The sequence below is a fragment of the Brachyhypopomus gauderio genome, chromosome 15 (assembly GCF_052324685.1).
Source record: "Brachyhypopomus gauderio isolate BG-103 chromosome 15, BGAUD_0.2, whole genome shotgun sequence".
Lineage (NCBI taxonomy): Eukaryota > Metazoa > Chordata > Actinopteri > Gymnotiformes > Hypopomidae > Brachyhypopomus > Brachyhypopomus gauderio.
This window is the reverse complement of record NC_135225.1, coordinates 19,702,826-19,834,330: the sequence shown is the minus strand read 5'-3', so window position 1 is coordinate 19,834,330 and position 131,505 is coordinate 19,702,826. Positions and strand designations below refer to the sequence as shown.

Below are 131,505 nucleotides of genomic sequence, written 5' to 3'. Positions count from 1 at the left end.
CAGTTACACACACACACACACACACACACACACACACACACACACAGGCAGCTCCAGTGTCAGGCTAATCCGTCAGGCCGGTCGCATCTGGTGCAGCTCCGATGAACGAGTGAACAGCCAAACTCCTCCATTCATAACAAACCCACAACCCAGCAGAGAGAGAGAGAGAGAGAGAGCGAAGGAGACGGAGACCGATGGAGAAAGAGATGAGAGAAGTAGACAGAAAGGCAACCAAAAGAGGAGAAGGGAGGGGGGGGTGACACAGAAAGAGAAGGAGAGAGAGAAAAAGAGAAGGAGAGAGAACTGTGAGGAAAGGTGAAAACAGAAAGAGCAGACGGAGATAAAGAAAAGACGGAAATAGAAGGCGAGGTGTTGGAGGAGGACGAGAGTGGGAGGAGCCGCCAATCTCTGGACTCCACCCTCACAGCGGTTAAGACACACACTCTGGGTCTCTCTGTGGACGGGAGGAGGCGTGGGAGGAGGCGGGGCTGCTCCGGCCAGCGCCGGGACACCCCGACAGACTTTATGGGGCTTGAAACGAGGCCCCGGGTCACCGTGGTGCGCTCCACCCAGCAGCGAGGAGGTGGGGGAGGTGGAGGAGGGGAGACGGGGCCGCTCGTAGGAAGCGATGTTTCATGTGGCGGCCACGCCTCCATGGGCAGAGGGTGAAGCACGCCTACCACGCCCCCGCCGTACAACTTCTGTTCCAGCACGATTAGCACATCTAGCACAAATTAGCACATCTAGCACAAATGAGCACATCTAGCACAAATTAGCACTTCTAGCACAAATTAGCACTTCTAGCACAAATTAGCACTTCTAGCACAAATGAGCACATCTAGCACAAATGAGCACATCTAGCACAAATGAGCACATCTAGCACAAATGAGCACATCTAGCACAAATGAGCACATCTAGCACAAATGAGCACATCTAGCACAAATGAGCACATCTAGCACAAATGAGCACATCTAGCACAAATTAGCACTTCTAGCACAAATTAGCACTTCTAGCTCATTTTGAACACTGCTGCAGTCCAAATGAGGAATTGGCCAGTTCCCTCAAATGTTCTCTCTCTCTCTTTGCTGTGATGGCCTGTAGAGACCTGTTCTCTCTCTCTCTCACACACACACACACACACACACACACACACACACACACACACACACACACACACACTTTCAGAAGGGGGTTATTCCCACAGTGCCACAAACCCAGGTTGAAGTCTAAGCGCGTGTGAGTGAATGTGTGTGCATGTTTGCGTGTGCACTCACACTGCAGCTAATCTCCACGAAAAGCCCACGATCGAATGAAAATTCAAACCGTCCAATGAAGAGCGCACACAGAGAGCAAGCTCTTAGCCGATTGGCGGGGGCCGTTCCTAACACACGCCCCTCCGCTCCACTCCAGCGTGTAGCCGGTCCTGCGGCCTCTGGGCTCTGGTTACGTTCTGTGGTCAGTAGATAGCGTTTCAGCGCTCTGGGTGTGGGAGACACGTCACGCCTTCTGAGCGGCTGAGCAAGCAACTGCTTGTGGGACGTTCGAAAAGTGGAGCATTTAGAATAACGGCAGGCGCACGACACTCAAAGGGGCGGACGCTCAAGCTGAGGAACGGAGAGGAGAACAGACACGAGGAGAAAACAGGAACGTGAATATGACAGACTGGGTCATGAAATAAACATAATAAGACCATCAATGAACCATAAAAGAACCAAATAAATACTGCAGAGTAAAGAGGTCGCAACAGAACAACCAGCTCAAGGTGAAATATCTTTCCTTCTTAGCTTTGGGCTGGCGTCATCAGTTCTTTGGGTCTCTCTCTCTCTCATCCCCCTCAGAACCAATCAACAAACCTCACATTTCTTATTTTTACATTTTTAAAAACGGTTTTAAATATGTAAAAGCCGTCTAAGGCTGACTAGACAATTAGGAACGAAATATCAGGAAAGACTGGAGGGAATAAGAATCATCACTGGACTCGACACACTAGACCCAGAGAAACCAAGTTTATCACCTGCATTTATTATGCATCTTAGCCTCATTTCAAAGTGACGGGATTACTTGATGTTTTTATAAAGGCACGTTTTAACTTCGACACAGACAACTGTCCCGAGATAATATTTCAAACGACACAGATCCGCTGTAGCGGTGGTGGACTATGGAAGTAAGTGCAGACCGTCTGGTAGACAAGTGTGCTCGTCTAATGGCGGAGTCAGCGATGAAAGTGGTTACTGGTGTGCGGTTTACTGGTGTGCGACACCAGATTGACGTTGCAGGAGATTGGCCTCTAGTTATCAGTCGCTGCTTAAAAGCCAACAGCGGCAGGCGTCCAGCGGGAAACACCTTCCTTAGAGCCCAGCAACAGATGTTTGTCGCTCCGTGTCCCCTGGTGTGAATTAATTATGTATCTCCTCTGCTGGGCGAAGAAGGTGGAAAGCTCGGATACAAAACACCCAAATGCATGAATAGTCCAGAGTGGTAAACAATAGGTGTGAAAAAGCACACCGTAGGGTAATTAGCCAAGCCAGCCAGTGTAGCTGGGCAGGTTATGATCGTTAGCGTCGTTGTTTCCAAGTTACAGTTAGCGGCACGGAAGTCGCTAGGACGCTCTTAACCGACAACACCGCGGCTGTAGCCGTAGCAGCACCGTGGGGGGGGAGGGAGGGGAGGTGTGCGGCTGCATTTCTACGCACCGCAGGTTGGGCCGGGAGGCGCCGGCAGGCGAGGGCGGAGCTGAGGAAACGCACGACTAGCTGGGCCTGCTTCAGCCGAGGAGGTCGAGGTGCGAGAGCGCCCGGCTCTGGGAAACACAGCCATGCGTTACGACCCAGAGCTCGGCGCAGAACAACCAGCCAATTAAAGCTGGAAAAGCCATGCGAGAGGGTCCGGTCTCCACCCAGGAAGTGGGGGGGGGGGGGGGGGGGGGGATTCTCGGCTGCGGAGGGACTTCCTCTGAGCGTTTCCACAGCAACTCCATGGCGACTGCGAGAAGGTGTGAGGTTGGACGCCTCCTCACACACTCACACACGCTCTGAAGGGTGAAGACACCACCAAACTTCCCCTTCACACGGCACTATAACAGCCCGGCTGGACACGTCTGTGCGAGGCGCAGGACGCTTACAGGAGTGTTCATGTTCTTTAAGGGGGGGTGTTACGCTCTGTAACACCACCTCTCCTCCTCCGCCCCTACTACACCCGTTTCTTTTGCATTGGGCCTTCCAGCTTGTGCTTGCCCTCTCTGCTGTCCCGCGGGGTCTTGGCGCGGGGCCCGGGCGGGACCAACACTGGGTCTTTCCAAAGTGGAGGCTGCCCTGGAAACCGTGGTAACGGACACGCCTGGATACGCAAACTGAACTTTGCTCGTTTTTCTGTTTTGCAGCTGCACTCCCAAAGCAGCAGTGGACGGGAGAGAGAGAGAGAGAGAGAGAGAGAGATGCGGTGGCCAGTTCATTACAAATACAATCATAACTAGTGGCTCCAACATCAAACGCTGCTGCCATATGGCTGCTTAGTATATTGTTTCCTAATCGTTGCCATGGCAGCAACCTTTATAATGCAGTTTGCGATATGTAGAAAATACAAATCTACACGGGCATTTACGCAGACGCCCACACCGTGTTCTCAACGTAGTCCGTAACCCTCATTACGCTCCTGGTTCCTCGTATTGTGCAGTCCTATCCCGACTTGCCAGGTCTTCTCAAGTTCTTCCCCTTCAGACGCTGGAGGAATGAGAGGTGGTGTTTGGGTGGGGTGGTGGGGTGTTGGTCCGTCAGGCCACAGCGCACCTCCGTCCTTACGGACCTGGTTTGGGGCTCCGCGGCCCTGCTAGACGTCTTCCGTCGCAGGTGTGTTCAGGGCGGATTCTCTACAATACGCGGAAGCGTATAACAGCGGGGCAGAGTCCTGCGTGCTGCGAGACCCGGTCCAGTCGTCATCCTATTTAGTTGGGGTAAACACCCCCAGGAAGTACTGGAATTACAGGAAGTAACAGAAATTACCTAAACGGAAATACAACACTCGCACTCTCAGCATCAGAAACTACACTGAATTTAAAATCTACTCCCAGTTATCTCCCCTTGGGCCTGTAAGGTCCCCTGAGCGGTGACGACACAGCGGGACGCAGAAACTTCCCCGACAGCCACGCCGAAGTTCTGGTGTCTGCTTTAAATGGCTTCCAGTATACGATGGCTTATAATACACTGACAGTAGTAGGGAGTTCTTGGTGAAGTGAAATGGAGATGATGTACGTGTTGGTGCACTTTCTACACAGGAGAGCAACATCGGATCTCTTCTGGTCACAGGGGATACGTCTTGGTGTGAGCTGTAGATGGAATCTGGCCAAAAAATATCCAGATATGGTGGTGGAACGGGTCAACGCGAGGTTGTTCGCAGGCCCTTTCGGACGCGAGGGAATCCATCTTGAACCGAAAACACGAGCGTCAGGGAGCGGTGGGCTCTGTAATGGAGCAGCCAGCAGATCCTGAAATATGATCCTCTCTTCTTTCTCTGTGATTCGGGGTTTACCGGTCCAAGCTGTACGGCGAGGTGCACTGCATAGCAAAGGCTGGACGATAGCGCGTTGAATTCTTTTGACAAATTCACTAAAGATCTCTGTCAGACATGCTGAGTCATGTTGAGAGTACGAGAATGTGTGTGTGTGTGTGTGTGTGTGTGTGTGTGAGTGAGAGAGAAAGTACGCATGCTCATATCTCTCCGACAGCTACCAGCCTGTCTGCATATCTCCTGGTTGCCTGCCTCGTCTGACGAGTTTGTGCAAACAGGACCTTCTGTGCGAGACCCGCCCCGCGGAGCTCAGGAACCGACAGCCGTTTATTAACCCACTCACCAGAGGCCGAACGCCGCGGACCCCTCGGGCTACACGAGGCTGTTTCACGCTCAGCCCCCGGCTGAAGGATCCGAGACGCTACGTCTCGTCCCCACAGCCGCGAGGGTCCCGCGGGCGGGCGTGACGCCAGCGTGGTGACTGCAAGAGGAACGAGGAAGAAGGAAGGAAGCGTGCGTTACGGAGGGAAAGCGGTACACGCACTTGGGGGCGGAGCTTAAGGGGTCGTCGCCACGGCTCCACGGCTCACGGGGAAGAGAAAACAAAGGCTCGCGTTGGAATCCATAACTTCCACTTTCCGTGCTCTCTGTGAACCAATATTTTTAAAGAACAGATTTGCCTCGCTGACCCCTGTGGTCTACAGTTGAACGGCCGCTTTCCTTCATTCTTTGGGGGATAAAAATGATTCAGTATTTTCCCAACAGCAGAAACGCAATGCTAGTCCACAGTATAAGAGCAGCACTGATCTCCTGAGTCTCTTAGCCGCGTTCTTCAAATACCTCAAACAGTTTTGTTCGGAAAACTTATTCGCTCTTTTAACATGCTGATAAAGAAACGCGCACAATCCCTGAAAGTCTCATGTTCAGCACGCGTGTTGTTGCCATGTACAAGAGTTTTACAACACAGAGCCTTTAGTGTGTAGAGAAGCATTTATTCTCTCTCTCTCTCTCATTCCATTTATTCGGTCAGATGTGTTTGAAAGCAAACCCTTGCCTCCCTGTGTGCGAGTTGCGTCTGCGCAGACGTGTCCGGCAGCAGTGATGTGCAGACACAGCAGGCAGCTCGTCGTTTAGCAGCACGTCCCCACGGCAACGGCTAAAGCTCAGCGGGGTCGGCTTAATTTGTGCTGCAGTTAGGAAGAGCCCAGGGACTGCATGACCGGACTTCACACGCCACCATCTCTCCTTTGCTCGCTTTCTCTCTCTCCCTCTCCCCCTCTCTTTCTCTCTCTCCCTCTCCCCCTCTCTTTCTCTCCCTCCCTCTCTCTTTTACCTTTCACTTTTTGTCATCTCTGTGTTACATATTCATTTATATGCAATGTTGCAATATATACAAGGTGAGTGTGTGGAGGTGAGGCGCGCACACACACACACACACACACACACACACACACACATATACAGAGGTCCCCCGATGGTCCCGCCCAACATCACGGTGACGTTGCATCACCCTCCGTGTCCCCAGTGCCCACAGACGACTCGCCACACACACACACACACACACACACACACACACACACACACACACACACACACACACACACACGCCAACGTCTCCCCGAAGGCCGCAGGGCACAACAACCTCAATACTGCAACAAAACATCACGAGAACAACGCGGTTCACACGAGCGTCGGTCAGCAGACGAGGTCGTCTGAGGCGACCTTGGGGTCACATTCAGAATCCCAGAAATCTCATTTATGTGAATGTTCCCACGTGGACGGGAATCTGACCCATGAAGCTGGTCCACGACAATCAGAACAAAGAGAGAATAAGAATACAGCAGGCAAACAAACAGGGGGGAAAAATGTGTCCGGATTGACAAGCTCACAGGTGTGCAATGAAAAAAAATGTAATTAAAAAAGCGCTAAAAGATGTGCAGTGTAATCCGGCCGGTCGCCATGGCGTCTGCTGCCCACAACGTCCTGCGTGATGGAGGGTCTGAAGATCAAGCAGACGCCTCGTCTCCGCCACAGGGCTGCAGTGCTAGGAGGAACTTGCTCAGGGCGGTTAGTGGGGGGCTGTGGGGGGGCAGGACAGGGGAGGGGGGGGACACTTCTGTTCTCTCTTCATCTCTTTCATACCTTTCTGCTCCCATTCACCATCATTTTCTAATATTCTCCCCATTCCTGCTATTTTGCTGCCAATGCAATGCACTGTGCATAATGTTGTGACATGGAGCATTTAGGCAGCCTTCACACACACACACACACACACACACACACACACACACACACACACACACACACACACACACACACACACACGTCTCCACAAATCCGTCCTCGAGCTGAGCGAGACGGTGGTTCACAGCGTTGGGACGGATGGCGTGTCGTAGCGGTCCATCCCGGCCTGGCGAAACTGTCCTGCAGCCTGATTGGCCAGGCGTCACGTTCAAGACGATAACGCTTCGGTTCGGTTAGTTACAGCGGTGCTCTTGTGCCCTTGAACACACAGAGGGCTGCGATGACCTGCATCGAACTCCAGAACGGCCCCGGGTACGAAGTCTCCACCCATCGGGGGGCGATACAGCGTTGGGCTTTGACCTGAAGGCCCGCACGTGCGCACATCTGTGCGTGTGTGTGGAAAAGCACGAGTGAATCAGGTTAAAAAAATAAATAAATAAAACAAAATCTCCACAAAGGCAAATGTTAGCACATGGGGGGGCATGAGGACCAGGTGTTTGTTTAAGAACAGAGTCTCTTATACGGTTGTTCTGGCAAATAATTACAGCACAAACACTGGATTGAAGACGATGACTGGGTTCTCGCACGCAGTCACGCTGGTTAGCTCACGTTGAAGACGTGCACTGTGGAGGAACCAAAAGCCTCCTCCGAAACGCAAGTCACGACTCGGCTTAGGAACCCGCGCGGGTGTCCGGCCGGTGGTGGAGGTGGGCTTCGTCGTAGAGGGCCGAGGAAAAGTACGCAGACCCAGGAAAGTCCGCCAAGCCGAGGGCAACAAAAGTCGATCGTCTCGGCTCAGGTTCAAAACCACCTGCCCGCCCTCCCCATTCGGACGGAGTAATTCGGTTCTACAGCCGAGACTTCAGGCTAAACCACCGGTAGTGGCACAGTAGGTTTATTCTGGGTAACCGTTACGAGGCCACAAGATAATGCAAATAGTATAAAGACATCAATGCCTGACAATCAATCGTCCATGTTAACCATGGAAGTTCTCCGTGGTGTTTTATATATAGCTGTAGAAGGAATCTGCAGTTCATGACCAAGTCTGTTCTGAGCAGATCTCATTTGGGAGACTCAAATAAGCGAAAAATGGTTAAAAAGGTCCTGTTCCAACATGGCAGCGCTCAAACCCTTTTATAAGAAGCTATTAAGTATCGGTCAGTATTACATATCAAACAATGATAAACACAGAAATGGTTCTGACTTTGTTATTCGTCTATGCAAAGAGAAGCGACTCAGTCCTACAAAGAGCTCGCGCAATCCCATCATGCACCAGTACATTCCACAGCGCGTTCCTCAGCCTCGACTGGAGATGTTTGTTTTTTTTTTTTGGATTTCCATGGAGATGTTTACAGAAGAATGATCCTGAACTGAATCCGTCCCGTTTTATCCGGTGCTCTGAATCTAAATAAAACAGAGCAGGGAAAATCTGTGATGGTGGTGGTGGTGGTGGAGGAGAGGGACCCTTGTGGGCGGTGGGTGTCCTGTGGTGATTCGGCGATGAGAAACTCCCTGGCTGATGTAGCGTGAGGCTACGGAGCAACAACAGTTCATTCCAGAACGTGTACAGCAGGTTCTGGGCATTTGGTGAAGACCGGAGTCCGTGCCGGGTCAGGGGCCCACGCATCCGAGCACACGGGTAACGGAGCGGCTCCACGTCAGTCATCACGTTACTCTCATCGGGCCTCCATTAACAGAGCACGCCAAGGTCGCCCCGCACCGCTGAGCAGACGGGGGTGGGGGGGGGCTCTCGCCTGCCTCCATTACGCCTGAGGTGATCACGGTGAGCCCGAGCCCAAGTCCCTCAACAGAGTCAGTTCAGACCGCCCCACACCCAACGGGTCATGGAACGCTGCTAAAACATGGAACAACACTAATTATGTATTCTTTCATTATTGCAGTGATGTGTTATTAATGTATTATATTATAGCTAAAGATGAAAATGTTCGAAGAAAAAATGTTGCAGAAGTTCATGAAAAGAACACCTCTCCTACTGTTATGAACAAAGGTGTATCGATCATGCTACTTGTGTAGCAGCGAGGAACACGGAGGAACATACCACCGGTATAGGGAAGAACAGATCTAAAACACCAGCAAATTCTGGAAGCAATCATCACACCTTGTGTCAAAACACTGAAGGTAAGAAGAGGATGACTTCAACAGCAGGGCAATCATCAAAAACGGACCTCAAATTCCACGACGGACTTCCTGAGCCGAAGGTGTGGCAATGGTCCTTGCATTCTCCGACCTATACTAACTGGAAACCTGGGGGTAGACCTCACAAGAGCAGAGCACGCAAGACAGCCGGGGAAGTCTTGCGTAAGAGCAGTGCCTGGGCAAACACACCCCAAACAAGAACCGAGAGACTCCAAGATGGCTACAAAGAGCCTTTAGGCTACAAGCTTTGCTACTTGCCAAAGGAGCGTTACTGACAGGCCCCCCACGCATGCTGCACCAGGGCCTTCTCATTTTGGCCATTTTGAAACTGTAAAAGATGGAAACATAAAAGCAGACTTGCTTAAAATATTAAACAAATGTGTCATCTTTAACTGTATGCCTTTTGGAAATCAGGACATCTTGTATTCACTTAGCCAGCTGTTCACAGTAACAAAAGGTTTTAACGTGACGTGCCCGAACATCGCTTCGTGTGCGCATGTCAAAAGGTCATTTTGAAGCAAACAATGACATTTCTATACGCATATTAATGAGCAAAAGAAAAGTGTTCTTTGAGAGTGACCTCAGACAGACAGACATCTCAGAAAACACAATTAAGAGTTTTGAATAACAAAAGAGTTGAGATTTTTGAATATTCAAAGCATCACGTTCTGAACATGCTCACCAAATTCACAAGGGACGCTAAATCTAAAGCATTTTGTGACCAAGTATTCTCTAGCTATACGGCTTCAAAGGAAAGTACTTAAAAGTTTTAACAGCAGAAGCTTATGGATCGCTGCTAATGACACCCTGTCAAGATAAACTCTTCCAAACAGACAGAGACACACACACACACACACACACACACACCACAGGATGTATATAAACATGGCCCGTTCATTAGCTACTGGCAAAAAGATGCATACCGGCAAAGGACACCAGTGCCAGATACCAGACAGGCAGAGTAGGCACTGACCTATGGGCCCCGCACATTATAGGGGCCCCACAAAAACTGTTTTTATTGGTACAATTAAAAATGTATTATGAGAAAAAGATTTTTTTTTAAATTAATTAAGGAATTTGCACATTACTCTCCAAAAATAAGTATTAGGTGGATGCTGCAAGATAATTAATATATCAGTAATCAGTCAATACACCTTAAATTTAAGTGCATCTCAAGCAGTTTTCTGAATAACCGTAGAATAAACCGTAGCGATGATGGGGAGAAATGTACTTCTTATGGCTTATGAACGGCGCCGAACAACGTTAGATCAGTCTCAGAGTCGAATGAAACAGACTTTTGACAAGAAAGCTGTCCCCAGGTCCCCCTTCAAGGTTGGTCATAGCACAGCGCTGATGAACAGGTAAAGATGCCTTAACTACTAACTGAAGGTCGTGGTCTTGTACTAATGAGTACCGCCACAATCATACATAGGAACAAGTAGCAGGTGTTTCAACAAAGCCAAACTGACCTTAGCGACATCAAAGCGCAATACATGCATTACATGTTACATATGATCACGTACAGCCGTGAGCAGCTCTGGTGTATCCTACCGTTCCCGCTGAGCAGAAGGGAAACTGCCCGGCTGACTGCGAACGGTTTCATCCATAGAAATTAATTCATGCATCGAAACCGTTTACAGATTCCCGTTTGCATAGTTATTGCAATTCTGAAAGGTTCACGTAGCCTCAACCTCCACATAAATCTTAATATTAATCAAATGAACAGCCGTGGATTAATAATCTGGTTATTAGCATGATTCATCATCACAAATGTGTTAAAATCAAAACTTTGAATAATGAATTGAGATTGCGGTTTTGCTCTGAATATTTCATTTCGACACCGATTTGGTTTAGCACCTCCTGAACGCTTCAGTTCCTCATGTATTCACCGTTTACGACCCAGCTGAAGGATCACGAAGCGCATCTTCCCCATCATGATGATGATGATGAGAACGTCACACAAGCAGACTAATCGCCACCACTGTAGCCCACCAGCTACTTTCACTCCTGAAATGACATCAAACCCCACAACACAAACATGACGAGTTTCTCCTGGAGGCCCAAAACAGAAATCCAGCACCGACACAACACAGATCAGTACAGCAGCACCTACACAACACAGATCAGTACAGACAGGATCAGGTACTCGATTAGTAATGGAGTAAGATTGCCAGTTCATGCCATGCTAACACCAGGGCCCCCCGAGAGAGACCCGTAGCCCTCCATTACTCAAATTATATTCAGTAAGAAATCATTTGGGATAAAAGCATCAGCTAAATGCGATAAATGTGTATGTAAACACGAACAATTTTGGTTAATTACTTCATACAATTAACAATTAAACATCGTTAACTTCAGTATGTTTAATACTGCATGCATTATATCTGCAATGAAAATGACCAGGTGAGAAGTTATGGGACACTTGGGGATTTATATTGCCAAGCAGACTGCATAATGAATACTTGCAAATCACATTTTGGTTGGTCACTTATTTCTGAGGCATGCTAATGTTTCGTTTAGATAGAGATCGTCAGCTATACAGCCAAATAAAATCAGGCCCGTCATCACAGGTTCAGTTCCGCTTAGTTTTCAGCTAGAAGAGCTAAACCTGATAAAAGCTGTAACTTCCAGATAACTCGCCTCATCGACGTGCCATCACAGGCCCGTCAGAGCAGCCTGCAAACACTACTGATTAAACCAAATGGAGTCTGCATTCTTAACTAAATGGAGCATTTGATTCTTTGGCGTTCTCCACCACCGACAGAGGCCTCCGGTCTTTCATTCTACGCCCCGTGTTAAGAGACGGATCAGATGGAGTAGAACGGCTGGTTGGTTTATCAATCACCTCGTCACTTATCGGGATGGGGGAAGAGGGGTTCTGCCGGTTCCTTTGCACTCCGCAGAGCTGCCGGTTCCTACATCCGCTAATCCGGATCACCGCAGCAACCCCGTCAATCAGAGCCGCAGGAGTTAATTATCCAACTCCAACCCTGATTGGCTCGAGGTGGTCCGGAGTCCCTGGCCTTGCTTGGTGCTTATACGCACACGGGCACACGCTCTTATGAACTGAACTCTAAGTACAAAGGAAACTGGAGTTTTTTTTTTTTTTTTTATGGTGATGAGATGCAACGAGTGCACCCCAGAAATGTTCACATCCACAATGGTGATTTACGGCTTCTCCCCTGCAGAGCCCTGATTGGCTCTGCGGAGTCCCTCTGTGGCCCCTCCTCTCTCAAATGGACCTGCCTTTATTGGACGGCTGCATCAATACATAGCCAATGCAGGTTAAGTGCCTCTCTCCAGAGTCCGCCGTCAAAGTACAAACCTCAGGACTGAAGCACCTTATGAATACGGAGGGAATCGTTATTATAAGGCACGTTTCCTATGGCCCTTCATCAGCCGAGTCTCAAGAGCGTCCGGGTGGGGGCGGCCCCAGCTACAGATGGAGGGTGACATCTTCCGGGTCAAGGGTTCACCCGATTCGGCTCATCAAGTTAAGCATCACGCCCTCCGTGACATGGATCGGACATGTAAGGTCACGGAAAGCTTGACGTGAGCAGCGACTGTGGACAGGAGTTCAGAAGCCTGGAAATGAAGGAGTACGACTCTATAACAGCGAGGAACAAAACAAGCCTCGGCCTCCTGAGCTTCACCAGACCACCAAAGAAACTAACGATCCCTAACGTTTGTGTGTCATGACAGGTCTGCCCACACTTATCCATGGATGTCCATTGAAGGACTTCTCCAGAAGAAGGATTCGCTGTCATACGCTGACAGACTGCTGGCACCATAAGCTACACTCGACCGAGCAAGACACCCCTATAAATGCAGACATGGACAAAAATGCTGCCTGTCTGAAGTAGAATAAAAACTTCATATACTGAAGATACAGATGGATTTATAATCAAACCAGGGTTGATCCCAAACCTGGGGAGAGACTAGCCATAGTATGAGCAGTCACTGAGGAAGATCTTCACTAAACAACTAAGCTGCTTATTGTGGGGGGGGGGTCACCCAGTGGAGGAAATTCTGGGAAAATCAACTAAGTTGGACCAGTTACATTTATAGAAATGAATACTTGAGCTCACGAGTGTGTGTGTGTGTGTGTGTGTGTGTGTGTGTAAGAGGCTGCTGGTGAAGATATACATAGGGAGAGTGAAAGAAAATCCTGCCTGTAGTTCACCGGACGCCGGTGTGGAGGCGCGCGGCTCCGGTTCTGTAGAGTTCTGCGGCACCGTCACATTCTCGCTCATACAGACACTGCGGAGGCTCACGGGCTCCCAGACGTGTCGAGCTCTACGGGAAATATAATAATATATGATATAATATATCTGGGGGACAGACACACGGGCCGGTGCGTGTGTATCTGACGAGGTTAAACGCACTCCGTGCCACGTATTCAGCCGTAAAGCGGACCGGGTGTTGGGTAGTGCTCCCATTAGACCCAACACTAAAGTTCACACCCCACACTCCACTGTTGCACTCAAGGTGATCCCGTAAGAGAAGACGGGCCCACACACTCCGGACACGAACCCGCCACAGTTCGGCGTAGCGGGAGTTCACTACTTCCACACGGAAACATAGTGCTGGTGATCCGGGGAGTGTTCCGTGAACGCTAGCCGCTCCGGTTAGCGGTACAAGTGGACCGGCACGAGCCCACCGAACATCGCAATGTCGCAACCGGCGACTGTTTAACGGCCACGAACCGGTCCCGAACGTGCGGCGGAACCGCAGTTGGAGCGCGTGCTCGTGTGGGTCGCTAGCTACTTCCTTAGCGGGCTTTCTGCGCGCTCCCCGCCTGTAACGTTACCCGGAAAACCAGCCCGTCCCTCCCCTCGTCCCGGACTCGCCCGCCCCGGTACCGTGTTCCGCTGCAGTCCTACCGTTCTCGTGTGTTGGCGGTGCCGATGTGAAGGGACACCGAGCGCGGGGAAGGGAGAGACCGCGGCGGCGCCGCTCCGGGACAGCAGGAGTCTGCACACTTTAGCAGCCATCTCTGGAGTGAGGGAGGAGAGACGAGTGTGGGCGAACTGAGAGAACGAGGGGAGGAGGGAGGGGAGGAGAGAGAGGGGGGGGGAGAGGGAGGGAGGGGGGGGGAGGAGAGCGAGAGGGGAGGGGGGGGAGGAGAGAGAGGGGGGGGAGAGAGAGGGAGGGGGAGAGAGGGGGGAGGGAGGGAGAGAGAGAGAGAGGGGAGGGAGGGAGAAAGAGAGAGGGGAGGGAGGGAGAAAGAGAGAGGGGAGGAAGAGAGAGAGAACGAGGGAAGGGAGGGGAGGGAGGGAGGGATAGGCGGGATGGGCTGGGCTGTGGCATCAGTACACATATTTTAGTTTTGAACAAACTGCTCCAGTCTGGGAAGAAAATACTTCAGTACGTAGGTAGACTCTGTTGTAAGTAACCGCAACGATATCTTCAAACTATTACATAATCTTTTTTTTTTTATTCAAGAGTAACGTTTAAAAAAAGATAAAAGTTGATTCTATTGGTTAGAAGGTTACCTGCTAGTAGCGCATGGACACTTTTTTAACCAATCAAAAGCAGCGCTCACCTCCCATTAGTCAGTTTTGGCGAGTTAAGGAGGGCGGTAGTTATTGAAAATCCGACCAATCAGAGCGGACGGGACCCTCATCTTGGGGCGCCTGCAGCTGTAGTGGGAGGTGCCAACCGATCAAGCCGCATAGCCGTATAGCCTTTTCATTTTGATAATACTCTAAAGTTGCTTCGTTCATCTGTGCTTGTTCACATATTTCCAGCCCTTATACTTATTGATTTACATTCAAATTATATAAATTATCATTTTCAATAAAAAAATCACAGAATGGAATAATTAACAATATTAGTTAACAAATAATTATTTATAACCATAACCATATAAGCATTTACACATATTTTTGGCACGTGCAACTGATCATGTCACAGTACATCTGTTTGCCATTTACTCTCTGATTCCTTTCCATTAGATTATTACCTTTATTTTATTAGCACATCCACCAGTCTACTCTGTGGTTATGGCAAAGAAACGCCTGAACAGACTTTATATTCATACAACAGCATATTGTAACAGTAATAATGAGTCAGTGCCCATGGTTTATCAACAGCAAGATTCATTTCTATATCTGTCCATAGTAGGAATCACTGAAGGAGTGCAGAATGACATAGAAAATGGTTGAAGAGTTTATTCAGCTTTGTGATGCCTGTAACCTCAGTTCCATGAACATTGTACTGTTTTTGATTTTCAGTTAAAGCATTTAACTATTTGTGAACACGTTGGATGCATGTTATAAACTTACTCCCAAATCTGCTCACTCCCATTTTGCATTATCTGACCCTTTATGAAAGTCACTTAATTAAGAGAATTAAGAGAATAGATTAGATATGTTAGCAATGTTTTTGTCTTTTACTAATCTAGTTCTGGGATTACGTTTCTGGTTTTGACCTATTTCGTGGCGTCGCCTTCTGATCATGGTTATTGCTCTGTATCCAGTCTTCCCCACATAAGAGCTGCGGTCCTGGGTCCAGGACCGCTGAAGTGTGCAGGTCGAGAAGTGACGACACCCTCCAGTGGCGTCCACGTGAAATCCAGTGGCGTCCACGTGAACTCCAGTGGCGTCCACGTGAAATCCAGTGGCGTCCACGTGAAATCCAGTGGCGTCCACGTGAAATCCAGTGGCGTCCACGTGAACTCCAGTGGCGTCCACGTGAACTCCACTGCTGCAGCATCTCATAGGAGCGACGCACGGCAGCAGTGTACACAGGGCTGATTTAAATGCAAATCAATGGACTGAGAAGGAGAGCACACTCCAGGCCACAGTAGAGCTGGAGATGAGAACTGGGGGAGGGGGGGGGGTTATCTTTAATGCCATGATGTGAAGAGGGGGGGGGGGGGTGTTATTGCTACCATGGGCATGTTCATCCAGGTGACGGCTTTAGGGAACACAGTATTACTAATTCAGTTATTAGCAAGGTTGAGTACACAATATTATGTAAAAAATGCAACAGCCTCAACATTTTCTCGTCAGGTACACACGGAAAGAGGCCGAGGAAGAAAATGAAATGACTTTCGACACAGCCATAAACCTTCGTGATTTTTTTTGCCAATGTAATAAAATTGTAATTATTAATACAATTTGTAATGTACGTTTTACTTGTAAGTTACTTTAATCATTTCATATATTCTTTAACTTATTAGATACCTCTAATCACACAAGCACTCTAGTCACATAATTCACTACAGTCATAAATAATGCATTTCTAAGGAACCGGGCAGGAAACAGAGCTACTAAACAGTTGTGTGGAGTATGCTAATACAAACTACTTAATCATGCTGTCCTGCCACGAGACACACATTCCACAGGGAGCTTAATCTGCCATGCTGAATCTAATCGAAGTTTCTTCAGTCTGGTTATGAAACAACTATGATGGGTTCTCTTCCCTGCAGGTGTGTTCCCTGCACAAACAGTCCACGTCACATAGATTGCATTATCATGTTCTTGAATACGAAATGATACATGCTGCATAATGGGTATTAATACACATTATGATGTATTAATAGTTGTTATGCTAAAGCTATGGTGATGTTCTGTGCCTAAAACAAGCCCTTGTTTCTGCCTCACACCTGTTGCCCTGTCACAAAGCCCTAAAGGCCCCTGCTTACCAACCACAGAAGGTTACCAACATGGCTGACATCCTGACTACTACCAAGCCGTTGCCATGGGCGATTTTCACACTCACTCTGTTTTCTTCATGGCCAGAACAGCCCTCCAATTCTAAGTGCTACAGATCTAAAGCTAGCTACAGAGGGTGGTTTTCACAAACTTGGTTGAGTGAGGCAGACAGAGGGAAGTTAAATAACATGGCTAACCAGTTGATTCTTGTTCAGAATGCCTCAGCCCTGTTGGGAGGGTTCAGTTCGCTAGCACTGAGTCACAAGGCTGTTGGTCCTGATATTAGAGTTTATGAGATGCTAAAGATCTGGGGGACACTCTGGGGGATCTCTCTCTCTCTCTTACACACACACACACACACACACACACAAATACACACAAAAACCCAACATGTTCATGGCAGAAACCTAGGTTTGGGTTTTTATACGTGTCATGGTGCAGTGCTTTCAACCATGCAAGTCTCAAAGTCCAGTGTGAATCTGATGAAGTATAGCAGCACCTGGTGGGCGCGCCTGCCAATTTCCAATAACTGATCAACTTTTACCTGCCTGTAATCAAAATCACAGCCTTCAAAACACGTCCCTGACCTGTTTACAATGGCAAAATCAACACACCTTGATGACAGATCTCGGGTGTGTGCAGGATGTCAGAGTCCAAATCAGATAAACAGAACCATTAACCCGCACTCTTTGCTCACTTCTACAAACACCAGCCACCCGCATATTGTGGGGTACTTAACTATCAATGAGATACACACACTCACGGTCAGACATGCATACTCACACACACGCATACACACGGGTTACAACGTTGTGTGGAGATTAGATGTTTCGGGGGCATATAAACCTCTCACTTGGCTTTCCTGCCTCTATTGTTTTTCCTGCCATTAATCTTCCATTTCAGCCGTCAAAACGACCATGTGGCGGTTTACAGTCAGCTTAAGCTCATTCATTACTGGGCAGGCTGACTGAACTGCAAACAAACCAGTCGCAGGACTTAGGGACAGACCATTGGGTGGATCGCTCACACCACCTTTACACATAATAGCAGGAAGGGTGAATCATGTTTCTGTCTGCTGAGGATAAACGAAGTGGACGGACCGGTAGCTGCGTTAAGCAACCCTGCTTTACCAGTTCCCACTGTAAATAGAAGCTCATGCATCAACACTGGGGTTACCTATTACTGACTGGTCATTGTTACATAGACGTAACGTTTTGATCTGTTACGTTTTTGAATATCGAATCATAACTCGATATATTTTAGCGCAGGTCCAACAGAGACTGACAGAGCTCTGATCTCTTGGGTGTGTATCAGATATGTGTTGCTCACCTTAGCATCATTACAGCCGAGTGTTCTTTTGTTATCTCGTCCAGCTTTTCCTGCCCCTGCTGGGGCAGGGAGCGGCAGGCACACCTGCAGCCGATGGGGTCCCGTGGGGTCGAGTGGTGGGTGTGAGGAGCCAAGCAAGGCCGTTGTGACGAAGACGAGCTCGTGAGCGCAGAGAGCAGGTGAAGGCATTTGAGCAGAAACACAGTGTGGCCTTCCATTACCCACAGAAAGCGAAGAGCGCTCCTGGATTTGATAGATTCATAGATTATAGTCAACATCGCCGAGCCGTAATAGAGGATGGGTTTTATGAATACAGTCCGACGGAACAAAAACTATTCATGAAATTTTTTGAGATTGAAATGTTGAGAATGGCACAGCGCTGGTATACATATTGCAATTACGGTGCAGAGGGAGGCAATTACTCACTGGCCTGCTCAGGCTCTGACCTGGTGGAGCTGTAAATGGGGGCCTTTTAGTGGAACCTCGCAAACGTTTTGGCTTCAGAAAAGCCAGCACCTTCCAATGTGGAGAAGAGTCTACAAAAAAACCCCAAAGCTAGTTTTTGGCTTAATTTAACTTTTGCGGTGCAAATCACTGTGATTATAAAAATCTTTCCCATGACTCTTTTTGTTTTTAACGTCACTTCTGTAGAAGAGACCTTGATTAACACATGGGACATAGGACATATTGAGCTGGGTAGTAATACGAGTGAGGTCTCATCTATTTGTGCACACAGTACTAATGTGAGAACAAGGAATGGCTTGCGGTTATACATTAACAGCGGCGTCACTGCCTCATTAATGAACACGCAGTGGTCATGCCAAAGACAGCATGCTTGATAAAGAATAGCGTTATTAAGGGACTATTATCAAAACATGTTCATGTGCTAATTATACATACACATCTTTACGTCTACACACCGCAGAAGCTTGCCAACAGCTTACATTTGAAATGTCACGCACTTAAAATGGCTCATATCCAGCACAGACTAAGACGGTGGGTTTACAGCCAACAACATAGCCAGGAGGGAAAGAGATGGACACAGCTCTACCACAGTGGCAAGGGAAGTGTGATTCAGACTAAAGTCGTTTGTTTTTTACCAGCGAATAAAAGCACGGAATGCCTTTCCTCCTTTGTGAAGCCCAGTCCCTCAGAGATGATGCAGTCAATCCAGATGCTACAGTAGTGCACTCAACAGCTGGGGCTCGTCGTGTTTAAGGGAGCACTAATTGGGGAAACTGGAGATCATTTGAGTCTTGGCTGGTCTGGAAGATCTCCAAATCAGAGGAAAGGGTTTTGTTCTGCTGTGCTGTCACATCAAGACTCCTCCACTAAATAATACAAGGGTAAGCAACTGTGTGTGCTACTGTAACAAGCAAAGCAACAAGGAAGGTAGGCCCACCGTCGTGTCATTTTTAAGCCCTTAATCACTTCCAGGAGGCCCTGGAAAATATTTGAGTATGACATGGCAGAAGAGAAAAATGTTTCAATGAACGTGGACAGTCCAGATTATGTTTCATACTTATTTAAATAACAAGGAAACTTGCCAAATCCGATCTACTTTATTTAGACACATACAAACACGCATACTGTATGCTAGTTTCATTTTGGCAAGTGCTGGGGAGGTGGTGGGGTGATTCTGCTCCTGAATTTTGCTTTTGGCAAGACAGCAGTGAATGGATGTATATTGGTCACGCGCTCTGAATGAGAAATTGTGTGGTAATGTCATGATATTAGACACTGGGGTATGACCACCAGACAGATCTTTAGTGACTGCATGTCCAAACACCTCCAAGCATGTATGAGACAGAAACATGCTCCCCGATGTTCCTGATGAATGAACTTGACTGAGGGGATTGTGATAGGAGTCACTTGGCCTTTTAGATCCAGTCAATAAATCATGATGATGTGTTAGATAGGTAGGCAGTGCTTGTGCATGTCTGAGAGAAAAAGAGATGCAGACACTGTAAAAGGCTAAATTTCCTGTCCATCATACTTTATTGACCAAAAACCTTTATGGATCAAGAGAAAAGAGAAATCATTGCACTATGATAATCTACATCACTCCATCAGGGGCAGGATTATGTGCCACCTTATTCCTGTAGTGTCATTATGTGATCAGGGCTTTTAAAAATCTTGAGTTTTAGCTCATCTAGCTGCTACTTCTGAAGAAATCTTAGTATTTGTTATAAAATTTGTCTTTAGTCAAATGTATAATAACATTTCATGAAAGCATTCGTCCAAGAAACTCGGACTCGGTGCGGGTGGAGCGATAGAGGAGTGTGTGTGATAGAGAAGTGTGTGGGATAGAGGAGTGTGTGTGTGATAGAGGAGTGTCTGTGATAGAGAAGTGTGTGTGATAGAGGAGTGTGTGTGTGATAGAGGAGTGTGGGATAGAGGAGTGTGTGGGATAGAGGAGTGTGTGTGGGATAGAGGAGTGTTTGTGATAGAGGGGTGTGTGTGCTTCCTGACGGCGCTGTGTGTGGACGAGTTTGATGGATGCGGAACTTTGTTTTCTCGGAGGAGAAAGCGAGCACGGATTAACCCCAAAGGAATACCAAGAAAAGGCGAAGACTGTTTATCGCAGCCCGAGCGACTGTCTTTCGTGAGCTGTCAGTGCTTTCTGAGGGGGCGAAGTGAGTAACAACCGCAGAGAAACTGTCGCCGAGTTGGCTGGCTAGCTTGCTAGTTAGCAGCCAAGCTAGGCTAGCTGTGGCTACCGTGGTCACTAAATTCAGTCTGTGCTGCAGCAGGTCTACCAAGACTGGTCCGTGTATCTGCATGAGCACAACGGGGATGATGCATTAAACGTCGTGGCATTACGGCGCACTGTATTACAGCCATAGACATTCTGCTAGCCTAGTTAGCCTAGTTAGCATACACCATAGACGGTGAGCCTGCTAGTCAGGCTAGCTAGCCCGGCTAACTAACGACGCCTTTAGTGTTGGCTAGCAGGCTAGCAGGCAGCTAATATAAGAGTTTAGCAGCTGACTTCAGTTAGCCAGACAGACAGCACACAGATGGAGCTGCAGCCACACAGCTCTGGTATTGTCAGTAGTTCCCTATAAAACTCGCTCAATGCTCTTTTTCAATGTTCATTTATTTGTGAACGTCGGTGAATAGTCGTTCTGCGCTAGTTGTAGCTGGGTGGCTAGATGGCTGTCGAGTTAGCTGGTTGCGTGACTGTAGATGTGGGATGCCTGGAGTCGTGGATGAGTTGTTGTTTTGTTTTAGTTTGTCTCAGTAGGGCAAGATTAAACTCTACAACACAGGGACTCGGAGGATTGGGCCGATTAGCTAGCTAGTTAGATAACTTGGATTGTTTGGAATGGTTTTCAGATTCACCTTCATCTGTTCAAAGGCAATGTATCACTGTTTCACCCATTACAACTGGCGGTCTATTGGGCTTGGACTGATTTTAACTCTAACTATAGACAACAGATGTCGTTAGGAATACCCTATGATAGCCTATATTATGAAACAAAATGTTTTAGAGCGTTTTGTTCTATGAGATCTTGTTCTGTCTTTACTGATGTTTGCTTTTCCTTTTTAAATTATGGCCCTGAAGGATATGATTTGGTTAGTATATATGACGAAGCCAAAAGTTCAGTTATTGCCATATTCTCCACACACAAGGACTGTGCTCTACCTTGCAATAAATGTCGGCCTGATGGACTCTCGATCCAGAAAAATCTAGATCTCCCATTCAAAAGTAATTGTTTCATGCAGGTTTAGTCAAATTACTCAAATTACCAGCTGGGAGACTTTATGCTGAGTGGCTTGAGGTGATTGATTACATCTCAGGCAGAGATGTATGGACTTCAATAGTTTCGTATTCTCTCTCTGCCCCAGTCACGTGGATCTGCGTGAAGGCTGGGGGGGTTCTCTTACCTTTGCAGTACTTTCACGTGTTTGGTCACTACTGCAGGTGCCAGTCGGAGCAACCTGGTTCTGCTCCGGCTCTCCTGTGTGTGGACACACTGCTGGCTAAAGAAGAACGTCTAGGCTTGAGTTGCGCTCAGTATTTCATAACAAAGGCCGGAGACCTTGAGGAGCCATTCAGTGTTCATCTCAGAAATGGTTTCTCCCCAAACCGTTTTATTTTTCTATTTTTGAGAGCAATATCATGCTTAAATAGAATGTTTCCAATTACCCCATCGAATGGCAATGGAATTGTGGTCAGGAGAGGGGCATTCTAAAATGATGGTCTGATGGTTGTTTTCATTACTCTTGAATTGAATTTTTTTACTGTTGCATGTTTGCACCTTAATTGGATGCCTGTTTTGACGATACGCATCGAGGAGACTGCATACGCCAGAGCCCTGCTGACAGCCGCTTCATCATATAAACAAGACATGGCGTTGTGATGTCTGTTTGGGTACCATTCTCATGGTGTTGGATTAAGTTACCCGCATTAGATTGTTCTAAACTTTGACATAATCGTAATTGTTTTCTGTGCTTTGAAGATGCAGTTGGACTTGTTTGCCAAGACAAGAAGTCCATAATCTCAAGTGGGCATGTTCACCGTTACAAAGCATTTGCTGTGAAGGAAGTCATGCCCAGATATTGACACTCCTTTAGGATCAAAACATTAAAACGGCCAGTAATAATTGCAGATCACAGATTCTTGCTATGTTGGTCACCTTGGGAACTTTGTAGTAAACATCAGCAACACATCGTTAAATGAAGAAAAGTACTTTATTTACAGATACAGTTGGCCAATAGAGAGGACAGGAACAACATTTGAGGAGTCTCTGATTGGCCGAACTCTTTATGCAGTTGTAAAGTTATGGATAAGTGAGAAATGATGAAATTGCGATGAGAGCATTGTGGTGAAATGAGAAAACAGGAGTTGACACAAAATATAACGGTACGGTTTGTTTAAAGTCTTTTGAGGCCATGTATAATAACAATTTGATGCGGCCATGCCTTGACAACTGCAGACACTTTTCACTGCAAAAGAAAAATGTTCTGCAAATACACAAAGCAACTCCTCAAAGTCATAACGCATACACTACATTTCGGAAACTCTGCAAGTCCAGTCCCAACACAACCAAAGCCACAACACAACGGAAGTGTTTTTAGATTAATTATTATGAACAGCGGTTATGAGTTTTATTATTCTAAGTTTTATATATTATAAGTAAAAAGTAAGTGTTTACCACAATTTTATCATGTGTAAGATAAATGATGCAATATGTCTCAAAACGATTCCACGAAATAGACGAAACATAACCTGGTAAAAGACAAAGGGAACAACAAGAGTTGTGTTATATAGTATCTCATTAGGTTGAATGGCACTTTAAATTAGTAATGCAGACAGAAACTAAGTTGTGTTAAATGTATTTTTATCAGATCTTTTAAGGCTGTGCTATCTATAGAATAGCAAAAATAAACATGCAAGAATGCAGAGCTCAAATGAGCTTGTTTTTCTTTCTGTATTATATCTCACTTGGTAGACTGTGCTTTTAAGTTAGTCTAAGTTAATCTAAGTTAGTCTAGAAACACTACCATTGTATTTTGACTGGATTTGCAGTGCGTTTCTGAAATGTAGCGTAAGCATCGCCATCTCGATGAATTTACTTTGTGTATTGCATTGCACCGTATGCAACACTTCACAACATGGTCCTGTATGTACACACCAGGGGATGCAGGACATTTAACAGCCCTTTGAATGCTGTGTGTTGAGCTTTCGGAAAGGTGAACTTCTGAAGAAAGGTTTTTCCACTTTTCATTGACTTCCTCACCAGTGCTAGAGCGTGAGGTATTAAAGAGGGCTCTTGATCTTTTGCTGAAGGAGTGGATTTAGATGTTCCTGTGGAGGTGTAGTAAGTCTAAACACATTGAAAAAGCAGTTTACTTTTTGTCAAAGACTCCCTGTTGTAATAGCAGCAAAGACTACAAATGCTCTTTAAGGCTCGTCTGTTCCTTGAGTCTTGAACAGACAGGGCTTTCACAGCATAAATATTATTTTAAAAAGAAAAAACTAATTTTACTCTTCTGGTCTTGGTCCTGTGTGCATTCACCCATGCTATTATCGGTGACACTAAATAAAAAGCCAATCATATAGGACAGTGTAGTCCACCTGCAAATACAACTGCTCAGTCTATAAAATCTACGTATTTGCTCCTTTCTGCCACCCTTTTGCACTGCGGTAGCTTATTGTATCTTGCCTTTGGCGTTTATCATAACTTTAAGTTCTTGGCGCGCTAACAGTAGTGCTTGTGCTGCCAGTCAGAACCGAGCCCTTTCTCTCACTGTTCTTGTTGGCCACTCATCGTGTTTCCGATCGTGGATTCGAGTCTCGATGTGTAGGCTTAGGCTATGGACTTTCTTGTTAGTGTGCTGTCATGCCGATGAATGTTGCCGAAGAACCGAATTAAGCCATTCAGATTGATCGCTGTTAGCAGGTCTGACAAGCATCGTCTTGTATTTGTTAAGGGGTGTACAAACGGGGCCCAGAATGTTGGACCTGCACAGCTGACACTGCTGTGTGTGACACGCTTCCTGTCATCATCAGTACTGAGTATAGTTTAGGTGCATCTAACACAAACCCAACACCATTTTCTCTTCCTGTCTGCATTGTTTGTAGTTCCACATGTGTACGTCCCCATCCATATATTTTTTGCATCAACTAATAACTAATGTAATGAATGTGATGTTCTAATATTTTGTCAATTGTGATTTTTGACCACAATCGAAATTTGTCCTCCGCTTTTTACCCATCTGTGCAGTTAGAACACACACTAGTGATTACTAGGGGGCTGTGGATCACACGTGCCCAGAGCGGTGGGCAGCCCTAGCCTGGCGCCCGGGGAGCAGTTGGGGTTAGGTGCCTTTCTCAAGGGCACCTCAGTCATGGCCTCAGGTCTGGGAATCGAACCCACGACCCTCCGGTCACAAGACCAGTTCCCTAACCACAGGACCATGACTGCCCTGACAGGCGTGTAGCTATTACCCTATTGTTCTGTCACTGGGTTGAGGACTCTGTAGTGTACTCGGGAGAATCAGCAGTGTTCAATGTCTTCACTTGTGTGTGTGTGTGTGTTCTCACTGCACACATGGGTAAATGCGGAGGACAAATTCGGATTGGGGTGAAAATCTCAAGTATTTCATATTGGGTTTATTGGATTTTCACGTTCAGCCGTCTCTAAGGCCTACACAACAGGTCCAGAGAAGAGAATCTCCAGTGAGCAGCAGTTCTCTTCTTGGCAAATGTCGGGCCTCTTAATATCAATTGAGCATCATTTAAATGCCACAGCCTGATTATTGCTGATTATCATCTCCCCCCTTTATGACCACAGAGTGCCCACCTTCTGACAGCTCTACTTCCAGTAGGAGAACATGCCCTGTCTCCAAGCTCAAATCATCTCCAGTGGGTTTCTTGAACATGACAGCGAGCCCGTGCTCGAGCCCAAATGATCTACACAGTCCCAGTCCAGTAAAGCTCTTTCAGGACGTCTCGCACCGTGAACGTTTTGCTCAGCAATCCGAGTGATGCCGTCATATCAATATGGACCGAAATCTCTCCGTAATGTTGCCAGGACGTTGTTGAATCTGTGCCATGAAGAATTAAGAGGGTTCTGAGGGCAAAAGGGGGTCCAGCCCAGTACTATACAGGTGGACCTAGCAAGTGTGATGGATCGTTACAGTCACACTGCAGTCTGTATCTTGAGTATTCAGCTTGTTGGTAAGAACAGTTACAACATGTGCGAAAATGTGTGAGAGTCATTAGATCGGTCATAGAGACTAATCAGGATGGCTGTGTGTAGCTGGAAGACCTGGTAAAACACTAATTGCAGTCTTTTGTGTTTAACTACAGAGGCTGAAATAGGGAGTTTAATTAGGCTAATATATGTACAATTAACTGCAGGCCTGACACAAACAGACAAAACTTGGCACCGTTAGTTAAAATATAGGGCTTTCCTTTTCCGTCAACAGGAACAGAGTTTTAAACGCTGACATGTACAGTCATGGCCAAACGTTTTGAGAATGATACAAATATTAATTTTTACAAAGTCTACTGCTTCAGTTTTTATAATGGCAATTTGCATATACTCCAGAATGTTATAAAGAGTGATCAGCTTAACAGTAATTAATTGCAAAGTCAATATTTGCCTAGAAAATGAACTTTATCCCTCAAAACACATTTCAAATTCATTGCAGCATTAACACAGGTGTGGGTGTTGATGAGGACAGGGCTGGAGATCAATCTGTCATGATTAAGTAAGAATGACGCCACTGGACACTTTAAAAGGAGGCTGGTGCGTGGCATCATTGTTTCTCTTCTGTTAACCATGTTTATCTCTAAAGAAACATGTGCAGTCATCATTGCACTGCACAAAAATGGCCTAACAGGGGAGAGTATCACAGCTAGAAAGATTGCACCTATGTCAACAATCTAGAACAACATCATCAAGAACTTCAAAGAGAGAGGATCCATTGTTGCCAAAAAAGCTCCAGGGCGCCCAAGAAAGACCAGCAAGCGCCAGGAACGTCTCTTAAAAGTGTTTCAGCTGCGGGATCGGGCTACCAGCAGTGCAGAGCTTGCTCAGGAATGGCAGCAGGCAGGTGTGAGTGCATCTGCACACACTGAGGTGGAGACTCTTGGAGCAAGTCCTGGTCTCAAGGAGGGCAGCAAGAAGCCACTTCTCTCCAGAAAAAACATCAGGGACAGACTGATATTCTGCAAAAGGTACAGGGAGTGGACTGCTGAGGACTGGGGTAAAGTCATTTTCTCTGATGAATCCCCTTTATGATTGTTTGGGACATCTAGAAAATAGCTTGTTCGGAGAAGACGAGGTGAGCGCTACCACCAGTCTTCTCTCATGCCAACTGTAAAGCATCCTGAAACCATTCATGTGTGGGGTTGCTTCTCAGCCAAGGGAATCGGCTCTCTCACAGTCTTGCCTAAAAACACAGCCATGAATAAAGAATGGTACCAGAATGTCCTCCGAGAGCAACTTCTCCCAACCATCCAAGAGCAGTTTGGTGATCAACAATGCCTTTTCCAGCATGATGGAGCACCTTGCCATAAAGCAAAGGTGATCACTAAATGGCTCAGGAAACAAAACATAGAGATTTTGGGTCCATGGCCTGGAAACTCCCCAGATCTTAATCCCATTGAGAACTTGTGGTCAATCATCAAGAGACGGGTGGACAAACAAAAACCTCCACATTCTCACAAAATGCAAGCATTGATTGTGCAAGAATGGACTGCTATCCGTCAGGATTTGGTCCAGAAGTTGATTGAGAGCATGCCACAGAGAATTGCAGAGGTCCTGAATAAGAAGGGTCAACACTGCAAATATTGACTTGCTGCATTAACTCATTCTAACTGTCAATAAAAGCTTTTGTTACTCATAATATGATTTGCAATTATATTTCTGTATGTGATAAAAACATCTGACAAACACACATAAAAACCAGAGAGCAGCAGATCCTGTGAAAATATATTATTTGTGTCATTCTCAAAACTTTTGGCCATGACAGACAGCACTGTGGAGGAAGCCCAGAATCCTGGGTAATTAAACACAGTTTGTGCTCCACAGTACAGTGGTAACCCTCCATTACTGGTGTGCGCAGGTCAAATGAGCAACTCTTCTTAAGAAGTTGAATTTCTACTAAGCAGACGTGTTTTCTCACACTGTTCTGATGGAGGTTGTGGGTGGGGGGGTGTCTGCCCTGTGTGTGTGTGGAGCTGATGGGTTGAACAGTGGTCTCCAGTTTTGAAGTAGGCGATTCATCTACGTCTACCGTTTGGCTGGAACCTTAATGGAGTAACTTGACTGCATTTTTTTTTTGTTTTATTTTGTGCAGCTAGCCAAAAAATCACTTTGTGAAATTGGGCTAATTATTCTTAGCAGCGACGTGTGGGGAGAGTTGGCAGGGAGACGTCCTTTGTGCTGGGCTTGTATGTAGCGTGTGGCTATCGTGACCCATCCTGCAGCTCCCCAGGGCAACCAAAGGCACGTTGAAGTTGTCTTCATTCACCGTACTAGCCTAATGACACTGTCATGACTCCCTGGGGTTCAGAGTGTCCCTCAGACACTAGATTAGTCTACTGGCTGGGGAGGGTTTGAATAGGCCATGCTGCGTTTCATCCAGACCTGCCCAAAAATGACATTGGTGTCCTTCGTCTCTCTGATACAGGGAGTTAGTGCTGACTCACTGCAGAGCGAAACCACAAAGGTTAATGGTGTTCTGTACAAATGGCATTTGGGACATTTTGTGGAACCTCGCAAGCTGCGCTGTCTTCTACATAAAGCACACGAGCACCTGAGAGTCTGGCTTCTGCCCCCACACCAGCCTCCACTTTCACTGCCTCGCCAGCCCCCACCCGTCCTCCACCCTCACCGCCTCCACCCTCACTGCCTCGCCAGCCTCCACCCGTCCTCCACCCTCACCGCCTCCACCCTCACTGCCCTGCCAGTCTCCTGCCCTAGCCCCGCCTCCACCCTCACTGTCCTGCCAGTCTCCTGCCCTAGCCCCGCCTCCACCCTCACTGCCCTGCCAGTCTCCTGCCCTAGCCCTGCCTCCACCCTCACTGTCCTGCCAGTCTCCTGCCCTAGCCCCGCCTCCACCCTCACTGCCCTGCCAGTCTCCTGCCCTAGCCCCGCCTCCACCCTCACTGTCTCTCCTGCCTCCACCCTCACTGTCTCTCCTGCCTCCGCCCTCACCGTCTCTCCTGCCTCCACCCTCACCGTCTCTCCTGCCTCCTCCGCCCTCACTGTCTCTCCTGCCTCCACCCTCACTGTCTCTCCTGCCTCCTCCGCCCTCACCGTCTCTCCTGCCTCCTCCGCCCTCACTGTCTCTCCTGCCTCCTCCGCCCTCACCGTCTCTCCTGCCTCCTCCGCCCTCACCGTCTCTCCTGCCTCCTCCGCCCTCACCGTCTCTCCTGCCTCCACCCTCACTGTCTCTCCTGCCTCCTCCGCCCTCACTGTCTCTCCTGCCTCCACCCTCACCGTCTCTCCTGCCTCCACCCTCACTGTCTCTCCTGCCTCCTCCACCCTCACCGTCTCTCCTGCCTCCTCCGCCCTCACCGTCTCTCCTGCCTCCTCCACCCTCACCGTCTCTCCTGCCTCCTCCACCCTCACTGTCTCTCCTGCCTCCACCCTCACTGTCTCTCCTGCCTCCTCCGCCCTCACTGCCTCTCCTGCCTCCTCCACCCTCACCGTCTCTCCTGCCTCCTCCGCCCTCACCGTCTCTCCTGCCTCCTCCGCCCTCACCGTCTCTCCTGCCTCCTCCACCCTCACCGTCTCTCCTGCCTCCTCCACCCTCACTGTCTCTCCTGCCTCCACCCTCACTGTCTCTCCTGCCTCCTCCGCCCTCACTGTCTCTCCTGCCTCCTCCGCCCTCACTGTCTCTCCTGCCTCCTCCGCCCTCACCGTGTCTCCTGCCTCCTCCGCCCTCACTGTCTCTCCTGCCTCCTCCACCCTCACTGTCTCTCCTGCCTCCACCCTCACTGTCTCTCCTGCCTCCTCCACCCTCACCGTCTCTCCTGCCTCCTCCGCCCTCACCGTCTCTCCTGCCTCCTCCGCCCTCACTGTCTCTCCTGCCTCCTCCACCCTCACTGTCTCTCCTGCCTCCTCCACCCTCACCATCTCTCCTGCCTCCACCCTCACTGTCTCTCCTGCCTCCACCCTCACTGTCTCTCCTGCCTCCTCCGCCCTCACCGTCTCTCCTGCCTCCTCCACCCTCACCGTCTCTCCTGCCTCCTCCACCCTCACCGTCTCTCCTGCCTCCTCCACCCTCACTGTCTCTCCTGCCTCCACCCTCACTGTCTCTCCTGCCTCCTCCGCCCTCACTGTCTCTCCTGCCTCCTCCGCCCTCACTGTCTCTCCTGCCTCCACCCTCACTGTCTCTCCTACCTCCTCCACCCTCACCATCTCTCCTGCCTCCTCCACCCTCACTGTCTCTCCTGCCTCCACCCTCACTGTCTCTCCTGCCTCCTCCGCCCTCACTGTCTCTCCTGCCTCCTCCGCCCTCACTGTCTCTCCTGCCTCCTCCACCCTCACTGTCTCTCCTGCCTCCACCCTCACTGTCTCTCCTACCTCCTCCACCCTCACCATCTCTCCTGCCTCCTCCACCCTCACTGTCTCTCCTGCCTCCACCCTCACTGTCTCTCCTGCCTCCTCCGCCCTCACTGTCTCTCCTGCCTCCTCCGCCCTCACTGTCTCTCCTGCCTCCTCCACCCTCACTGTCTCTCCTACCTCCTCCACCCTCACTGTCTCTCCTGCCTCCTCCACCCTCACTGTCTCTCCTGCCTCCACCCTCACTGTCTCTCCTGCCTCCTCCACCCTCACTGTCTCTCCTGCCTCCTCCACCCTCACTGTCTCTCCTGCCTCCACCCTCACTGTCTCTCCTGCCTCCTCCACCCTCACTGTCTCTCCTGCCTCCACCCTCACCATCTCTCCTGCCTCCACCCTCACCATCACTCCTACCTCCGCCCCACTGCAGCTCTTTCTGCTGCTGAGGGAGGACGGTATGCTAACAGCTCGTCTCCCTCAGAGAATAACTCCATCATCGTCCCAAGTCACGGACCACTGCTCGCTCCAATTAGCTGGCCGTCCTCTCCGTCGTTCCCTTCTGCTGAATCAGGAAGTCCAGGAGGTGGGTGGGTGTGTGGTGGGTGGGTGTGTGGTGTGTGGTGGGTGGGTGTGTGGTGGGTGGGTGTGTGGTGGGTGGGTGTGGTGGGTGGGTGTGTGGTGGGTGGGTGTGTGGTGGGTGGGTGTGGTGGGTGGGTGGGTGTGGTGGGTGTGTGGTGGGTGGGTGTGTGGTGGGTGTGTGGTGGGTGGGTGTGTGGTGGGTGGGTGGGTGGTGGGTGTGTGTGTGGTGGGTGGGTGGGTGGTGGGTGGGTGTGGTGGGTGGGTGGGTGGTGGGTGTGTGTGTGGTGGGTGGGTGTGGTGGGTGGGTGTGTGGTGGGTGGGTGGGTGGTGGGTGTGTGTGTGGTGGGTGGGTGTGTGGTGGGTGGGTGGGTGTGGTGGGTGGGTGTGTGGTGGGTGTGTGGGTGGTGGGTGGGTGGGTGGTGGGTGGGTGTGGTGGGTGGGTGTGTGGTGGGTGGGTGTGGTGGGTGGGTGTGTGGTGGGTGGGTGGGTGGTGGGTGTGTGTGTGGTGGGTGTGTGGTGGGTGGGTGTGTGGTGGGTGGGTGGGTGGTGGGTGGGTGTGTGGTGGGTGGGTGGGTGTGGTGGGTGGGTGTGTGGTGGGTGTGTGGTGGGTGGGTGTGTGGTGGGTGGGTGGGTGTGTGGTGGGTGGGTGGTGGGTGGGTGGGTGTGGTGGGTGGGTGTGTGGTGGGTGGGTGTGTGGTGGGTGTGTGGTGGGTGGGTGTGGTGGGTGTGTGGTGGGTGGGTGTGTGGTGGGTGTGTGGTGGGTGGGTGTGGTGGGTGGGTGTGTGGTGGGTGTGTGGTGGGTGGGTGTGGTGGGTGGGTGTGTGGTGGGTGGGTGTGGTGGGTGGGTGTGTGGTGGGTGGGTGTGGTGGGTGTGTGGTGGGTGGGTGGGTGTGGTGGGTGGGTGTGTGGTGGGTGGGTGTGTGGTGGGTGTGTGGTGGGTGGGTGTGTGGTGGGTGGGTGTGTGGTGGGTGGGTGTGGTGGGTGGGTGTGTGGTGGGTGTGTGGTGGGTGGGTGTGTGGTGGGTGGGTGTTGGTAATGGAGTATCGACAGGTGGCTGTTCCAGTCTCAATGGAAACAAGACCCCTTCTCTATCAGCTGAGAGATGGATAATGCGCGCACACACCACACACACACACACACACACACACACACACACACACACACTGTTAATTACTGTTCCACATCCCATGACATACTGCTGACTTGAGTGACTCTTCAAACGAAGCTCGAAGATTAACTGCAGTGTTCAAATAAGATGGCGCGTCCATGTTTTCACTGAACCCTTCAAGTGCTCTTTTGACTTGGAGGGAGTGTTTTAGTTTCGCCTGACCGGGTGCTGGAGAGGTCTCCGTTTAAGCACGTGGATACTTCCTTTAAGAGCAAGATACTTTTTTTATGGGGGTCTTTGGAAGCTGGTTGTTAATTAGTTTTTTGCTAAGTACTGGAGGCAAATCTCGGCCCTCGTAGCTCATGGGAACCGCGGCCGTCGTGTGGACGCGCTGGTTTAATCCCCACTACGCCCTGGAGCGGTTGGGCTCTTCTGCTCCTGTCTTGGTTTCGACCCGAGTCTGACTGTAGTTTGTCACCTGTGAGCTGTCCCAGGCCCCCCGATGGCCGTGTGGGGGTAGGGGCGGAAGACCGGACCGGACCGGACAGGGCAGGACAAAACAGGAGGCATATGATGCTGAAATAATTATATACATTCATTTTAAGATTGGCACAGAGCAGCACTAATAGAGACACACTGTCTCTCTGTCTCTCCCTCTCTCTCTTTCTATCTCTCTCTGTCTCCGTGTCTCCCTCTCTCTCTCTCTCCTCCCCCTCCACTCTCTCTCTCCAGGATGTACCGTGTGCGGGCCTTGGCGGCGGTGATGGTGGGCGTGGCCCAGCAGACCCGGCGTGTTCACAGCAGCACACGCTCCCCTCACCAGCGCCGTCTGCTGCTGGCTGCGGTGGCCGGACTGACGGGGGCCTCGGCCACGCTGGCCCCTGTCCTGGACCAGGTACACCCCCCCCCCCCCCCCCCCCCCCCCCTGCACTCTCACACAGCACTAGGTGCCTAGATGTAGTAAATAGTGCAATCCCTCAAATAAGCAGATTGCTTTTGTGAGTTAATGACACTCTGGGGGGGTCCAGACAGTCCCCATGTCTCTTGGTCAGCGTCTGCAGTCTGTGCACAATGTCCACCAAACCGGCACTGTTGAGTCCTTCAGACTGGCAAACCCCTGAAAGTTTACGTATTAATACATATTAAGTTATTAATTTTTATATATACATATATGTTTAGACATTACGTACATTTATAGACATGCTCGACAAGAATGATTTAATTATCTATTCAGATATTCAGATTCCAACTGTGGTACTGTAGCCTGCAACCTGCAAATGTGTACTACACATACATTTATTAACACAACCATTAAAATAACTGGCACAGAAAGATGAATTGTTATAATTCGTTCATACTCGTGTACCACAGCAGGAGTCGTCTGTTGCATTACTGTAATCAGCATTACATGGAGAAACGAAGAGAAGAGAAACGTTTTGTTGAACACCTTCGGTCCACCAGGATTAGAGATGCGTCATTTCCAGTGTCAAGGCATTTTAATACTAATGGACGTTGTATTAACGACATAGCCACTTGTTGCTATGGTAACAAAGAAATGAGGAAATTCTAAGAAAAATTATCTCCACTCTTGGATCTGTAAAACCTCACGGAACGAACGTTATGATTTAAACATCTACGTGTTCATATATAAACCGGTTCCTCTTCCTATGAAATCAGAAGCACTTTGCTCGCACGACTGATGAAGGACCCCGGTCCAAAATGTCCCGTTTCCTCTGGAAACGTTGTGTACTTGTGTACTAAAATCTTTAATTGATTTCTGTTTCTGTTCCGTTCTGATCAGTCTGCTTGGACTTCTCTGCTCGTGTTGTCTTATGAGCATCGTGTACTGTCTGCACCTCCAGACAGATGCGGGTGCATGTCGCCTGCCTAGCAGTTGTTCGTTAATGCCGCGAGGTGGTTGAGGGGCCTGGAGGGGAGGGGCACTGGAGCCCATCCTGGACCTCACAGCTGCCCTGCCCACCTGCACGCCCCGCTTTTCTGGAAAGTTCTTTGAAAGTTCTCGTGTAACTGTGTTGCATGCACCTTGCCCAGAAGGGTTGCGCCCATATCCAAGAATCTAGTATTGATAACAACGAAGAATTTGCGTTTATTGCAATAGACCTTTTTTACGGGCGAGGTTAAGAATTCATATAATTTCTTTAAACCATTCTTATCCGGGAAAGTTAAAAGTGCCGACATGATTAAATTTCATGTTGAAGCCTCGTTATGAAATGTCCTGCAGGATTGAACCTCCCAGAACCGTGAAGCCTCTGGCAGCAGGAACCACGTTTTCAGAATTCAAAAAGTATTTTTGTAATTGCTTGTAAACAGTGCACTAGTATTGTATGTCATGTCATTTAATTTGGCAAATGAGATATACAAAACTATTTAAAAGAGTCAGTAGGACAAGTACTGTAAATTTACCATTAACAAAAATGGCTTTGAAGTTCGGGGATTGTGTTGTTAATGACAAACCTGAGTGGGACTGAAACATGAAACGGCTTTATTGTTGCAGATAGTAAACTCTACACCACGAGTTACAGTTTGGCAGCAAGGTTGTCTTGATAACAAACAGCAGATACCATCTGCAAATCAAGCAGGTTCTCTCCAAACAGCAGCGGCCCGGGATACAAACCCGCTTTCTCAACGTCAACAAGTCATGCACCAAAACACCATCAATCTCAGCACTGTCAGTCACTGCTGGTTTGCTTGACGAGAGTTGCTCTTTCGAACGTGATCGGTAGGCCTGATTGTTGACATTTCGAAGGCGTGGCCCTTCACGGAATCCTCCGTCCTTTCTTCTGATTGGCAGGGCACACGCAGAGGCGGGCTCGTCTGCGAAACTGGAGGAGAAACTGCGAGAGGAGGGCCCGCCCCACGACGCGGAGGCGGAGTCTGACGGCGCGGTGGAGTCCAGCGGCGGCGAGGAAGAGGATGAGAACTCGGATGGGAAGAAGAAGAAGCAGAGAGTCGGATTCCGTGACCGCAAGGTAATCGACGGGGAGTCACCCCGTCCCATAGAGACGAGTCAGCTCTGCCTCGCTGTCCCAATAGCACGCTCCAGAACGACACCCCCAACCGGATCGTCCTGTAAATCCACTGGGCTAGCCGGAGGGGCTTCAGTGCTGTAACACCGTACCAGACGAGGCCATTACAGCTGACAGGAAATAGCAGCCTGTGAAATACTCAGATTTGGTCCTTGGTGGGCAGGACGGAGGGGCGGGGTGGGCAGGTCCTGGCGGGGTATCAGCCACAGCTCAAGATGGCCCTTGTGCTACCAGAACCTAATCAAAGGGCTCGCTGTCTGTGAGGGCGCATGTTAGCCAGAACCCTGCTGCAAGCTCTGTTTTAGTGCTTTGAAATATATGTATTTGTGGTATGTGTGTGTGTGTGTGTGTGTGTGTGTGTGTGTGTGTGTGTGTGTGTGTGTGTGTGTGTGTGTGTGTGTGTGCTAGAATATTTGATTCATAAACAGTCCTGAGTGACAGCCAATTTTATTGTAATTATATTAGGCTTTGGCCTGTTGGTACTACTTGTGTGCATTCGTGTGTGGGAGGTGTGTGTTCTGTGTGGCTGAATTTGTCAGACTGATGTGTTTTCACCAGCTCTCCGCTCTATAGGGACATTAGGGAGAAATGGTAGTGCAGAGGTTGAGACTCGGAGTAATTATTACTTCCCGTGCCCCTTATAACAGGGACAGCTACCCTTACATGCTTCATTACATTATTTCTCTTGCCTTGCAGTGATAGAATTCACTTATTCAGCAGAAATGAGTAAATGAGACCAAATGGGTTATGATATGACATTAATATGACATTCAGATTACACAGGTGTGTGACTGGTGTGTGCTCACCAGGTGTGTGCGCGTGGTCACGTGTGCATGTTGTATGGTGCTCTGTCTGAAACGCAGCGTGTGTGGGGTTCAGGAGAGCCTAACACACACCCTCCCCACACCCCAACGCACTCCCGTCGAAGAGGCCCTCATGCCTTTAGAATTTGCCTCCGGTACTCGTGATTTTAAGAGATAAAGCGCCTGATCTAGTGGAGCTCCCCATTCAGCTTCCTGCTGGGCCTGCATGCAGTGTGTAAATATGTGTGTTTTGCTTCCATGTCTGCTCAGATGTTGCTGTTGATGTCTGCTGCGTTTTCTGTGTGTGGTTCAGGCTGACCTGCCAAAATGCACTAGCCTAGCTTCAGAACTGTGGGAGTTCTAATCTGGCGGGAGTTGTAAAATGATACGCAAATTATCTCCAAGCGGTAAGTAGGTGTAGATGCCTAGAATATCGTACTGTGATTAGAAATGGGGGTGCTAACCATCACAAGTTTTTTTGGTTAATTAAAAACATGGTTGCTTCTGCAGGGCATGTTTTCAGAGCTCTTCTTTGCCTCATAGATCCACCTTCCAAGCCTCGTAGATTAAAGGCAAAATAAAAGGGCCGCTAGATCTCTAAGGCTGTTTTTATACCAGGATTGTTTGCACAAGAGATTGATTTCATTTTTTTTGCGCTATTGTTTCTTTTTTCATTTGGCCCAGTTAGTTTCACTTTGCACTCATTCATGCACATGAAATTATTTGCACACGACTGCATATTGCAGCATTAGTCCGCATCGTGATTCTCAACAATTTTGAGGACGTAAGCAATGGTAAAGCCGAGGGGTTAAAGGACAAGTTTAGTGAAAAATGTCTCACCACTTTCTTCATGGGTGCTTCTGCCTCTGGGCACCCACGGGAGAGATGTACTGAAGGCCTGTGAATATGACTCGGTGATATCGACTTTGGAGCTTGTCGGTTTTGCTCCGAGTATTTTATTAAGCTCCTCGCCCCATGAAAGCTCGTTGCTTTTTTGTGAAAAGAGCTGGCGCTGCTTTCATTGGGCATTGCACAGTAAATGTAATTTGTTTGTCAGTTAGCCGGAAGAGGTGGTAGACTTCACTCCCCTGGTGGTCCTGGTATCATGAGGGCTCGTCAAAATCAATGCTTTAGAAATGACGGACATGAGAGAACATTTTGAACTTGTGATGTCACCCAAATGTACCGGCAAACTCTAAGATCCGTAAAAAGTGGGGGGGTATTTTCATGGAAGTAACTATCGATTCATTGGTCTCTGTTGATGTCTTTTATGGAGGCTTGGATAAAGGGCTAATATAAACCCATATAAATGCCTTGCTTTTATGAAACCCTTTGAAGTTGGATCATCACTTAGGCTGCAGAATGATTATAGCAGCACTTGCACATCGTGGTGCTGTAAATCATGGCCACTACCAATATTAACGGGTCAAAGTAAATATAAACAGGATGGATCATCTTCCTGCGGACGACGGAGTCCTACCGCTGCTCAGACGCCAATGCATTTTCATTTATTTATGTATCGCTGCATTGAAGACTCTGGACCCTTATCAGTTTTCCTACGGTCTCAGCAGGTCTGGGGTGCTCTCAGGACGCCTCTCCACTCTGTCCCGACCGTCCCGGACCGTAGTAGTTCCTGTGTTAGGATGCTTTTCATTGATTTCAGCTCTGCCTTTAACTGGGTCAACCCCAAGCCAATTTCCAGCATCTCTTTCTGTAATTGGACCCTGAACTTGCTTACCAACAGACTACAACCTGTTAGGCCTGACAGCCGTACGTCCTCCAACATGTCCTATGTGCCGGTGAGCCACAAGCTTGCTGCTTACCCACTTTGTTCACTGATAACCGCTTACGGGTCCGTGGTGTCCGTTATCAAGTGTGCAAATGACACCATAGTGGTAGGCTCGGTCAGCAACGGTGAAGAGGCCAACAGTGACCTGGACCTCAACGACCTAGCCGAAGGAGCCCTACTTGCTGACCAAAAAGAGTCAGGTGTCCATGAGATCTCCCGTGAGCCGTAAACATCTCCACCCTGGTCTTTATTCCTTTGTGGAGACAGAGGGAATCTCACCCCCCCTACCAAGATACGAGGGAGCTTCTACAGCCGTGCCTTCTGAGGTCCCACTGACCTGCTGCATCTCGGTGTGGTACGGCAAGTGCTCCTCCACCAGACGGTCCTTCAGCGGGTGATGAAGCCCAACCACCATGACCCTCAACCCAGCCACCCTCCATCCAGAACTTTATCATCATGCTACCTATAGAAGGTGAAAAACATTATTAAGGACACGTTTCACCTCATCCATACAATACTCGCTTCTTCTACCTCCTGGGAAGAACTACAGGAACTTTTGCTGCAGCACCAGCGGGCTGGTGAAGACCATCATGCCTTCATCGATCAAGAGCTCCTCAAAATGGCACCAGTTGTCTTCCTTCATTCATACTTTTGAACATGAACTACTTCAATTTCTGATTTGCACTTTAATTTATATTTAAGACAGTGATTCTTTTTTACACTTTGCATTTTACACTTTGAGTATTCGTAGCGTACTGTCTGAACTACACTAATCCATCTCTGGACTGTGTTCTAGTTATGGTCACTAATCTCATGTGTGTGTCTGGCCTATGATCATGTTTAATCTGGGACTCTATTAATCCATGTCTCTGGCCTCATTGTGCTTGACTGTTAGTCAGCCTCGGAGTCTTTTGCACTACATAATCTGCTTTCTGTTTTGCAGTTCTGGTTAGTTGCCAACTGTGTTTTGTTTGGCTTTGTACTTGTATAATACTTAGTGGAAAAAAGTTGAACCCAATCTAATGTTTCCTGTAGACGGCAGGGCGGCATTGGTCCAGTATGCGCTGTGGTCTGGTAGCTCCAAAGTTGGGAATTTCATTCTCAATAATGGCTATAATCAATAACCCCCCAGACCGGCCTGTTCTTGGGTTATGAACTACCAAGACACCAAGCTATTTTCCCTTTGCTCAAGTGCACCTGTGAATTTGTTCATGTTAATGTAATGTCATCTAGGCCATAGTTTATTTATTTTTATCACAGTTATAATCTAGCCATCCATTTGCTTATTTTATGCCATTGTTAAAGGAAAATAATCGAGTTCAAAGTTCACAGGAGTCATTAGACCACTGCAGTAGTTGCAAATGTCCTTAGCTCGGAGAACTTGTATCCCCCTCATATTGAAAGTGTGCTTCTGTTTCCCTAAACCAGCATGCACACACTTCTGTTCTTGCCCGTGACGGTCAGAAGACTCTGAAGCTTCCTTCGTTGCGCTACAGCCGCTAGCGTTAACGGTCCACTCGGGCTGTTGAGACATGGCCAGCCTCCGTAATCAGTTTCTTGAGTTTGTTGGCATCACCACTAATACCGGCATCATTCCAGTTCGCTACCCCGTAGGCGAGAACGCTAACGACCGGAGGAATCTCTTCGGCAGTGACCTGCTCACGCAGAGATCTTCGTCACCTCGGGAGGCAGAGGCAACTCTGATCTTTCTGCACACATCATCCATGCCGGTAGTGTACTTGGGTTGGAGGTTTAGCTACACCCCAAGGTGGTCGTAGGTCTGCACCTCCTCTGCACGTTCTCCTCCGTCAGTAGGGAAGGGAGGAGGTGGGCTTGCTCCTCCTGACATCATCAACGTCTTCATCTCACCTGCCTTAGTGCTCACCTCTCACCACACCGCATCGACTTTGTTTAACACACCGTTTAGAGAAATTCAGGATTAGATCTCCTGCTGAAGATCTAAACCGACGTCTTGTGTGTGTGTGTGTGTGTGTGTGTGTGTGTGTGTGTGTGCGCGTGTGTGTGTGTGCGTGTGCGCGGGGTGGGTGTGCACAGTCCTGTGCGAGTGTGTCCGTGTGCGCATGTGCGTGAATCCATCAGAGAAATTCCTACCGCGTGTTCATTTCAAACCGTGTTTCAGTAGCAGCTGGCGTAGCTGCCAGTCAGATGCCAGCCCGTCCGAGCTGCCTCCCAGCTAGCATCTCCCTGTAGCCCAGAACAATGACGGCGACACACACACCCGCCCACGCTACGTGAATTCTGATCAGCCTCCTGACTGGCGTGTCGGGCTCCCAGCGGTCTGCTAATGGAGTCCAGGAGCCCCTGCAGCTTAATAACTGTCCACACAAGTCACCCACACAAGTCGTATTCCCTCAGACATGCGCATGAAACGGTGTCCTGTGAACACACACACACACACACACACACGCACGCATGCAGAGTTTCCACTGGCAGGGGCTTTAAGCAGGTGAATGTTCATTGTGTTGATCTCCTGAGAGCCCCATGTGAATGTCTCGTCCTGATCCTCTGCAGTGCTCATGGTGACTCTTTAATCCCCAGCCAGGAGTCTCGCACTTGTTTGTTTTGGCTGCTCTTTGTGGCAGCCGCTTGATCTGACGCATCTCCTTAAGGAATTAAGATCACAGCTAGCAGGTCAATGCCTCTGCATTTTAACTTCCACTCTTAAGACAGATATTCCCATCTCGTCTTTTAGCCGTTTCTACTTCGTACCTCGTGCAAACGGCCGTGCTTGACGGCCACGGGTGTCCAAGCGTCGGTCCCCACGTCAGCCGGTCCCGACCGCACGACGCCGGATCTGCTGAAGTCTTCCTAATGTGTTGAATTCACGTTACAGCGAGCGGATGTTTGTGTTTCTGCGTCCTGTGCCAGGTGATGGAGTACGAGAACCGCATCCGGGCCTACTCCACCCCCGACAAGATCTTCCGCTACTTCGCCACGCTGAAGGTCATCAACGAACACGGCGAGGCGGAGGTGTACATGACGCCGCAGGACTTCGTGCGCTCCATCACGCCCAACGAGAAGCAGCCGGAGAGTGAGTGTTCCCTCCATCTTCCTCCCTCCCTCCCCACACGCCCCCATCCCCTCCCTCCTCCACCAGCTCCGCCTCCGTCAGCTCGCTCATCCATCAGCCTTCGGGACGTCGGTGGTGAACCTCGTTCAGGGAGCGTTTTACACATCCCTCCAAAAGCGGCCTTACCCAGCGGTATTTGTGATTTGCAGGGGACCGGTTTCATTACCGGGCCCTCCCCTCCGGGAATCCAGCACTTTTTTTTGTTGTCTTACAACGGGAGTGAATCAGAGCAGGATTTAGGACTCAATCAGGGAGAGGACTCTTTACGCTCACAGAGCACCGCGCTCTGCAATCACCCATCGATTAGTCCCAGACCAAGTAAATGTTGGTTTCTCAAACCCCCCCTTGAAGGACGCTGGATTTTTGGGGTGTGGTGTCCTCCTCATAGCGGGGGTTAGCGCAATTTGACCAGAGTGGGCCCCATGTGATCCCTCCCCGGCTGGGACAGGTGCGCTTCTTTAAATACCGCTGCCTCGGCCAGCAGAGGCCTTTAACGGCCAACCATGGCCGGCGACGGTGATTGGCTGAGAGGAGCCAGTGGGCGGGGTTTGAGGATGTGACTTTGCTGCCGTGATGGTGGGTAAGTGTATTAGCAGGTCCGAATGCGTGGTGCCCACACAGCGCGACAGCTGCTGAGGTGAAATTTGATCTTCGGCTCGCGGTTACTGCTGTGCGACGGTTTGAGGGAGAGAATCCGCAACCTCGCACGCAGAACTTCATAACTTCACGCCTCCCAATAAAAACTCATTTATTTTGCGATTCATGAAAGACCCACTGTACATGGAGTGGTACTCATCTTTGACATTCTGAGAGTCCTCTCAACACAGTCACACAGGTCTTGTGTTCACAGCTCTCTATTATCACTCTATCAGTTTCTCTCTCTCTCTCTCTCTGAATGGTAATAAGAGTGGAAGCAGCAGGCTGTGGGCGTGAGAGAGCGGATTTAACGAGTGCTCCATGTGTGGGGGGGGGGGGGGGGGTGTTGGGGGGGGGTCACACGGGGCATGGTGCCTTCTCTCTACCATCGTGGCTCTCCTGCTCCCCAACTCAGTCACCAGCAGGTCCCAGCGGCCCCCGTAGTGGGAGCAGCCCGGCTCTCCCTCGCCTCCTGCTACGGGCCCGGCCCAATACGCCGAGGATGTGCCCTCTGTTCCCCTTCAAGACTTTTTCTTTGAGGATTTCTAAGCATGGCTCGCGGGCTGGGCCGAGGCCTTCAGAGGGCTTCGCCGATAGATAACAAGGTTTTCAAATATCGATCGCCACATGGCGCGGATCTATTGAAGTGTCCCTTCTCCATCGAGATTCTGCCCGAACTCTCAGCTCCGCAATTAAAAACGAAGCGTCAGGGAGAAAGTGGCCTGCCGCAGGCCCTACTGTTGCCGGGGCGATCGTTACCGGGGCGCGAACCACGGCAGCGGTGCCGGTGCATATTCCGGTCACGCTCAAATTTTTTTGGACTTCCTCCTGGAGATGAACGGACCCGGGGTCGGGACCCGGGTGCTGAAGAAGGGATGGGGCTTCCATTCAGGGCTGCCCTCGGGGGGGCCGGGTGTCTATCCGGGTGTCTATCCGGGCGTCTAGCCGGGCGTCTATCTGGGCGTCCAGCCGGGCGTCTCTCTGGGCGTCCGGCCGGGCGTCTCTCTGGGCGTCCGGCCGGGCGTCTCTCTGGGCGTCCAGCCGGGCGCCTATCTGGGCGTCTATATGGGCGTCTATATGGGCGTCTATCTGGGCGTCTATCTGGGCGTCTATCTGGGGGTCCAGCCGGGCGTCTCTCTGGGCGTCCAGCCGGGCGTCTCTCTGGGCGTCCAGCCGGGCGTCTCTCTGGGCGTCTCTCTGGGCGTCTATCTGGGCGTCCAGCCGGGCGTCTATATGGGCGTCTATCTGGGCGTCCAGCCGGGCGTCTATCTGGGCGTCCAGCCGGGCGTCTATCTGGGTGTCTATCTGGGCGTCCAGCCGGGCGTCTATCTGGGCGTCTCCTTCCTCGTTCACGCCTGCGTAGCCCCAACCCTCCGGGTCTCCTGGTGATTAATGAAGGGTTGGATCAGAACATAATGCTACTGGCGTTTATTCGAAAACACTGGAGAGGAGAAATGGGTTGTTAATGGGTAATATTAATCACTGGTAGACGTCAGTAGTCAGTAAAGTATTTGTGTAAATAGGTCTTACTATGGAAATCCATGGACAAACTGTATGGGGGGGATTATGGTAATACGTTTAATGTGGTGCTAATTAACTTTTTTTTTCTCTTTTTCTCTCCTCCTGCTTCCCTCCCTCTCTCCCTCTCTCCCTCTCTCCCTCTCTCCCTCTTCTCTCAGACTTGGGCTTGGACCAGTTTGTGGTGAAGCGATATGATGGGAAGGTAAGCCGTAGGTTGGGCGTGTGTGTGTGTGTGTGTGTGTGTGTGCGTGTGCGTGTGCGTGTGCGTACGCATACTTGTATGTCAGATGTGTGGGCGGCTGGGTGGAACCCCAGCAGTTACTGGGCTATTGTGGGGCCCAGTGACGCCAGGATGATGCCACAGGATGAGGACACACCCCCCGGGTTTGGGGGCGTGGCTGGTCTGACACCTGGTGATTTGTGACTGACAGCACTGCAGCTGTGAGCAGGAGCATAGAAGAGGTTTAGAATTGATCCAGCACCTTCATATCGGCTCACTGCACCACAGGCTGCTGTCCCAGAATGCTGTAGGCAGTACTGTGGAGTGTTCTGTAGACATGGGTGTAGTGACAACGATTTCACATACTGATAACACTTATTAGTTGCATAGCTCACGAGCATACATGTACATCTATTAATATATACTGATACAGGTAGGAACATACATGTATACCGATACAGGTAGGAATATACATGTACACTGATACAGGTAGGAACATACATGTATACTGATACAGGTAGGAACATACATGTTTACTGATACAGGTAGGAATATACATGTACACTGATACAGGTAGGAACATACATGTATACTGATACAGGTAGGAACATACATGTATACTGATGCAGGTAGGAATATACATGTACACTGATACAGGTAGGAACATACATGTATACTGATACAGGTAGGAACATACATGTATACTGATACAGGTAGGAACATACATGTTTACTGATACAGGTAGGAATATACATGTACACTGATACAGGTAGGAACATACATGTATATTGATACAGGTAGGAACATACATGTATACTGATGCAGGTAGGAATATACATGTATACTGATACAGGTAGGAACATACATGTATACTGATACAGGTAGGAATATACATGTATACTGATACAGGTAGGAACATACATGTATACTGATACAGGTAGGAACATACATGTATACTGATACAGGTAGGAACATACAGGTACACTGATACAGGTAGGAACATACATGTATACTGATACAGGTAGGAACATACATGTATACTGATACAGGTAGGAACATACAGGTACACTGATACAGGTAGGAACATACAGGTACACTGATACAGGTAGGAACATACATGTATACTGATACAGGTAGGAACATACATGTATACTGATACAGGTAGGAACATACATGTATACTGATACAGGTAGGAACATACATGTATACTGATACAGGTAGGAACATACATGTATACTGATACAGGTAGGAACATACAGGTACACTGATACAGGTAGGAACATACATGTACACTGATACAGGTAGGAACATACAGGTACACTGATACAGGTAGGAACATACATGTATACTGATACAGGTAGGAACATACATGTATACTGATACAGGTAGGAACATGCAGGTACACTGATACAGGTAGGAACATACATGTATACTGATACAGGTAGGAACATACATGTATACTGATACAGGTAGGAACATACAGGTACACTGATACAGGTAGGAACATACAGGTACACTGATACAGGTAGGAACATACATGTATACTGATACAGGTAGGAACATACATGTACACTGATACAGGTAGGAACATACATGTATACTGATACAGGTAGGAACATACATGTACACTGATACAGGTAGGAACATACATGTATACTGATACAGGTAGGAACATGCATGTATACTGATACAGGTAGGAACATACAGGTACACTGATGCAGGTAGGAACATACATGTATACTGATACAGGTAGGAACATACATGTACACTGATACAGGTAGGAACATACATGTGCACTGATGCAGGTAGGAACATACATGTATACTGATGCAGGTAGGAACATACATGTACACTGATGCAGGTAGGAACATACATGTACACTGATACAGGTAGGAACATACATGTACACTGATACAGGTAGGAACATACATGTACACTGATATAGGTAGGAACATACATGTATACTGATACAGGTAGGAACATACATGTATACTGATACAGGTAGGAACATACATGTATACTGATACAGGTAGGAACATACAGGTACACTGATACAGGTAGGAACATACATGTGTACTGATACAGGTAGGAACATACATGTATACTGATACAGGTAGGAACATACATGTATACTGATACAGGTAGGAACATACATGTATACTGATACAGGTAGGAACATACATGTATACTGATACAGGTAGGAACATACAGGTACACTGATACAGGTAGGAACATACATGTATACTGATACAGGTAGGAACATACAGGTACACTGATACAGGTAGGAACATACATGTATACTGATACAGGTAGGAATATACAGGTACACTGATACAGGTAAGTTGCGTTTCCTACACACCTGGCAGCAGAGCTGTAGGCTTGAAATCAGCAGACGTGGGTGTGCGAGCTGACCAGAAGAGCAGCCAGTCCCTCCCTCTCTCTCTTTCTCTCTCTCTCTCCCTCTTTCCCTCCCTCTGTCCCTCAGCCCCCTGCTCTCAGGCCGGGGCGACACCCCGAGAGTCGTAAGGCTCGGCCTTCTCTGCCACGGTCGACCTTCTGACGCTCTCTCCCCGTGTCTTTTTAAAATATCGATTTTTTTTTCCTGGTGGTATTCCTGCCTTTTATGATTTGCATCCGCGTTTACTCTTTGCATGGCCCACAGTCCACACACACACACACACACACACACACGTGTGCAATACACCCACACACGCACGTGGTTGCATGCTGAAGACAGACAATGTCAGTCCATTAAAGAGTGAGGTTTCTTTCTTTTTTTTAAAGGTCTGTTGTGTGCTGTTAGTGGCAGCTACAGTATGTCCAGACAGCCAGAGGAAGAGCTCGCTGTATTGCCGTCTGCTCACACACACACTCCCCCTGTTTCATTTGTTCTCTCTCTCCTCTCTCTCTCTCTCTCTCTCTCTCTCTCTCTCTCTCTCTCTCTCTCTCTCTCTCTCTCTCTCTCTCTTTCTCTCTCTCTCTTTCTCTCTCTCTCTCTTTTACAGGGTTTATTTTGGCTTGTACAGAGACGGTCTCTGTGAGTGGGTCTCTGATGCGCGTACACAAGCAGGGCGTAGGGAATGAGGGTGTATGACACTCAAAAGCAGGGCGTAGGGAACAAGTGTGTGTCTGGCTCACTATACGCACGCTCTGTAATGTGAGCGCTCGGCCACGATCGATGTGTGTTGCTTTATTCTCTTCTTGATCAGGTTAAAGGCAAGACACACGGCTTCAAGTGGAGGTGATGAGAACCTCTCTCTCTCTCTCTGTGCCTCTGTCTCTCTCTCTGTCTGTCTCCCCCCCTCTCTTTCTCTGTGCCTCTGTCTCTCTCTCTGTCTCTGTCTCCCCCCCCTCTCTCTTTCTCTCTCTCTCTCTCTCTCTCTCTCTGTCCCTCTTGTTCTCACTCTCATCCCTTATTCTTTCTTTCCTCCCTTCTTTCCTCCGTTCCCTCCTGCTCCAGTTTGCCAGGCTTTGGAAGGCGTCTGCGTACAAAACTGCGTTGACCTTGCACTTGTTTTCCATCGACCGACGAGTTTATTCACAAATACATACAGGGCCTCTGGCATTGAGAATACACTATAAGACAATCGATGCAGGCATGGCTTACACAGGCCAGTCTGATGGTATTGGTTCTCACACACACACACACACACACACACACACACACACACACACACACACACACACACACACACACACATACACACACACACGATTCACTGGGCCTGGCGCAGGCACATGACTTCCCCCTGTTAGCGTGCGCTGTGCTGGGATCACTTCCTCGTTCTCCGTCCCTCCCCGAGCGTCTTCACTCTTCCTCTGTGGCCCCTCCCCCACCGATCGCACACGGGCCTTGAGATCTCATCCCTGTTCTTATGACCACCTCTCCTTCCTTACACGCACCTCCTTCTGGAGCCCCTCCCTCCCTCCCTCCCTCTCTCTCTCTCTCCCTCTCCTCCCCTCATCATTCACCCTCTCTCTCCACACCCTCCTCCCCCTCCATGCACGTTGCTTTGATCCTGCACCTTCACCTCCGCGTGTGTGTAATGGTGACGGGTCTGCGTGCAGGTCTGCGTGCAGGTCTGCGTGCACGCCCTGCGACTCAATCTAACCTGTTCATAATCTCACGTCAGGTGAGGCTGGGATTAGCACCGAATTACGGCATCTGCTTGCATGGATGTCTGCGTGTGCGTGTGGGGTGCTCACCTGGTTAGTGTGCATTCAGCGCTGAGATAATCTGAGATAAAATGAGATAATCTCTGCAGCTATATGCAAAAGCAGTGTATGTTTACCACCAGTATGTACTTGTATTGACATGTAATTGTATATGCTCTCTGTCTGTCTCTCTCTCTCTCTCTCTCTCTCTCTTAACAAACACCATTGCGTCATAGTTTCTATAGGTGTTTTGTTATCTTGTTTCCTCCGCGAGCATTCTCACAGTTTTGTAATTACATGTTGCAACGTTTGCTGGTGTCCTTGTACTGGTGTTATTTTGTTCTCGCAATAATTTCCTTATTTCCCTCCACGTAACCAATAAAACCCTCCATTCTTTCTTCTCTTTATTCTTTCATTCCTCCATTTTGCTGTCCTCCATGTTGGCTCCTCCCCTCCCCTCTTCTGTTCCTCCTCTTTCTCTCCACCTCCCCTGTATGCCCCTCCCTCTCTCCAGGACTTCTGGCAGGTATGGGGTGTGCCCTGAGCTGCATGGGTGTGTTCACGGGTGTCGGGGGGGTGGGTGTGTGTTTATTACATGTTTATATGCACCCGGGCTCCTAAGCCCTGAAAACCTGTTCCTTCCATCTGTCTCTCTCATGCTCTCTAATGCTCTCTCTCTCTCTCTCTCTCTCTCTCTCTCTCTGCCTCTTTGTTCAGAGTTGTCAGGGTGAAGCCGGTGTCTCTCGGCCCAGTGCCAGATCCTCAGCCCCACCCAGCGCACTAGAAATTTCTAAATTTCATTCAGAATCGTCGGGCTGCTGCTAAATCCGCAGGTGCGGCATCTCGCGGCATCTCGAAGGCTCTGCAGAAACGAGGCGCGCGTAGGGCAGTTACTGTCCACACACACCGTCCAGTGCAGAGAAGGGAGAGAGGCTAGTGATCAGACCTCCAGTGATCCTGCACTATTAATAATTATATTAATGATTAATTAATATAATATAATAATGACCCAGCACAAGTGTATTAGTGATACTGATATAATACGTTCCTGATTTAGGCTCGAGCAAACATGGGTATAAATGGTTAGGTGGGTCTGACTTTGGGAGGAGGAGACACACCTGGACACACACGGTCAGAATGGATACAGGGTGTGTCAACCTCATCTCGTGAGCCTGAGTCTGCAACACACACACACCCCCACACGTGTACGTTGTCCCTGACTAGAGCCCCCCCGCCACACAAACATACACACACACACACACACACACACACACACACACACACACACACACGCTCTGTTCCTGGCTAGTTGCCGACAGATTGCTATTCAAATTGACATCACTGATGCCAGTGGGGTCATATAAACTCATTAGATCTCTCTCTTCTTACACAGTGATGGCAGAGCCCCACTACTGCACACACACACACACACACACACACACATATACACACACACACATATACACACACACACACACACACACACACACACACCTGAAGCGAGTGTAGCACAGGTGCAGCTGAGCTGGCTGTAGGGAACAATAGCACAGAAGTATGGCAGCTGCCTGGCCCTAATGAATTATTAAACACACACACACACACACACACACACACAACACACACTCTTTTTGTACAGAAGATTGTGTGTGATGGAGTGTGCTTACTTGAATAATTCAGTATGGTCAGGGGCTGAGCCTAGCGGTTTGTTGGTGGGCTTGGACCCAGACGGTGATGGTTCAGGTTCACTTACACCGTGCTCACATCCACTGTAGATTTGAACGGGCTCCAGAACGCTTGTAGCTGACCTCGGACAACTCTAAACTCTCCCTCCATCTGTATCGTTTTCAATTTCTTTCCCTCTCTCTTTATCTCTTTTCCTCTCATGCCGAGGTGTCTGCTCATGCTTTAGTGTTGTATAGTATTTCTCGGATCCTCTCTCTCTCTCTCTCTCTCTCTCTCTCTCTCTCTCTCTCTCTCTCTCTCTCTTGATCTGTCTGTCTGTCTGTCTGTCTGTCTCTGCGTGTGCATGCCAAGCCGAACGCCTGTGACGGACCGACTCTACTAGCTGTGAGCGGGTAGAGCCGCCCACCGTGTGCTGCCCCCTATCTGTAGCCTGTGGCACCACAGTGGGCCCTGGACCCAGGACACTGTCTCTGTCCCCCGTCCTCTCCCAACCAGGACACTGTCTCTGTCCCCGTCCTCTCCCAACCAGGACACTGTCTCTGTCCCCGTCCTCTCCCAACCAGGACACTGTCTCTGTCCCCGTCCTCTCCCAACCAGGACACTGTCTCTGTCCCCGTCCTCTCCCAACCAGGACACTGTCTCTGTCCCCCGTCCTCTCCCAACCAGGACACTGTCTCTGTCCCCCGTCCTCTCCCAACCAGGACACACATGCTGTCAAATCTGTGTCCCCAGGTTGCTCTGGAAGCAAACTACACTTCCCATTAGTCCTGTGGTCGTACGGCGCTGTGATGTCACAGCCTCTGCCTAGTGTCAGGTGACCCTAGGTAGACCTGGGGGGGGCGTGCGGAATGCTGATGAGACTGCTGCCATGGAAACCGGCCTGATGTGTTGTGGTTGATTTTGTTTACCTCACTTTGGATTTTCAGGATCAGCAGGAGCATTACAGCAAGAGTTGGTGGATCTCTCTCTCTCTCTCTCTCTCTCTCTCGTTCTCTCTCTCTCTCTCTCTCTCTCTCTCTCGTTCTCTCTCTCTCTCTCTCTCGTTCTCTCTCTCTCTCTCGTTCTCTCTCTCTCTCTCTCTCTCTCTCTCTCTCTGTTTCAAGTTCAACAATGCTTTATTGGCAAGAATGTAATCAAATACACTGTTGCCCGTGCAGTTAACAGGAAATACCTAAGAATAAACACAACACAGATAAGAGCAATATTATACACACAGTTATAGGTTGGTGTAGAGCACTAGAAACGACATTATTTACACGGTTATTACTAATCAATATAGGAATAGGAAAATAAGAGCCAAGACAATTTATATAATCAATCAATAATCAATAATCACCTGTTTGATTATCCTCACTGATTGTCCTTCAGGCTGTGACAGACGCGTGTCGTGGTGTGTGTGTGTGATCGGTCCGTTCTTCTCTCCTAACACGGGCCGTAGTGTCTCAGCAGTGCTGACACTCGGGACGTGCTCAGTTCCTCCCTGTAGAGTTCCTTCCTAATGGTGTCACATTTAGGGCACCATAAACGTACAGCACTGTCTCCAGGGTCTGCTCACCCAGTCCGTACACTGTCAAGATCTTTCTCGCTTTAGGGTCAAAATAGCATTGGAGTTTGTGGTGTTGTGTAGTTTCAGTCTAAGTAAGTGATGTCGTTTTGTGTTTGGTTGGTGATAACTTGATTGGGTCTGATGTTTTGAGCGAATGTGTCTGTCTGCGTGTCTGGCTGTCTGCGTGTCTGGCTGTCTGCGTGTCTGGCTGTCTGCGTGTCTGGCTGTCTGCGTGTGTATCTGTCTGCGTGTCTGTCTTGAGTTCTGACCTCCTCTCCATGTTGAGTTCCTAACTAGCCAATGCTTCATAATGGAGGGATTGTGGGTTGCTAGATTTGATAGGTTTCCAAGAATGTATGGCTGTTTTCCGAATATTGAATAAAAGTGGATATTGTCCTAATTCATCCACGGAGGCATTATTGGGTGTTTCATCTCTGTTTGTGCAGGATGTTTTTACAGAAGTCTATGCAGGGTTTCAATTGGATGTTTATCCCAATTCGTGAAATTTTTTTTGTCAGGGGCCCCACGCCTCACTGCTATATAGTGCAGTTGGGTCAATCACTTTTATGAATAATTTAAGCCAAATTTTAATTGGTATTTCTCTCTTGTATCTCTGATATTCTCTCTCTCTCTCTCTCTATCTCTATCTCTATCTTTGTCAGTCGCTTACACACACACACACCTTCACACTCATGGTTCTTTGTAAGCTCTCTGTAGCTGTCTGTCCCCTATTAGTTTGCGTTTATAGGAGAGTTTGTCAGTGTTGAACAAGAAAACACTTGAGTTGTCACCTGTGTGACACATTCAAGCACAGGAAAACACCGAAATGCCATTTGTTGTAAATCTAGTTGAAGATCTGATCAAATCTGTAATTAGTTTGTGAAGGTGAGTGTTGCTGGTGTGTGTGTGTGTGTGTGTGTGTGTGTGTGTGTGTGTGTGTGTGTGTGTGTGTGTGTGTGTGTGTGTGTGTTTAGTATCCGTAACCAGACAAAAGCAATGCACACTGTGTGTGCGCGCAGGTTTGTGATCCTGGTTTTGTTGTTCTTTCTCTGTGGTGCTTTATTACCTGGTACACTGATGTTGGAGTGTGTTGAGCTAGAGCATTAAAGCTCACTGCTGGTAAGGCCATGGGGGGGGAGAGAGAGAGGGAGAGAGACAGACAGAAGAGGGACACAGAGAGATGGGGGACCGAGAGAGAGGGCGGAGAGGTTCAGAGACAGACAGAGAGAGACAGAGAGGGGACAGGGGGAGAGAGGGGGGACAGAGAGAGAGAGGACAGAGACAGACGGAGAGAGAAACAGGTTCAAGCTCCTAGTTCAGTGGCGAATTACGTCTGCATGCAGTAGTTTGACTGGTTTACCGACACTAGAGACAGAAGTGCCACGTAATTCTATATGCAAGAGGTGTGTGTGTGTGTGTGTGTGTGTGTGTGTGTGTGTGTGTGTGTGTGTGAGTGAGAGAAGTACTCTAGTTGAACTTCTCTGTTTCTCACACATTGTCTCTCTCTGTGATGCTGATGATCAGTAATGGGCTAAATCACAGCCCTGCAGCACCTGGTTAACTAAGAGTTGGCTCGTCATCCTGCTGGTGCGCACACACACACATGTACACACACACACACACACACACACACACTCTTGCTCCCGGGGATCTCAGATGCCTCATAAGCAAAGGGCCTGTGGCCTGGCTGAGCATTGCTCTTCTCTTTGAGTTTGGCGACAGCAACTTCCCGGGATTTATGCAGAGTAGAGAGCCCTGAAGTGACCCTAGCAGTCTGAGAGGAATGGAGAGATGCAGAGAGAGGGGGAGAGAGAGAGAGATAGAGAGAGAGAGAGACAGACCCATGAGTCCCCTCCATCTGTCACCCAGCCTGCGTTGGACTCCACACTATCTCACCGCTGCCGTCAGCACTGCAGATCTCTTGGCAGTTGCCAGCATGTACACGGTGATGGTGCCCTGTTGTAAGCTCCGCCCTGTTGTAAGCTCCGCCCTGTTGTAAGCTCCGCCCTGCTGTGTCACTCAGCCTGAGGCGGCGTGGTGAGCCGGTCGATGACGGGCTGGACCCCTAGCCCACCTCAGATGGAGCGAAACAGCATGTTCCTGCAGGAAGAATGGTGTACACACACACACACACACACACACACACAGAGTCAGTAAACTCTTCAGTCTAGCTCACCTCTCATTTAGGGCTCACTTGGCTCAGTGATGTCTCGGAGCGGTCTCAGTTGGGCTCTCATAGCTCCTCAACACTGTCTCCGCTGTATCCACGTGGACTCTTTGATTTCGGCCGTGTCTCAGTCAGGACTCAGCCGCGCCTTAGCTCTGTCTCAGCAAGGGCTCAGCTGGTCCTTGGCAGTTCTCAGGAAAGTCCCAGCCGAGCGTCGTCTCCGTACGGTCTCACAACAGTGGGAAGAGTCTGGCGGCTGACGTGGGAGGAGGGCAGGTGCTCCTCACCCCCCAGACCCACGTCTGAAGAGCGCAACGTCAGTTAAAGGAGGATGCTGTTGGCTCACGGGCGGCTCCCGTCGGCTCCCGTCGGCTCCCCCAGACTCTGCCATGAGCAGAGATGCTGTGGCAGGAGACAGAGGCTTGGATCATCTCATGGGGGTTCCCTAAATATGTGTGTGTGCGTGTGTGTGTGTGTGTGTGTGTGTGTTAGAGAGAGAGAGAGAGAGAGAGAGAGAGAATTTTGTAGCCTGCTAAGTTGGTTGCGTTGAGGTATGTGTGTGTGTGTGTGTGTGTGTGTGTGTGTGTGTGTGTGTGTGTGTGTTAGAGAGAGAGAGAATTTTGTAGCCTGCTAAGTTGGTTGCGTTGAGGTATGTGTGTGTGTGTGTGTGTGTGTGTGTGTGTGTGTGTGTGTGTGTGTGTGTGTGTGTGTGTGTGTGTTTTCCTGGCTGAGAGAAGTGCTGTATGTTCAAAGTGTTCTGAAGGTGACAGTAGGGACACAGGAAGCCTGGAGCTCAATGCCCTAGACACACACACACACACACACACACACACACACACACACACACACACACACACACACACTCACTCACACTCTCTCTCTCTCTTTCTGTCTCTCTCTCCTCTCTATCTCTTTCCCTCTTTCTGTCTCTCTCTCTCTCTCCCTCCGTCAGCTAGTATTACTGCACCAGCTGGCTGTCTCCCCAATGCCAAAACCTTTGGAGACCCACAATAAAAATAACCTGCGCTCTCCTCGTCTCTTACATGTGACACACACACATACACACACACACACACACACACACACACACACACACACACACACACACGCATGCAGTAGTTAGCCTTGCACACAGGCGTACGCTGCACCTAAGTCCTTGCTTCAAGCCTACCTTGAACACCCACATGTAGAATACAGGTTTCTGGGGAAATCTCATGTTCCTGCATCTTCTGCATAGTGACAATAACATCTGCACGGGTGCCTATTTGCTATCGCCTTGTAGTGTGCTTAATAACCCCCCTTGAAGTGTGTGTGTGTGTGTGTGTGTATGTGTGCGCGCGCATGTGTACGACCTGTGTGAGTAGGTGTGCTCTAGGACTCTTGTGTGCCTGTGTGTTAAACGCTGAGCGTGTGTTGTGGTAAGCACGGTTCTCCCAGTATTCCCAGTAATGGTGAGCTTGTGTTTTGTGTAACCCCTTCTCTCTCCCCCACTCCACACACTGGTCGGACCGGAAGCAGACAGAGGTAACAGACACACAGTCTCAGCCCAGACTGTACTCTAGCATGCAGTGTGTGTGTGTGTGTGTGTGTGTGTGTGTGTGTGTGCGCGTGTGTGTGTGTGTGTGTTGTGCGGGATTCTTGTCAGTGTGCGATAGCTGTGCGTCACTTTGTGTGTGAAAAGTGAACAAGGCCAAACCTGTTCACTCGAGTGTGATGTAAAAACCCACCTTGGTCACATAGCGTCTATGTGACTCAGGTTTAAGGTCTTAGTATCTCAGTATGTACTGCACTAGGTATCTGTTTATAACATCCACACCGTATACTGTTGTGGTGTCTCACATTCATCCAGCGTACAGCGACGTGTGTGTTAATAATGTGTGTGTTCTCTTTGCATTCCCTCTTCCGTCTGCCGTGTCTCACTCTGAGTATGTAGCACTTGCATGGTTGGTGTACGTGGTGTTAGCATGCTAGCGCCTGCTCGTCTGAGCCCCGTTCGGCTGCTACTGTACCGCTAACTCCTGAAGTGCTCCACCTGGTGGGCAGAAATGGAAGCGCTGACACGGTCTCTCCTATCCCCCCTCTCCTGGGATCAACAGAAGATCTCTCAGGAGCGGGAGAAGTTTGCAGACGAGGACAGCATCTTCTACACCCTGGGCGAATGCGGCCTCATCTCCTTCTCCGACTACATATTCCTGACGACCGTCCTTTCCAGTGAGTGTGTGTGTGTGTGTGTGTGTGTGTGTTTGTGCCTGTGTGTGTGTGTTATGTTGTTCTGTGTCTTGTCACCATCAACAAATTCCAAACGGGCAAAGTGATAAAGGAGCGTCTTGGCCGCACAGCCCGGCGTGTCCCGAACGGCGCCGTTCGGGACGCTCGCTGTACTGAAAGTCATTTTTCATTTTTAGGACATGTTTAGAAATACAGCTGGAACAGGAAGTGCCTGGACACTGAGGGCCTGCCCGTGGCCACTCGAGGAGAAGGAGCAGGTTTATGTCCAATCTCTGTCCACCCCAGTCCTGTGAACTCTCAAACATTCAGCACCTCTCCACGTAGAGGTGGTTCCTGGAAAAACGGGGATGGGCGTACCTGAACTATGCACTTCGGGGAGGCGGGGCTTCATAAACAGACCACGCCCCACATAATTTGAGGCTGTGGATCAGAGTGTGACGGACAGCTCAGGAGGGAATGCAGGGTCTGCAGATCCTTGGTTCTCCGTGGTCTTAATGCCAGAGTCATTAGTGTGACCGGAGTGAAGGGCCCCCTCCCTCAGTGGCACACCCCCCCCCAGGTCCCGCCATGACAGCTCGCCTTCCTGCTTAGGCCGGAGGGAGTTGGTCAGAGGCCTGATTAGCATCGTTCAATTTGTGCAACGCCAGCCAAGTCTTTCTGGGTTCTCTGTAAATGGCCAAATTCCCCAGCGGTTCCTGCAGGAGCACTGACACCAGCTACGCTGTTTCTCTGCAGCACCTCAGAGGAACTTCGAGATCGCCTTCAAGATGTTCGACCTGAACGGGGACGGGGAGGTGGACCTGGAGGAGTTTGAGCAGGTAGGAGAGCGCGCGCGCACACAGACACACACACACACACACACACACACACACACACACACACACACACACACACACACACACACACACACACACACACACACATCATCAGTAACCTTGAAGATGTTGATGGGGAAGCAGGGGTGTGTATTTGGGACACTCCCGTCAGCCTGTGTCTACCAGAGCTTCACCAGATCGGCGCTCCGGTGTGAGTACAGTAGTGTACTGGGGCATCCCCCCCCCCCCCCCCTACACTTTGGAACCGGGCCAGCCATGTAATGATTTATTCAATGAGAACATAGCAGCACCCTCCAGAGTTTAATTTGATAAATCAGCCTCTCTGTCTCCCTGTGTGTGTGTGTGTGTGTGTGTGTGTGTGTGTGTGTGTGTGTGTATATATGTGTGTGTGTGTGTGTGTGTGTGTGTGTGTGTGTGTGTGTGTGTGTATGTGTGTGTGTGTGTGTGTGTGTGTGTGTGTGTGTATATATGTGTGTGTGTGTGTGTGTGTGTGTGTGTGTGTGTGTGTGTGTGTGTGTGTGTGTGTATATATGTGTGTCCGTCCCCCAGGTCCAGAGCATCATCCGTTCTCAGACGAGTATGGGTATGCGTCACAGAGACCGCTCCACTACAGGCAACACCCTGCGTAACAACGCCTGCAGCTCCGCCCTCACCACCTACTTCTTCGGCGCCGACCTGAAGGGCAAGCTCACCATCGGCAGCTTCCTGGAGTTCCAGCGCAAACTGCAGCACGACGTGCTCAAGCTGGAGGTACCAGCCCGGCCCTGCCGCTCACCACCCGCCGCCCACCACCCGCTGCTCACGACCCCGCCGCTTTCCTCCGCTAATTTGGGATGGTGGAAAAACTCCAAAAATAAAAAAATCATCAGCGTATTACGTGTTACGCTGGAGAGCGTCCGTTATTCAGGCGAGCCTGCTGCACCCAAACTTCCCGCTGCACTCGCGTCCTCTAAGAGCATGACCCTGTCCACGCCGCACTGCCGTGAGACATGAGACTTGGCCCATACTGAGACATATACAGCTGAGACTTGGCCCGAGGTGAGACATATACAGCTGAGACTTGGCCCGTAGTGAGACATATACAGCTGAGACTTGGCCCGTAGTGAGACATATACAGCTGACACTTGTCCCGTAGTGAGACATATACAGCTGAGACTTGGCCCGTAGTGAGACGTATACAGCTGAGACTTGGCCCGTAGCGAGACATGTACAGCTGAGACTGTAGTGAGACTTGGGCTGTAGTGAGACATATACAGCTGAGACTGTAGTGAGACTTGGCCCGTAGTGAGACATAAACAGCTGAGACTTGGCCCGTAGTGAGACATATACAGCTGAGACTTGGCCTGTAGTGAGACATATACAGCTGAGACTTGGCCCGTAGTGAGACATATACAGCTGAGACTTGGCCCGTAGTGAGACATATACAGCTGAGACTTGGCCCGTAGTGAGACATATACAGCTGAGACTTGGCCCGTAGTGAGACATATACAACTGAGACTTGGCCCGTAGTGAGACATATACAGCTGAGACTTGGCCCGTAGTGAGACGTATACAGCTGAGACTTGGCCCGTAGTGAGACATGTACAGCTGAGACTGTAGTGAGACTTGGGCTGTAGTGAGACATATACAGCTGAGACTGTAGTGAGACTTGGCCCGTAGTGAGACATATACAGCTGAGACTTGGCCCGTAGTGAGACATATACAGCTGAGACTTGGCCTGTAGTGAGACATATACAGCTGAGACTTGGCCCATAGTGAGACGTTTACAGCTGAGACTTGGTCCGTAGTGAGACATGTACAGCTGAGACTTGGCCCGTAGTGAGACGTTTACAGCTGAGACTTGGCCCGTAGTGAGACATGTACAGCTGAGACTAGTGAGACTTGGGCTGTAGTGAGACGTATACAGTTGAGACTGTAGTGAGACTTGGCCCGTAGTGAGACATATACAGCTGAGACTTGGCCCGTAGTGAGACATATACAGCTGAGACTTGGCCCGTACTGAGACATATACAGCTGAGACTTGGCCCGTAGTGAGACATATACAGCTCAGACTGTAGTGAGACTTGGGCTGTAGTGAGATGTATACAGCTGAGACTGTAGTGAGACTTGGCCCGTAGTGAGACATATACAGCTGAGACTGTAGTGAGACTTGGGCTGTAGTGAGACGTATACAGCTGATACTGTAGTGAGGCTTGGACAGACTTGGACTCCAGAAGAAGTAACACCACCATGTTATGGACAACTAATTTCACTCACTTTCCCTCTTAACTCTTTGGGGAACCAGTGGGTTGGGGTTGTGTGGTTGGTTGGGCAGAGCGAGGGGAGGGGAGGGGAGGGGTTAACTAGACTGAGAGGGCAGGTCCACTGGTGTCGGGCAGCTGCCGGGCAACGAGCCAGGGTGATGGGTTGCCCCGGACGACTCCACCCACACACTCAGCATGTACTACAGTTTCAGGCAGCCTCTGTCACTCCTCGTCTCCTTGTCTCTCACTCCCTCCCTCTCTCTCTCCCTCACTCCCTCCCTCTCTCCCCCCCTCCCTCCCTAACATAATGCTGTGACAGCAGGTCTTGCTACAATCTCCATTTTTTTCTCCTCTTTATCCTCTCTCTCTCCCTCTCTCTCTCTCTCCCCCCCTCTCACTCTGATGTCTGTGGTAAGTGCACATATGGGCTGGCGCAGGTCCCTGCTTCATCACAGTCCCAGGGGAGGAGCGTGGCTGTGTGTGGCAGCACAGAGAGGGAGAGTGTGTGTGTGGCAGCACAGGGAGGGAGAGTGTGTGTGTGGCAGCACAGAGAGGGAGAGTGTGTGTGTGGCAGCACAGAGAGGGAGAGTGTGTGTGTGGCAGCACAGGGAGGGAGAGTGTGTGTGTGGCAGCACAGAGAGGGAGAGTGTGTGTGTGGCAGCACAGGGAGGGAGAGTGTGTGTGTGGCAGCACAGAGAGGGAGAGTGTGTGTGTGGCAGCACAGGGAGGGAGAGTGTGTGTGTGGCAGCACAGGGAGGGAGTGTGTGTGTGTGGCAGCACAGAGAGGGAGAGTGTGTGTGTGGCAGCACAGAGAGGGAGTGTGTGTGTGTGGCAGCACAGGGAGGGAGAGTGTGTGTGTGGCAGCACAGAGAGGGAGTGTGTGTGTGTGGCAGCACAGGGAGGGAGAGTGTGTGTGTGGCAGCACAGGGAGGGAGAGTGTGTGTGTGGCAGCACAGAGAGGGAGAATGTGTGTGTGGCAGCACAGAGAGGGAGAATGTGTGTGTGGCAGCACAGGGAGGGAGAGTGTGTGTGTGGCAGCACAGAGAGGGAGTGTGTGTGTGTGGCAGCACAGAGAGGGAGAGTGTGTGTGTGGCAGCACAGGGAGGGAGAGTGTGTGTGTGTGGCAGCACAGGGAGGGAGAGTGTGTGTGTGTGGCAGCACAGAGAGGGAGAGTGTGTGTGGCAGCACAGGGAGGGAGAGAGTGTGTGTGTGGCAGCACAGGGAGGGAGAGTGTGTGTGGCAGCACAGGGAGGGAGAGTGTGTGTGGCAGCACAGGGAGGGAGAGTGTGTGTGTGTGGCAGCACAGAGAGGGAGAGTGTGTGTGGCAGCACAGAGAGGGAGAGTGTGTGTGGCAGCACAGGGAGGGAGAGTGTGTGTGTGTGGCAGCACAGAGAGGGAGTGTGTGTGTGTGGCAGCACAGGGAGGGAGAGTGTGTGTGTGTGGCAGCACAGAGAGGGAGTGTGTGTGTGTGGCAGCACAGGGAGGGAGAGTGTGTGTGTGTGGCAGCACAGGGAGGGAGAGTGTGTGTGTGTGGCAGCACAGGGAGGGAGAGTGTGTGTGTGTGGCAGCACAGAGAGGGAGTGTGTGTGTGTGGCAGCACAGGGAGGGAGAGTGTGTGTGTGTGGCAGCACAGGGAGGGAGAGTGTGTGTGTGTGGCAGCACAGGGAGGGAGAGTGTGTGTGTGGCAGCACAGAGAGGGAGTGTGTGTGTGTGGCAGCACAGGGAGGAAGAGTGTGTGTGTGTGTGTGTGATTAGCAGCAGATGTGAACCAGTCCAGGCCTTATTTTGGTCTGACGTCCCCGTGCAACTACGATACACCACACTTTCACACAATATGGGGAAGGGTTAGTTGAGCACAGGTTTAAACACAAACGTACTTGTGTGTATTTCTGTGTGTGTGTGTGTGTGTGTGTGTGTGTGTGTGTGTGTGTGTGTGTGTGTGTGTGTTTGTGTGCGCGCGCGCACGGGCAGTTTGAGAGGAACGACCCCGTGGACGGCAGGATCTCGGAGCGGCAGTTTGGGGGCATGCTTCTGGCATACAGTGGCGTCCAATCCCGCAAACTCAAACAGATGCAGAAAGGCTTGAAGAAGATGTTCAAAGATGCGCAGGTAAGCCCTGACACGTCCCAGCAGGCACATCTAGGCAGTGTCTGTTCGTGTACGTCTCTCTCTGTGTCAACTGGCGGAAAAAGGAGTGAGAACAGATAATAGAGCCGTGGCCGTGAGAGACGTAGCAGGATGTCGGGCAGAGCCGTGTGACTACCGGAGCATTCCCCTCCACCGCGGGACTGTGGCGGGACTATGGCGGGACCGCCTTACTGACATGTTCCTACTCTCCGACTCATTTACCATGAATTGGATTCAGATTCAAATTCCTCGCTGGAGTTCTGACTGACGCTTTGCGGAGTAGTCGAGTAGTCGCGTCCTGGCCCGTCTGCGAGCCGCGCCGTTCGAGCGCTTCCCAGAGGAACCGGAGTGAACGGATCTCGGCGAGCGTTTGTGTTTCGCTTTGCAAATTTAGTTCAAAGATGCTAAAAGAACCCTGTTTGAAAGCCACCTCGGTCCCTCTCTGGTTACATTACCGACGGAGCCGTGTGGAGTCAGCTCCGTCAGGCCGCCGTGCGTGTCCAGGCCCTACGCCTCCTCCTGCGTCTCCTCATAAATAAAGGAAACGGAGAGGGCTCCCCAGTTCCAGCCCGGTGCTTCTGCAGAACCCTCCAGGAGTTCTGCTTGTCTCCACACTTCTGCTGGGCACCGCCTGGTCCACGCTAACGGAGCGTCGCTCCCTCATTCGCTAAGCCAACTCCAGCGTGTTGCCAGGCCTTTTGAAATCGAGGATTCATTTTCTTTCATCATAAACAACAGGATAAAAGTCATAACTTTGAGTCAGAAAGCTTCATCATGGGAACCTCTACACGTCAACCCTGGAAGCGGGTGATTCCTTCATTTGGAGATGCAGCTCTGAGGATAAATCAAGCCCGAACCTTTATGGCTATAAAGGTGATGGAGATGAGGTGTGAAAGAAGGCTGCCTGACTTTCATTCTGAACAGCTGCTTTGAGAGAGCAGCACTTTTAATTCTGGCCTCTTTTCCCAATGACTGTGATCAATTAACCACAAAAAAAGAAATAGTGTGGCTACCAGCTGCCAGTTAAATATCTTTACATTGTCTGGGACATTGTTTGTAACTACTGTGCTGTTATCTCTACAAGCCTTTATCTTTTTTGGGAATGGAGACCAGGGAGGATCATATTTGTCATTTCTAATAATGGTTAATAAATATACCACTCCAGGGACGTTAGATATAACGCATTGAGCACCAAGTGGCCTAATTCAACAATCGAAAGTATTTTCACATTGGAAAAGCACATACTGCATTTCTATTACAAACTCATTTGGGTATTGGTGATCAAATTCGACTTTGTACACCCTGGCTAAGGAGCGTATTTCATTCAAAATTCAATTCTAAATCTACAGGTGTAGCAGTGTTGGTTCTTAAGAAGGTTCCTTTCACTTCATAGCAGGTCGTATCTGACCTACAAAGACGATGCATCATGGTGTCAAGGACCTTATCCTGATTTGGAGTAATACTAGTACACAGTTATATACTAGTACACAGTTATATACTAGTACATACTAGTACACAGTTATATACTAGTACACAGTTATATACTAGTAAACAGCCTCAAATTGGGATGATGTTAATTTCCGGATTGAATGCTATTCTGTTCTTCATAAATAATTTCTCATTGCCTGTGTTTTGGAGGGGATTTAAACCATGTAATGTATCCCAAATCAGACCACTCCAGTTCTAAGACTATCCCTACTTCCATGTCTAAAAATATATCCACATTTTAAAATTACATAGATGTGTAGTTTTTTTTTTTTTTATGTCTGGAAGCAAAATAATATTCTTTTATCTCATGCACGTCATTCATATCCCAGAATAGTCTTTTTGTTTTTGTTTTTTGACAAGACTGCCCTTTCATATGTCACAAACGTTAACTAGAGCCATTGTATTATGACATCACGCCACTCTTTTTATTGAGCGCTCTTTTCCTGAAGTCACCCTTTTCCTTTAGCGCTAATGTCTCATCAGACCAAATGTCCACTGACATTTGTGGTAAAATCAGCTGGCTCCTTTTAAAAACAAACAAGTCTGACACTTTCTCCTTCACTCCGGTGGGACACATTGAGAGCAGCCATTTCTTATTTGGCTAATGCTTACAAAAACCATGAACTCATGAGTGATTTAGGGTGCTAACTCTCTTTTGTCTACTTGTATCCAAAAGGCTGAACCCCTCTGGCACTCTTGATAGAACCCTGTGACACTTTTGATACAACCCTGTTGCACTTCCTGTGAACTTGAAGAAAAGTCGAGGTTGTTCTGATGTCATCAGATTAAATGCCACCGTTCATCAAAGATCATTCCCAAAACCCTGGATGCATTCCAAAATGTATAATCAGTAATGTAATAATAATACGTTTAGCAGTTACCACTCTAAAGTGTATATACAACAGAAGCACCCTGTGGTCCATCTGTATCTTCATTGAAAGGCTCGTCTTAAAGCTCCTGCTTTCTGTCCTCGTTCCAGCCAGCACATTGCGAGCTTCTCATTGGGCTCCTCGGGTAGGAACCTCCCATCTGTGTTTTCATTGGATAAAGCCAACGACACCTCAAGGAGGCTCAGCAGTGAGATTTGGCATCAGCTAGACTCGCCCCACTCTAAGCCCCCTTTTAAACCAAGCCACACCCCTTAAGGACTATGCACTAACAAACACAGCTCCACCTTTTACCTGCTGTGCTACTAACAACCATCCCGTACCCAGCCCCCGTCCCGTACCCAGCCCCAGGTCGTACCCAGCCCATCCCGTACCCGGCCCCAGGTCGTACCCAGCCCCAGATTGTACCCGGCCCCATCCCGTACCCGGCCCCATCCCATACCCGGCCCCATCCCGTACCCAGCCCCCGTCCCGTACCCGGCCCCAGGTCGTACCCAGCCCCAGATTGTACCCGGCCCCATCCCGTACCCGGCCCCATCCCGTGCCCGGCCCCAGGTCGTACCCAGCCCCCGTCCCGTACGCGGCCCCAGGTCGTTCCCGGCCCCAGATTGTACCCGGCCCCATCCCGTACCCGGCCCCATCCCGTACCCGGCCCCGTCCCGTACCTGGCCCCGTCCCGTACCCGGCCCCATCCCGTACCTGGCCCCAGGTCGTACCCGGCCCCATTGGCACCATTACTGCATGCTCAGTGCCAGCAGTCCAACATGGACTTTACCTACAGACATTCTCCATTGCAGCAGATCCATCCTGGTCTCCATAGTGACCACCTGAGAGGAGTGAGTGTAGGGTGTGCTCTGAGAGGAGTGAGTGTAGGGTGTGCTCTGAGAGGAGTGAGTGTAGGGTGTGCTGTAGGGGAGGGATTCTAAGACACTTTGAGAGAGAGAAGTGGAATTTTCATACTCTGGTCCAGATGGATACCCAGTGGACTTTCAGAAATGTCTCAGTAAAGTTGTCGCCACCACATTTGGAAGTGTTTGAAGACTTTGCATCTAGAAGATCTCCACCTCAAACACTGACCTCTAAATCTCTTTCACTTCTGGTAAAAACAGGCAGAAAAAAATACCTTTTAATTTATATCAAAACTTTTAAATCCTGATAGAATTATTTTGCCGAAAGTACCAGCAAGTCGTCTAGAACATGCTTTAACAAAGGTAATCTCAAAAGACCAAACTGGCTTTATGAAAAATCGTCAGTCTTTATCTCTAACTTCATACACTCTGACTCACCTTCACACACTGGATATAGATATTAGTGTAGATGCAGAGAATGCATCTATGATTATGCGTAGAATGCGTAGAAATTCAGTTTTGATTAAAAGTTCATCTATATGTTTTCATAGTTTTACAACCATCTTCATCTTAAAACCATTATTATATTATAAACCCAGCTTCATGTACACCATGTTGCCAAAAGTATTTGTTCAACTCCCTTGAAGTGACGTCCCATTCCTAATCCATAAGGTTCATTATGAAGTTGGTCCACCTTTTGCAGCTAGAACAGCTTCAACTCTTCTGGGAATACTGTCCATAAGGTTTAGTGGTTATGGGGATTTTTGACCATTCTTCCAGAAGTGCATTTGTGAGGTCACATACTGATGTTGGATGAGAAGGCCTGGCTCTCAGTCTCCTCTCTAATTCATCCCAAAGGTCTTCTATTAGGTTGAGGTCAGGACTCTGTGCAGACCAGTCAAGTTCATCCACACCAGACGTTGCTTTATGCACTGGTGCAGTCATAGCTCCAAGCTGTTCCCACAAAGTTGGGAGTAAGGAATTGTCCAAAATGTCTTGGTATGCTGAAGCATTCAGAGTTCCTTTCACTGGAACTAAGGGGCCAAGCCCAGCTCCTGAACACCAACCCCACACCATAATCCCCCCTCCACCAAACTTTACACTTGACACAATGCAGTCAGACAAGTACCGTTACCTATTGCTTCTTCTCACTGAGAACTTTCTCACCTTGCTGGCAAAAATACAGTCCTATCTTACAGAATCTTAGATGGAACGTTTTTCTATCCTCGGCAGGTAGACTTTAGTGAATCAAAACGAATGTTCCACCCTACTTTCATACTCTAGATCCATCCCTGTTTTCTAACAAATTCCTTCTTTCATTCAGTAGATGAACTTATTTCACCCTTTATTTGGAAGGCCTGAAGACGGAAGATTAGGTTGATTCAGAGGTGGTTTAATGATCTGTTCCTGGGCAGCACATCACCTAAATCTCCAGTCCTAGTTGGACCCTCCAGATGAATAGTGGAGTAGATGTAAATGTCATTGTCGTCTCTCCGAGCCCTCATCTGCTCTCCAATTCCACTGTGCAGCAGCTTTGAGAATCGTAATCCCGTTGGGTCTTGTATACTCTCTCTTTATTCCTCTATTTATTCCAATGCAGTGCTCTTTGTATACACCATACTGTTGACTGTCGAGATGTCATTTGGCTTTCTGCTGTTGAACAACTTCCACTAACTTCCCGATCAATCTTCTCATTTCTTAAGTGTTCCCATTTCCCCTATTTACCTACCAAGTCAAAGCTTGGGGGGGGTTTTTTTAAAGATATTCTAATTTTGGCTAGAATGTCAGGGATCTATACTCAAATTATTACAATGGACTGTACCACTCCGTTAATTAAATTAGGCTGGGAGAAGGTTTGAAGGGAGAGTGTTTTAGCATGTATTAATTTCTCCACTTCATTTTCCTGCTTAGGACTGATAAAACCCAGAACATGCAGTATTCATGCACACAGTGTACGGATTCCACAAGAGTGTGACAGATGTGCAGAGTCTCCAGCGAACCCTGACCCATATTATTTGGACTGGTCCCAAACTAACTGGGTTCTGGCTGTATTTTTTGAAGCACTCTCCAAAATTCTAGGACTTCAGTTACAGTCATCAGCAAACATGGCCGCATTTGGCATCCCCAGCAGTGCCGATCTGTTTTCGTCTAAACAATTAGACGTTATCCTTCACTTCACAGTCCTTCACATTGTACTGGACATGTCCTGATGCATCCTGAATCTCATTTTTACAGTTACAGAACATTACAATCACTGTTTGGAGATTGGTGTTGAAGTTTTATAATACCTAGTACGCTCTTGTTTCATGTTCGGTCAGTCGGGCTAGTTACATACACAGAGATGCAGCCTTGCACCTCTACACTGGATGTACATCATATAATTAGATCACTTTTTTTCCCCAAGTGCATTGACTGAGATTTCGTGATAATTCGCATGATAATAATTGGTCATTCGGCATAGTATGACGTAATGTTGGCTAGGACAACTAATTGACTTCTAATTGAAACATTTGGCTTTGTTGGATTGATTTTTTTCTTTGATGCATTCTTGATGCATTCTTCGTTATTTCCAATAATGAAAATTGAACCACACCCTCCTTATTACTTTTCTCCCCTCACCCTCTCTCATTTCTCCCTCTCTGGTTCAGGGCATCACCTTCGAAGAAGTGGAGAACTTCTTCACGTTTCTGAAGAACGTGAACGACGTGGACACAGCCCTGAGCTTCTACCACATGGCAGGAGCCTCCATAGACAAAGGTACCCTGCCCTGGCTAACCCAGACCTGGCTAACCCAGCCTTGAGTAACCCAGCCCTGGCTAACTCAGCCCTGGCTAACTCAGCCCTGGTCACCCAGCCTCAGGGAGCCAACCCGGGCTACCTGGCCCCACCTCTCCACCATCACCCAACTACACCCATCTTTCCTTTATCCTGTGGGCCACTGGCTTGACAAGCCCCCACACCCCACACTGGAGTTCCTGAATGTACCCCCATTATCACTTTGCACTGTTTCTGTCTCATAAGATGACCGGTGCATAAAATGTATACTAAAAGTAACCCCCCACCCATCTAATGCTCCATCACCATTATCGTCCAGACTGCCCCATACTCTGTTATTTCCAGGTACGACTACTGCTCTTTACTCAGACTGCACTGTGGGCCAAGTCAGTTTTGCCCAGCACTCTAAAGCGCTCTTGACTATAAGAGTATGGAGGTTCTGAATCAGAGCTGGTCTAGCAATGGGACCCAGGAGGCGCACACAAGTATCTCGGGTGGCTTGTGTAGGTTGGTCTTATGTAACCGCCTGGTCACCTGAGAGCTCGATCTGACCCCCAGCCTGGGTCATGATCCCTTCCCTGTTCTCAAACATTTAGGCAAGTGGACAAAGCTAGTGGACATGGACTTTAATCTTCAACAAGTGACAGGAATTCTATTGACCCCTTGAACCTCCCACTGTGACCGGTCCTGTGGCCTGTAAAAGGGGCTTCAGTTGTTGCTATGAAACTGCCGCTGTACGAGGGGAGGGGCTTTGGGGGGTGGTACATCCAGGTCGAAACCTAACGGCGAGAGCCGCTCGCAGTGGTGGAGAGGTCACACAGAGGCCGTGCAGGACACCGTCAAAGGGTTACGGTCTCCCTGGGGCCCTGCGGTCTCCCCGGGGCCACATGGCACTTGGTGACCGTTAAAGACACGGTCAGCACTCTGAATAAACCTAAACCACCTCAACATAAGAGGCTCATGCCATTCAGGTTTAGTGTCTTCCTCTAAATCACATTCATTTACTGTCTTTCCCGTAGTCTCTCCATAGCCTGCTCCACCCTCATCCGCCCTCTTTTCTTTCTCGACCTCAGTTTTTTGACTGTAAGAGACTTGCACTGCTACACAGAGCTGATAAAATAGGAATTGATTCGCCTCGGTGCTGGAATCATAACAGCCCTCCCTCCCTCTATCTGCTAATCTGTCTTGGTCTTCTGTGTGGAGCTCGCACCAGAGAGCAGAGCAAATCACTGGTTTTTATGGAGACTAAAGACCCTGTCACGCTCTGCACCGTTATGTCTTTATCTGGGGCAACCGCGCACTCTTCCGTCATGATGGGTGAGATGGACAACCCTCGTCTCACCCTGTTCACCTCTGGGTCACTCTCTCTCTCACACCCACTCACTCACTCACACACGTATACTCCCTCCCGCCCCTGTCTGATACAGCTCCTTCACCGGGGGGAATATGCCCACTATTGATTGCACCGAGGCCTCACAAACACCCCTCATCACAAACACCCCTCCATAATCCAGTTCAGCAGCACTTCAGCTCATAAAGCCTCTCCGCGTTCTTTATGAAGCTGTTTTGTGACTGCAGGAAGATGCAGCTCCAGAAAGCTTTTATTGCCCCCCCCCCTCACTCTCTCTTTCTCATTCTCTCTCTCTCTCTCTCTAGCCACTATGAAGCAGGTGGCTCGTACAGTAGCCAAGGTGGAGCTGTCGGACCACGTGTGCGACGTGGTGTTCGCCCTGTTCGACTGTGACGGTGAGTCGTCCTCCCGTCCCTGGTCGAAATGAAACAAAACGGCGGGCTCTCTGTACTAACCCGCCGTGGCTTCTCTCCGTTCCCAAGGCAACGGCGAGCTGAGCAACAAGGAGTTCATCGCCATCATGAAGCAGCGTCTGATGCGAGGCCTGGAGAAGCCCAAGGACATGGGCTTCACGCGGCTGGTGCGGGCCATGTGGAAGTGCGCCCAGAACACCGCCTGGGACTTCGCCATGCCCAAACAGCAGTAGCGGACCCGGAGGCGGAGAGAGGGGCGTGGCTAAAGGCGAGATCTGCCTCTTCTTGGCGGGAATCGCTAAGGGATTGAACTCTTTAAGCTGCCATAATCCTGATCGGCATGCATGTTTGCTGTAGTGGCCAGTGCTGCTTTGTGAGGAAACTGCTGGTGTGTGTGTGTGTGTGTCTCCAGCATCCGCCTCTACACACACTATGCCCCAACCACACGTACCGTATTTATCATTAAATTACTTCTGTGCTGTGTTTTGGCCTCGGTGAAAAGTCATTTAACATCTGAGGGGATTGTGGGAAATTTAACATCGCATCACTGAGATGAATACTGATCTAGCGTCAACAGTAGTACTGATGTGTAGTAGCACACTGGAGTTTAGTTTGAACAGAAATGCCATCACTCGCTCACCTTTTGAATATTGGACATGTTCTAGTACGTCTGTGTCAGGAGAGAATGTGTTGTCCACTACTCCAGCACAAAACTGAAGGACTCTGAAATGGCCACAGCCTCTTAGACCACGCTTCATACTAGCAAACTGTGCCCCGTGAGTATGCCCGATGTCTGTATTGTACACGCTGGTGTAATGAGATGAGTAAGAGTGAACTGGGGGTTACTATTAAACCATTTTTTCAAGACTTGGTCTCTGAATGGTATAAATGCATTTGAGAAGCAGTCAGTGCTTGATTAAGAAATGCAATACACTCTGCAATACACACACACACACCTGCCTACCTCAGGCCCACAGGACAGCATGCACAGAGCGGTAAAAACCCAAGTCCTGCAGGTGTGTTGAACTGGTGTGGGCGTGGTTAGCTCCACCTCTCCCTGGCCCCCCAGGGGCATGGCTGGCTCCACCCCTCCCTGGCCCCCCAGGGGCATGGCTGGCTCCACCCCTCCCTGGCCCCCCAGGGGCATGGCTAGCATTTGCAGAGTGAGAGCCTGGTGGACTGAGCCCTTCTCTGTTGAAGCACTAGTGTTGCTAGAGGACTGAAAGGTAAACTCCTAGTCCACGCCCCCAGGCCATCAGTGCATCTTAAGACTGACCCGAGTCAGTCATAGGGTTGCAGCGGTAACCGGTTTCACGGTATACCACGGTATTAAAATGCACGGTTATCATACCGTGTGCGTTTGCTTATTACCGGTAAAAAGCGGAGAAACTGACCCGCGCATGCGCAACTCCGCTCCGGTTCAGCTACTCAGCACACAGCGGTGAGAATGGCAGAAAGTGCATCAGACTTAGCAAATGTTTTAACAATAAAAAGACCAAACTAAAATCAGCGGCGAAAATGACGTAATCGCGGTGGCTCGCGAGGGCCTCGCGCGCTGTCGATTCGCGAGGTCGTGCACCTCTCGAACTTTGTAACTGCGCGCGCCGCGCCTCAGCGCAATGAACAAAGTCGTGTTTGCAGCGTTCATATATCTTTACAAGGTGGAATTAAAGCACTTGTACGTCACTTTCAAGGTCCATTTCAATATTTCCCAGCACCTTAAACTTAAGTTAAATATTCATACATATACTCGAAATGATTCGAAATAATTCGCTTTTTATCAAATTATTTAATGGTTGTTTATTTTCAAAACGCCCAATATTAACGTCTTCACGTTCTCATGTTTCGTCCTGGAATTACAAGAGGCTCGTATTTGTTAACGTAATACAGGAGAACTGTGCGGAGTCGCACGCTATGGTCACTAGTGAAAGTATAAAAATAGCTTTATAAGGTCCTTGCTTTCACTGGATGTGAAAGACGCCATTAATTTACATGCGTTCATTTTCAAATTCTAACGTGCCTGTTTTTCATATGTTAAAACCAGACTCTGTGTGAAAGCCTTAAAATAGAAATCTCTATTGTGAGGATCATGTCAGAAATAAATCCTCTTTCTGCAGTATCTGGTTATATTTCAACTTGGCAGTACAACAGACGTTTACAACAGTTGTTGATCAGACACTGACCCAGACTGAGTTTATCAGATATTAAATAATTTAAACTTAAATAATTGTACTGAAATCCATGATTTAGGTTTCTCTAATTTTGCAGTATTTATATAAACACTTGTACAGCTTTTTTTTTAAAGGAGACATTTTGTATACAATAGTTCCAGGTTTCTACAATAAATAGTTAATTGAACAAAAAAACTTGTAATTTCTTTAAGGGTCAGTGTATCTTAATAATATACAAACTAACTGTGATACCGCAGTATTTTCTGAGACGGTTATCATACCGTGAAAATCTCATACCGTTGCAACCCTAGTTAAACAGATCAAACCCAGACTGTCACAGGCATCTGTTATGATTCTAATTTTTATTATAAACAATGTTACATAAAAGAAAAAAGACAAAGTAGAACAGTTGTGACTTAAATAACAAATCAAAATTAAAAACTGCCCAGTTGTAGATGGTGCGAGTTACAGGAGGGCTCCGATCTCCCACTGGTGGGTGTAGTTACCTCCATCATTTACATTATACATCAGTTTCACCTCCACATAACTCATAAGTATGAACCTCATGCCATTCAACCTGAACAGCTATAACAAAGATATTTATATAAAAGAAGCATTTAATACATTGCGTGTCCAAAGGAAGGAATTGACTTTAACCGCTTGTAGGCAACACCAATCATAGCAAAAGGAGAATTAGTCGATTCATTTCAAGTCAATCCAGTCAAACATGTCTCAGAAATGTTTTACACTAAACAGCCAACGTGACCCAAAATATTTTCATGATGTAAATATGCTATTTAAATCACATACGGAGGGAGAGAGAGCGATTTCCATGCTGAGAAACTGAAGCAATCAATGCAAGGACACCACCTGGTGGCTGACAAGAAGAACTGCAGCTGGGGTGAACCAATCTGATCGGGGGGACATTGTGCCTGTGTCCTGGCTCTGGTGTAGTCCACACTGTCCATTACTGGCTTAAAGGCAGCGCTCTCTCATTGCCATATGGCTGATTCCTGTGACACCGCCTCCGGTGTTGGGTGGTGTTGGGGAGGTGGAGGTGGAGGTGGAGGCTGGGTGGGGTCGTGGTGTGAAACGCCATGGGTCTGGATCTCACTCGCTGTCGAACTTGATGGAGTTGACGGCGGTGGAGATGGCGCCGCCCCGGTAACTGCCCCGTTTCTTCTTGGTCTTCTCGTGCCGGAAGGACTTGCCCTTGGTGTGTCTCAGGGTGTCGTTGGCCTTCTCGCCCCAGTCCCCCCTGGCACCAAGCTGAAGACGGAGGAGACGGGTCAGTCGGGCCGGACACAAGACTTTCCGTGCGCGAGACTACCGAGGACGAGTAGCGCGACCTTACCTTAGCGGTGAAGGAGTTGTCGTTCAGGCGGGGGTCCACCTCAATCTCATCGTCTCTTATTCTACGAAAAGGATTATTGGTCGGCTTTAGAGGACACAGAAGGAGGAGGACGAGGACAGACGAGGACAAGAAAGAAAAAAAAAAGTGCTTAATGAGGGTGCTTCACCAGCAGTTAGAACACTGGGGCCAGCCAGCCGATGCCCCATGGTGAAAAAGTGAACAAGACACGACGATCTTACAGAGGGGCAGAAAACAAAGCGGTGTTGCGTGCACGTGCGCACACACGCGGACCTCGTGCACACGGAGCGGGTGGCGTCCTCAGCCTCCTACCTTATTTTTGGCCTTGGGGAAAGTGTGCGGCGTGGAGCCGAGTGGCTCCTTGTTTTGGGGCGTTTTCTGCACACCTCCCTTCTTCCCTCTCGTTCCTGTGGTTATAAAACAGACAAACACACGCCAGATCAGCCCAGACTAGACGACTACTAGCCCAGAACCAACCAGACACCTGCAGCTTCCTGCGGCCTAGAACGGCGTGTGCTGCCCAGACCGATTAAGAGCGGTTCTTTCGAAGACCACTCGGTTAGGAGAAGCAATACTGAAAGAATGTGACATTTCACACTGCGGGCGCTCCAGATCCTAATGGGACGACTTAAACTAAAAGCAATAAAAGGAGCACTTAAAAAGGGCACGAAGGCCAAACTTTTCCCGCCCCCTTTGCTCGACAGGAGCTTCGAGAAACACAAATGACCTTTTTAATCACACACCGCTCTGCACCCTCTGGGTGCCTGAAGTGTTATACAGAAAGACTTGATTTGTTATTCAGAAGCAGCGCGCAATGACCCGTCAGAATCCCATTTCTCTATGGCGCTGCGCTAGAAGTGCCTCTCTATTTCAGAGAAACCGTTTACCGTCAGCTGGGGTGGCCACGGGAGGCTCTGCTTCCTCATCTTCCTCAGATGAAGAGCCCTCCGACGAGCTGCTCTTGGCCTTGGCTTTGGGGGCTGGTGTGTTCTTTGCTGCGGGTGTGGTCTTCGCCGGAGCCTTCGGCGCCTCTTCCTCTTCGTCGGAGCTGTCCTCGCTGGAGGATGATTCTGCGGGTTTTGGGGCGGGGGCGGGTTTTGTGCCTGCAGCCTTCTTCCCATTGGTCACAGGGGTGCTGCTCTGGGTCTTCTTTGCGCTGGCGGGGGTGGCGGCGGGCTTTGGGGTGACCTTCCCTTTTGGCGGTGGTACCTCCTCCTCCTCCTCCTCCTCCTCCTCCTCTTCCTCGCTGGAGCTCTCTTCCTCGCTGCTGCTAGACTGGGCTGTAGGTTTGACCGCCGCGGCCTTGGCTGCAGGAGTGGACTTCCCAACAGCAGGTTTGGCCTTCGCGGCCGCGGGGGCCTCGTCCTCGGAGTCCGAGCTGTCGCTGTCCGAGTCCGAGCTGTCGGCTGGCTTTGCAGCCGGTTTGGCGGGAGCGGCGGCTTTTTTGGAGGCTGGAGGGGCAGCGGCTTTCTTAGGAGGTTCCTCGTCTTCAGAAGAGCTGTCTGAGTCCGAGCTGCTCTCTGCAGGCTTGGCCGCAGTCTTGGGCGTGGTGGCGGTTCTGGGCGTGGCCGCAGTCTTGGGTGTGGCGGCGGTTCTGGGCGTGGCCGCAGTCTTGGGCGTGGCGGCGGTTCTGGGCGTGGCGGCGGTCTTAGCAGGAGTCTCGTCTTCTGAGCTATCAGAAGAATCTGGGTACCAAAACATACAAAATAAAAAAAAAATGAAAACTGACTTTGCCAAGAAGAATGAGCAGCCAATACATTTTTAAAAATCTTTTTATATTTATAAAATAAATATATATATATATATATATATATATATATATATATTGTATATAGATTTTTTTCTGGCAATCTTCTATACAGAAATATGCGTGCATATATATATATATATATATATATATATATATATATATATATATATATATATATATATATATATATATATATATATATATACACATACACATATACATATACATATATACATATTAGTGGTGGGCCGTTAACGGCGGTCATTAATTTGATACTCTTATCAGGCGATATAAAAATTATCGCCGTTAATCTATTCTTAAAGTTGGGTTGGGAACTGGGTCAAAATGGGTAAACAAACTATGATGACTTTCAACTTGATAGTTTAGCTCGGCTGTATTCCTCCTAACCAAATTGCACAGTAGGGGCGAGAACGAATTTTTAAACCTGTGAATTACAAATAGTACGTGTTTTTACATGGATGCAGCCACAAAGTCGCCAGGTTTGCTTCATGGAAAATTCATTTTAGGAACGTAAAGTGTAACCGGAGCGGAGCTCGGAGCGGTCGTTTTCTGCATGGTCCTAGCGCTAGATTCGTCGCTATTTAAATATTTCTTTTTAACCGCTAAAAAGTAAAATATAGTTTACTGTAGTGTTCTGAGTGTCCGCCTCAAACAGACATGTTGTCTTGGATTTACCTTTGTGTCTTTACATTATTGCAATATGTTGATAAAACCTTTACAATATCTTTATAAATGTACTCTGCTTTCATGCCAGCAGACCGAAGTAGCTCGTTTTGAATTGGAAAATAATCGTTTTTGAATCGAAAAATAATCGTTTTTGAATCGAAAAATAATCGTTTGTGAATCGAAAAATAATCGTTATTGAATCGAAAAATAATCGTTATTGAATCGAATCGTTGGGATCTGAAAGAATCGGGGAAAATAAATCGAATCGTGAATCGAATCGTGGGATTCCCAAAGATTTGCAGCCCTAGTCATCTCTCATCTCTGTTTAACAAGGGTGATATTTGGATCATTAACAAATTCATAATTGACTTTAGCGCAGCGGGTCCATCACTCTCACCTGAGCTTGAAGACTCTGCTTTCTTTGCAGGCGTCACCTGTTTAGCTACCACCTTTGTGGGAGGAGCCTTTGTGGTTGGTTTGGCTTTCTCAGCCTTGGCCGGGGTAGCCTTGGCCGGGGTAGCCTTGGCCGGGGTAGCCTTGGCCGGGGTAGCCTTGGCCGGGGTAGCCTTGGCCGGGGTAGCCTTGGCCGGGGTAGCCTTGGCCGGGGTAGCCTTGGCCGGGGTAGCCTTGGCCGGAGTAGCCTTGGCCGGAGTAGCCTTGGCCGGAGTAGCCTTGGCAGGAGTAGCCTTGGCAGGAGTAGCCTTGGCAGCCGGCTTTGCTGCTTCATCATCCGAATCTTCTGAACTGGAGGATGAGGAAGACTCTTGGGCAACAGGCTTGGCCTTAGCAGGTGGGGTGGGCTTGGCCTTGGAATCTGGGGCTTTCGTTGGCTTCACCTTGGAGGCTGGCTTCTTCGCTTCCTTTTCGTCATCGTCCGAGCTGGACGAGGAATCTGCTTTCTGCTTGGCAGCTGCTTTAGCTGGTGGGGTTTTAGTGGGACCTACATTAGGGCGCACAAATTAATTGCAAATCCAAAAGTACAGCATATGTGAACATAGACCAGCGATCCAGACTCTTACCGGGGGCCTTCTTCGACTTTGGTGCCTCCTCCTCCTCGCTGCTGTCCTCGCTGCTGCTGTCTTCATCTCTGGTGGGCGGGGCACGTGTCGTCTGTGTGGTGGGCGGGGCACGTGTTGTCTGTGTGGTGGGCGGGGGCACTGCACTATACTGGCCTGGAAGGAAAACGAAGCTGCTGATTGGCTCCTCTGCACTGCGCTTCTACTACACTCGCTCGCCCTGGTCCTGCCTCTCGCTGGCAGACTGTGGTACCTGTTTTGAGTTTTTTGCAAGGAGCTTCCTCCTCCTCCTCTGAAGAGTCACTACTGCTGCTGCTGCTGGGAGCGGGAGCCTTGGCTGGAGCAGGGGCCTTCGTCTTCACTGGAGCAGGGGCCTTCGCCTTCACTGGAGCAGGGGCCTTCGCTGCTGGCTGTAAAACACAGGACAGGCTTAGATTTAAAAAGTGACATGAAAGTCCTCTCTCACATACAGCAGTTTTATATGGTACAAAACCAAACAAAACAGCGCCCTTCCTGACAGCTAATCGTTAGCTTTGGTAAGCTATAAAGACAACTCCATGCCAACAGGATTCTCCTTTATAACAACTAAGGCCGCGAATCTTTGAGAATCACACGATTAGATTCAGAATCGATTCTTGGGGTCACGATTCGAGTTTTTTCCCCGATTCTTTCAGATCCCAACGATTCGATTCAAAAACTATTTTTTTCCTATTCATAAACGATTCTCAATTCAAAATGAGCTACTTCGGTCTGCTGGCATGAGAGCAGAGTACATTTATAAAGATATTATAATTGTAAAGGTTTTATCAACATATTGCAATAATGTAAACACACAAAGGTAAATCCAAGACAACATGTCTGTTTGAGGCGGACACTCAGAACACTACATTAAACTAATAAAACTGTAGTAAAGTAAATAAAATTGGTAGGCTTAGGCTAGCTGCCAGAACTGGCCACTACTCAAAATTTTTATTATACAAAAATACTGCTCTTTCTGTAAAAACAACAAATTGCTTTGTAGAAGAATTAGGCTTAGGCTAGCTGCCTATTTCTGAGAACATGCCACTTCCAGAAACAAAATTACGTGTTTTTCCTTAACAAATCACAAAAGAATTTCGACTCCCCTCGTTTATCCGCATAAAGACGCAACAGATTATATTGTTGATTTACGTTTCTATGCATAAATAAGAGCTAGACTTTAATTATCCATCACAGCAAACTGCATTATCTATGTCCAAAGACACAGTGGCTCAAGGATGTTAATTATTTTAAATAAAATACACACCGGCTATACCGAAGTTCACCTCTGACCACGACTTCGCTGTATTACAGCAGTATTATGTCTGAATATCTAGTTAGGACAAAACTAGAGTGCTCAATGAAGTTATTTTTTATTTTTACTTTATTTTACCAGGAGTTATAGTCATTGTAACTCCTGAATATCATCTGTAGCGTTTTTATGTGTGTGCAAACGATCAAGCCCATTCTAACCCGGGCCGGGTTGACGGTAAAATCTAAAGTGTTGCTTTCAAAGACCGCGGAGCCGTTTGGACTTCATACTTTAACAACAACAACAAATACCGTACACTACACAACCCGCTGTAGCTTTACTAGCATGCCTGCACATAGTCAAAGCTGTTTCCTTGTTTTGCCTAGCACTACGGTGGCTGAGAAGGCACACACGCACCCGGGAAAAAAATCGATTTTTAAAAAATGAGAATCGATTCTGAATCGTTCAATGTTAGAAACGCGATTCGAGCTCGAATCTATTTTTTCCTGCACCCCTAATAACAACGGGATGGTATTATGTGAGAACTCTTCTTGAACCAGCACCTTCACTGGGGCTTCGTCCTCAGAGTCCGAGTCCTCGCTGCTGCTGCTCTCCTGCGTCTTCCGAGCCGCGGCGGTGGGGGCGGTTGTCGGTTTAGGGCCCGCCGCTGCACGCTTAGCCCCTGTGAAACGGCACACGTCACGTTCTCCCCCGAACCAGAGAGGGCAAAACACACTAGATATGTTCTAGCTAGATCAAAAACCAACACCAACACACAAATAATACGCCGCATGTGTGGGCGGGTGACCGCTGAGAAACTACTGCTCCCCCCATTATGATTCACCGGCTCCGTTTACACGGTGAGGGTTAGAAGCAACAGAGAGATCACAACACACAGTTTGAGACATGCACACTAAGCTACCATGTCAGATGTGCTCCAGAACAGAACAGAGATGCTCTCGTTTGAACCAAAGACCTGGTGCAGAAGCTAAAAAAAATAGCTTAGGTTTATACTGACGTACTCACGCGTGTTAAAAGTACTGTAGTAAATCTCATCCATTCAAGAAGCAAATACGAACCTTGTTAATCATGTTAAATTATGAATATTTTTCTTTAAACAAACCAACCAGGAGCAGCAGGTTTGGGTGCCTCTTCTTCAGACTCTGACTCCTCGCTGCTGGAGCTGGTGTCCTTCTTCCTGGCCGCAGAGGGCTGGGCTGTTGGTTTCACCGCCGCCTTCTGACACGCCACACAAAACCAGCGTAAGTCGACAAATGCGAAGCAATGGGAGCCGTGTGCCTGGCAGAGAGTCCTCACCTTCACGGGGGGCTTCGCGGCCGCCTCCGAGTCACTGGAGTCCTCGCTGGAGCTGGACTCTGCAGCGGCTGCCGGTTTCCTCACCGGCGCTAAACGGCGCACCATGACACACACACACACACAAGGTTACAATTCCAACAAGAACTGCAAATGTGTGTGTAGTTACTAGCAGAAAGTGGCTTTCACATTCACTCACACACACACACACAGGAGTGCACAGGTTCGGCACAGTCGACACTTTATTCACTCTTAGAATGTTCATTTTGGAAAGGTCACTAAGCTTTGTGACCCAATACACGCTTAAAAGTTGTACAGCTTCAAGACACTCGAGTCTGGCAGTCAACGTATATTTAACTTCCTTAAAACACAGACAAGCACTTTGATCATTATGATGATCAGATGACTGAAAAAGAAACTGATGGCAGGCTTGGGGCATCAACCGCACAGTGCTTCAGATGCCGCCTGGGGCCATGTCAAAGCGCAGGGGCGACCGTATTTACCTGGAGGTGCTTTCTTCGCAGCCGGTTCATCATCGCTGCTTGAATCTTCACTACTCGAGCTCTCTGCGTCCTTCTTCGCTTTCTTCGCAGAAGGACCGTTGGTCACCGCTTTGCGCTTTCTAGACTCTGGAGATCTAAATAATTAAGAAATACGATCAGGTTGTAACGTACCAATAGAAAGACTCGCATAACAAGGTATCCTTTTCATATTAACCAGTTCATACATACTTAATCCAGAAGTTGAAGATGTCGAGGAGGCCTTCTTCATTTTGGTCTTGGAGTTTCTAGTTGGAGACAGCATAAAGTCAGTTTACATAAGTTTCTCCATTCAGACGTTTTCATTTCTGATTTGGTACATTCAGTGAACCGCTATCGAAACAACCTGCACACAACACCCTTTAAAACTGTAGGTTGTTCTGGTCAGTTAGAGTCCAGAACCTCCAGCTGACCAGTTCTGCAGGTGAACCACCTGAACCCGGCCATGTGCAAGTGTTGGGTTACATTAGAAAAAGTAAAGAAATCTTAATATCGGGACATAAACGCACATAAGTACTAATGAAGATATGATGTCCGAACCTCGTTACTACTACCGAACTAACTCGGTTTCTGCTACTATATCGGACCACCGTTACTGAGTTAAACACGTGTTACCCACAGCCTGCGCGTGCCGCCGCACGCCGGTGGCCAAACTACCGCATTTTACAGCACAAATACACGCATATACATTTACTTACGACTTTGGCTTGCTTTACGAACTCATTCGCAGCCTTGGCGAACTTGTTTTCCAAAAGAAACGTGTAAACGTGCTGGTACAGGTCGCTGGGGACCGCGCGCTTCTCCGCCATCTTCGCTGTGCTCGCGCGCACGTGTGACGCCGGCGGGGTTTTACTCTTACGTCACGACACAAAATGGCGCGAGAGAAACGCGTCATCGTCACGTCTCGCGTGATCATACAAAAAAAAGACTCAGCCGTTAAGTAGGAATATAAAACGAGTTGTGGTTTATTACAATATTTCAATGATTCCTGAAGCGTTTTGAAAGCACCGAAGACCAAAAGACTGGACGTGTTCTGACTGCGGTACGAACTCCGGACCACTAGAGGGCGCCGCGGCCTACGCGCATGCGCCTCGTTCACGGTCTACGGGTCACAAAGTTCGATCTACACGCTATAAACGGGAAGGTCGCGCGCGGAGACATGATTTGTAGATCTGCGTCGATCTCGTGTCTCTCACGCCGCCCTTCACCGCTGGGAGACTGTAATGGCAGCGCGCTGTCACGTTTGAACGCCGCGGAGGGAGCGTGTTTGAGCTTCTACTGTTTGATGAAGACGTCCTGCCGCGACTACACCGTTTAAAGATGCCTCGCTACGAACTCTCGCTCATTTTGAAGGCGATGCAGAGAGCGGAGACGGCCGCCGTGGTGCGGCGCACCGTGGAGACGCTGATGGAGCGGGGCGCCGTAGTCAGAGGTCTGGAGCACCTGGGCCAGAGAAGACTACCGTACAAGATCTCCAAACACGACCAGCGCCACACACACGCAGGATACTTCCTAATAGACTTTCACGCCTCTCCGAGTATCTTAAAAGGCTTCATGAATCACCTCGAGAGAGACGTGGACGTGGTCCGGCAGACGGTGTTGAATAAAGACTCTGAGATGTCCAAGACGCAGAGTTGCGCCCTGTCCCGTCCCCACAATAACGAGGTATCTGCAGAAATATGAGGATCATCTCGGTGTGGGGCTGCTGTGTGGAGCATCACACGCTTCACCGGGAAAACAAGGAACTTGGTTTAAACCCACATTGATGTGCAAGGGTTAGATGAAGGCTATTCTATGTCCACAGGGAAGTGAGCAGAAATAAGGTCTTCACGTTTATAGGCAGCGTTTTGGGGATTTGATTAAGATCAATTAAAATGTCTCTTTTTGGAGACCATTGCGTTGCTTTTACCCTTCTTTCTTCTAACAATGACGCGAAATTATGCTTTTCACACTAACGTAGTTATCAAGGCTTACTGTTGTATGTTAATAGTGATCCATAATTCTTTTTTCCACACTATAACGTAAAATTTGAAAGGTATTACTTTTTTCACACACAGAAAACCCTTAATAATCAGTTGATCATGAATAGCAACTCGTTATGCAAGTGTGTCTCGGGACACAGGCAAGGTAGCCTAATTTTTGTGCACATATCAGTATGCTGATATTAAAAATTTGCTTGCAAAATAGCCCCAAACAAATTGTTTTTATTCCGTCATATGTCAAACGTGTATGTTAAAAAAAAAAAAGAAATTTGGTGACGAGATGTTTTGGTGGATTAATACCTTTGGGGCCAGTAAACTCTCGACCATACTCAAAGGGCAGATTTTGAGGGTAAATGTTAGCTCAAAAATGCCTGTACCACCGTTAATATTTTATAGAATTCAGTGTTCCAGTATTTAATAAACTAATGATATGTTAATTTAATTATAGTTGGTAGCAAAGCTTACTATTGGTCAAGATTGTCCTCCCCACCCTACCCCCAATACTCAGCCAGTAACCCAATCAGTAATAGTCATTAAGTGATTATTTCATTAGTTGAATCATATGGAACCATCTGCCTCTCTGGATATATATATATATATATATATATATATATATATATATATATATATGTATGTATGTATGTATGTATGTCCTTTCAGTATTTTGAGTTGAATTGTTCTTATTAGTCCCCCTAATTAATTAAATTATCTTTCTTCTTTATCTCTCTCCCTCAGGTCTCTAAGGATGGAGATTAACCTACTCATTGGATTATTCTGCGTTTGGTGTCTGCATGAATGTTTGTTTATTACGGGGGGAAAAATAAAGTGGTCCAACTTTCAAAACATGTTTTGAGTTCTGCTAAAGGTTTATTTGTTCTTTTATCCTAATGTAATCACATTAATTAACCCCACAGCAACATACTATACAGCTCTGGCAGAGAAATGACATTTTTAGCAAAACAATGCCATTAAAGAATTGAAGAGAAGAAAAAAATCATACATAGGTCTCAGTACCTAAGTAGTACCTGTGCTTCTTAATCAAGAGTATTGATTCTAATTTAAGAATCAGGTCAGTGTTTCCTAAAAGAACCTTAAATGAGGGATTGTGAGACTCATGTAAAATGGTCTTTGTGTTGCTATGCTTTTAGGAATACTGCTTTTAGAAAAGCAGATTTGCTTTAGTACTGATCTTGTAAACCTGGTGATTAAGACAGTGGTACTATAAACAATGTACAGATGTGATTACATCAAATGTGTTCAATGATTTTTGTTTGACAAACAGTAAGAGATGAGCATTCTTTGAAACTATCGGTTAAAGTGCAGGTTTACCAAGAAATTATGTACTGGTAATTATAATTATTTATGTATATTAGAGAGAGATTAAAAATGACAGTGAAGTAAACAAAGTTTCCAGAGAAAGGACGATTTAGACAGAGGTCCTTCATCATCTTCCTCAACTGTGTAAAATGCTTCTCAAAGTGCTTCTTCACTTTGCTTGCACAGCTGATGAAGGACCTTTGTCCACATGTCCTGTTTCTCTGGAAACTTTGTGAACATAACTGCAATTTTTAATTGTGACTCGGACATACACTACCAGTCGAATGTTTGAACACACCTACTTTAATTTTTTTTCAGCATAAAGAATGGAAGATGCCAAACCAATTAAATAACACTTTATTATGCTCTAGTAAACAAATATTGACTAACTTAGATATTAGATTCTTTGAAGTAACTGTCTCTTTGTGTTCTGTTTGCCAGCTGAAGCAGCACCTATAATGCTTTTCTGTCAGTCCTGAAGACATTCTCATATATGCAGAGCACTTGTAGACTGAGGAACTGAAGTTCTGAAATAAAACTTTAATGAGGGTGCATTTAAAAGTGTGTGTGGAGAACCATTTCATAGTTAACACCTTTCCCAAATGACATTTGTCTTTTTTAATAATCCAATAGATGAAGTGCCTTTTTTACTATTAAGGACATGTATTTAGCCAGATGTATCCAAACATCTGACTGGTAGTTTATGTGCTTTGTGACAACAGTGGCTGTAAAAAGCGCCCTACAAATAAAATGTACTACTGATACGCAATGTCGACTGAGTTGTAAGGGCTGCCATCACAGGTCATCTGCGTCACTGAGCACTTGCGGGTCAAAACATCGCTGGTCACGTGACTGCGAGTCACCTGACGGGGCAACAATTTAAGCAACGGACGAAGTCACCGAGCCGCAGTGCAGCAGCTACACTGAGCGGCGCCCCGATACGGAGAACGAGAGCGAGGGTCGCGACAGGACTCGAAATATCAGCGAAGTCAGGATGCTTTTTGCGCTTCTTTTTGTTTCCACCGGTAAGGCATTTTTACTCGTACGGTTCTTTGGCTATATGAAGGCACGTAGCTTCTTCCACGGCGAACTAGTTAGTGTGGCGGAAGGGTGGAGTGGTAAACAGGTCCGGTGTGTGTGTTAGTGCGTCGTCTGCCCAGCTAGCTGTTTATGTTGAACACATCAGTTAATGTCGGTCTGAACCCACTCCGACCTCTGGTGTCAGGCCGCATGTTGTCTTTATCCCCGTCTGAAGCAACAGCGGTGGTTGTGTTCGCCTTGCCTGGCGTGGACTTTCCTCGTTGGCGAGCTATCTGAACGTATCTGTCCCGCAGAGCAGGCCAGGCTACACCAGCTAGCCGCCCGTGTAGGCGCTGTAATGGCGCAGATGTGACTCCGACCCGTCAGGCCTCTATAGATATAGTCTGATAGTTATAGTTATGGACCCCGATATAAAGTCAGATTTCATTAACTATATACTGTCTGACGTTAATTATCCAGCCCTTTACTAGCCATTTAGCTAGTTACCTTTTTATGTTTTTACATTGCACCAAGAAAATGAACACGCACATAACGTTATTTATCTTTTTAAAAGTACTGGTAGACTATTACTATCTGTCCCCGAGACTCTCAGTATGGGTTAATAATCTGGAGAGTTAGCTAGCTGTCTACTTCCTGATCAGATGACTCATCAAAGTATTTACACCACACTCACAGTTATTTCCTTGAGCAACTCCAATCAGGTTTATTGACTTTAGGCTGACCGTGTTAAGCCAACAGTGTTAAGTTAGTCCCACCACTGCTGGTTATCCTATGGTTTGTTTGTTCCATATTGGGTTTGTGTAATGTTGCTGAAGTTGTAAGTGAAGTTGGGGGTTTTTTTATTTTTTTTTTTTTTTGTAACCCCAGAAGCGTCTACTTGATATTTGAGTCCCCTGCAAACTCCCAGCAGTCTTCATGGAGTATTGAAGCATCCTCTTTTTGTGTTCTCACTTTGAACATGTGTTTTACACCCACAGTTTTCACTTCATCTTTTTGGTCATGCGATTTGCTTCTGTGATTGTGAAACGCCTTCAAAACTGGTACGACAGATTTTCTGAAAGCTTGACATTTGGAAGGCTAGTCAGTTACATATTTTCACTCCCAGGTTTTGTAAATATTTATATTACACACACACACACACACACACACACGCACAAGTTTCTGTGGTCTGAGGGAGGGGGCAGATTTGCCTGGTCTTGCACCGATACACTTGTTGTGATTTGTTGAGCAGCTATGGCATCATGCAACAGCCAGGCTGACCTAAAGCTCTTGGATCCATCTTGGGCAATGAGCCTGCCTCCTTTAGTTTTGTGGTTGTTTTTTAAACCCAACTGCTGTGTGTAAATTCTGTCCCCCTCCTTCAGTGACAGTGACCCCCCCCCCCCCCCCGCCCACATCCCCTTTTGCCCCCGCCACACAATTGAACTTGTGCATTAAAAGTTCAGTTTACACTCCAACCGCATTCAACTGGTGACTGAATACAACACTAGATGGTCATAATCAACTTAAACTTTGACAAACTAAAATATAACCGTGTGTGACTTTTAATGGCATGAACTTGCAGTGTTGCCAATTTATTGTTAAATGTCTTTAATAAGGGAATAAACAACATTTTAGAACTGCATTTACATGATTAGAAATGGCGATGCAAAGACGGCTATGAAATAATATAGCCTAACTAATGCTTGGATCAGTCCTTAAAGTCAAAACATTTTGTTCTATGGCTCCTGTTAAACAAATGTGAAACTTTAAACAGCTCCCATCACCATCATCACAGGGTACATGACCGCACTGCAATATTGTAGCATCTCCTCTTAATTGTTGACTTCATGAATTACCTTGTTGGACTGCCTAAAAGCACATGTCTGTGTACTTCTTGTATGAATTTGAACCAAAAGACTGCTGAAAAGGTTTGAGCTTGGTCATCTATATCCTTGTTACTCATGTGACACTGACTCAAACATGGACAGAACTGCTAGTATTCGTCAGTGCTGACCCTCGGAGTTTAGAGACGGCCTCGTGCGGGCAGTGAACTTTATTTAGGCCAGAGAGCTTCTGGCCACGCCCTTATCTTGAAGCGTATGTCTTGTCAGTTGGGTGCCTGGCAAAGAATGCTGAGGTAACTAATCTTTGTGATTCGACTAGGAGTGAGAGACCTCTTGTCCTAAGATAAGCTCTAAAGTTGCCTTCCCACCTATTTGAGAATAGTCTCATCTTGGGTCATGTGACGTGCAGATAAGGGGGAGCATTCCCCTTGATCCGGCCTCTAGCACCACTCATCCTGAGAGATGGTCATGCTTGTTTTTGACTGTATGATTGAACCAGAAGTGTGTATTAAAGTAGACCGTTCTACCTGTTTTTAGGTCAACCCTGCCTGATTTCTCTTGTCTTTTTTTTTTTTAAGGAACCTCTGGGAGTTTTCTGTTCTGCATCCGCTGTTTCAGAGCTCCAGTTTTGACTGTCTAGTGGTCCTGTTAGAAAGCGATGAAGGAACTTCTGTGGGGCTGAAATTAAGATAATCATTCAAAAAGGGGAACTGGCCCTGCTTCTTTAAAATGGATGTCTAGTAGGCTGAGACTGTTTCTGTTCTGCCTGCTTGAAATCCCCCTGGTGCACTGATCCGATTGAGCAAATGAGCTAACAGGGCTTGCCTTGTTTTAAAGTAGTGAACTTCCTGGCTACTCCTCTTTCTTTTGCCAAGGGAACACAGACTTGGAGCCTCGGATGGAGAACTGGCCCAGAGTGGCGGTGGTGACGGGGTTGTCTTTCTACTTCGCATGCGGAAGATTGAGTGCTTCAAAGTTGTTGTTGTCCTCTAGAAATGCCTTTGCTGCTCCATGTCCTTTGATTCATGGTGAGAGATGGTCTGTTCTCCGTGCAGGCCGAGCTGATACTCTGTTCTTTTTCATTTCAGCTGTGGCCACCCCTCTGTTGGGCACAGAGCAGTGTGCTCGTGGCCCCCCCTACTGGTGCCAAAATGTCAAGACGGCCTCCCTTTGTGGAGCAGTGCCCCACTGCCAACAGAATGTGTGGAGCCAACCCCAGATGGTTAGTTAATTATGCGTTTTGGCGCCACGGTTGCGAACACCTGTGGCTTTGTTTGATTTTTGTTGTGCCTTTACTAAAAGTCAAAAATTTCCTCAGAAATCTGTGCCATGTGACCTGTGCAAAGAGGTGATGATTGTGGTGGACCAGCTACTCAAGGACAACTCCACAGAAGTAAATACTGGGAAAGATTGGTGTCTGTTTATAAGCTTTTTGCCTTTATTTCGATACTCATGAGCATGTATGTTTAGACTGAGCTTCTGGGCTACCTGGAGAAAACATGCCAGCTGATTCCAGACGAGAGTTTGGCATCTGAGTGCAAGGAGATGGTGGATAACTACTACCCCGTCCTCATGGGCATCATCAAAGGAGAACTGGTAAGATGGGGCAGTGTGTCCAGAGCTGGCTGACTAACACTGCCTGAGTGATTGTCATAATGACACCATATTTGCTATCGAGTACTTGTGTGCTCTCTTGTGCTTTCTACCAGTGTTTGGGAAATGAGTGTTTGGTCAATAGGTTGCTTTGATGGTGCTGGTGAGCAGAGGGACAAGCTGCCCTTTGTATAACCAGCCCCCCCCCAACTTCTTTTATAGAGATGTCATAAAATGGTCGTCTCCCTGTACTGCAAATAATCACGGTCACAGGACCAGTTGTTTTGAACAAATTGGACGGTGGGTTCAGGGGGAGTTCGGGGTGTGTGGTCACAATGGTATTTCAAAGTATGTTGTGCTCATCTCTGTCCAGGAGGACCCGGGTGTGCTGTGTGGTGCCCTTGGCTTGTGTGTGACGCAGCAGGAAGCCCTGGCCAAAGCCCAGCTCGTGTCCAACGAGATCCCCCAGGTGGACCTGGCCCAACGCATCAGCCCCAACATCCTGAACATCCCTCAGCTCCTCTACCCTGAGGAGATGCCCAATAAAGAGGAGACAGACACCCCCAAAGAGGTACCAACCCCTCGTCACGAGGACCTTATGGCGCATTTCCACTAGGGCCTGCTTGGCGCGGTACGGTTCGATTCGCGACGGTTTGTGAGTGTTTCCATTAGTACCAGGTACCAGTTTGCCGGTACCTTCAGGTACTTTTTTTCGTACCTACTCGCTCGAGGTTCTAACCGTTCCAAAGCGGTACAGTTCTGTGACGTGGAGGAACAGCATGACACTGATTGGCCAGGGAGTGTCGTCACAGGTTGCGTCACAGGAGAGCCACTCCTCCGCTATCGACTCCTCGTCCATTGTTGTACGGTGTTGTGGTCGCATACAAATGATGTCACGACACTACAACCCGCGCGCCAACAGCGACTCCACCCACATTGTGGTGGTCCACCATTGTAATGGAAACACAACGCGACCGTACCGTTCCGTTGCGAATCGATCCGTATCGAACCGTACCGCGCCAAGCAGGGCCTAGTGGAAATGCGCCATTATTGTGACGTCTGCATGGATCGGCAAACCCAAACGGTGCGTTTTTCACCTGCAGGCAAATGGGGACGTGTGCGCGTCCTGTGTGCAGTTCATCACCGACTTTCAGGAGCAAGCCAAGAGCAATGCCACCTTCGTCAATTCTCTGATCGCTGAGATTGAGAGCCAGTGTGAACTGCTGGGACCCGAGTTCTCTGACTTGGTAAGAGACTGTCAGGCCGGACGCTATACACGCTGCAGAGGGCTGGACCTCAAAGCAATTGTAGTTTTTGACGAAGAAAAGTACCTCAGACCCTCAATTTGATTGTCGTATAGCTTTTCGGTTTCAACTAAGTTGTAAAACAAAATGAAGTACATCAAGATGGTAAATTGTAATTAATCAAAATGGAACTGTTAATCTGAAGACATTGTACCGTATAATTAAAATACTTTTTTATTACTCATTTGACTTAACAAAGCAATCTGACTTGCTATGCTACTCTGCTTTGAGAAGCGTAGCCCACATTGAATACTTATGTACATAGGTTGACTTCAAAACTACCCCCCCCCCCCCACCCTATATGGTCTAACGAGAGTTGCTTTTGTCGTACCATGTTCTCTTTTCCACAGTGCAAGCAGTACGTGAGCCAGTATGCTTCTCTTATAATCCAGCAGTTCATGTCTATGGTGAGTACCTCAAGGCTCACTCCTCATCTCTCCACATTTGAGTCGGGGCGTCCACATGTACGCTATGGATCCGGTTTCGTTTTGGCCCAGATAGTTGCGTCTGAAGCTGTGATCTGTGTTCAATATGCTCGGCCTTCATGCAGTCTGGATTAGTTTTTCTCCCTCTGATAAGCCCATGTCCAGTCTTACTGCCTGCCTGCTGGTCTCATCCACATTCTAATCACTTCTTTTATTTTATTCCTTCTCCCCCTCTCATTTGTGCTCCCTCTCTCTCTCTCCCTCCTTTTTCCCCCTCCCCCCGCTTTCCCCTTGATCTGCAGGAGGAGGTAGGTCTTATTCTTGGTCTGCTAGTCTCACCCTAGTTGTTTTTGTGGACATTACCTGTGCTGTGCCTAATCTGGATGACCGTTGCTAGCCTGTGCCATTATATAGAGCAGCTACTCACAGTATTAAACCTTCATTAACCTGCAAGTATATCCATGACTCATTCACATTTGCTACCTGCCAGCTCCTAGTGTCCATTAAAATCTGCAGAATACCCTTCAACTTTATTTTATAGCGGTAATTAGCATGCTTCTGTTTGAAGATCATTTAGACACAGTCCCTTATGTACATGTTACCAAGCCAGGGTGCCCAACTCGAGTTCTGAAAGCCCACAGCATGGTTTAGTTTGGTCCCTACTCTAATTTGGAGGAACATCTAAATATCTTGCATCATATAGCAGTCGTGACCTGACCTTCCCTGGGGCCTCGTCAAATGGAATTTCGTATTTTATTTATTTGTTACTTGAGCGTCTTGTTGGGAAGTTGTGCAGACTCCGAGATGAATGACCCATGTCTATAATTTTCATGTAGAGACATTTCTGTTCCTAGTTATCTTGAGTGTTGAGTCAGGTCTGTTTGAGCAGGGCTGTTCTCTAGGACTGGAGTTGGGCTCGTTGTTTCTGAGTTACTTTGAGTTCATTGCCCTCCCCAATAGTGCTTGGAACAGGCCGAATATATCTGCATTTTGGTGATCGCATGCCTGGTTGTGGTAAGACTGGCTGTGCACTGCGGGGCTCGCGTCAGACAGGAGGTGTCTCAGCTCGGTGGAGATTTACACCGTCGGAGATGCAACAAGCACTGCATGATTTACGCCGGGAGTCACTTGCATGGCTGCATCTACAGCCTAGTGGTCCAAAACCTCTTCCCATCTCATCAGACCTGATGGGCTCCGGCGGGTTTTGTGGGAGACGCTGGCCTCTGCACGTCCAACGCTGCATGAGCAAACGCCCGCTGTACATCCTCGCTTCCCGGGCGCTCCTCGTTCCCGTCTCACCTGTGCTCTCTCTCTCCCTCCTCCTCCCCGCAGCAACCCAAAGACATCTGCTCCCGCGCTGGCTTCTGCTCATCCGGGCCCGCCTCCGTGCCCATGCTGGCGCTGGTGGCCGCCAAAACCATCCCCCTCCTCAAGACCCTCCCTGCCACCAGAGTGGTGGAGCCCGCCGTGCTCAAGCCCGCCAAGGTGAGCTGCCCCATCTGCACCTACACGGTTCCCCAGTCCAGAACATCCCTGAAGTGTCGTCAGAGTGGTTGACGCGAGTGTGCGTTTTGTCCGCCCGCAGAAGATGGTGCGCGCACGTGAGCCCCCACAGTGTGCCATCTGTGAGTATGTGATGAAGGAGTTGGAGGGCATGATCCAGGATCACACCACTGAGGTACGCGAGACTGGCAGAACCTTCCTGGTCACATGATCTTCAGACTTGTAGCGCTGGTCTGAGTAGTCTCGGTACTTTACCACTCGTTACCTCGCTTGCTGTTTACTGGGCAAGCCTGTGTTGTGTAGCCCTTGGTGTAGAGGTTGGGTTCTATATGTGTGTTTGAAAGCAACGCACTGACCTTGTGTTGTGATCTTCTAAGGAGGAAGTGGTGCATGCTGTGGAGAAAGTGTGCAACGTCTTGCCCTCCACACTTACTGCCCAGTGCAAGGACCTGATTGAGACCTACGGTCAGGCCATCATCGACCTGCTTGTGCAGGAGGCCGACCCAAAGGCCATCTGTGCCTTGCTGGGGCTGTGCAACGGGGCGGGCCGCACCTTCGTCCGTGAGTGTGGGGCATGCGGGCGTATGTGGGGGGGGGGGGGTTGGGGGGGTTTGGTTTGTTCTGTGCTGTGACTCCACTCTTTCGTGTGTGTGTGTGTGTGTGTGTGTGTGTTCAGCTGTGATGGAGAAGGCAGAGTTCGAGGCTGGTGGCTTCTGCGACGTGTGCAAGATGTCCGTGCGCTACGTGGACAGGATCCTGGAGAAGAACGCCACCCAGGCCGAGATTGAGGAGGCCGTGAAGAAGGTGTGCAACTTCCTGCCTGACGAGTACAAGACTCAGGTGGGTCAGGCCTGGAGTTGTGGGAGCGTGCTTCTGACCGCTGGGGCTCCAACCTTCACAGCAGGGGTTCTTCAGTACTTCCAGGCTGGGAGCTGAGGATGGTCTCCTGATCTTCTAACCTCCACCCCTGCAGTTTGCTTCACTGCCTGTGTTCTCTGTGTTCTCTGTGCAGTGTGACCAGCTGGTTGAGCAGTATGAGCCCATGCTGGTGGAGCTGCTGCTCCAGACTCTGGACCCGGACTTTGTCTGCATGGTGAGACTCCACCCTTGAGGTTCATGCCCTTGGACGGCGTGGGGCGTGGGCCTGTGTCTGGTCGAAGGGGTAGAATGTGTAGGTCTTGTCTGAGTGTGCTCTGACCCTCCAGAAACTGGGCGCGTGTCCTGAGGTGGGGCAGAAGCTTCTTGGGCTGGAGCGGTGCAGCTGGGGTCCATCCTTCTGGTGCAAGAACATGAAGACCGCCTCCCTGTGCAGCGTGAGTGTCGGGCGCACGCTCAAACCCGAGCAAACGCCACCACCTTTCATTCTTCGTTGAGAGAATTGGTTTAAATTATGCCTAAAATGAAACGGAGTAAACGATGACGATGATGATGATGATTGCGTGTTTTTCAGGCGGTGGATCACTGCAGGCGCCATGTTTGGAGTTAGAGGGGTGCGTCGTTCCCAGACGGACCCGAGGAGCGAAAGGAGAAATTCTGTAGTGCTGCTTTCCCCTGTTTTCAACAAATCAGTCCTTCTACGGGGGGAGGGGGGGGCTTTTTAAACAAATTAATAGATTAATAAGCAAGTGTTTTCAAAACGAGCTAGTTTGGAGAACGAGAGCTACTGCTATGAGTGGTGTGTTCAGGAGGCAGGGGTCTGAAGGGGAGGGGCTTACCTGACCACAGGAGTTTCATGTGCTGACATTTGCTCTGTGGGAATTTTTGTGCTGTTTTGTTCCCTGCAAGGCGATTTTCTTTATTTGCACACACGATGGTTGTAACTGGGAATTGAGGGAGATGATGATGGCAGTGGGAAGAATTGGTGCCTTTTGAGGTTTCAGAGACCCTGAAACTGAAGGTAGGGTGAGGATGTTTTATTGGACTTTTAATGTAAAAACCCCTCTCTCTGTGCTATAACTGCATTGTGTTTCATTATACCAGTGAACTGATGGAGTTTTTTTTAATTTTATTTTTTCTCCCTCCTTTTCCCCAGTTTTTTTACGAGTGTAATTTCAATGCTAATCCAAACAGATTCTCGATATTTTGTAGTGACTGCTGTGTTTGTAATATTGAGGGTGAGGGGAACCTCAAGCTGTCCTGTTAACTGACCTGATTTCGTTTTTGCCTGTGGTAATTGGCTCTTACTGCTTCTTGATTTGACGTGTCCTAGACAGACTAGAATCTTCAGTCTGCTTTTCTCTATTTAAATTGAGCTACTGTGAGTTTGTTTTGTTTTTTTTTTAAATTGAAATTAAAGATACCCAAATTGGCTTGTGTGTTTTTAATTTATAGTATTCATGTACAATGTCTGGTAAGATCCTATTGGCTAAACCTCTACTGGAGTAGGTTAAGGGATGGAGGCTTGTTTAAAATGTCTGTGCTTCATGACTTTAGACAGCAGGGGGCGATAGATTTCAAAAGTGATGGGGGGCAGAAGCTTCAGAAAAGGGCTTGGTCTAATTTTGCTTACAGGAAACATTTGCATTGTATAATTAATTCATTGGTCAATTAAAATGGTATCATTCAACACTAATCCTCTGGACAGGACTAGATCACCAAGTGTGAATGACTTGTAGCTTGTATCTACATTTTATTTATTTACCTTTTCTAATGAACACTTGACCTTTCCCCTCACTGATGCCCAATGCCAGAGGCACTAGAAGTTAATCTTTTACAGCCTTCTCATTGTTGGCAGTCGTGTTTTCGTGCAGTCTGGCTTAGGACTATTCTAACTAACCCACATTAAACATTCCCCCCTTAAAGTGCTTGAGTTGCTGTGTCGAAAGCCGCACCTTTTGTGGACCAGTGAGTAGGAATGTAAATACGTGCCCTTACCCTGCAGACCTGGAGAAGCTTCCAACTAGAGTAGGTGAGGCCTTTATCACGGGGGCTGCGCTGACCCCGATAACCAAATCATGGCCGTGTTGACCTAGAGGCTTGATACAAGTCCAGTGTACACACGCCACCCACAGCCGGGCTAAGACCCAACCGTTCTGTCTCACACAGCAAACTTTCAGATGTGGATGATGCGTTTATTTTCGGTTTAACATTTTATCAGGAAGACCGGCGTCCAGTGTCTTGTAACAAAGTAGAGTTGGCTGGGTTTGTGGAGGTGTGGTGTCTGGGAGGGTGTGGGGGTGGAGAGTGGGCACGGGGCTGTTCCCCTCCCTGTTCACTTCCAGCGGTTGATCCGGCACAGCTGGACGAAGGCGAGCAGCAGGCACACACACATGATGCCGCTCAGAGCCACCAGGTTCTGCCAGAACCCCCATGTGCTGTAATCAATCTCCTGTTGCTCCAGATACATCTCACCCGTCATTCTAACGGGGGGGAGAACACGGATGATTATTTCAAAATGTTAATTGTGCCGTCACTTTTACAAGGGTGCGAATTCAACACGGTCAAATTCCAGGTTGTTTTCCTTAATGCGTATACACTACGACCAGCAGGCAGTGAGCGTGCGGGAGTTTCGTTGTGTGAGGCTTACGTCGTGAAGTTGCTCGTGAACACCTGACCTCTTAGCTCGATGATGGCCAGCCCCTGTTGAAGAACAAGGATGTGAATTACTCCCACTCACAGAAGCAAACCACTGTGACCGCTGTGGGGGAAACTCACGTTAAAGCCATAGCGGAATATACTGAACCACTTCAGCCAGGACAACCAGGTGAGCATGGAGTTCAGGTTCACCAGGAAACCACCAAACACCTGAGATGATACGAGTAAGAACGACAACGAGAACGAGAAGACGGTGAGGTGGTGGTAGAAAAAGTACATTTCTAATCTCCACAACTCCTTTCATTCCATTATCATGGCTTCTATAAAAAAAAGTCCTTTCAAAGGTTACATTTTGCATTTAAGTATCACAGAATTGTGGCAATTGGTCTCCATGAGCTTGAGGAAGATCAGACTCACCATCATGAACACAAAAGGCAGTGCAATGAGGATGTTGGCCATGGCAAAAGAACCCACACTACTACTGACCAGGAAGGCCAGGCTAACCGCTGCCAGACTGATCAGACTCATAGTCAGACAGAAGAGGAAGAACGCTTCTACCTCGGGCTTTAGGGCTAGGAGAGAGAACGCAAGAACTAGTAATCACAGCATGCTGACCTGTATGTTAGCATTAGCATAAGTAAGGCCTGGGAATCGCTAATCCCCTTAGCAGAGCTGCGTCATGGACGGGGAGGCCATGTACTCACCCATCATGAAATACGGAATTGCAGAGAAAATAAAGACTGGGAGAATGCGGTTTGGAATGAGGTCAGCAAACACTTTGGACAGGAAGAACACGGATGTGCGGTAGTAGCCACTGGAATTCTCATGGCTGAGGGGACAAAATAAAAGTCAGGAAATGACCGTAAGAGCAAACCGATACCCAAGGTGTGGGCACCTAAGTACACATACACAAAGAGACACTGCAGGCGTACATGAAGAGTGCTCGATCACTAATGAAGAGCTCCACTGCAGAAAGGTTGCCGAACACCATGTTGATGACCAGGAAGAAGAATGCACCAGTCCTGAAGAGTGAAAAACACGTGAAAACACGAGTCACTGACAATAAACAAACGTTTACAAAAACGTTTATTCATATCCGTTTTGGGCAATCGGTTTTATTCAGATGCACAGAACCATTCTAGGACTTTTTTTAAAACATCTGTATGGATACTGTCATAAAACATGAAGTATGTTTTGTGGTTTAACAGTAGTTGTCCTTTGACATGGCAGTAAGGTGAGTATCCATGAGGTCACCTGTTCTGCAGAGCCTCCGGCAAGGTGTGGGGGATCTGGTAGTAGATCAGTCCCACCAGAATGCTGAAGAAGATGTTGAGGAACAGCTGTGCGTAGGAGGTCTGAGGATTCTTCAGGATGTTTTTCACCGTGCGTGTGCTCACCAGCCGGAGCTACAGAACAGAACCTCATGTCACATATCACCCAGAGACGAACTGTGATGAACAATAACAGAGACGCTCACACTCATAAAACATGCAAGCAATTTAAAAATCAGGCAAATGTTAACCTCACTAGTGGTATCAAACCATTATGACCATGGTTAGAAACTGACCCAACCTTCTCAAGTAAGTTATATGTTCAGATGTATATGAAACATGTAGTGAGGAATTAAGGGAATGACTTCTAGATAGTTTTCTTTTGTATGGTTGGCAACAGAATTGACCTGGTAGCAGAAAGACGTAGCGTAGCAGGCCTCGTAACTGGCTGAGCTGGCCTGCTGGTTGACCTCTCGTGTCATTTCCTGTAGGTGTTCAGTGACTTTACTGTACTGGGGCGACTGCCTGTACTTCACAGCAAGGGGGTTTTCACATGTCAGCTTGATATCGCCATTATTAATGGTCTCTGTATAAACACAGGGCGTAGACATCAACAGCAGCAGTCTTTAGACAAATCTGATCCGATATTACAGATTATTAAGTATGGATTATTGTCCAGAGACTTCAATGAAACAATTTGAACTTCTGAACCTCGTTTTAACACTAAACACTAATTAGACGTACAAGGAGTTTTAACAATATCCAGCCCCTATAGGGTTAAACTCACATTTTAAGACTGCACTACCTGATTTGCCTGCATCATCCTGACCAAAGAAGTTTTCATTGGTGATGTCAAGGAGAAAATCTGCTGGGTTATTAAACGGCTCACATTTGTAACCTTGGAGAAAGGACACAATTAATGATTACAGTACATGCATCACAGCAAGTCAACAATCTGTATGAGACCATAACATTCTTGTGTCAATCTGTGCTGCCTTGACCCGTTCCAGGCTCTGGAAGTTCTACAATAATACCAGTTTATTGTCAGTGTTTGAACAAACATATAACCAGTTCATATCAACTGGTCATGAAGGGCTGGCCATTTTAGAAACAACTGCATGAGCACAGTGATATATGTAGGTTAAAAAATCAGTTAATGTTCAACAGCTTAAACAAATATTTTTAAGCAATATATGGAAAGACCTGTAGAACCCGGTTCCACTGCTTTATCTAGTACCTAGTCCTTCGAAGTAGCTGATGGTCTGGTCTGCTGCACCTGCATAGATGACCTCCCCCTTGTTCAAGAGAACGAGCTGGTCAAACTGCTGGAAGATGGAATAACGAGGCTGGTGAATGGAGAAGATGACAGTTTTCCCTTTCCTGGACAGACTGCACAGGGAGAACCAAAAATTAAAAACAGGAAAGGCAGGAACGATGCCAGTCAGGTGGCGAGATTGCTGGTTATGGGGTAAAATGGATGACATACGGCTGCACATTACGGTTAGTGGAATGTGACCAAGCACGAGTGGTATATGTCACTGGAGCGGGCAGGTTGATCTAAAACGAGTTGATCCAGGTGTGGGAGGGGTGGGGGTGTGGAACAGAGACGCACTTATACAGCAGGGCAACGATGGCGCTGGCTGTGTTCGAGTCCAGTCCTGTCGTGGGCTCGTCCAGGAAGAGCAGAGAAGGAGAGGTGATGAGCTCCATACCAATACTGCATCTCTTCCTCTCCCCGCCAGACACACCTCGCAAAAACTCTGTGCCAATCTGAGAGAGAGAGAGAGAGAGAGAGAGAGAGAGAGACCCCTTATTAGAAGCACTAGGTCAAAATCATCAGTTCTTCACGCTTGCTGAACTGAGTGTGGCGTGAATATGAGACATCGGTACCCTGGTGTCAGCACAATCCTTCAAGCCCAGTTCTTGGATCACAGAGTCCACCTTCATGGCTTTGTCTGATGACGTGTAGTCTGCTGGGGAGAGCCTCAGATGGGCGGAGAAAGTGAGGTTCTCCCTGACAGTCAGAGTACCCATCAGAACATCATCCTGAAACGAGAATGATCACACACTTTCATCGCCTGTCCAAGCAAAGTGCTCCACTTTATGAATATACAATAATACATTCCTGTCTAAAATTTCCATTGAGTGGTCCAATCTTTTCTCCTCACACTCTGGCCTTTCTCCAGAGACTGTTGTTGTTTAATGGTGCAGCACAATTTGTGTGCTGTTTCTGTGACTGAGGGCTTCGTTCCTGCGTTGGGGTCACTCCTGCAGCTCAAGGGGTCACTCCTGCAACTCAAGGGCATATGGCCCCACGTTGTCCAACTTTACATAATCCTTCCTTTGGATGTTTGTATCAATCAGGATTACCAGATCTATTACATATTCTGTTTTCTGCATCTTCTCTACCATCACAATGTCTGGTTGGTTTATCTGTGGATTTGGAGGTTCCGCAAGATCTTAGCTATGTTCTCCCCCACTCTCTGGGGCTCCTCCCATCTGGACTTGGGAGTGTCCTGCTCACATGTGGAACATATACACTCACCGGCCACTTTATTAGGTACACCCGTCCAACTGCTCATTTACACAAATGTCAAATCACCAACCACATGGCAGCAACTCAATGCAATTAAGCATGTATACATGACCAAGACAATCTGCTGCAGTTCAAACCGAGCATCACAATGGGGAAGAAAGGTGATTTAAGTGACTTTGAACGTGACATGGTTGCTGGTGCCAGACAGACTGGTCTGAGTATTTCAGAAACTGCTGATCTACTGGGATTTTTACACACAACTGGTCTGATGAGTCTCGATTTTTGTTGCGACATTCGGATGGTAGGGTCAGAATTTGGCATCAACAACATGAAAGCATGGATCCATCCTGCCTTGTATCAACGGTTCAGGCTGGTGGTGGTGGTGGGGCAATAGTGTGGGGGATATTTTCCTGGCACACTTTGGGTCCATTAGTACCAATTGAGCATCGTGTCAACTCCACAGCCTACCTGAGTATTGTTGCTGACCATGTCCATCCCTTTATAACCACAGTGCACCCATCTTCTGATGGCTACTTCCAGCAGGATGATGCACCATGTCATAAAGCACCAATCATCTCAGACTTATTTCTTAAACATGACAATGAGTTCACTGTACTCAAATGTCCTCCACAGTCACCAGATCTCAGTCCAATAGAGCACCTTTGGGATGTGGTGGAACGGGAGATTCACATCATGGATGTGCAGCCGACAAATCTGCAGCAACTGTGTGATGTTATCATGTCAATATGGACCAGACTCTCTGAGGAATGTTTCCAGTACCTTGTTGAATCTGCCATGAAGGATTAAGGCAGTTCTGAAGGCAAAATGGGGTCCAACCCGGTACAATCAAGGTGTACCTAATAAAGTGGCTGGTGAGCGTATATCTGTATTTTGTAGGCCTCCCCCCCTCCGTCAGGCTCGTGTGCAATTGTGAGTTTTCTGATCTTGATGTGAACACCTTCAAGGTCATGTTTTGAGTATCTGATGACTAGCTGGATATATGTGGTTATGGCTTTGATCATATTGTTCCCATTCAACTATGCTTTAAGGGTATTTGTGTGTGTTTGTGTGTGTGATACCAGTTTTAACAGACTGCTGCAAACATCTCTCACCTGAACCACATAAGCAGTAGAGAGTCTGATACTGGAGGTCACAACAGAGTTGTCAACCAAAACCTGGCCTGCCTTTAAGCCCTTAGGGTCTTTCCGGCCAGCCAGGACATCGAGGAGCCTATGATGGGAACAGAAGCACCCACACAGCCAAAGAGCTAATAGCATTCCAGATGAAACTGTCCACTATACAGCATCATGCCATCACTTGTGTTCATCTATATGTATGTAGATTGTACTCACGATGTCTTTCCGCTACCTGTAGGACCCATGATGGCATTCATCCCAGACTTCATTATACCACTGTGTAATACAGCCCAACATTATATATAGACACACACACACACACACACACACACACACACACACACACACACACACACACACACACACACACACACACTGTGTAATACAGCCCAACATTAAACCAACAGGGAACACTACAGACATTATATTAGATCATATAACATCAACTACATTTATTCTCATATATATATATATATATATATATATATATATATATATATATATATATATGAGAATAAATGTATATATATATACACACACACACACACACACACACACACACACTTCTTTCCCAGTAACAAAACATTGAGCGGTTGTGATTCACATTATCATGAAGCAGAGAGGCTATGGTGAGGCACGTGAGTGCTTCTTACATAAGACCTTCTGATGTCAGCATGTCAGCTTCCTCTTAAACTGGACTGAACAACTTCCACATTACTGTGTCTTTAATAAACTCTGTGAACCTGCTCAGCACCTATAAGGGGAAAGGAGATCTTGGGAGAGGGGGTCATACGAACCTGACGTCTTTAAGAACCTCCTTCTCCACCCATTTCCTGCTGAATATTCCTGGGCGCTCCTTAATGCAATAGCGGAGCTTGTGGAAGCTAACAGTGGGTCCTGGGGCCTGTAGATATAAGACTTCCTCCTCTGGGCGTGACGGCCGGACACATTCTAGTCCTTCATCCATGCTCCTGTCTTCCCTGTACACGCTGACCTGCAGAGGTGTTCAGGTTTTTTGAAACCATACTTTAGATGTAGGTCATAACCATTATGGTTCATAAACAGGAAAATACGTTTGTTCAGCCCTCAGTGGTCCGTAGCTGGTACCAGGAGAACAAATTCACAACACACGGGTGATAGAAAAAAAATCCAAAGTTTAATAATAAGACGTCTAGAAGAAATAAGATGTGTCTTAAGATAACTGGCTAAGAGTAATGTTATGTGAATGGTATTCTCCTTATAAGGAGAGGAGGTACAGTGGTCTGAAATAGAGCCAGGAAGAGGAGCAGACACACGGATGGGGGGATGAACAGAATCCCAGAGCGTTCTGACTGAGTGCCTGATTGAAAATAACAAATTCCCTTACAAGAAGAAGTCAGAGAAGTTAGAATTCTTAAGAAAGACCCCCCCCCCCCCCCCACACACACACACACACACACACACACACAGGACCAAATTTAGATAGATACATGGAGGGGTATAACTATAACCATTTGGTGGTGTACACAATCTGTCAGTCCACCTGCACCGTTCATCACTGGTCAGTTTATGACACCAGAACCACTGCTGACTGGCATTTGTGAGGCAGACCATGGATCATTCACAGCATTAACACTCCTTGTCAGAAATGATCACTGAATCCACAGAATGGCGAGCACCAAGTGGACATGGCGGTAAATCCCAAATACCCCCTTGTATTAATGATAAATCTATTTCTGTTGCTGTCTATATTACACTTCATTTAAAGTACAAATTAACATTTGGACTTTGAATCCTATAGGAACATTACGAATACACGCCCGTTTTCCGTTTTTTAACGCTGGAGGAAATAGCGATTTTTGAAGGTGTGCATTTTTATTGCAATTTTAAATGAAATCCTGTGAGAAGCTGCACAGAAACCTTAAGACTCACAGTATCAAACATCTCCGTATTATAAACAAGAAATCTTATTGAGGTATGTGATGCACTGAGCGACTCAATCTTTTAAACACTTCAGGATAAACCCCAATGTGGTTGAGCACATCTGTACGCCTTTAGTCAGTGTTTTATATACGGGCTCGTTTTAACTGTTTTGACAATAAATGTGCCGGCCTGCCCTGTCGTGTTTGTACGTTTCCTACAAGCGTCAAGCCAATATTGACCTAACTCTTTGGCTGAAGAACAACTGTTCGCATAGAGTAGATATGAAACGATATCTATATATATTTTCTTACCGTTATGTGGTGGTTTGGGCAGACCCTCAGCCTTGTCTGGCGTGTACAGTAAAACAGGCTACAGTAAACATCTGCTGTGTGTCGTAATATCACGGTCTTCCTAGTTTCTCTACCTTTACTCGCCCTTAAACAATGGAAAACAGTGGTTTACTGGGTTTTAACAAAAGAAATGGTCATTAAATTAGATGGAGCCTTAATTACCATAGCTGAATGCTACTTGATGGACGTAATAAAACCCTGTCGTACACACATATAGAAGGTTTATAAGTCAACAGTCCTTCAGTCGTGGTTCTGTGTAGCGGTGTGTTAATGTAACATCAAGGGAAGTATGGCGCGGACAGATCAAGCGCCAGCATACGGAAAATATTACTTCTCCACACGTATTTTTTACGTCTTGTCATATAAAGACATATATTATATCCGAGGTATATACGGCATTTTTAATGTCGATAGAAAAATATTACGTGTACGGAAGGCAATTTTAAGGCTTGTATTCGTTGTAGGTTTTACGACTGCCGTCAAAGTGTAATTGTAAAAGCCGACTTGGCAATGTGCGGCCGCTAGATGGCGCCGTTTATTCTGAAGTAGAAGTAAGACCGATTGGACTTACCAAAATGAAAGCTTTGGTTTTGTTGAGGGTTCTGAGTACATAATCCAATCACCCATTTATGTTGTTGCACGTTTTAGTAATTACAGGAACGTAACATATTGCTCAAACTCGATTATAATGATGGCTGAGAAAACATTATATGTGCTGTGCTCGAACGGCAAGATTCGTGTAAAAAAGCTTTCAAATGGTAAAGTCAAACTAAAGTTGTGCACACGTTGCAGTGACGATCGTTTCACCGAAGTGCAAGTTTAAAGTTCCACCTTCGAGCAACTGAAATATTAGTATACTAGTATAGCTAACAGTATTGTACTAAAATTAGTCTACTTTTGTGACCTCTAGTTTCCAGTTTACATAAAACCCGTAGACATCCTGGGCCAATGTTAAGATTGGATACTCCTGATTTATAAAGTGATATTTTAGCTTTGTCTTCCATTTAACTTATTAATTATGGTACACAAGTGTTTTAATGTTTAGGTAATTGTAACGGTGGCGTACCCGCAGGTAATGAGGGATCCATAAGCAGGTGGAAAATACGTAGCTTTTAATGAGCAACAAAGAATAAGCAGACCCCGTAGGGAAAGCAGGCAGCCGCACAATAAGGGCAAGGCAAAAGGGAGAGTAAAAAAACCAGGCAGTGTCAAAAAACCAAAAACTGTCCAATCGTGGCAGGCAGAGGTACATGAGGGCTAGGCAAACGGGAGAAGATCAAGAGGTCAGAGCAAGGATCAATAAACCAGGAATATCAGACAGAGTATGTAGAAATACGGCTTGGTATGCGACACGGGGAAGCAATACTTCGCAATGGAGTGTGTATACAGAGTCCTTAAGTAGGGTGTGGTGAGTGTTTCATTGGATTCAGGTGTGCTGGTTAGTATTCCGGCGATGGCTCCCTCTGGCGGTCACGGGCGTGATTGCTGTTCCTGACAGTAATGTTTCTTTTTCACTTTCCATGCATGTTACCTTAAAAAAGATTAAATGTAATATTAAAATGCATTCGAACATTTCACCAACTAACTAATGTCTAAGTGTTTGTGTATGAAGTTTCACTCCAGGAAATGTTACTTTGATCCTTACAGACATGACTTTTGGACAGATGTAAACCGCGTGACCAATAATTGGTAAGCATACATATTCAATTACTGTAATCTAAGAAAAGAGAAAGAATAACCAATAAAGAATCAATATTCATTTTTTCCTGATAGGGTTTTTCCTGATAGCTTATTTACTACTTTATTTTATCCCAATCCATTAGGTGATATACACTCACTGGCCACTTTATTAGGTACACCTTGCTAGTATCGGGTTGGACCCCCTTTTGCCTTCAGACCTGCCTTAATCCTTCATGGCAGATTCAACAAGGAACTGGAAACATTCCTCAGAGAGTCTGGTCCATATTGACATGATAGCATCACAAAGTTGCTGCAGATTTGTCAGCTGCACATCCATGATGTGAATCTCCCGTTCCACCACATCCCAAAGGTGCTCTGTTGGACTGAGATCTGGTGACTGTGGAGGCCATTCGAGTGCAGTGAACTCATTGTCGTGTTCAAGAAACCAGTCTGAGATGATTCGCATTTTATGACATGGTGCGTTATCCTGCTGGAAGTAGTCATCAGAAGATGGGTACACTGTGGTTATAAAGGGATGGACATGGTCAGCAACAATACTCAGGTAGGCTGTGGTGTTGACACGATGCTCAATTGGTACTAATGGACCCAAAGTGTGCCAGGAAAATATCCCCCACACCATTGAACCACCACCACCACCACCAGCCTGAACCGTTGATACAAGTCAGGATGGATCCATGTTTTCATGTTGTTGACGCCAAATTCTAACCCTACCATCCGAATGTTGCAGCAGAAAATGAGACTCATCAGACCAGGCAGCGTTTTTTCCAATTTTCTATTGTCAAATTTTGCTGAGCCTCTGGTGGAGGCAATTCTTGCCTCGTAGTTTCCTGTTCTTAGTTGACAGGAGGTGTGGTCTTCTGCTGCTGTAGCCCATCCACCTCAAGGTTTGACGTGTTGTGTGTTCAGAGATGCTCTTCTGCGTGCCTCAGTTGGTACGAATAGTTATTTGAGTTACTGTTGCAATTCTATCAGCTCGAACCAGTCTGGCCATTCTCCTCTGACCTCTGGCATCAACAAGGCATTTGTGCCCACAGAACTGCCGCTCACTGGATATTTTCTCTTTTTTGGACCATCTCTTTTTTTTCACTGTCTATAAATCCTAGAGATGGTTGTGTAAATATCAAATGTGAAAATCCCAGTAGACCAGCCCGTCTGGCACCAACAACCATGCCACGTTCAAAGTCACTTAAATCACTTTTCCTCCCCATTGTGATGCTTGGTTTGAACTGCAGCAGATCGTCTTGGCCATGTATACATGCTTAAATGCATTGAGTTGCTGCCATGTGATTGGCTGATTTGACATTTTTGCATTATGAGCAGTTGGACAGGTGTACCTAGTAAAGTGGCCGGTGAGTGTATTTAAATTTTAATGAAGAAAATGAGAAAACGTCATTATGCTTGATTGGCCAGCAATCTCACCAGACCAAAACATGGGTTTCTGCATTTATGCCTGATTAATTAACTGTGCATTTACAGAGGCATCTCAGTAAAATAGAATTTCATCGAAAAGTCAATTTATTTAATTAACTTAATTCAAAAGTGAAACTCATATAGATTCGTTACACGCACATTGATGTATTTCAAGAAAACAAACAAACAAAAACATATATAATGAGAACAACACAGTTTTCACGTGGCATTTATCGTACTTTTACACACATACAAAAACAATTAAAGTACCTCACAGTTGTCACAGAAGTGTCAATAATCCTTTCCCTCATTAAGCGAATATTTGAATACTCAGTTTTTCTCAATATTCAGAGCCAAAATGTTTCTGTAACAACTTCAGCATGTCAAGCCCATTTTTTAAAGACTTTCTCAAAGATAAAGGGCGGTGGTAGTGTACTTCCTTGTAGTGTGTAGCCATGGGGTCGTCTTCATTATAAACATATCTGCATTATTGAATTCAACAAGGAAACAGAACAGTGACAAAACATTTCAGCTGGTGACGAGGAGATTGGCCCCTGTGAGTGAGGAGCAGCGTCTCTACATCAGCTACGTGTCTCCACTATAACATCTACATCTGTCTCCACTACATCAGCTACATCTGTCTCCACTATAACATCTACATCTGTGTCCACTATAACATCTACATCTGTCTCCACTACATCAGCTACATCTGTCTCCACTACAACAGCTATACGTGTCTCCACTATAACATCTACATCTGTGTCCCATATAACATCTACATCTGTGTCCACTATAACATCTACTTCTGTGTCCCATATAACATCTACATCTGTGTCCCATATAACATCTACATCTGTGTCCACTATAACATCTACATCTGTCTCCACTACAACAGCTATACGTGTCCACTATAACATCTACACCTGTGTCCACTATAACATTTACTTCTGTGTCCACTATAACATCTACTTCTGTCGCCACTACATCAGCTATATCTGTGTCCACTATAACATCTACTTCTGTCTCCACTATACCAGCTACTTCTGTGTCCACTACATACACGCAACAGCATCAAAAAAGCAGTTTAGCAAGTCAATTCACAAGCAGATTACACTGAACACCAAAAAATGCATTAATAATTTTAAAATAATCTGAAAATGTGCAACTGTGGAAGACAGTGTCCCCGTGATGGTGGTCAACTGTGGGAGACAGTGTCCCCGTGATGGTGGTCAACTATGGAAGACAGTGTCCCCGTGATGGTGGTCAACTGTGGGAGACAGTGTCCCCGTGATGGTGGTCAACTGTGGGAGACAGTGTCCCCGTGATGGTGGTCAACTGTGGAAGACAGTGTCCCCGTGATGGTGGTCAACTATGGGAGACAGTGTCCCCGTGATGGTGGTCAACTGTGGGAGACAGTGTCCCCGTGATGGTGGTCAACTGTGGGAGACAGTGTCCCCGTGATGGTGGTCAACTGTGTTGTCCTGCAAGAGAGAAGCTGTGCAGGACAAGTGGAAACCTGAACCCTTCTCAGAAGGTTTGTAGACCCCACCTCAAAAAACGATACCTCATCTACCTCAAATATTGACTCCGTATACTGTATACGCTTAAACAATCTCCACATAACCATGTGTTCAGGTTTTGGATTCGTATGCCAGTGCTAACCTTGTGTATGATGTGGCCTATGACACGAATCACCCCAAACTGCGTCACTTAAAGGCTAAAATTGGTGTGTACGGGTTCACTGAGAAATTGACACTAAAAGGCCAATCAACAGCCATAAGTTCCAAAGCTAAGTGTGTTCTCACTTTACCACTAATGGCCCCATCGGCTCAGTTCTCAGCTACCAGTCAGCTAGTGAACTAGGTCTACTCAAGTGAACACAAATTACTTGAAGTAATTTAAATGTGCTATAGAAATAAAGATGACTTGACTTGACTTGATTTTGGTTTCTTATAGCATTGCACGTCAGCCAACCGTAAGACGATCGTTTCCATAATGTTCTTGCAATCGTGGCGTGCTATTCCACATTTTGATTAAACTCTAAGAAAGCGTACAAAAATTAACCTAAACTAATTCAGCACAGTATAATGGCTTACTTTGATCCTATCAAGGATTCAGCACTGCTAGTTCATGCAAACCCTGTAGCCTTATGAACAATTCTCAGCAAATATGATCCTGATGAGGGGAAAAAGGTCAGCACCCTGGAAAGAGAAGCACTCACGATCATCTGAGCACGTGAGCGTTCTCATCTGTACCTGTATGGCTCAAACTTCAGTTGAGACAGACCACAAGTGTCATGAGCTGGTGTTCAATAAGCCCAGAGCCACACCCCAGAGCATTGGAGACTTCGGATGAGATTACTCTTACAGGGGCAGGTGGATGAATGTAATTTTAATACAGGATGTCTGTAAAATTTATGACCGATTTGCACGGGATAGGAAATTTCAGCATTAATGATGTTACTCGATTTACACACTGCCATCACCTCCAGGACAGTAGAGGATGATAACCAATCTCATAGCCCACTTAAAGTAATAATGAAACTGTAGTTTGAAAATTAGCAGGCTACATGTTGGTAACACGTATGCATGCTATAGGTTACACTATGCAATGACTTACCTAAAACTGCCTGAAGGGCCTGGCTCGTCTTCTGGGTTTGAAGGTTTTACGTCGTACAACACAGTCTGGCACAGAACTGAACGGCCCAAGGTACCTGTCCCGTACACGACGAAACCATATGCCTCCTCGAGCACCTCAAAACTTGAGAAAAAACGAGACAAGCTTTTACCACAGGATACGATGGAATATTTACTCACGTCAATCCGTGCGGGTTTAATGTAACCTCAGGTTATTTTTGTGGCTCACTTTACCGAAGGAATTTTTTCTTAGGCGGGAGTACGCAGTTTGTAAAAATGCCAAACAGCTCATTGGGTTCAGTGGGACCAAGCAAGATCCAAGTCTGAAAGAGGTTCTGTGTCATCTAAGTCCTGGGATATAGTGATCAGCCCAACGTCAGAGTGTAGAGACATTATTTCCTAGACCACACTGAAGACTCTTCTGTATAAAGGACAAACCAGTGGTGTAGTCTGACGCCAGTGTGTTGTTGAGAGGCATACGGCTGATTCCCTGTGTAAAAATTATGTTTGTCTTGCTTACACGGGACATTTAGGTCTTGCCAAAATAAAAGCAGCTACTCAAGGAGAAATATGGTTCCAGGGTGTAGACAGCATGGTGGAGAGAGCAACCCAACACCGTCTTCCCTGCTGGGCAGCAACAGAGTAACACCACGGGGAGCCATTCCAAATGTCAGAACTCCCTCAGGGCCCATGGTTAGATTTCACAGCACAACTTCCATCTGGAGAATACTTACTAGTAGTTTATGAACTACTACACTTACTTACACTTACTAGTGTTTATGAACTACCACACTTACACTTACTAGTAGTTTATGAACTACTACACTTACTTACACTTACTAGTGTTTATGAATACTCCAGATACCCTGAGAAATCCACTTCTGCTACCACTGTTATTCCGAACCTGAACAAAACCTTGGAATTCCAATGGAATTTCTCAAACTGGAAAGACTAGTAGTAGCCTACCATTCACTGGTCAAAATAACTGGCCATTAATACAAATATCTTAATCAGCAGGTCACATGACAGCACGGTGCATTTAGGCAAGTAGCCATGGTCAAGAGGACTTGCTGTAGTTCAAACAGCATCAGCATGAGGAAGAAAGTTGATTAAAGTAAACTTTGAACGTGGTGTGGTTGTTGGAACTATGGGGTGGTCTGAGTATTTATATGTATATTTATGAGTATATTTGAGTATTTCAAGTGCTGAGCTACTGGGATTTTCATGCATTTATCTTTAGGGTGGCTTGTTGATGACAGAGGTCAGAGGAAACAGTGCAGACTTGTTCAAGCTTGTAGAAAGGCAACAGTAACTCAAATTTCAACTTGTTACAACCGATGTATGTAGAAGAGCAGATTGGGGAACAACGGGAAGGTATCACTCCTGTCAGCTAAGAACAAAGAACTGAGGCTACAATTCACACACTCACCCAAACTGGACTATAAACGTTTGGAATAATGTTGGTTTGAAGAGCTCGATGTCTGCAGCGATATCCAGATGGTAGGGTGAGAATTTGGCGTACGCAATGAAAGCATAGATCAGTTCATCCTGGCCGTATCAAATGATCAGGCTGGTGGTGTAATGTTGTGGAGGGATCTGCTGGGAACTCTCTGGACCCCTCTTGATCAAGCACTATATCTCATATATAGGCCTAACGTGCTTTACATTACACCACACTGTTATTCTCAATGAAAAAGTCCTGCAGGAGTCAATCAAAAAAATTAAATCAGGAGTCAATATCACTTTTTTTGTTTGTCTGACCTGACCACACACAAAACACACCTGTGTAAGTGTGAAAGTACTGGGTGTTCAGAGATGAACTGTGCAACATTAGGCCCTATGTGTTATTCAGATGCTAGTGCAGTATCTAGTCCTATCTTTGCCCCAATATCTGAAATCTTAACATGAATCCCAGACCAGCTGTCACAGCTATGGTTAGATGCTGATTAGAGGTGATTAACAGAGCTAATTAGAGGGTGCAGACATGTGGATGCTCAATTTGCAAGGCTAATACACTACAGATGCACTTGTGAAATGCAGTATAACAATATGCCTGTCATTTCCCTATAATTCCAAAATTTGCTTCCAGTGCTATAGACCAGGGGTGCCCATTACGTCGATCGAGATCTACCGGTCGATCGCGAAGGAAGTGTGGGTAGATCGTGAAGGAAGTGTGGGTAGATCGCACGACATTAAAAAGTAGTGGATGAATGACAGGCTATCGTCCATCTGCACTGACGGTTGTATTTTGATTGACATACATGGTAGCCAATCTGGCGTCTAGGATTTGACACACGCCAGCAAGAGAGGCGGTACAAACAGATGTTCCCTCAGCAGCTCCACTGTGACAGTAATGACTAGCAGGACAGAGCTGAAGAGTCGCGGGCATCCAGGGTTGCCAGGTCCTACAAAAATATCCCGCACAAAGTCAATGTAAAACTCGCCCTTCAGAAGTCTAAACTAGCCCAAAGCCCAAAGTTGTTGACGGATGTGTGTGTGTGTGTGGCGGCGAGTGTAAGCTGTCGACGGGGGTGGCGAGTGTGAAATGGAGACAAATTGAGTATTATATCGCGATCGATTCTTAGTGTTGACTTGTAACTCCCGCGGTAGCCCAACTCAAAAGTAGCCCAAAAAAACCGCACCCCGCGACCCCAGAAATTTTACCCGCGGCTGGATTTTCAAAAAAGCCCAATTTGGCGTGAAAACCGCGAACCTGGCAACTCTGCGGCCATCTTTCCCATCGGCTGTGTGGGAACGTTTTGGATTCGGCGTGCAGTACGATGAGGAGGGTATGAAGACCGTAAAACAAACAAAGTAGAGTGTGTAAGCCTTGTTTCACCCCTGTCAGCTAATTGAGTGTAAACACTAACACGACTCCTCGTTCAGGTCACCAACACATGGTGGTGTTCCTTACACAGACAGGCACCCTATCTAGAACGCTATACTCCAGACGGACTGAAAGCTCACTGTGATAGTCCACTGTGTACTGGAAATGCAATATTGCTATATGAGAACTATATTTTGCAAAATAGTCCCCTGTGTGAGATTCACACTAAGTGCACACCAAGCCCTGGAGTCCGGCACATGAGTGGAAGCCCCAGAGAGCACGTGTCACTATCACAGTCACTACAGGTAAAGCACTGGACAGTATCTGTGATGGTGCTGGCTATGGTCCCCGCACGGGCTGGCTTACACACATCCTGGACCTCACAGGCAACATGGCCTTCTTTCTCGGTGCAGCTTCTCGGGGAAGGTCGGGAAAGTGACAGGTGACTTTTTTTTTTCGTTTTCCGAAAAGCACCACGACTTTTGGGATGCCATATAGGACATGATGCAGCGTCATGTGGAACAGACACTGACCATATACTCTGTACTGGACTGAAGAGGTCAGAAGACAAAATCAGTCAAAGACATAGCATCAGATCAGAGAGTCAGGAGATGTCATTCAGCAACACAACCCCCTAAAAAACTACACATTTCAAGTCCTCATCAATAATTCTCCCTCTAAAGACAATGTTTCTCAAAGTCCTCAAAACACCGAAGGCCAAGTCAGCCATGACTCGAAGAGAGAATACCAGGACTTAGTGGGAGGACACAATGATTACACCTCTGCCTTTGCTAGATGGCAACTGCTGTGAATATACAAAAACTTTTTTTTTTGTATATATACAAAAAGAAATTGTGGTGCGTGATCACTGGGTAAATGACCCATTATTATTTTTTTAAATTGTGTGACACTGTTTTCATTATTATTATTATTATTATTATTATTATTATTATTATTATTATTATTATTATTACTACAACTATAATAAAAAGATTCTCGCTTTTTCATGCAGTTTTTCAAGCAGGGCTGTCCTCAGAGGAAGAAAGTGTGTCCTCACTGTTCGCCATGTCGCTGGAATTATTTAGGCAGCTGTCCAAAGCGGAGGAGCAGACCGAAGCCTTTTCTGAGGTGGTCAGCTCAGGGCAGACTGCCTTCCTGTGGAAGTTGATCCTTCTGTGTGTCAAAGTTCCCAAGCAGCAGTGCCTCAGCGTCCTGGGAACGTCTCTAGTGAGTGTCGGAGTTTTCTCCATCACAGGGAACACTGTCAGGACATGCTGTTCTCGTCTTGCCTCAGAGAATGTTGACATGCTTATTTCTTTCCAAACAACCCCAAAATAAAGGAACAAAGTTCATAAAAGGAGATGAACAATTTGATGTTGCATTTTATGATTTGTGTTGCCTGTAGAAATATTTACCATGCTTAAAATGGAAAAGGCAAAACACCCCCCCCCCCCCCCCCCTTGATTTCAGACAGTCGACACAGAACTGGTGTGTCATACAACCGTTTTAAATAAAGTTTTATATCTGTAGGTCAAATAAAGAGTTTGTTGTTTAAAGGGTGGTACTGAAACCGTACTGCTGTCATGGCCCATGAACTGTGAGACACCCAGCACATGGAGCTCATATCCAGGAACACGGTCAGAGACTAAAACACAGGCCTGCTGTTGGGTCGAGACTAGCTGCTGTCAAACTGTGGTCATCAATCATGACCCCTGCAAAGAATGTATACGCTATGGGGATAAGGGCCTGTAATTGGGTCATAAACTGTGAAAAAGATATACTCTGCCAGTTGTTTTACTAGCATAAAAATGAGCTTGAATGTTAAATCGACTTAACTGGATAGGGTTCTGGAAATTTCAGTTAGTAGACTGACAGTGCAGGTCAAATTTGAAAGAAAATGTTATATAGGGAGTGACATCTAATGTCTGTTAAAGTTACAGACCTCTGTTATCACATAACGTTATGTCATCAAGATGCGCCATACAGTGCAGGCGATGGTGTGTTTTTAAATGTCACAGTATTGTGAATCTGTTTGCAGTATTGGTTTAGACACAGCTGACACCTGACAACTGACACCTGATGTTTTAGGCTTGACACCTGACAACTGATTTCTTTCATTCTGATTCTGGGTGCCTTAATGGAACGAAACTGAAGGCTGACAGCCAACCATGACGATTTCCTAAAATGGCCTCTATAAATATGATTTTATTCTGTAAAATCTGCAGAAAAGACTTTAGTGTGTCTCATGGAGAAAATGTCAACCTAAATCTCCCAGTAAGAAACAAGTAGCAGGTAGTGTACAGGGTTACTGCAAAATCAGCAGAAATGCCCCCCCCACACACACGTACACACACACACACACCCCATAATGGAGGTGCCACTCTCAGATCTACTCAGCTCTCGAAAGGCTCCTTGTCACATTTAAATGGGAATGAGTAAAGAGCTTCAGACGAACACAGAGACAAACACCAGACTCCTCTGGCTGAATCCGTTCCTGCTCGGTGGTCTGACCTTCTCACAAACATTCCTGAGTTTTCCAGCTGCGATGTCGGGCTCCCTCGTGTCCCGTGCTGGGAAGGTTGTTGTGTACAGAGCTGAGCGTAATCTTTCAGGTCACCAGTCAACATTTTTGTACGCAGATGCACCGTTTCATACATTTGATACCTGCAGCACTGATTGGTTTACTGTGTTAATTTACAGTCTCATTGGGGCTGTGGTTAATTTCACTTTACACTTACATTGTGTTCCAAATTATTATGCAAGTAATATTTTTTCAGATTTTCCAAAATTACCTATATGAATTGCAGTCATCAACTATTAGAGTATAATTGAAAGAGCTTTGAACAAACTGCAAATGATATCGGTATGTTGTGCGATGATCACGATGAAGTGTCTCGGCAATGTTGATTGTAATCATGCCTTGACCTGAACACTCCACAATTTGTTGCTTCTCAACATCCTTTTCTTTCCGATTTTGGCTGAAAATGTAGGCTGCTTAATAATGTGGGACAGCCTTCTTAAGTAGTCTTGCCTTTAATTGGACACACCTGCCCAACTATTTAGCACAGGTGTCTGCACTTGCTTTCAGTGATATAAAGAGCCCTGACACACGTCACCATCAATGGGTTTAACTGACGAACAAAAAACTCTTACGTTATCACTCCTAAACACTTTTTTGCATAATAATTTGAAACACAGTATATTCAGAAGACTCATAGGTGAACAGTTGGGTGTTCCAGACATCCGGACGACCTTAAAAGTCAGTGGATTATTTCTGTTGGATGAATATGAAAGGTGAATTTCAAACCTTCTGTACACTGTACAAGACCTAAATACTGCAAGTAGGTATGTGAGAGGGTTTATAAGTAAACTGATTTCTATTAGATTTCTAAATCAAATTGGTTGGCTCTGTTAGCTGGTTTTGGTTTGATCTCCAATTCCCCCTCCAGCTCTTTTGGAGCTACTGCCTGATTAGTGATCCATCTATAATAATGTCTATATAATATCTGTATTATATCTGTATTATATGTGTTTCCTGAGTGTGAGTACCAGTCACATGGCTTATGTGAGAGAAAGCGGTTTGAGGTTTTTTTGTTCTTGGGGTGGGGGGTGGGGATGTTCAAATGGTCTCTAATCAAATCTAACTAAAACTTGTTAAAGATTTGTCAGAATGCATGTTCATAATTCACATGGATCAGTGTGATTCAAATGTGAATAGCAAAAAGTGAGTTCTCAGTGAAATGTACTGCCACCTACTGGGTACCAACAGAACTACACTTAGTTTGCATGAGGATGGTATATTTTTGTTTAAACAAAGCCCCCCTCATACTGCTGTATTTCTTCCAGATGTGTTTTAATAAAGGTCATAATAAAACAAATGTTTACATCTTTCCCCCTTTAATAAAACATGACATTCATATCAAATCAATTTAAGTACAACAGTACAACAGGGTTAGATTACGTTTTTTTTGTTATTGTAAACATCAAGAAAGGTACAAATTAATAAGATCCACGATGCTGGAGGACTTTAAATAAACACGGGAGGCCTCGAACACCTGAATTCTTCTCGTCTGTATCTTTAAACGAACAAAGTGTCCAATCAGATCATATAAAATATAAAAAAGTAGAATAAAAATGACAGATAAAAAGCACCCATTGAGTAGAAATATTCCGTGTACCGGTACACATCGTTGGTCCTGAATGTGAGGACTTCTTCATAGCTCTGTGAGAAGGCTTGCACACTCCTCTGAAAACTCACAGCCCTTGGGCCGGACATTCCTAGTTCGTGCTTGGGGCCCCGCCCCCGACCGCAAGGCGTGGTCTGGGGACGTGGTCAGATACTGTGAACCAGGAGCACCGAGAATGCGGAGCCTATGGCCAGCCCAACCGCCAGGAAGAAGCTCATGACCACGCCTGCGGGCTCGGCCAGCTCACGCGGTACCACCTTGGGCCCGTATATCATGGGCAGCGTGCCGAGGTACCCGTTGGACAGGCCCAGCAGCGAGATGAAGAGCACGGGGAAGGCGTCGTGGGTGAAGACCACGGTGCTCAGGTGGTAACGCGGCTGGAAGTTGCAGAGGACGAACAGCGGCACCAGGACGGTCCTGGAGAACACCAGGGCGGGAAGCACCCGGCTGGTGGGACCGGGCACCTGCTGCCAGGCCGTCACCTGCCGCCCGCAGAAGTCGGCCACGTTGTAGAGCAGGAAGCTGGTCAGCGGCACGAAGTACGTGGTGGTCCACGGGGCGCCCTCCTCGCCGTCCACGGACTGGATGCCGGAGGACAAGGCCGGGAAGACGGCGATGGAGATGAAGAACACGTAGAAGACGCACAGGCCCAGTTGCCACGTCTTCCTCAGGATGGGCCGGAGCGGAGGAACGGAGGGGCGGGCGGCCTCTGGAGCGGCCGGGGTGCCGTAGGTTGTGGCCGGACCGGGGTGGGCCTCCTCCATGTAGTACCTGTGGATGAGGGCAGAGACCCAGGGTGGTTTTGTTACACCACCAGAGCATCGCACGCCGGGTACAAAAGCCCCTCAATCCAACACTGCTGATGCATAATACTTCAAATATCAAATCAGTGTTTCCATGCAAAAAAAGTGTAATTTAACACTTTCAAAGTAATCCCTCCCGTCAGCCATGTACAGATGAGCTACAACTTGATAGATTTTAGCTGGAAGCAAAACTCCAGGTGGATACACATGTTTTCTAATAGTTCCTCTTTACTCAGGAAGTAATAAAAGTGGCCGTGAGCAACAATGGCGCCACCTGCAGTCCGCAGTCTATCGTCACACGTTCACCACTGTCCTGAGTGGCAACCAAGAGCTTCCAATAAGCAAATGAATAGCTCCCCATCACACATTCAGATCTAAAATAAAAAATAAAAAAAAACCACAGCAGTGTCATGAAACTCTGGTTTCAGCTTCTGGGTGAAACTCACTCACACTGCAAAGCCAAACTTCCTCATTCCACTTTCATGCTCATAGAACCTCTCTTTCCTTCACTCTCTTTCTCTCGGTGACTCACACACGCAAGCACAAAGCCACCGTCGCTAAATCAGCAGAAGAGAGAACCACAACCTCGGGTCAAGAGCGTAAAGGCACGGAAATGACAGAGTAAGGCAGTCTCCTCCCACAGCAGTGACGGCCCGTCTGTGACTACGACTCAAATACCCTCGAGTGAACTCGCCGGCCAGTCAGCAAAACCCGCGGTAAGTCAATCCGGCGCGCCACTGGTCAGTGGGCTCCGGTGGGCGTCGGCCAGCTGACCTGCAGTAGGGCAGTCTGGGTAGCAGCAGGTACATGGCCACGCAGAGCAGGATGAAGACGTCGGCCGTGAGGAAATACGCCAGAGCGCTGACGCTCACGTCGCCGGCCGCAGCCAGGTCGACCACGGACGCTGTGGCGCTCAGAGTGCCGCCCATGGCCTGACCTTCACACACACACACACACACACACACACACACACACACAAACACAAACACACACACACAAACACACACACAGATACAGCAGAAAAAGGCCATTACTATTTCATTCTTGACATGGTAAATCAAACGGGCCTGACGGAGGTCCAGGCTCCTGGCTGGTACCTGATATGAGGGCCTGCGAGATCCTCATGGGGAAGTGACCACTGATGCCAAACACGCTCCCGCTGAAGATGTTGGAGGCGCCGCTGACCAGCGCCACGCTGGCCAGGGTCCCTGCGAAGAACTGTCCCCTGTAGTTGGACACGTCCACCTCCACCAGCACGGTGGTGATCACGAACACAAGCAGGATCACAGCCAGGGAGCACAAGATCCTCACGCGAGCAGACAGCCTGTGGCAACGTGACGCACACACAACAGACACACAACAAAGTGAACGTGAATACATGACGGGTGACGGGCTACATCCTGTACAGACGAGCCAACTTCAATTGCAACAATATTTCAGATGCAGGATTTGCAGACTGAGCTCGTCGTGTCCGTTCTCAACGCTGGTCCACTCTGGTACTGGTACCCTGCAACACGCTCCATTTTGCTTTCTTCAGGAGTTCAGACTTTGCTGTTAACTATAGTTTTATACTGAATTGCTCATTTGTGCACATACTTATTAATGTAATTTCTTTACAGGAGAACACGGCCTGTAATTGGCTGAGAGCAGGTTAGTGGAACCAACTCACGAAAGCGCTGGCATTGGTCAGCTGGCAGAGAATGCTCTTTGTGTTGGCAGAAACCGTTTGGTAGAAACCATCTGACCAAGCAATCAGTGTCTCAAGGCCCCAAGAGGAACTGAGAAGCAGTGTAGTTTTTCTTAGGCTTCTGAAAACATCTGCCCATCTATTTCAAATACAAGCATCCCTGCTAGATTCAAGTTTCATCTCATAAGTGGCATGGTACATTATCTGCCCCTGCTCCTTGGAGCCCATAAGGGAATGTGATGAAGAACACACAATGAGTAAAGACAGAGCTGAAGACAGCGGGTGGAGCACCTGTTCACCAGGAGATAGTTGAGGACCAGGCACAGCACTGACGGGACGGTGGAAGCAATGGCCAGGTAGCTCTCAAAGTAGTCCTGCCGAGAGAAGAGAGCAAGGTGAGCAAAGAGTTGAACTGGACGCGTACGCAAACACACCCAAACACGCCACTGAACACTGACTCGAAATACCGTCTACAAAGTGCTACAGTTTATGCGGACAAAAGTGGAAGTGAAAGAAAGTCAAGGGGTGGGGGGGGGAGGAAAAACAACAAAACAAAAAACAAAAAATGAAACACTAGGTGAGCTACTCCACCCACCCGACATGTTGTGGCATAGGAGGGAGAAGCACGGTGCCCACGAGCACCATGGGAGACATCAGAGTGGGGAAAACCTCCAGACTCTGGTCTGCTCGACCCCCGAGGGCTTTGATGTTCCCCAGTTCCCAGTAGCCTTTATCTCTGAAGAGTGAGGTGTCATCAACCTTGCTCTTATATTCCAGCTGAGTAAGTGATCTGAAAGGCCTCGCCGTTCTCCACGCAGGACCACGTGAGTCCAAGATCAAACACCAGTGCTTTCTCTCTCTCTGTTCCTCAAACACCCATCCCAATCTTAAAGGTGATGGAGAAGGTTACAGAAGTAATTTCAACATGTTGTGGCTACTGACTCAACTTTAATTCTACCAAGCATTACTTTAACTACACTTTAACTAATATAAAAAAAACATACATACAGTGCTGTGTACAGAACAACCACCCAAGGCAGAGGGTGTTCACACCAAACATTCATTTGATTTACATTTCTCTTTTGTTCTTTTTCTTTTTCAAGTATTAGCACTTCCATGTTTGAAAGCGTACTTTCTTGGCTTCACTGTTCTCCACACCTGCGTAAAGTGTTTGCAGGTGTGATGGAAATTTTTAGTATTTCATTATATTCCATGAGTTATAATAATCAATCATTATTATTCTACATAAGGGATATGTAATTATTTGATTAACCATTGTATTGGATATGTAAACAAATGATACACACATATATGTGAACCTTTACTGACACACACATAACACTCATGTGGTCTTGTATATGAGACCCATGTGATCTTTTCTGTGTGAGTTTAATACCATGTGATCCACACGATGTCTATATTTCACTTATTCTAACCCTTGATGTATGTGAGCACTCTGTGTGATACTAGTCACACATAACTGTAGGCAGCTTGCAGAGAAGAAAACATTCTCTTTTATGTATCTTAATGACAAAGAACCACTGTGTGATGAGGGAGAAGACAGGGTATCCTTGAGCGTTTGTTACTCAGATGAGCTGAGGAGGCACCATAGAGATCCATGGTTATGGAGGGCAGCTCTCTCTGACAGACACTGGGCGTGTATATCTTTGATATCTTACCCAACTGGTTTTGACTATTTTTCTAGCTCACCGCCAAGATTTTCACAAATGTCAACGACACAGGTTATAGTAAGCTCACGCCTCTGCTCCTGTCTCAACACTAACGTTCTGACACGGAGGTGCAAGCAGACGCACTCAGGCACCAGGCCAAACAAGGATGCATGTGAACAATACCCAATGTGACCTGAAACAGAGCAACCCAGCACATTCCAAACGATCGTGACCATCTACTGAGATATGGGTCGACACATAGAGGACTGTTCGTCTACACCCGATGACCTCTTGAAACGCTCATTTTACTCAATGTGTCCAAATGGTTCTGTTTGGCCATGCTGTAACCTCACACACACACACACACACTCACGCTGAGGTCGGAGTGCAGCTCCTTGTGGCCCGCTGAGCTGGAACCGTTGCTCAGCTTGTAGATCCAGTAGTGCTTGGCTGTTACGAAGAAGTTCCAGGGCAGGAGGGAGCCGATGCCCATTAAGAAGAAGATGACGTACACCAGGTTGTAGGAGTCGTGCGGCCGGTGCCGGGCGCTGAGGGGCCGGTGGGTGAGCAGGGGTACGTGATCTTCCTCCTCCTCCTCCTCCTCCTCCTGTGTCCCGTCAGAAGGCTGGGAGCAGTGGGGAGCAGACATGTAGGAGGAGTTCACGTTGGTCTGCAGGTGCTCCATGCTATCCATCTTTAGAAGAATGAGAGTGTGAGGGGAGGGAGAGTAGGAGGGGGTTAGAGGAGTAATGAGGAGGAACATGGGGCACCAGGACCCAGCGGGGTAAACAGAAAACAAATAAAGAGACCAGAATAGACCCCCCCCCCCCCCACACACACACACACACACACACACAGACACACTACTATAACTGAACTGCAAAAATTCTTAAGGTAATGCACACACGCAGCATACAAATAAAATACGAATTTAGTTCCTCAGTTACCTGCAGTGTGTAGCTTCTCCTCTACTGATCTGCAGGTCTCACTTTCATTCTGAAGTGCCAGACAGCAGCTGACAGCATGTGGGTGTGTTAAGAGCCACACCACAGGACTCCCACAGGGTCACACAAAGGGCTCTGAGAGAAACATCCCCATAAGAAGATAGATACATACATACATACTTTATTGATCCCGAAGGAAATTTAGTGTAATTTGCCACAACGTCCAAATTGTACAGGCTGTCGCCATGACACAGAGTATGGTCATAACTCAAATACACCCGTCACGTTGACAGAAGATCATATCAACCTCGGAGAAAACGTGACTTGTCATAAGGCGACAGGTTCTATACCAGAAGTGCTACAGACAACGCAATGAGTCATAGCTACTAACCACAAAATCAGACTTTAAACGACTAGACTAACATTCTAGCTGTGGTCTAGATACTCCAGCTCCAATGGGCTGTACGTGGTGTAGCCCTACAGACACTACAGCCAGGTTGGGGAAGCAGCTCAGACATTACACAGATATGCTGTAACCATAAGTACTAGATAACACTTTCTACAACAGCACGTGATTTAAAGGGAAGTGTTTTTGTACGCTTCCACCTAAAAGCAGTGCAGTTATTAAATTATATAGCTACGTCAAGGGTTAGGGTTCAGTAGAGGAACTATCTGAAAGTCTAAAATGTTTCATGTCGTTGCCAATACTGTCAGCGAGCTGGAATATCAACTACTATATCAACTACTGTATCAACTACTATATCAACTACTATATCAACTACTGTATCAACTACTAGCCTATATCAACTACTGTATCAACTACTAGCATATATCAACTACTGTATCAACTACTAGCATATATCAACTACTATATCAACTACTGTACCAACTACTAGCCTATATCAACTACTGTATCAACTACTAGCATATATCAACTACTGTATCAACTATTAGCCTATATCAACTACTGTATCAACTACTATATCAACTACTAGCCTATATCAACTACTGTATCAACTACTGTATCAACTACTATATCAACTACTGTATCAACTACTGTATCAACTACTAGCCTATATCAACTACTGTATCAACTACTATATCAACTACTAGCCTATATCAACTACTAGCCTATATCAACTACTGTATCAACTACTATATCAACTACTATATCAACTACTGTATCAACTACTAGCCTATATCAACTACTGTATCAACTACTATATCATCTACTATATCATTCTACTATATCAACTACTAACACTGCTTAGTGAACAGCTATTGTCCAGTTAGCAAGACCAAACCATATATACAAATAACATTGTTCACAAAAAAACGAGCCCGGCAAATAAGGCATTTCTGATGTTCAAATAGCGAAAGGAACATTTAGGATTAAAGAAACCAAAATCAAAGCGACCAAACGGCTGAATCGTCCGGGTAACTTTAGCTGACAGGTTATATTGACAATTACCTACCGACGTCTTGACTTAAATGAGTTTACACTCGTTTCATTGGAGAGTTGATTAAATTATGAAGTTTAGCTGGCTACTTTACAATGTCCACTTGTTTAACCATAGTCAATAAAGAGCCAGATCCGACAACTGCTTGTTTTTCTTGCTGCCCGACTTGAATGGCCGTGACTCATTTTCAAATTAAAGGTTCGGGATCGGAACAAAAATCACAGAATTCAATCAAGCTATTTCCTGCATACACGAGCGTGTAATCGGCACTAAACAGTCTAAAAGCTTAACATTCAACACTGTCTAATAAATAGTCCGTTAAAAGGTCTATATCTGTTGTATATGTGTATAATAATATGTGTATATCTGTTGGTCACTCCTCCAGTTGGGGCCACAACTCCATCAGGTACTCTGAGTTTGGCCCATACTGACAGCATCATACAGTTGCTCCAGATTTATTGTCTGCACATCCATAATGCGAGTCTCCCATTCCACCAAATCCCAGAGGTTTACTGTATACAAGAAAACAGACAGCAAAAGACAGATATAGTAATATTGTAGAGATAATAGTAAAATATAGAATAATAATCGTAAATAAATGATTCAGTTTCATATTATTCATTTATATTATATAATTTTAAAGCAAACACACTATTATTACTTTTAGAACAAGTTCTTCTAAACGTGTGACCGGAGGGTCGTAGGTTTGATTCCCAGACCTGAGGCCATGACTGAGGTGCCCCTGAGCAAGGCCCTTAACTCTCAATTGCTCACTTGTATTTAAAAAAATGCTCTGGATAAGGGCGTCTGCCAAATGCCATAAATGTAAATGTAAACGATATTCGTTTTCTTTTTTTCAACTTTTATTTTGAAATAAAGATAGCCCAGCAGGTCACGACTTCCTGTTATTCTTTCTAGCTTCACGCATGTGTAGTTCACGGGAAGTACCCCTGATGGGTATCTAGCTAGGTTAAGTCTTTTGAATTATTTTGTCCTTCAGTAAATTAATTAATCATTTAAGAGGAGAAATAGGTGCGTTTACCTTGAACAGGAGTTTTTTTACACACGTAACTGGCCCTGAATTGCCGTATCAGCGCATATGACACGTGTAGGCTGGGACATTAGGGGGCTCAACACGCTTTATTCTCACTCTAATTTGCTTCCAGATTATGGCGGACGAAGGGTCTGTGGAGGACTATCCGTCTGAGATCGAAGAGTACCTTACTGGTTTCGAGTCTTCCTTGAACTCTGTCCAAAATGTAATCCAGACCCTTATGTCCGTGTCAAAGGGCGACCAGCTAAAGGTAAACGTGCACATGGAGGATCTGCATGGCTTTACTAAACACTACATCTTGAGTCTGGATAATCTGTGTCTATGAGGATAGTTGGGGTGTCAACGGTTTTCGGCCACGATTCATTGTTGTATTCAATTCTTATTTATTCTAGCTTGACCCACTTGAACAAGCCAAACTGGATCTGATGTCCGCATACACCATCAACTCAATGTTTTGGAGTGAGTATTTCAGTTGTGTAACTTATTGCAGTGAGATTAATGTTAAGGCCCGCTTAAGGTTTGACTTTTTTGTTCTGTTAGTGTATTTAGTGACTCAAGGAGTAAATCCAAAAGAACATGGAATCAAGCAAGAATTGGTAAGAATGAAGTACAAAGTTTATTTAAAGTAAAAACTCATTGCTTAAACATTTTCAAAACGCTACTTTTGTTTTCTTATGTCGATCCATTAAATGACCTAGGAGAGGATCCGGACGTATATGAACAGGGTGAAGGAGATGATGGATAAGAAAAAGGCAGCTCGCCTGGATAAAGGTGCGGCCTCGCGGTTTGTGAGGAACGCTCTGTGGGACGCAGAGGAAGCCACAACCAAGGGAGGTCCGCAACGTCCCGGCAAAGCAGAGAGCGGCTCTGAGCGTCCCGGCAAAGATAAGGGTGGTCCGCAACGTCCCGGCAAAGCAGAGAGCGGCTCTGAGCGTCCCGGCAAAGATAAGGGTGGTCCGCAACGTCCCGGCAAAGCAGAGAGCGGCTCTGAGCGTCCCAGCAAAGACAAGGGTGGTCCACAGCGTCCCGGCAAAGCCGAGAGCAGCTCAAAACGTCCCAGCAAAGATAAGGGTGGTCCACTGCGGCCCAGCAAAGCCAAGCAGCGGAAGCGGAGCTGAGGAACACGACATAAACACGCGTACATGCACATGATGTATGTGGCGTTGGCACTAATGATTCTCATTATTATTATTATTTTAACGCTTAGTTTTGGACCTGAATGAAAATGTGAATAATGCTTGGGTATCATCAGGCTGATTGGTTTTATTACAGATAAGGTCGTAATGTGATTGAGATGGGGAATACATTCACTGGCTGCTTTAAGTCCCCCACTAGCTGCGTTTGATGGGTTTACAGATAAAGAATGTAGTCCATCTGTTTTCATGCACAGTTTGATGGCCTTTATCCACTCTGGTACTGGTCGTTTTATGACCTTGGGCCTCCTGACTGGATGTTATTTGTGTGGTAGAGCATAAAAGTCTGGTCACAGTAATGTAAGGTGATGTGGTAGTGGAGAACTGCACTGGTACGAGAGTATCACACACATCAGTAGTGGAGCTTGAACATGTGTCTCCATCACTGAACCATTTGCCTGGTATACAGGCCTTTCCCACCCAGATACACCCAGCCACAGTGCTCCTGTGGTCAGACCCAGATACACCCAGCCAGAGTGCTCCTGTGGTCAGACACCACTGATGAGCTGGTGGGGATTTGCCAATAGCACATGGAAAGGGGCGGGGCTAAAGTTTCTTCACAGCACACACAAGGAGCAAGTCAGTGGTTTGAAGATGATTGATGTAGACGTTCACATCTGCATCCATCATTCATAATAAAAGAAAGTCAAAGTGAGATTTACAACCGCAAATTAGTTTATTTTCCATTTAAATTTCAGATTTATACATTTTAAGAGATGTTTCTTTTTTTAGGTTTTATATACAAGCCACAAGCTCGCTGTTGTCTCTGGGCATTGTGCTTGCTGTTGTCAGTCCTCTTAATTAAACCCCATTTCTCAGAAGTTACAGCTCTTCATTATTTGTTTCCTGTTAAACTAGTTTGCCTCTCAGGACTATTCATAAATGTTTATTTTGTGTTTGACATTTTCACACAGGTGTGCTGCAGGTAACCTAGGAATTTTTATTCAACTGATTACCAAAGAACTGTACAACTACAATCGTTCAATTCAGATTTATTTGTGTAGCAATTTTTAGAACATGTCATAAAGCAGTTTTGGAGACATTCTAAATACAAAGTGACCTGGTTCTAGGCACCCAAACCAAGGTTTATATGAGAGAAGAAATCTGGAGATTAAACATAGACTTAAACAGGAATTAAAAACTGATATACCTAGAAGTGCAAATAATCATAGATGTAAATAAAAATAGAGTTTAACGAACAAGGACAAGGGCTTTCTGCTGAGTTAGTGCTCATTTAAGTACTCAACAAACAGGTCTTCAGTTTACGTTTGAAGACAATGAGAGACTGCAGTCTGAGCAGCTAGTGGAAGATTGTGCCACCTGGAGCCAGGACAGAAAATGGTCAAGTTTCCATGAGACTTTCAGCATGGTGTTTCAAGTTGAGTCATACTTGAGATTCGGAGTGCCCATGGTACAGATCGGGCTATGACCATGGACGACATGTAGACATTGGCTAGTCCATATGTGGCTTTGTAAGCATGCATCAAACATCAAATAAATACCACACAATGAATAAAGTTGCTTTAACTTGCTATATAAAACATACAAGAGTAGTTTGTAAGTATTCACAGTAAAAACCTATATACAGTCTAGCAGGGTAGCTGATGGTGGTCATGTGGTCTTCAATAAAGTCTCCACAACATCCAGGAACACTTGATCTTTTCAGGAGAGTAAATGGAACATGGAGATTGACCAATCGGATTGTAGGTGAAGATATTTGAACATAATAACCCCCTGGCTGCTTTGTTCAGAGGTATTTCAGTCTACCTGACAAAACCATCATCCTCCTAGTGCTTTCTGGGAAAAGATCCTTCCGTTCAGCCTTGAAAGCCATTTTTGTAACCATATATACTTTAGAAGTTATAAAAACTTTCGTATCAGAATTAATATATTTGCAAAGTAATTTATCTTTAAGTGTCGCTTTTTATGTTTTAATCCTTTTAGAGAAGAATACGCAAACCGATTTAATGGAATTTAAGCAAGTCCTCGTCCGACCAGCAGATGGCAGCGTCGCACACATTTTAAGTTTGTTCTCCATGAATTAGATTTTGGCTCTTATATTCGTCTAGTCTTTCCTGCAAATACGCACGAAGTGAAGTTTAATGTGTTTGGAAAGTCTTTGAAAAGCAGTCGTGAAGTGGAAGGAGTCTGGGAAACTGGAGGGTCTGTGGGACTAATTAAAAGTGATGGAGGAGAGATTCATAATGGCTATTGTTGGCATTGCTTCAGGGTTTAATTAAACAGCTTCATGTCTAATGATGTGATGTCGGATACCGCATTTGTCTTAAAGCCCTTTAGAGGCGGAGAATGAACAAAAGAAAATCCACTTGGAAGGATGATTGATAACTTGAGTCTACCTGTACAGTGCAGGTGTAAGATGCGTCTTCATTTACTCACAAAGCAACACTTCTCACACCTGAGACCTCATTTAAACCAAGGGTTGCTACTCTTGTTTCTTTGTTTTGTTTTTATTTTCACGTAAAAGTCATTTAGTTGCGCTTTTATTACACCGCACTCAGACCTTGTTTATTGGTGGGGCGCGAGCCATCCTTCAGCTATATTTTAGCTCAAACGTACACGCCGTGGTCATGGCAACAGCGCGCGGGAAGTCTCGTGCGTGGTCTGGGGTCAGTGCGGAGGGGAGCTGGTCTCCAACCAGTGACCATGCTGGTGAAGATGGCTGTAAAGCGTGTATTCCTTTGTTAGATGGTTAGATGTGATCTCTATAATTGTTGTATACAAACAAAGAAATATATGTATTTTTCTGGGCCAAATGAGAAGGTATTCTGGTCACTGAATTTGTTCATTTTGTGCTTAATGTGCATAAGTAAATCAGCAGATGTAGGCTACTCAATATGTACTCAATCCCGAATCTTGGGGAAAGACATTATTGACCCACTAAGGAGATGTAAAAGGAGGAGGAGGAGGAGGGGGTGGTGTTACAGATGAAGGTTCTTTTCAGGGCTGCAGACCTCTTCCTCTCCGTCTAATCACCACCCGTGAGCTCACTGGCGATGACTCTGGCTCTAAATAAATGTGGTGGAGGTTGTACCCTAGTGGGGGCGGGAGGGCTGGTCCCACCATGAATGATGGAGTCGGGCTTTGGCCCCAGGGCTGTTTACACTGGTGCTGCACACATTCTTACCGCTTATTTCTGTCACCTTCCATTCACCTTGGTCTGTGCCGACGGCTAGATTCATCAAGATAAGAGACTTTTATTTACCCTGGGCCGGCAGCGCGGGACAAATTGCACTTTTGAAAGTCAGACTCTGCCGGGAGCCCGCCCTCTTGCTATGGAAGTGTGGGAGGATTTTCCCTGATCTCTCTCTCTCTCTCTCTCTCTCTCTCTCTCTCTCTCTCTCTCTCTCTCTCTCTCTCTTCCCCTGGGGTTCTTGCATTAGAAGGAAATTACACCATGCTGAAAGCTTGCGCTCGCTGCTTTGCTACTGGGCAAATGTACCAGAGCATCCGCAGGGTCACGTGACGCCGCTCTGTTTTACATCTCCTCCAACACCTTCGCTGCGTAACCTCGTGGAATTATAATCAACTGTATAATAATCATCTCCAAACAATACTCCAGGCACATCTACGAAGCATTCGTGTTCCGATAGCACAGCTTCACACAAGCTCTGAGAAGGGCCCTTCTCCTCCTCGTCACATGGCGCAGTAGATTTGCTGCTTGGTCATTTCTAAGACAGTGGTGTATTCAGCAGCCCTACGAGAACTGGGGCGCAGCTGTCGGGACATATATCTCCCCAGGAATGTTCACGCCTCTAAGCTGAAGCCCGTGAAGGCGGATTTCTCCCCAATGACAAATGATGGTTTTTACGCAGCGCCCGTGCGTGTGTGGGGGGGGAGAGGAGGGGGTGGGGGGGGGGGGCAAAACGTGTTGCTGAAAAATATTTTTTACATATACATACATCAATACTTTTTCCCCCCTCGAAAGCTTTAGAAAGTTGTCGGTAAACAAAAGCTGCAGAACATGGCCCGCGTTTTGAGCCCTGCTGAAATAAAGTCTTTATGGCACGCCAGAAGCAGCCCTCATCTCCGAGTGATGCTGCTGGAGGCCCGTATAACGGCGGCTCAGGGGCCAGTAAAGACTGCGACTCTTACTTTTATGATGTGAATGGAGAAGCAGAAAAACACTAGAGGGAACGAAGCCCTCTTCAACAGAGCAGAGCACCAGACTGACTGTGGTTTGACTTGCAGCACTGTGGGTCTTTGGTCTTTGACATCGCAATAACCATGTTTTTTTTTTGCTCAGTGAAGGGTTGTTTGGTGAATCCTTTTTTTGTGCTTGTATTTGAACTCTGCATTTTATTTGATGTGCCCTTTATCTCGTGTAGTATTTATGTCATATTTGGTTATTTCAGAGATGATTTAAGCACAGATGTAGCCCAGAATAGACCCGTGTTGTTGAAAAAATGTATGTAGGTGGCATCATGCCATTGTTTGAATAGCATACCATTGATGATATAATCGAGAATTATATTAAGATGATAACATAATATTACTGCCATATAATGAAAATTATTGGCTTATTGGATATTCTGATCTATGAGATCTCATCTATCTCTCTGTTTATCTTCATAGTCATTAAAGGAAAAAAAAGCTTTAACTGCTTCAAGGGCAACACCTGAATACAATCATCAACTGGTCAAACTGAGGCGCCTGAACATTTTGAACCACTAGGTGTCGCTCAAACACAGCGCTTCGCTCTGCTCTCTTCTCCCCGCAGCAGGGTGTTGACGTTCTGCAGGAGGGGACGTTTCACTTAACCCTTTGAACACACTTAACAAGTTAGCATGGGGCCGTACTCATCACGTACAAACACTAGCCTATCAGAATTAGTTTGATTTGTGACGGAATCAGATATGGGAATCCTATCAATACAAAACACCTTTCTGAAATGCCCCAAAGCGTTAACATATATACATATTCCAGTTTAGCACGCATTCTTAGGCGAGGATACATAAACAAAATAATTTCTAAGTCATTTTCAGTGTAGGCCGATAGCATTTTGCCAGGCTTGTGCTTTCAGAGAAGCGAGAATAATTCAATACCCACCCTTCGCAAAAGAAAATTAACTATAAGCAATTATATGATATGGTCAAACATACAAAGACACCTTTTATAAAATTCCACTGTAGTCCAAAGGAGGACACAAACTATTGTGGTCATTTTGTAAATACAGTCCTAATCAGTATCGACTAGACATATTTGGAGTAAACGATTGGTTTGGCTCAAAAATCCCCCCACTTTCCCTTTAAGGCCATGAAATATGCAGTGAAAACAGTTCTTTCCTGACTGGACTTGACCAGAGAGAAAAGATGAGTTGGGGAGGGGGGGGGGGGGTGATGTCCTGAGTGGGGTTTTGGATCAGCTCACAGGGAGACAGCTGCTGTCTAGACTGTCATTCTGACATCACACTTGGGCCCCGGGGCCAGATTTGAAGTGGAACACTTGACAAGAGGTTCCACTGATGCTCACCGAGACTGTAAGCGGATCCGCTCCTCTTCAGGCGCTCTGCTGTCTGTGTCATACCTGCTTCTGGGGGCAAACGGGACCACAAGTCGAGACGGTTGGGCGGGACGCCCCGTGAACCCGCTACACCTGAGAGACACTCCAGACGCAAGACTGCAAAACATGGGGCCACGTTCAGAATGAGCTAATAGACCCTGGCCTATCATTAGTGCAACGTGTCGTGTGCTTCTGTTTACGATTACAGCTAATAAACAATAAATGAGCATCTTGTTTAGAAGCACACCTTTCCTAACACATGTTCCCATTTATGGTAACTCCCCACATTCCGAGCGGCGCTGCAGGACGGAAGGCCGCTATCACGATCACGATCCGACGGCGGGTGCATTACGTCTAATCGAAGGCGAACGTGTCATTAGCTAATCGGCCTGCGTTCTCCCGCCCCGAGGGGTCAGCGGCTCCGCCTGCTTCTGCTCAACGCAGGGAGGCCCATTATACTTCAAGAGAACGTAAACAGCGGGTCTCCGAATGCCCGCGATCTCCGGTTTAAAGAAACATCATCCATCACCCTGCCAGCGGCTCGCAGGTGTGAGTGCGTTCGTACGAGAGATCTCCACTCCGGTGCAGAGCACCCTGGAGATATCTGCTGGAGATATTCTGAACAACTCACGGCACATCTGCAAAGAGAGTGCTCCCCTCGGCAGCAATATCGTGTCAGAAGGGTTTGTTTTGTCATTATAAAAAAAAGTCTAAGTGGGAAAGTTACAGCCAACCTTAAAGTTAATCCCCACAACTGAGTATTATTTATAAAAATTAGATAAATAAATAAAATCTCCATCCAAAAAAGGATTTTCACAAACCCAGCTGTGATTCTGGGGCACATATAAGAGGATCTTTGAGCCCCGGTGCCTACACACCTGCTTTTGCTTTGCCCGTGTCCTTGCACTTTAACGGCGAGTCCGTGTGTGTGTGTGTGTGTGTGCGCCTGTGTGTGTGTGGCACTGGGTTAAATTGTTTAAAGGTTTCGTGAACTTGTGGGGCACAGTTGGGTACACAGCGCAGAATACCAGAGTGTGGAGCGTCCCTGGGAAAGAAGCCAAGGTGACAGCGTCAAGGCGGCGTATAAACATTCACACACACATACAAACACACACACACAAAGAGCTTAAAGAGCACTCAGCTGCTGTTTACTGGCATTTCTACCCAGGCCTCTCAGAGGTGAGACCACGGCAGACCACTGTAGCCACCAAGGCCAAATGGCTCCTGGCTAATATTGACACTCTGATAACAGAGCAGATTTTGAGTGAGCAAAGACAACAGGAACTTTGTAATAGGAGCTGAAGCCTCCCTGTACAGGGTTCTCTTGTGTAAAAATACTCCTCTGATAAGACACAATGTCTTTATGTCCAGTACAGAGGGAACACTGTTAGTCACGGTTAGTCACATGATCGATAATGATGGCAGAGAAAAGTGACAAATTCCTATTCTTCCAAAACAGAATTTAAATTGAAAAGATAGTAAATAAAAACAGTGAGAAACAAGTGTTTGTTTTCAACCGACACTCCGTTCAGGTCAGCGGTCTTAAGGCGACTTTAAAAAAAACCCGTCTTGTTATTTTAGTGGGTAAAGAAAGGGCTACTGCTGCTGGCTGACACTGTAGACAACAAGCCCTTTCCCTCTGGACCGCAGCGTAAAAAAAATCGAGATATTAAGGGACGATTTAGTCGTCCCGAGGCAGCCTTGAAGCAGCACTACACACTCTCTGTGAAAACAGACGCCAACATCTAACCGAACAATGCGAGGGACGAGGCGTCGTGCCAACGCACAACGCACTCTGGCAGGATGACACGCTGTTTCTAATGAACAACATCTGCTGTGAGAGGATGGGTTTGAAAATAAGCGTTCTGGGCGTGTCTGTGTTTTTATTGTAACGACTTTATCCTTCAAGTTTGACTTGAGCGCATCACGCCTGCCAAAGGACACAAAAAGTACAAAAAAAAAACAAAAAAACCCAGTAGTCAAAGACAAACTTTGCCGTCTTCATTGTTCCCATGGAAGGTCAATTCAGAGGGTTTATCATTCCCATCAGGGCCCCATTCCCACGAGCTGGACCTCTGTACAGGGAAGAGGTTCTTACATCTTGTTCCAGAGCTTGTAAAAACTTGGGAGATATTAAAATATTATTTCACATGGGGTCCAGAAACAAGGGCCATTCACAACCTTCACCAAATATGGAGTTTAAAAGTCTCTTCACCGCAGCACTGTGTCAGTTAGCCAGTGTTATGCAACGATTAGGTGACGACGCTTTTATTTTGTCTCGTGTTTTGGTACGTTTGCCTCATCCACACGTGTGTGGTTACGAGCCGTGCACATCCAACAGTGTGCGGAGCATAAGCCGCAAATCGTGACCCACAGAACTTAACCGGGGCGAAACATAACCTGCTAGCCAGCTGCTGCCGCTAGCTCCTTAGGCTAGTCATCTCCGGTGCTGCGGTGCGCGTTTATCTGCAGCGTGTGCTGATACGCAAGCCATCTGCCCCACGAACAGCTATGTGAAGTGGACCAGAGCTTGGTGCGGTCTCCCCACATGTTGTGTTCCTCCTTGGCATGCACCATGGCCTCCTCCAGGGGGAGCTGCAAGGGAGGTCTAGGAGCCCTAGGAGTTTCCTGTCGGTGTATTGTTGGAAAAAGGGGTCGTCCTCACTCACCTCTCTTTACTGTGAAGTGGTTACACTTGAGAAACTACTGCATGATGGGTTCTGTAGTTGCTAGAAGGCTGAGTGCAGCCTGCAGACTACAAAGACTGTCATTCCTCCTGGAACACACGTGAATCTAATCTAGGCCAGTGTTAACGATATACTGCATCATCCTATGCCCATTATAACAAGATACTGCTGTAGTGACTTTCAGACAGTACTACTGCATGTAATTCAAAGATCTCCAAAGATCCTGTAGTACATGTACAAGTTATAATAGCACAGTTCACATTCCTGTAAACGGACTACATCAGCAGAGCTAAAACGTACATTTTTGGCTTGGGGGCGCGCCGAGCTCCCCTCCGCCTTGCTTTTGGTTCGGTCCAGGACAGACGTCCCCGTAGTGGCATTTCTCAACCGGGGGCGTCCCCCTCCCGCCCGTGCAGGTGAAGGCCCTGGAAACAGCTGTTATTCAAAGCGACAGACATTCGGAAGGTGCCTTTGTCTATCCATAATCGATTCGTCACCCCCCACGGTCTGCCGCCCATTCTTGCACTTTTTCCTTGACCCCCATGCCTTCTGCGTTATCTTCTCTTCCACGTGCAGATATCACTCCCCAGCGCGTATCGGGGGGCTGGTGTGAACGGCTTCACAAATGGCCGACTCCGCGTGATTGTGTGGTTGAAGGCGTGCTGTTATTTGCCGCGGCCCGGGGACGCTTGTACACGGACGCCGCGTTTTTTCATCTGGGGTGGAAATGCGTCTGTGCGTGTCCGTGCCGTACACAGCTGACCCATTAGGCGAGAGACGTGTGGTCAGCTGCGTAAAAGGGAGAACAGAATCATTAGCCCTGACACTGTGGAACGACACAATGTGTGTGTGTGTTTAGGACCACCCAAGCATTGTAGAACACCTGGCCTCAAATACCCTCCCAACAAGCATGCAAAAATATTAATAGCTCCACCCTTTCTTATATCCTGCGTGGTAGTCCGATGTGAACAGTCACACAATGTAGCTGTCCGATCGTTCAAACTTTTGAGTGACCACAAAAAAAGGAAAAAAAGGGGGGTGCCATGTTTTTAAGTAGACTGTAACTCAATCGGGGCGATAATGAACTTCTTAGACGTTTCTTTTGCTTCTTTTGAGAGCCTGGTATGACGGTCTGATCAGAGAGGGTATCTGTAGGGTTGGAGAAAGTCTATCACCGTAGATGAATGAAAGCTGGGTGGATTGCCAGCTTAGATGACACTTTCTCAAAACACACTTACACCCTGAGGCATATACCACCCGCCCTACACACCACCCCGGTTTTTATCCCAACGCCTGGAATCTGTATTGAGGAGATCATAAAAAGGCAGGTAACTGAAGCGAAACTGGCCAGCGTTTCGGGACTAGGATTTCGTTTTTCATCCTTTAAGAATCCAGAGATATTAGTTTGAATGTCTGCGGCGGCTTTATTGTGTGAAAGGTCAGCGGGTGAGTTGCGTGCCGTCCTGGTTACGGGGGCTGATCCGGTACGCTGTGAGGGCTAGCCCGCTAATCCACACGCCCGCTCGCCCTCAGGTTGCTGTGGGAGAGAATGTGTCACCTTTGGAAGTCGCTTATAAGCTGAGGGATAAGTCTGATAGCTTCGACCCCCACCAAGTTCTCTCTCTCTCTCTCTCTCTCTCTCTCTCTCTCTCACACACACACACACGCACACACACGCACACACACACACACACACACACACACACACATACACACTCACCCTCTCGCTGACTGATTGTATTGTTACAGACCTGGCTTTAGTCCAGCACTTCAATTCAAAGAAGTATGTCTTATTGAATTTCATCCAGAAGTGATATTATAGCCTCAAAAGGCTACTGCTACCCTGAGGGTCTCAGATGAGCCTGTGACACACACACACACACACACACACACACACACACACACACACACACACACACACAGACTCTCTCTCTCTCTCTCTCTCTCGCTCTTATGGTTAATATGGGAAAAGTTTACAATACCCATTGAACCAACAGAAACCCAGTTTTAAATAGTGGGCTACATAATCTGGCTCTGGAACTGGTCATTCCATGCTTGTTTACTCTACCTTTTTAAGCACTGCGTCACTGTTCCTGTCACAGTGTTAACAGGAGTCAGCTGGGTGGCAAACTGGTGGTTTGCCCTGGACTGCTGAGGACAATGGCTGTCTTTGTTAGCTTCCAGGCTAAGCCTTCTAGCGAGCACGCTCGGTAGATGGAGGTGTTGCATCATCCCTGGAGTTGTTAGCCGACCACGGCTACTACATGCCAGTTGGGAGTACACGATGGACCGAGGGTGTGTACACCACACAGGTGACAGCTGCGCGCTGTAGACTAGCGGCTTTCATCGTTTAGCCGACCGGACTGTGCCGAGTCCGGCTCTCCCTCCAAGTTCTGCTAATAACGAATACAGATGAAGGAAG

The 131,505-nt window shown here is 47.3% G+C and overlaps 7 protein-coding genes across 14 annotated transcripts; 4 read left to right on the top strand and 3 right to left on the bottom strand.

The window, feature by feature from the left end:
- Positions 1-20,165: 20,165 nt before the first annotated feature.
- micu1 (mitochondrial calcium uptake 1) lies at positions 20,166-68,332 on the top strand. The gene is given in 13 exon segments (XM_076975416.1): positions 20,166-20,530; positions 32,343-32,490; positions 32,492-32,505; positions 34,423-34,600; positions 40,139-40,301; positions 42,656-42,699; positions 54,365-54,479; positions 55,233-55,315; positions 55,883-56,083; positions 59,548-59,685; positions 65,575-65,683; positions 67,358-67,447; positions 67,535-68,332. Coding segments are annotated over 12 exon segments (1,446 nt in total). The 5' UTR covers positions 20,166-20,530; position 32,343; the 3' UTR covers positions 67,699-68,332.
- Positions 68,333-69,979: 1,647 nt separating this feature from the next.
- On the bottom strand, positions 69,980-78,431 carry nolc1 (nucleolar and coiled-body phosphoprotein 1). Of its 4 annotated transcripts, XM_076974965.1 has the most exons (14): positions 78,283-78,431; positions 77,777-77,832; positions 77,549-77,682; positions 77,049-77,137; positions 76,859-76,970; positions 76,295-76,413; positions 74,715-74,871; positions 74,465-74,617; positions 74,072-74,385; positions 73,843-73,981; positions 71,896-72,693; positions 71,321-71,415; positions 70,991-71,074; positions 69,980-70,905 (listed from the first exon to the last, which is right to left on the bottom strand). In XM_076974965.1, exons 1-14 carry the CDS (start codon positions 78,391-78,393, stop codon positions 70,747-70,749), a joined length of 2,520 nt encoding a protein of 839 aa, XP_076831080.1. In that variant the 5' UTR covers positions 78,394-78,431; the 3' UTR covers positions 69,980-70,746. The 4 variants fall into 4 exon arrangements, with proteins under 4 accessions (XP_076831080.1, XP_076831078.1, XP_076831079.1 ...); XM_076974963.1 differs by having other exon boundaries at positions 73,843-74,385; XM_076974964.1 differs by having other exon boundaries at positions 73,843-74,385; positions 76,859-76,967.
- Positions 78,432-78,706: 275 nt separating this feature from the next.
- Positions 78,707-80,411, top strand: mrps6 (mitochondrial ribosomal protein S6). Its single transcript, XM_076974972.1, has 2 exons — positions 78,707-79,249; positions 80,302-80,411. The coding sequence occupies exons 1-2, from the start codon at positions 78,905-78,907 to the stop codon at positions 80,320-80,322; spliced, it is 366 nt and encodes a 121-aa protein (XP_076831087.1). The 5' UTR covers positions 78,707-78,904; the 3' UTR covers positions 80,323-80,411.
- Positions 80,412-81,748: 1,337 nt separating this feature from the next.
- On the top strand, positions 81,749-90,884 carry psap (prosaposin). Its single transcript, XM_076974971.1, has 14 exons — positions 81,749-81,908; positions 84,839-84,972; positions 85,069-85,143; positions 85,221-85,346; positions 85,717-85,914; positions 86,447-86,590; positions 86,998-87,054; positions 88,405-88,557; positions 88,658-88,750; positions 88,953-89,136; positions 89,252-89,415; positions 89,588-89,668; positions 89,781-89,888; positions 90,026-90,884. The coding sequence occupies exons 1-14, from the start codon at positions 81,878-81,880 to the stop codon at positions 90,059-90,061; spliced, it is 1,584 nt and encodes a 527-aa protein (XP_076831086.1). The 5' UTR covers positions 81,749-81,877; the 3' UTR covers positions 90,062-90,884.
- Positions 90,598-105,394, bottom strand: abcg2c (ATP-binding cassette, sub-family G (WHITE), member 2c). 4 transcript variants are annotated; one of them, XM_076974969.1, is made up of 17 exons: positions 105,286-105,394; positions 105,035-105,175; positions 97,850-98,046; positions 97,269-97,328; positions 97,029-97,146; positions 95,271-95,426; positions 94,993-95,150; positions 94,618-94,769; positions 94,186-94,278; positions 93,788-93,966; positions 93,364-93,515; positions 93,042-93,131; positions 92,814-92,938; positions 92,527-92,681; positions 92,230-92,319; positions 92,102-92,154; positions 90,598-91,934 (listed from the first exon to the last, which is right to left on the bottom strand). In XM_076974969.1, the coding sequence occupies exons 3-17, from the start codon at positions 98,017-98,019 to the stop codon at positions 91,787-91,789; spliced, it is 1,899 nt and encodes a 632-aa protein (XP_076831084.1). In that variant the 5' UTR covers positions 98,020-98,046; positions 105,035-105,175; positions 105,286-105,394; the 3' UTR covers positions 90,598-91,786. The 4 variants fall into 4 exon arrangements, with proteins under 4 accessions (XP_076831084.1, XP_076831083.1, XP_076831082.1 ...); XM_076974968.1 differs by lacking the exons at positions 105,035-105,175; positions 105,286-105,394 and adding exons at positions 99,266-99,389; positions 99,467-99,595; XM_076974967.1 differs by lacking the exons at positions 105,035-105,175; positions 105,286-105,394 and adding exons at positions 99,266-99,389; positions 99,516-99,534.
- Positions 105,395-111,758: 6,364 nt separating this feature from the next.
- Positions 111,759-118,840, bottom strand: slc29a3 (solute carrier family 29 member 3). 2 transcript variants are annotated; one of them, XM_076974924.1, is made up of 7 exons: positions 118,641-118,840; positions 117,173-117,304; positions 116,599-116,919; positions 114,847-114,929; positions 113,966-114,192; positions 113,643-113,805; positions 111,759-112,836 (listed from the first exon to the last, which is right to left on the bottom strand). In XM_076974924.1, exons 3-7 carry the CDS (start codon positions 116,917-116,919, stop codon positions 112,212-112,214), a joined length of 1,419 nt encoding a protein of 472 aa, XP_076831039.1. In that variant the 5' UTR covers positions 117,173-117,304; positions 118,641-118,840; the 3' UTR covers positions 111,759-112,211. The 2 variants fall into 2 exon arrangements, with proteins under 2 accessions (XP_076831039.1, XP_076831038.1); XM_076974923.1 differs by having other exon boundaries at positions 118,645-118,839.
- Positions 118,841-119,542: 702 nt separating this feature from the next.
- c1d (C1D nuclear receptor corepressor) lies at positions 119,543-122,350 on the top strand. The gene is made up of 5 exons (XM_076975102.1): positions 119,543-119,661; positions 119,796-119,933; positions 120,076-120,142; positions 120,224-120,279; positions 120,382-122,350. Exons 2-5 carry the CDS (start codon positions 119,799-119,801, stop codon positions 120,799-120,801), a joined length of 678 nt encoding a protein of 225 aa, XP_076831217.1. The 5' UTR covers positions 119,543-119,661; positions 119,796-119,798; the 3' UTR covers positions 120,802-122,350.
- The last annotated feature ends 9,155 nt before the right edge of the window (positions 122,351-131,505 follow it).

Excerpts from the sequence above, each read along its gene's own strand:
- slc29a3 (XM_076974924.1), bottom strand. The coding sequence starts at position 116,919 with ATGGATAGCATGGAGCACCTGCAGACCAACGTGAACTCCTCCTACATG. Across the intron at positions 114,930-116,598 it reads AGCTGCACTCCGACCTCAGC|GACTACTTTGAGAGCTACCT; the intron begins GTGAGTGTGTGT and ends TTCTCTCGGCAG. Across the intron at positions 114,193-114,846 it reads AACTATCTCCTGGTGAACAG|GCTGTCTGCTCGCGTGAGGA; the intron begins GTGCTCCACCCG and ends ACGTTGCCACAG.
- abcg2c (XM_076974967.1), bottom strand. Across the intron at positions 95,427-97,028 it reads CTACTGCTTATGTGGTTCAG|GATGATGTTCTGATGGGTAC; the intron begins GTGAGAGATGTT and ends TTCTCGTTTCAG. Across the intron at positions 93,516-93,787 it reads CTACGTCTTTCTGCTACCAG|CTCCGGCTGGTGAGCACACG; the intron begins GTCAATTCTGTT and ends TCTGTTCTGTAG.
- mrps6 (XM_076974972.1), top strand. The coding sequence starts at position 78,905 with ATGCCTCGCTACGAACTCTCGCTCATTTTGAAGGCGATGCAGAGAGCG. Across the intron at positions 79,250-80,301 it reads CCCGTCCCCACAATAACGAG|GTCTCTAAGGATGGAGATTA; the intron begins GTATCTGCAGAA and ends TCTCTCCCTCAG.
- nolc1 (XM_076974963.1), bottom strand. The coding sequence starts at position 78,393 with ATGGCGGAGAAGCGCGCGGTCCCCAGCGACCTGTACCAGCACGTTTAC. Across the intron at positions 74,872-76,294 it reads AGGACGAAGCCCCAGTGAAG|CCAGCAGCGAAGGCCCCTGC; the intron begins GTGCTGGTTCAA and ends TGTGTTTTACAG. Across the intron at positions 71,075-71,320 it reads TCCCCAAGGCCAAAAATAAG|CCGACCAATAATCCTTTTCG; the intron begins GTAGGAGGCTGA and ends TGTCCTCTAAAG.
- psap (XM_076974971.1), top strand. The coding sequence starts at position 81,878 with ATGCTTTTTGCGCTTCTTTTTGTTTCCACCG. Across the intron at positions 87,055-88,404 it reads TCCAGCAGTTCATGTCTATG|CAACCCAAAGACATCTGCTC; the intron begins GTGAGTACCTCA and ends TCCTCCCCGCAG. Across the intron at positions 89,669-89,780 it reads ACCCGGACTTTGTCTGCATG|AAACTGGGCGCGTGTCCTGA; the intron begins GTGAGACTCCAC and ends CTGACCCTCCAG.
- c1d (XM_076975102.1), top strand. The coding sequence starts at position 119,799 with ATGGCGGACGAAGGGTCTGTGGAGGACTATCCGTCTGAGATCGAAGAG. Across the intron at positions 119,934-120,075 it reads CAAAGGGCGACCAGCTAAAG|CTTGACCCACTTGAACAAGC; the intron begins GTAAACGTGCAC and ends TATTTATTCTAG. Across the intron at positions 120,280-120,381 it reads ATGGAATCAAGCAAGAATTG|GAGAGGATCCGGACGTATAT; the intron begins GTAAGAATGAAG and ends TAAATGACCTAG.